Below are 144179 nucleotides of genomic sequence, written 5' to 3'. Positions count from 1 at the left end.
AACAACCATAGCTAAAGATAGAATGAGGAGCAAAAGAAAAGAAAGAAGTCAAAGCTGACATTGACTTGAAGAAAGGATGGTTAGTGGAATTACTGTTGTAGAAGGAAAACTGGGAGAGCACTGAGTCATGGAAGCTAAGAGAGGGGCACATAGAAAAGGATATAGTTGAAGGCAACAGACAGTTTAAGATTGATAAGAACAGATAATTGTCCCTCAGACTGAGGTAGGAGCAGGTCCTCAGTTGACTAGTTAGTTATGTTTCATTGAAATGAAGCTGGGAGAAGTCAGATTGCAGGTGATAAAAGGAGAAAATTGGAGGCCAGAAATCTCAGGCAGGTGACCACTCATTCAGTTTAGGGTCTCTTTCAGTAGCTGCCTAGAATTAGTCATTGCCTCTCTCCTCTGAAAAGGGCTTCTGGTACAAAAGAGGGGCATGTTGGTTTAGTAATATCTAGGGAGATGAGATGGCTGGTAACCTGTACTCTGTTGTGTAGAGAACCTCCCAGTTGGAGAGGACCAACCATTCCATATTCATTAAAGTCCCAGGAATGTAGGGAGAAGACTTGGGTTGGAAACCTGGGTCTACTGAAGTCCATGACAGAAGTCCAGGACTTCAGAGCCAGGATTTCACACTTGGTCTTAAGATAAGGATGGCTGTGGCCAGGCAGGCAAGAGGTTCTCTGTGAACACCTCAAACAATGAAGTTCTCTTCCTGGTGCATCATGGTCACATGCTGTCTGAGGCATGTTGCACATACGCTAAGATGACTCTGGTCCCCTAATGTCATGTAAAAGGCCCAAAGCAACACACAGGAGCCCTGAAAGCCCTGCATCCAGCTGGGGGAGAATTTCCCCAGTGCAGGTGTTATGGACGACAAACTAGAAGGCTGCCTACCGAGGATGCACTCAATAGCCTATAGGTGCGAGGGGCATGCCAAGGCAAGCCTGCAGCATGCAGCACTGTGGGATTGCAGGCACTACTGCTGTCCATAGAGGAGCTTCAGTATATTATAACTTAGGCCTGTAGGGTTTTCTAAGTTACACCAGCAGCCATTCTGCCTATAGAACAATCCAGGATCAAGAGGCTGACTCTCAAAGATGCAGCATAGAATCTCACTCCTGGAGGGAGATTTTCAAAGCCTGAATGAGAGTTCTCTACTCTAATCCAATTGACTTTAAATAGGAGCTGATTGCCTAACTGTTCTTTGTGCCTTTGAAAATGTTCTCAGTAAAGTCTAGAATTTTCACCAGCAAATAATTGTGGTTGCAAAAAGATGCAGTTGCAGGGGGGTTTTATGTTCCCCTCCCAAATTAGATGCAACTGTCCCCCTTGAAATTGCGATCCTGCAGGTCAAATTTAGTCCATCACTGCAATCACACAACTCCCATTGTAATCAATTTGATCTCTTTCTTATAGATAAACTGTTTTTTCCCCCACAACTTGGTCTTGTGTGGCTTCTATGTAAACACTAGTAAAGACTAGATCTGGCTTATTCATTTTTAATTAAAATAATTAATGTGGATTGTACATCAATTCATCTTGAGGTTAATTCCCTTTCATGTAGAAATTAAAAAGATCTGATGACTATATCCCTGTATAATGTATTTTTAAACAAAAGCTAACTGTTATAATGATTGTTTTGTTTCTGATAATTACATGGCAAGGATTTGTAAACTTGTTTAAGCTTCCTAAATAGTTAAAAAAATAATTAAAACTTTTTAAGTTTTCTAAGAAATTTTCTGCACCAAGGATTTAATGCCTCTTTGTTGGGGGCTGGAAGCTAGATATAGCTTTTGTACTTTACACTGGGTTCTGCTTTAACATCTGATTATGTAAAAGCAGAACCTTCTTACTTAAGATATGTGCCCCATGTGTATTCAGTCATATCTGCATATGCTAGGGACTAAACAAAAGCCCAAAGTCCATGAAAAGGCTCCCAGTGACTTCACTGAGCTGTACATCAGGCCTTCAAACACAAAAATCAGTTGTCACAGTTCCAGGGTCAGTTGTCCCCTTTGTGGTCTCTGAGTGCACCCACTCAGGTGTCAGGCCTCACCCCTTTACTTCTCCCAGGGTGGAATTTTGCAATTTTCCCACTCCTAGAGTAGGCCCTGGGCTACAGTACCCTCTTTAGCAACCATGCTTACCCTGTAGGTCTGACTGAGTTCAAGTACCTGCAGGAGTGTGTGGTACATAGTCACTTAAGAAGGCTGTCTGGTCACTATGTGCTAGTCTGCACTACCTCTTAACTCGATGTAACTTACGTCACTGAGGGGTTTGAAAACTACAGCCCCCTAAGTGACGTAAGTTTCATCGACTTAAAGCGGTGACCACACTGCGCTATGTCGGCAGGAGATGCTTTCCCGCTGACATAGCTTCCGCCTCTTGTGCAGGAGGAGTAATTATGCTGACAGGAAAGCACTCTCCCATTGGCACAGCATGTCTTCACCAGACGTGCTACAGTGATGCAGTTGCGTCAGTGCAACTGTGCTGATATAGCACAGTGGTGTAAACTTGCCCAGTGTCTTTTTGTCTAAAGAACATTATCTCACTGTTTCTTTGTACTCCCCTTCTGCTCTGTATCCATCTGTTGTCTCTTGTCTTATGTTTAGATTGTAAGCTTCTTTGGGCAGGGGCCATCTTTTTATTGTGTTTGTACAATGCCTAGCAGGGTTCTGGTCCATGGGCAGGACTCCTTAATGCTATAATACAATTTATTATTGTAACAGTAGGAACAAAGCATTTTGAGAAAAGGGATTTTAAAACAATAAACTGTCTACATGCACAAGTTTAACCCCTAAAGGCTTACCATCCTGCTGGTAACCTAGGCAGGCTTAACTTCTTCAGACATCCAACAGTTGCTGTGGCTCAACCATAGTTCCACCCACCCCCACCCAAGAGTGTTCCTTTTTCAATATGATACTGTTCTTCTGATCTCATGTTTGCATGGTCTTTTCCTGTCCTGGTATCATCTCTTAACAGCCCTCAAGTGTTCACAGAGAAGTGGCTTATCTTGAACCAGACCTTTTCCTTCTGTGTTTTTCCTCATAGTTCCTTCCTGCACTAAACCAATATCTTCATATTGGGGCAAAGTACCTGTCTCTCCCCTCCTAGCTCAGTCCTTCTCAGCCTTGGAGACACAGGCTTGGGCAAAGCAAAAGCCCTTCACAGTAGCGTAGGGTCTCGCTGATCCCTTCTCAGCCAGGCCCTTGTTCTGTTGTCCTCTCCTTCTGGGGAGAGTGCAACCTGCCTTGCAAGAAAAGTTTTAGAGTTCAGCTGCCTCTACTCACTGGCAGCTACTCTACTTCTTTCCTCCCCCCCTACTTCCCTGCCAGGGAGGGTTTAAAAAGGTTTCCAGCCATTGGGGCCAGCTGAAACTAATTACCTCCCTGGTAACCCCTGTTCCAGCTGAACCTTATTCCTCCATGGTTAAGCCTTCTGGGACTAATTAGTACCCCACTCTTGGTAGCTAAGTGTCCTGAGTTTGCCACAGTATCATACAGAAGACATCCCAATAACCAGGTCAAAGCACAGTATTCATAAATTATTACAGAGCAGCTCCAAGTCTATCACATTAAGTTTTTACTGCTTTTATTGTGGTAAGCATAACAAAGGAAAGGGAACTGGATTCTATACCCTATTATGCATACTCAACACAAAGACTTACTACATTCCAAGGATTTGCATCTGTACAAACCCAATTAAAGCAAACAGTTTCCACAAGTGGCACTGAGGTTATAATTTGAAGACAATGGGTTACTCAGATGTCACTGAGGGCATAACTGCCCTGAAGAGCCTTAATTACAGGAAGGAGAAAACGCAGCTTGAATTTCACAGCCCAGATTGAGTGTAACCAGAAAAAGAACATCTCTTTTTACTTACAAACATATATTTATTACAGATCAATCATAGATTCATAGACTATCAGGGCTGGAAGGGACCTCAGGAAGTCATCTAGTCCAACCCCCTGCTCAAAGCAGGATCAATCTAAATCATCCCAGCCAGGGCTTTGTCAAGTCTGACCTTAAAAACCTCTAAGGAAGGAGATTCCACTACCTCCTTAGGTAACCCATTCCAGTGCTTCACCACCATCCTAGTGAAAAAGTTTTTCCTAATAGCCAACTTAAACCTCCCACACGGCAACTTGAGACCATTACTCCTTGTTCTGTCATCTTCTACCACTGAGAACAGTCTAGATCCATCCTCTTTGGAACCCTCTTTCAGGTAGTTGAAAGCAGCTATCAAATCCCCCCTCATTCTTCTCTTTTGCAGACTGAACAACCCCAGTTCCCTCAGCCACCCCTCATAAGTCATGTGCTCCAGTCCCCTAATCATTTTTGTTGCCCTTCACTGGACTCTTGCCAATTTTTCCACATCCTTCTTGTAAAGTGGGGCCCAAAACTGGACACAGTACTCCAGATGAGGCCTCACCAATGCTAAACAGAGGGGAATGATCATGTCCCTCAATCTGCTGGCAATGTTCCTACTTATAGAGCCCAAAATGCTGTTAGCGTTCTTGGCAACAAGGGCACACTGTTGATTCATATCCAGCTTCTTGTCCACTGTAATCCCTAGATCCTTTTCTGCAGAACTGCTGCCTAGCCATTTGGTCCCTAGTCTGTAACAGTGAATGGGATTCTTCCATCTTATGTGCCGGACTCTGCACTTGTTCTTGTTGAACCTCATCAGATAACAGTGAAAGTCAAACAAGGAATCTAACAATCCCATTTTATAGTAACTTCTTAGAGAAGATAAAATTGTGTATGTCTTTTTAGCTGGTGTACATAGCACAGAGTTAATTAATATGAGGTTACAGATAAGGATTTTTAAATACCACTAGCATATAGTAATAAGGAGGTAGGGAATACGAACAAAAGGTTTACTTGGGCCTATCATTTGAAAAGATGTAGAATACAAAACAGGTGTTGGCTGTATGTAAAGTCCCTAATACATTATTCTTAAAAAAAAGAATAAATAGCTTTACCAGATTTTATCACAATTTTTAAAAAATGCTAAATTCGACATTAGCTGTAGAAGACAAAACATTGTCTATTGACTGAATGTGTGTTATGTATTAAAATGCAGACTGAAACTTCATGACAGTATTTCATGATATTTGAAATTTTTAGACAGTTTGTAATTGAAGGTAATCAAAAGTTAATTTTGCCCTTAACTTTATTACTATGTGTGTGAGATTTTTTCCTCTAACATTTGAATACACCACTGAACCACATGTGATGCTTTTCTTTTACTAACATTACAAGTAGAGAGTCAAAAATCCCAAGTGTTTAGAAAATGAAGATCTTTAAGATGAGTTGTGGTGCAAGAGACAATCAATGATCTTTACCTTACAACTATTTATCAACTTATTTATATCAGCTAAAGAAGAACTCATTACTATCTAGTTTCTTCATTGAGGGACTGCCTTTTTTAAACATCTGGAATCTCACAAGCTTCCCTGTATTCTGACTAAAAAAAAATCATAGATCCTAACTCTTTGCACCACAACTAGTAATACAAGACTAGGTTCTAAGAAAGCAACTGGGGTTCAAACGTAACGTGTTACAAACACATCAAACCAATATAGTAAAGAATATGAAGAGAAAAATATTTTCAGTTGCTTCTATATCAATATTAGGAGTCTGAGTAACAAGCAATAGGAATGTGAAATTCTCATTGATCAAAATAAAATTGATATAATTGGTATTACTGAAATCTGGTGGGATGATTTGCATGATTGAAATGTTAAAATCGCTCGTTATAACCTAATGAGGAAGGATAGAGAGGGTAAAAAGGTGGGTGGAGGTGACACTCTACATTAAAGACTCTGGTAGTTGTTTTAGAATTATTGATAATTCACAAGTACCAGATCTTGAATGCATAGGGATCAATATGCTAACTAACAAAGCCAAGATGGGGACTTGAGAACAGGATGACTTACAATTTGTCTTTCCACATATTACAGACAGATGCTAATGGAGTGTTGTTATGTAGGACTTCAATTTAGGAGACATATGGTGAAGGACCTATGCAGTCAGTAGTTTTCTAAAAGATTTTCTAAAAATTATGCATGATAGTTTTCTAACTCAAAAAGTATTGCTCCCAATATGAGGTAACTATTTTGGGCCTTGCTATTTGCATAAAGATGAATTAATCACTGGACTGGAAGAGGGCTGTTGCCTAGGGACCAGTGATCATGACTTGATTACATTCAATATGGGCAAACAGAGGAAAGTTCCAACGAGCCATATGAGAGCTAATTTCCCAAAACTGAGAAAAAATATAAGTGAAATTAACTACGAGGAAAAATTTAGAGAGACAAATGTGAATGAAAATTGGGAGTTCTTTAAAAACAGTTTATTAGGTAGCCAACCTCTGTGGTGAAATGAAGACAGCAATTAGAATATACATATAAAAATGGAAGGTGAAACAAGAACCAATGGCTAGAAGAGAAGCCAGATAAATTCACATTAGAAATAAGGCACACATTTTTAACTGTGAGGGCAATTCACCATCAGAACAAACTACCAAGGGTGGTGGTGACTTTTCCTCTCTTGATGTCTACAAATTAAGACAATGTCTTTCTGGAAGATATGTTTTAGTTAAACATGAGTTATGCTTTAATCAGACCCAAGTTAATAGGCTCAATTTAGGGATAACTGGGTAAAATGTAACGGCCTGTCATATACAGGTCAGACTAAAGGATATAATGGTTCCTTCTGGCCTTAAACCTTATGCATCTATTAATTCCATTTTGAGATGCCCTTTTCCCACTAAGTTTCATTTCCAGGCTCACTTAAGCAATTTTTCAGGACAAAAGTTAGATGCCAAGTTCACACTAACTTAAATCCTATCTAAGATCCAGTCAAGAGTGCAACATTAGGTACTAAGAAGAGCCTCGTTAGTGAGGCTATAGGGTTTTAGCAAATGTAGAATGGTTGGTAAGAGTTCATCATGTTTAAGCTTTTCTAGTTTAGATTGTAAAACCTGATCCAGTAGGGAAGTGTCCATAGCCCAGATTGAGGCATGATTACAAATCTCTAAAAAGGCACTTATGTGATCTTACAAAGAAATAAAATATGTAAGACACTGCAGCCCCAGGAGGTATCATTCAATATATTCCAGCTCTGACTGACTGACTTCAGTCAACAGGTATGTCTCTGACCCCTGAAACAGATATAGAAAAGAAGGCCGGGCAAATATCGACAAGGAGAAGTTCTGTATTGTGTGCAAGGCTGGTATATGTATTGTTCTAAAAAATCCTAGCTGAGTGACAGTACGTTTGTAAAACCTAGATATCACAGGATATAAAGGGCCAAGTCTTTAGCTGGTATAAATCAGCACAACTCCATTAACTACACTGAAGTTACCCCTGTGTGCACCAATTCAAGATCTGGCACTTCGGTAGCTGGCATTCTCAATCATCATATTACTGATGAAATGCAGTGTGTAATTAAAATTTACATGGAAGTGTTTTGTCTTAACCTGCAGACATACTTGATCTGAGATGCTTTTTAGTATAATTGGAGGCATATCACATGAATCATATCCTTTTTCATTTTTGTTTTAACAGATCCTAATCCAGTGATTTTCTGTTGTTCAGTGTTGCATTTTATTTGCTGCTCAATGATCTCCATCTCTTTGTTGAGTTGATGAGATCAAGTTCTTCAAAAAGGACATATGCAGCAAATCTGTGCAGGACATGCAAGATAGATATGTTTTTAAAGAGACAAACTATTTCCAGCAGACAGGTGAAGGAGTGTAATTTAAGGGTACGTAATATGGTGGGTTTGCCTTCTCAGCAGCTTGATTCATAACAATTAGGATGACCAAGGATAAATCTATAAATACAAAAAGAGTGGGGACAAGAACATTGGCTGGAATGGTGACCACTGAGATTTTCAAAAGTCTCTAGGTGGCTACTTCCATGGGAGTTAGGCACCTAGTGAGATTTTCAAATATACCCAGGTACCTATGTGCATCTTTAAAAATGTAGCCCATAATCTTCAAGGAATCATTATTACTATTATTTATTTGCATTCCAGGAGAGCCATCAATGTAGTAGGTGCTGTACAGCAGGCAGAAACATGGTCCTTTTTCTGAATCACTTACATCCCAAGCAAATTTTGCTTACCATATAAACATAAGATTCAATAGGAATCAGACAGAGTTAAACAGAAGGCTATGGCAACTGAAACTTAGTGAAGGCAGCTGCTTTGGAATCTGGTGTGCGTTACTTCCATTTTGTAGGTATTTTTTATGTTTCTGATGCAGTTAGAGAGATGCTGACAGAAGAAATGCCTATGAAAAATATTTACATCCAACTTCTGGCCCCAGAGGATTTTCTGCCTTTTATTACATGATGCTTCAAGAAGGAAGATATAAATGAGGCAGGTTTCAGCTTGTACAGAGCATAAAATCCTAAGAGTTATCACACAGAAATGGGAGGTGTTGACAAGCAATAACTGCACTGATGTCACTAGAAGTAGTAGACCTGCTTGGTTTGAACAGTGGGTGGAACGAATTTCCAAAATTACTAATCAAACTAAATCAGATTATTACTAATGAACAAAAGCAATTGTTGTAATTGTTTGAAATAACAAAGCTGCTGATTATCCAAAAGAAGGGCTGGAGTCTATTATTCTGCGGAGAACAGGTAAATCAATATGTCAGAATATCTCATATGTTGATACACTATCTTTTTATATATATATGTATGTGTATACACATACACACAAACCAGACTGAGAAGGTGTACACAATGAGGAAATGAAATGATGTACACAATTGCAAACACCTAAGTTGCACTCACAATTATCACAATTGCATGTATAAACTGAGTAATGGCACATGAAAACAGATAATTAGATGATTTACATACGCAGCTACAAGTTTACTTTCACAATTGAAGTTCTTAGGGACAGAGGACTAGAACAGACCTCCTGGATAAATGTATCTAAAACACCATATCTACTTCCTTAAGTTTTGGAGTTGTTAATTTAAAAAAAAAAAATACAGTTTGCCCATTAGAATAGAAACAACAAATAAATCACACCCAAAGCTCCAGAAAATTTCTCTTATTTAAAATTATTTAAACTGAATAAATGAAATTAATATTTCTGAAACTATTGTACCTGACAAACCTTGTCAGAATAAGGCAGTAATACAGAGAGAGCTAAAGAAATTCTGTGCAAGCTTGAAAGTTTGCCTCTTTCACCAACAGATGTTGGTCCAATAAAAGCTATTACGTCACCCACCTTGTGCCTCTGAAAACATATAGACAGAAACACAAATTAAGACATATCCTTCCTTTCCCTGAGCAAAAGTCAAGTTTCTATCCATACACTGATTCTTTTATCTCAACATGTGCTTATGAGAAAATGGCAGGGAATCAAATGTATGCTTCAGCTGAGAGCATGCCAGCTAACCAGTGAGTCATGGCGTCTTACCTAAAGCAGGTGTATACCTGATACAAAATAAGAGTTTGCTCCACCCTGCCTGGAAGCAATTCTCCACCCAAGCTAGGAGTTTCTAAGTTAACTTCTAGAGTTAGTACCAAGCCCATTTTTAATTGGCAAGTTAATCGTGTGAAAATGCTGACCGAATGCTATTCATAAGTACTAGCCTTTTAAAGAAGCAGAGTTGTGGGTGTGGCATATATGAACATAAAAAACCCAAATATAATTTTCGTACAGCCTTAGGACTATCTGAAAACTACAGTCTGGAATTCACAGTGTCCTTTAGTTAATGCCCACAGTAGAAGTTCCTGAAAACTAAAGATTCAAGCCCAAACTCTGCTAGTGCAAATGGATAAAATCCCATTCCAGCAGAGAATTTGGCCAGCCAGCCATTTGTATGCATATGCTAAAGCAAAATTTGTCTTTCCCCATCAAAATGTGTACTTTACCAGCTCTCTTCTATTCAAATCTAAATACAGGATACAATTCATGAGCTAAATTCTGAAGTAATTTCCATGTAAAATCTCATTGAAATTAATGGGCTTGATTCTCTCTTTTCTCACATTTATGTAAATAACAGATAATATCATTGAAGTCAGTGGAGTTACACTAGTCTAAAATAGTGTAACTGGCCTAATTCTCATCTAACACGATGAATTTATACTGGTGGCAAACCATTAATTTCAATGGAATCACTGATTTCCACCAGTATAAGTAAGCACATAATCAAACCGAATGGGCATGTTGCTCTAGAAAGGACCGATAAAACTAAAATAGAGTGTTCAGACTTCTGCCCATTGTAATTACTCTGACAAAAATTGATTACTATAGAAGTGAAAGAAGTCGTTATTAAACAAAAATTGCATTGCCTTAAATTGTAAGTATTTGACCTGAGTCTCCTCAGACTTTAAATGATGTAAACTGACTATCCTATGTGTGGTCAGGAAGGAGTTTTCCCCCAGTGGTAGAGAACCTTTATAAGTGAAAGCAAAATTAGGCCCCTTTTTTTTTTTTCTAGAATCAGGCTCAAACCAAAACCTTTTATCTAAAACTCCCCCAAACACTGGGGAACATTTGAATCCTGATCTAAAACGTAGTGGCTTAGTTATATTATAATATTCTCTTATTTTTTTTGCAGGGAGCCATATAATTTGAGGCAGGTAGGTGTTTAAAGGGAATAACAGTGAGTGCTTCTGAAAGATTAACATTCATTAGAGTGAAACCCACTTCCAAGTACTATGGATAAATTAAAATATTGTTTAAATATTCTTTATGTTCAAAATCATTTTCTTCTCAGTAATAACTGCAACCCTCAAAAGGTTTCTTGTTAAATTAATATAATTGTTTTAAGTATCTCATTCTTTTAACAGTTTAATTATTATTTATTATGTGTCCAGTGCCACACAAGTACAAGGTCAAAAAGGTCTCAGCCTTTAGGAATTTCCAGTCTCTCTGGGACTAACAGTTTAAGGGTCAGACATAAGAGTGGGTGCAAAGAGATAGAAGAGGTCAGGGATAAAAGGTTAACTGAAAGAAATGGGATTCAAGGAGAGATTTGAAGGCGAGGAAGGTCATGGGATGCATAAGTGTACAGAAAAAAAAAAGTTGTTACAAGCAGTTTCATTTATAAAATTTCTTCAAACCCTTCCCCAAAATTATTGATCTTGAGCATTTATTTGGAAGGTTTGTAATGATCAGAAAATGACCTTTACAAAAGCAGGAAGAAGGTGGTGGGAGTAGTGGTATGCGCTGGAAGGGTGAAATTTCCATGTAATTATTAATTTCCTATGCTTTATAATGCTTTCTGTTTAGTTTGCAATAATTTTTAGAAAATGAATTCCTGATCCTGCAGCTTTTACTCACAACAGTATGGATGACTAGGGTCTCAATTTGTTCTAATCTAACCATTTGTGTTTCAAACTGTGGTTCAAATTCTGACAAGTGCAGGGAAAGCCCTCTTCTCTCTCCCCTTTCTCCCTAAAATGTACACATCTGTACACAGCAAAAGAGTGGAGGGATATATGAAATAAAATATATAGATTGCTAGAATTTACAACACATGACTGCATTTTTATATCTTGTATCTGGAAGCACATCATATTCATTTAACAGGTGAATCTAATTATCCAACTTTTCCCCAGTTTCTTGAAAGCAGAGGAAGACACAAAAGGAAGGAAAGCTGCAGTTAAGACACACATAGTATGTGTTTCAGTACAAATAAATATGTTATATTCCATCTCCTATAAACCTCCTTGGGTGGGAGCATAACAGAAATGAAGGCATTTAAGAATAGACACAATCTATATTATGCACATATAACTCTCATTAAAGTTAATGGGAGTCACATTTGCACCTTCAATGGGGAGTAGATAGTATGTTATAATACATTGGTTCATAAAGTATACTTGCAAATGTTTCGTTCTGAATTTCAAAGTTTTACTCATCTTCTTAGACTCTGTAAATGAGATAAACTATGAAATAACAAAGGGAAATCATATCTGAACATGATTAATCCATGTGAAGAGCACTGGTGATTAGGTTGTATTCAGTATCTTGAAAGCTCATTGGTATCAGGCAAGTAAAAACGTGTTTCATTACGCATCTTGGCACTGCTATCTCCAAAAGAGCTCACTACCAACAAAGGAATACAAAATGATTTGAAGAGGATGCTTTAAACCTTGTGAGAAATACAAAAGAAACAATAGAAAACTGTAAAAGGAGAATTTATTAGCTATGCTATCTTTTTTGCCATTGGTATCATAGCTGAAAAGCTGCAATAATTAATATGCCATCTAGTAATTAGAGAGGATTATTGTTCTTATGGCTTGGCATTTAGGGGGAAAACTACTTAGAATGACAAACGCTGCATCACACAGTACATATGCTTCATAGAGCATAGAGACATTTATTAATTGTGTTGTGAAGACATTGCACAACGATCAGTGGAAGGAAAAAAATCTAATATGGTAATTTGCTGCATTTCCCACATTTTAGAAAGAAATGTTTGACCAATAGAAGTTGTTGGTATTATTTGCAGAATTTTTTAAGGAACTGTTTTCATATCCTCAAGTGAGATTTAAAAAAAAAAGATAAAAACAAAAAGAAGAAAGGCCAGAAAGATTATGAACCGCTTAATGGAAATGAAGAAGAAAGCAAGTAGTACCCATGCTGCCAAACTACAAGTACAGTCTTCTCCTCCAAGCGCATTGCAGCAAGAATCAGTACAAGTGAAGACAGCAACCAAGCACAATCCTGAAAGCTGTGTACCTGGCAGAGGTGCTGCATCAAACCCAATACTAGGAGGAGCTGGCTCAGCTGCAGCATACGCCCAGTTATGACAAAGCAACTTCAAATATCATTAGTATGTCCTGACCAGGCCTGGGTCTGTCCCTTCGACACCAGAGTAGCTTCCTACAAGTCTGTAATAGAAGGGCAGCAGCTAAAACTAATAAATCACTCTGACATTGACAAAGGAACAGTAAAAGCAGCAGTTCAAGTACCTCCTGTATTTATATCTACCATTTCAGTTGCTCATTTTCCATTAATGAAATTAATAAAAATCAGAGACATCACCAGTGAAGGAAGCGTTAACTTAGACACTAACCTCAGCGTACTTGCCTTTCCCCGCAAACATTATACTGTCTATTCCAGTGCACACATTCAATTCTTCACAATCACACAGTGTGATCTCTAGCCTCAGACTTTCTTATGTACAAATATGTTCTAGAAAAAATATGTAGTGGAGTCTATAATATCTTAATCTTGCTAAGGTTGGAATTAAGGTTGTGGGTTAGAATGGGACTCTGAAGAATTGAGACATCATAAGTCTCCAGAATAGGAGTCCCCTCTAACAGATTTTAGTCAGACTAAGGTGGGTGAAGTAATATCTTTTCTTGGACCAATTTCTGTTGGTGAGCAAAACAAACTTTTGAGCCACTCAGAGCTCTTCTTATGACCTGATTCATTCTTCAGACCTGAAGACGTGTGTGTGGCCTGAAAGCTTATCTCTCTCACCAACAACAGTTGGTCCAAGAAAAGATATTACCTCACACACCTTGTCTTTCTAATATTCTGGGACTGAGATGGCTGCAATTACACTGTTATGATCTTTCAGTCTGGGCTCATCTTCGGAGAAGGTTCACCAGAGTGAGAAACTGCGTCTGTGGTCAAGCTGCTAAATCCACTCTTGGGATACCTTTTGTTACACCTCTACCATTCTCCTTGCTTTTTTCCACCATCTTCTAGCCCTTAAGAACAGAGGCAGAGAGAAAGAAAATTGCTCTAAAAGTGGCCTGAGGAACAGAGCTAGCAGCGCTGTTATGGAAACAGCTTCTCTTTTTGGCAAATCTCCTGTGGCTCACTAGTGAAGCTCCTGATTCCAGTCAAAATGGGAATTCCACTGATGATGTGTAGAACATTTCAGACGAGCTGATGATGTGTAGAACATTTCAGACGAGCTGCTGGGAACAGGACATAGGGATGGGGACACCATGGATGATGGAGCACAGAAGCATCTAGGATGCGAGGTTGACAAGAGCAGTAGCCAGGAACCAGGGAGGGAGTCAGGGCAGAAGGACTGGATGTGTGTGGATATGCCTGTCCTAAAATATCCAAATGTAGTATCAGTTCAATGTTCTTGAGGTTTTCTGGTATAAAACTTCACCCTTTAACAGTTCCCCAACACTCAGGGTGACTGACGGGGCCATTTATCTGTGCCAAAGTTCACCAGCCTCAAAGCCTTATGCTAACTGCTTAAGCCAATGTTTTAGAGGATAAAGACCTGTAATCTCATTGCTTTACTGTTTTAACTTACACCTGTGCCTTACCTAGAAAATACCTATAGGTTACAGTGTACATGAAGTCTGGTATGCTGTGTGACAGGTGCATGAAGCCATGTGATGCAGGAGTCTGAGGTACGCCTTTGCAGAAATTTCTGGATAATAATTCTACTATGGCATGGAACCTCTTATGTGGTAGATAAGCTCTTGCTGATGCTGAATCTAACACAGCTCCAAGGATCAGCCAGTTGTCCAGGTGTGGGTATTCCTGAGTGCCCTGACTTCTTAAGTGAGCTGCAATGACCACTAGGCACTTGCTTAATACTCTCAATGACATGGAAAGACAAAAGGGCAGAATTCTGTGTTGGTAGTGAGTCCTCTCCAATTCTGAATCCGAGCTATTTTCTAGTGTGCGGCACTTATGGACAGACGGAAATAAGGGTCATGGAGCTCAAGAACCATGAACAACCAATCTTAAGGATCTAATGAGGAAATAATTGAGGCCAGGGTTACCACCCTGAACTTGAAACAGATTAATCTGCTGTAATGTCTCAAATCCTTTGGGATTAACAAATAACGGTAGTAGAACTCCTTGCCTTTGAATTCCAGGGGCACCTCTTCCACTGTTCCAAGTTGCAGAAGGTAATCTCTCCAGTTTTAAAAGTATATCAGAAGAAGTGGGACCCCAAAAAAGGATGGGAAATAGGAAGTAAGGCTCTCAAACTGGATAGGACACCTCTTGTTTATAATTTCTAGTACTCACTGATAAGAACTGATTCATGTCCAGGCCTCCTGAAAATTAAAAAGGAGAATGCCACATGGGGACATGATAAAAGGGGTTTAAACCCTGAGATTATTCTTATTAGTCTTGATCATGGTATCAAAACTGCTGCTGTGAGGTAGGTGCAGAGTGTGTTGCAGAGAAAGAAGAAGCAGAGGACCTCCTATGACGGGCTCTCTACTGCTTCCTCAGTGGGTCTCATGTTTTCTTTGGTTATAGCAATAAGAAGTAGAGTGCTTCTGTCTGGTGAAGCTTTGGGAACTGGCCTGCTATCTTCTTGGGGCCCAATGAGCAGAAAGTGACTGTTGAATTTTTTAAAGAATGAAGGGTTTAATTGGTTCATGCACAAAATAGTTCATAATCTTTGAACGGGAGGTCCCTGATGGTCATTTGAACCTCCTTGGGTATTTCAGAAGATTGGAACCATGAAGCCCTGCACATCACAATGCAAGGGACCATTGAACATGCTGCTGTATTAGAGGTGTCTGAAACAGCCAGAAGAGATTACTGCTAATTACTCCTCAGATACAAGGAATTTTAGCTCCTCCCTGTGTTCTTGTGGAGTCTTCTGTATGAATTGTGACACCTTATCTAATTCAAATAGTCATATTTTGACAGACATGCCTTAAAATTAGAAATGCACATCTGAAGACTAGCAGGGGAAGAGGTCTTTCTGAAAAACAAGTCAAGTTTCTTAATGTCCTTCTTCTCCTTTGGTGTCAGCTTTGGAAGCCTTTGCTGTTTTGATGTTTCATGCACTCCAGCCACCACCAGTGAGCCCAGTACTAGATGGGTGTCAAAATACTCAACTCCCTTAGAGGGAACTTGATAAAATCCATTGGCTTTTTTGGACATGGGTGCCTCAAATGGTGAGGTCTGCCACACATCCCTATCTAGTTCCAACAACCCCTTGTTGGAGACACGATGAGCCTACCAGGCATGGAGGAGTGAAGAATATCTAGTAATTTGTGGGATTTTTCTTGCACCACCTCCATCAGAATTTCCAACGTGCCATGTGTTACAAGAAGTCTGGCTACGAGTAGAAGGGATGATTGCCTCATTGGGGCCCTAGAATGATGCTTACTCCTATCCCTTTTGTAGACTAAGTGAAGATTTGACTGCTCTGCTGGGCTTCATAGTCAAGGGGTTTAATGTCTTTGATGAATTACAAGCCCTGGAGCCCAGTGTAGACTTGTGACTCACAGGAACGCTAGCTGATTGTGGCTGTTCTGGCTCAACAGAATCTTTCCCATCAAGCTCTGAAGAGGCCCTCATTGAGAATTCCAGTAGAAAAAGCATGAGGCAGGTCTCCCTTACTTTCTGTGTCCTTTTGGAAGAGCGATAGATAGAGCACTTGTCAGGGGTGTGTCCTTCACTCAGGCAAAAGAGGCACTGAGACTGCCCATCTTTGGGTGGGATAGCAGACTCTCAAGAGGGGCAAGTTTTAAATTCTAGGGATTTTGTTTCAGCAATAGCAGCCACAATCTCTGTACCGGGACCTATAGAGTCCCCTGATCTGTAATAAAATGATTGTTCTGTTTTGTTGCCAATGAGTGTTTTAAAAAAGCTAGTAACTATACTAAGTACACTAACTATTTCTAACTAGTCTAACAAGAGATCACACAGTGAGCAGAGAAGAGACCAGAAACTGGAGGAGTTCTGTCTCATTGCCACAGGCAGGAAGAAGGAAGTGAGGGGTGGTTCAGCTTTATGTCCTCAGGTAAGGGGCAGTGAGGGTATCCAGGGCACAGGCTCAGCCCCAATAGTAATTGCTAACCCAAAAGAATCTGATCTCCTGAGCCTGGGGTACATGCTTTCCAGAAGTGGAATCCCTGTGAACACTTGAAGAACTAGACTTTATTTCCTGGCCCCAGTCATGCGATCTGGGTCAGATGATAAAGGTCAATAGTGGTCACATGTCAAGGGTTGGTATTGTTTGACTCTACTGGTTAGTGTTACCACTGGAAATGTATATCTTAAACTGATGACCAAAAACTGGACCATGTTAACAAGAGAGAAGATGATTTGCAAGGCACTACACAGTATTTTGATTCACTTTTGACCCATATTCTCCTCATTTACAGGAGACTGAATGTTGTGGAACTGGAGACTGAAGTCATGATTAGGACAGTGAAATCATGTGCTGCATAGAACATCAACTGGCTTACCCAGGCTAGAAGGATGGATGTGATTTTTAGAACAAGACAAGGCTTCTGAATCTGAAAATGCTGCACTTCGTAGTATCAGGAAATTATGAAGATCTTGGAGGGGGTGGGGGGGTTGAGGGGAAAAGTATAATCTCATATTTACATATATATTTTTCAGATTTTGATAACGTTATGAATATTTACCTAAACTTACCTTACCCTTCAACCCTTTTGTAGCTTTTTTTTGTCTTTAGTACAGACATGTCTTACAGAATATTCAAAATGATACAGCAATGTTCTGAGCTGCTGGCAAACTGCTTATATTGAAACTTGATAGGGCAAAAATATGTAACTGATGAAATTAATTTAAATAACATAAAATCAAGAGAGAGAGTATTAAAGAGAGAACTTTAAAAACTGAATATCACAAATGAAATTTCCATGTTTTCATCAGCTATTTCTGGCTCATGTTTTTTGCATTCATATATGAATACTACCATTTCAAATTCTGGTCTTGCAGAAGAGAGAAACCATATAAGCTTTTGTAGGGAGACTACCCCCATCATGAATAATTTTCAGTTGCAAGAACACGTGAGTCACATTAGGATTTCGTTTGGATGCATGCTGTCTGGGATATGGGAGGGGACTGTAGGAGATGCACAGTTGCAAAGGAAAGGGAGTGGTTCAGTACCTGTTTATTTTTTGCAAAGTAAAACATTTAATGTGGTTTAATCTAATTAATTAATGAGTGTTATAACTACACCATATGTACGGAACAAGTTTAACTTTCATCTTTGAATCACAATAGCATTAATAACAGCTCACTGGAACTATAATTAATATAGTTAAAACATATTACTCAGGAAGATTATTCTCTCACTCTGCTGGTAGGGGATGGGAGGGCTACAGAGATGGCATTCTTAGTTCCCAGTGAAGGGAGGCATCAAATCTTATGTCACTCAGAAGAAACACCTGGGTCCTGCTCTCATTGAAGAGGATGGCAAAACTCTCATTGACTTCAAAGAGAATACTAATTAACTTCAATGAGAGCAGGACTGGCCCCCTGCCAACCTGTAAGGGTATCTCTGCACTGCAGCTGGGAGTGAGCCTCACAGCCTGAGTAATCAAACACGCACTAGTGGGCTCGAGCTAGCACACTGCAGTGTGGCCATTCCCGCCTGGGCTGCAGCTTGGGCTTTCAAGCCTCAGGGGCCAGGTGGGCTCCAGAGACCAAGCTGCAACACCTACAGTGCTAACTTGAGCCTGCTAACATGAGTCTTACTCCCAGCTGCAGTGCAGAGATACTCCAGGGGAGCATAGTTCAGCACTCCTGGATTAAGAACTCCGGCACATAGATAGGAGGCCTCTACACAGAGGAGGAAGGTTATCCAATGGAGAATTCTTACAGGGATAAACTGTTTGCCAAAATACTTTAACCTTAAAAATCATCTTATTCTTATATCAGCTTCCTATAAATGTCAGCTTTAATTAAAAGAAAATACTGGAAACATTCAGTACCACCCAGGACAGGACCCTTGGGGCTACATCCTACAGGCCAACTGAAAAACTCACACGAGGAAGTATGGGGGCTGTGCCATCTCAGGAGGAGCTCTGGGAAGGATCTGTGTGTTAGAAGGCTAATCCCTGCCCCCCGCCCCCACATTCATAAGCGTTATAGGAAACCCACAAATAGCCATTCTGCACACTGCATTGTCCCTTGATCTTGCTTCCCCTCTGTTTCGCTCTCTCTACTTTGGAGTGACTTGCACCCTGGAAACCTTAGAAAGGAGTATTTCCTGTGCTTCTTGATTTTAGAAATCAAGGGGCCAGGCCCTTGTATGTGGGGTAAGGAGCAGAAGGAGTAAGCTCTTTACACCCTTTCTCTGTGCAAGTGTGGCAGGACCAGACAGAATTTGGCCCTAAGTTAGAAAGAGATCCTTCACAATGTAAATAAGTGAACCGCTATTCCCTAACATAGTCAAAAATTCTCTTCACCTGACCTTAGTACAAAATTCATGATGTCATCCTTCACCTATGCCATTCATCCTAGTGAGGTGTTAACTTCAAAGTCTAACTCCTCTTTCAAAAAAATTCCCACTGTTCCTAACACTGAAGCAAGGTTGGCAACACTCATACATAACCTGCTAGCTGCTGACACCACTGACACAAAGGTATAGGTTTAATTTCAGTTCAGATAGATGAAAATGGTGTCCATAGACATAATCTTGTCAGGACTCCTGATGCTGCTAACATTGGTTTAGATGAACTTATAGCAATTTTGGGAACATTTTCAAAAATTATCCCTGGGCTAGATAAGCCTATTTAGTGTTATTTAAATATTATTAAATGGGAAATGTGAGGAAGATACTTATCTGGCATTGAAGTATGATTTTTTTTAAAGTTATTATTTACCATCACACTTTTTTTTACCCAGAATGGATGGTGGGTCTTTGAGAGAAAAGAGTGGTGGAATTGTAGCATTTCAAACAATAGACTAAATAAGTTATAGGTTTAAAAAAATCTTTCATCCATTTTATTCATTTAACAAACTTTCCATATTTTCAGTTAGAATAAGTGAAAACTGTATAAAAAGTCTGGGGAGCATTTATTCTTATCAATGTTTTATTCTTTTATTATTAAATCTTATAAATGAACTTCAGTTGCAAAACAAAACAAACTTTGATGAAGGCACAGGCAGAGATGGAATGCCTGCTATTCTCTTCCTGAATTTATGACATAATCACATTTACTCCTGGGATGATCCCAGATTCAGAGGGGGGAGTAGAACATAGCCAAATAGCTAACTGTTTAGCACGGGATGGGGGTGGGGTGGGGGAACCTACACATTAAAAAAGCAGCAGCGCAAATAGGGGTCAAACTCTGAAGTTTTAAGTCAGCCCTTATAGGCAAAATATTCATGGGCCCAAAGAACAAGAAAGGGGAAAAAAAAACATTGAGATTCCTTCTGAAACAGTCTGAGGGAATTATCATATAGGCACCACATACAGATATATACAAGTGAGTTGCAGTTTACCTTTATTAGGGTGAAATGTAATGGGGAAGTAGATTTCATTTAGCATCTTGAAAGATCACAGTATGCTTTACAATCATATCCAACTGCTATACAAACTATACACAGAGATGACTTCATCCACCTCTGAAAGGGAGCAATCTATGCAGTGAAATATAGAATTGTTTAACACATTATACTATAGAACAGTTTAGGACAGGAAATGAGGAATACCTGATTCAACATAAAACTGCAGATAGGATGTAATTATCTGCATTGTACTAGTTCTGTATACTGAGAGCAGATCTTCCAGTGTGATCAGAATGCACAGCACTCAAGAAAAGGAAGTGAAAAGCTCTCTTTTATATTCCCTTGATCCTGGTGCTAATCCTATCCATTTCTCACTTAGGTCATGCTGTGATAGTCGTTAAGGGCCAAAAAGGCAGCCCCAGATTTGGGAGTTCTAGGGGCATTGTGACTATACTCTTTTTCTCCTGCCATGCTGTTTTTTCCACTATGTTGAGAATTGGGTACATATGTGACATAAGAGTCCCTGTATTGACTCTGTGCCATTGGAGAATCACCTTTACACTAAGATCATCCTCTTTGGGCCAGTTTGGATGGCTTTATGGGCAAATTATGCTGGTAGTGCAGCCAATGGAAGATCTGGCCGGCAGGGAAGATGGGGTTAACACCCCTAATCCTGTGAAAATTGCCATTAGATCTTTAATCTTAAAATGTGTACCAGCAGCTTTCATCAACATCAAGGGCAGGTACAGGTGCCTGAAGTTAGTTAGGTTTTACAAAAGGGCCACAGTTCATTTTCCATGTAGTAATGAAATAATTGATTAGTGGCTTGCAGCACATGACAGTCATGTAAAGGGAGTCAAGGTGGGTAAGGTGAAATTAGTAAGAAAGAAGCAAAGTAACAAGGTTGCCTTTGATGCTGAATCATCAACACTGTCATCAAGTACAACACCAAGGATTTGGATTATTAATTGTAGAAACAGATTTCTTCCTCCTTTTACTACAAAAAGAAAATAAGAGCACATGTTGCGTGTATAGCTGCCCTACTTCTGTTGGATAAATGTTTCACCATGCTTCATTTATCTGGGCCATATCCACACTGCCTTATTATTCAATAAAGGTTCTATGTATAGCTCTGTATGTGAAACCTCCAAGCATCTGTTCACAGGAACAACATCTGCCTGTTTACAGCACCTCACAGGAGAGGACAGTAAATCAAGGGGACTGTGAGAAAGTTCTTATTTATCCATCAAGAAAGTAGATTATTAATTATGTACCTCTCTTACTGTTATAACACTGCAAGTGTAATCTCTGTCTTCAGTTTTTTAAAATTAAAACTCTGTTAAGGCTAGCCACTTTTTTTCATGTGCCAACTAATTTATAAATGGCTCTAGAAGGAAAAGACCCATAGTCTTCCTCACATACACTCACAGTAGATATCAACCATAATAATAAATAAATCAATCCAAAGAAAGATAGATAGAGCTACAGAACTGGGCTCTAATTTCAATGGTAGTTCTCTTTTTGGGATACTGAAACAGGACTTCAGCATGTGGCCTTTTCCCTCTACTGCATTCCTAGGTCTGTTTCAGTGTCACTGCATTCCAGGACATAGTGCTTGCATTCCAGAACATTCTCAGTTTCTAAATGTATGACCTTGCATTTGGTTATATTAAAACATATGTTGTTCAAGTGAGCTCATCCAGGTCAATCTGTATAGATGACTTGTCTCAATCATTATCTATGACTCCATTAATTTATGTGTTATCTGTAAAGTTTACCAGCAAAGATTTTATATTTTTCATTGATACAAATTCCTGCAGAACCCCAACAGAAACACTTCCACTGGTTGACAGTTCTTGACTTTGAGATCTATCAGTTAACTGGTTTTTGATCCATATAATATGGACATTGATTTTATATAGTGCATTTTTAAAAACCAGAATGTTATACAAGACTAAGTAAAATACGTTATAGAAATCTATTTTATCACAGTTACCTTTATTTACCAAACTTATGATCTCATTTAAAATGATTGTTTGGCATAACCTATTGTCCATAAAAACATTCATTGGCATTCATTTTGCTACTACCCTTTAATTTTTTACTGACTGCCTCCCATATCAGTATTTCTATGATTTTGCCCGGGATCAATGTCAGGCTTACCAGCTCATAGTTACCTGGATCATCCGTTTAAACATTTTTAAATACTGGCATGACATTAGATTTTTTTTCAGTTCGTGAGAACAGTGGTTCTCAAAGCTGGTCCGCCGCTTGTTCAGGGAAAGCTCCTGGTGGGCCAGGCTGGTTTGTTTACCTGCCATGTCCACAGGTTTGGCCAATCATGGCTCCCACTGGCTGCTGTTCACTGCTCCAGGCCAATGGGGACTAAGGGAAGTGCCGCAGGCCGAGGGATGTGCTGACCACCCTTTCCGCAGCCCCCTTTGGCCTGGAGCAGTGAACAGTGGCCAGTGAGATCCGCGATCAGCCAAGCCTGGAGATGCGGTAAACAAACCGGCCCGGCCCTCCAGGGGCTTTCCCTGAACAAGTGGTGGACCGGCTTTGAGAACCACTGCTTTAGGACTTCCCCAGTGTTCTATGTCTTGTTAAAAAAAATCTACATAAATGGTTCAGAGAGCTCCTCACCCAACCCTTTTTAATACTGGGAGCAAGTTATCCAGTTCTGCAGATTTAGAGACATTTAACTGTAATAGTTAATGTACTAAGACAATTTGAAAAATGGGACTTAGATGCTTTGGAAAATTTTAGCCATAGTCAACAGCATGAGCTGTGTCTTGTTATGAGAGTTTTAAATAGATGCCCTCATGCAATGGTTCTCAGCCTGTCGCCCGCTTGTGGCCAATGAGCACTCAGCTGTGGCCCATGTGACATCTTCAGGGCCATACAGGTAGTATATATATTGTGTGGCTGCAGCCCACACAACACACAGAGACCTGCATATGTGGCCTACATTGGCAAATAGGTTGAGAACCACTGCCCTAATGTATAATTGTACAAATTCACCATTTTGTTTTGAAAGAATGTTAGATATAAAGAACTCATATTGTCCATCTGTATGGCCATACTGTTCATCACATTATGCATAGAATGCCTTAACAAGGGGGATCCATAAAGCTACAGCCCTTTACTCCTACAAATTCCCTTCTGGACACAGCTCTGCTATGACATCTACAATCAGTGGAGAGTCTGAGGGGCAACTGTGGCAGGCACATGTGGGGTAATTGGAGAAAGTAAATATTTATTTACATCATTACACATCTATCTGTATTTAAAACATATTTAAAACTATATATTTCCTAATCTTCCTCTCATTCATCTTTCTAATATTGCTCCTCTACTTATATTTTAAGCTCTAGCACAGGGACTTCTGTATTTTGTACAGAATTTAGCACAATGGGATCTATCAAATATTTTATACATTTTATATTCAAACAATAAATGATAATAATTAATAATAATAATAATAGACAGATTCCTCTCCTGCCTTTGTTTTTGAAGTAAAGGTTATGCAGCAATTGCAGTACATTACATACATTCCTGCAAAATGATTTTTTTTGCCATATATACAATATCCATATGATCTTTTAACAGCAAGCTTGTTTAAAATAGTCAGTTTCTTCCTATTTGTATGTGCAGCTGTACTTTTTTTTGAAGATTATGAGGAAGAAGAGTTGAAAAGTTAAGAGGAACGTTAAAAAGTGTTGGAAGGGTAATGGGTGCTAGTGCTATCTGACATCGGTTGTGAACATAAACCAGGGGTAGGCAACCTATGGCACAGGTGCCAAAGGCGGCATGCGAGCTGATTTTCAGTGGCATTCACACTGGTCCTGGCCACCAGTCCGGGGAGCTCTGCATTTTAATTTAATTTTAAATTAAACTTCTTAAACATTTTAAAAGCCTTATTTACTTTACATATAACAATAGTTTATTTATATATTATAGACTTATAGAAACAGGCCTTCTAAAAACGTTGAAACTGGCACGTGAAACCTTAAATTAGAGTGAATAAATGAAGATTCAGCACACCAATTCTGAAAGGTTGCCGATCCCTGACATAAACAAATGGTCTTACTTAAAATCAATGACAATATTGGGAAATAAAGTATTCTTCTTTCTATACTTAACTTTAACTATGGATTGATCTTAAGATCAGTGGAAGAGAAAACTGGATTCCTTTTCAATGGAGTAGATACCATAGTATCTATGGAAAAATAGAGAATCACCCACAGATACAGCATGCCTTAATTTCACACTTATTAGTGTGAAGTGGTATTGCTAACCCCCAGCATTCTAAAATTATGAAATTTTAAATCATTTTTTAAAAATAATAAATGTTAAAGTTTTCTATTTGTCTTCTGGTTTTTGATCTTTAGGGTTCACATTTTCATGCTTTTCTCTGCAGCCATGAGGGATAGGAATGTCTATGTTTTTAAAATGAAAGCTGTGATTCTCACATAATCACTTGACTCCAAGAGTTGGGGCTTTAAGAAAAACACAAAATATCATGAGAATTGTGATATAGTCATTAGAATTGACAACACTAGTGTAGTGCACTGTTCAACAGAATCATATAGCAGCTTTGAAATATAGCTTGAGTGTCTGGCAAATCCATGGAGACACAAGGTGGGTGAGGTTATATTTTTTATTGAACCAACTTCTGTCAGTGACAGGCTTTGTATAAGCTTGAAAGCTTGCCTCTCTCACTAACAGAAGTTGGTCCAATAAAGGGACCAACCTTGTGTCTTTAATATGCTGTGACCAACATGGCTATAATAACACTGCATACAGTAAATACATAGTCTTAGTCAGGCCATTAGAGTTTTGTTGAATATCTCTGATTATTTCTTATCACAGACATGATGAGTTCATTTGTTCTTTTGAAGGGCATTGCTAAAATTTTTAGATAGAAGTGTCAGGATGTACTTGAATCTTGGACTGTTGACATGGGAAAAGGCATGAAGATAAGGGCAGTGGGCCTAATCCAAAACTCATATAAATCAAGAATGCTTTTCATTAAATTATAAGGGCTTTGGATGAAGTCCATTGTGGACATGTTCCAGTTCTTGTCCCCCTTTGAAGTTGAAACCACACTAGTCAAAGTCATAAATGAGTTGCTTTTCATATCTAGACTATGGATTGTTGCTTCAGCAATGAAGAACACATTGCTAGTGTCAGGAACTTCCTACGGGTGATTCAAATTGCAGCTAGGAGATAGGAGTTAATTGATAGTTGTAGGTAATTGTATAATATCACTAAAGGATTTGAAATGTAGCAGCCATCAAATATGTGTTCAAACTATGTTGCTCAGAGTATACATGAAGTCTTTTAGGGAGGTCATTTGTAAGTACTGTGCAGAGTATCATCAATATGCCTATCAGTGGTGCCAAGTCAGATATTTCTTGAGAGTGGCAAATGTTTTAGATCAGAATTTAAATACACAATAAAAACAGGATGGACATGTTTTGATTTATTTCTACACAGTAGTTCAAACTAGCTAGCTTACATACAATAGTTCTATCAAACAAGCCAGCTACAAATGTCACTGAGAACTACATTTCTGTCCTTGGGCAAGCTTACACTTTTCTTTCTTACACTATATTGCATTGAAGAGTGTGAGATATTTTTCAATTGAGATTTCAGTAGTATACATATAGATGGAACACATAAGCATACATAGCGGTGGTTTGAGTACCTATTAACTTTTAAGAATTTTAGAGACAAAAAACATACAAAGTTAGAAATCCAGGGAAGGAGGAGAACCTGCCTTTCCCCTCCATGAGTTCCTATATCCACCCCTCCCCAGGAGTCTCAGCCTTTGAGGGATCCCTGTTACTGTCCCCTCCCAGGAGGCCATGCCTCTCCTCATCCTGCTCTTTACCTCTCTCTTCTAGCTCAAGGCTTCTTTCAGGAAGGGATTTTAGGCCAGCCCTGCTCCCCTCTAACACCCATCCCAGGAAGGACTTGCCATCATAGCCTGGAATGGGCAGGAGCACATAGACTGAGTATCTGTGTCCCAGCAACAGAAGCAGCACAGGTTCCCCGCACTCCAGTCCCCTGAGCCACAGCTCCCTGCCTCCCCCAACCCACTCCTCACTCCTTCTTGCTGGGTCTAGGCTTCCCACAACACCAAGAGTAGCTGTTGTGGGTTCCTGGCAGGAAAGTGGGACCTGCATGCCTGCCACAATCCCTCCCAGGAGCCCCTGCCTCCCCTCATCCTGCTCTTTACCGCTTCTCCTTACTGGCCCACTGGTGGCTTCCAGCCAGTCCCCAGCAGCAACAGGAAATGCCATGGGTTCCTGGCAGGTTGAGGACCCAGGTGCTAGCCATGTTCCCAGCCACTTGAGCTGCATGGTAGGTACCCTGCACAGCCATGCATATGCACAGCTTAGCAAATGCAAAAATCAGGCCCTCCTAATTGGCACTTCTGATGTGGATGATAAGGAGATATACTGTATATTTCTTGCCTGGCCGACCCTGGATGTTTGGTCTTTCTCCTGGAGAAGTGCTTCAATGCCTTACTAGATGACTTAATCAGAACTGCCTTTCTTCAGCCTTCGGAAAACAGAAGTCTTGCTTCTGTGCATAGGCCATTTAAGGGCCTGAGCCAAAGCACATCGAAGGCAATGGAAAGTTACAAAATACTTTGGACTGCAGAGTGCCATTGACTGCAAATTGCTCTGGATCAGCCCACTGATGGAAAGGGCTTGCCTTCCTCTCATTTCCCTACAAGCTGAAGGATTCATTTGTAGGCAGTGAGTCAGTCTGAGAATCCTGTCACCACTTCTGACCATGCCCTACATATGAACAGCCATGTGTTGGACACTATAAAAGTCTGTGCACATTGCACAGCTGGGAAAAACACTATGTCCCTATATATCCTGTAATTACTTCATAGTGGTACCACAAACTCTCATGAACACATGAGGCTGGCTTACTAGCATTCCTTCTTCCTAGGGTTTAGAACAGGCTTTCTTCATTGTTTGCAGCTTATTCTTAATACCACATCCCATTTCCTCACTGATCTGAGCAATCATGAGTTTTACACTGGCTCTATGTTCCTTATGCTGCATACCTAGAAGTGTGGCAGATTCATTTTTAAGTTCTTAATAAATTTTATATTCCAGTGGGATTTCTTTGAAGCAGGAAGTGTAGTTGCTGCACTGCATTTGAGGAGGAGATATAATCTTTGATCAGCTGGATCTCTTTGCCCTTTCTAGAGAGGCTAATGCCAGTTTTTCCATGGTTTTCCCACACTTTCTTAAGAGAGGCCATAGCTAAGCAAGTTATCCTCTGTCTTCTTCCAATGTCTTTGGAACAGGTTCCTTGGCTGGATATATATGACCTCAGATAATTAAATTCATCTACTGCCTCTACAGTGAGCATGGCTGACATAGCCAGGTTCTTCCCATTTGTATGTTCCACTCATGTCTGTTCATTGTGATGTGCACTTGCATCTTCCCTTTGTTCTGCCATAATAGTTCTCATGGGTGAAAGTACAAAGCGTGGTTTCCTGTTGCCTTCCCTCTGGTTTGATGCTGCTGTTGGTTAAGTCATGCTTTAACTCTTCTACCTTTCAAAGGCATTTTCTCCATCAAGGGTCCTATTACCCTCCTCAGGTGCTCATCTATCCAAAAGCAGTGGCACTTTGAGGTTTGCCAATTACAGTAGAACCTTAGAGTTACAAACACCTTGGGAATGGAGGTTCGTAATTCTGAGATGTTTGTAACTCTGAACAAAACATTATGGTTGTTCTTTCAAAAGTATACAACTAAACATTGACTCAATACAGCTTTAAAACCTTACTATGCAGAAGAAAATGCTACTTTTAACCATCTTAATTTAAAAGAAACAAGCACAGAAAGTTTCCTTATCTTGTCAAAAAAATTTTTAAACTTTCCCTTTATATTTGTAGCAGTTTTTATTCAACACAGTACTGTACTGTATTTGCTTTTTTTTGTCTCTGCTTCTGCCTGAATCCATATTTACAGTTCCAAATGAAGTGCGAGGTCAGTTCATAACTCTGATGTTTGTAACTTTGAGTTTCTACTGTACTTAACTACTGCTTCGCATCTGGAGTTGGCCAGGTGCTAAAGTCTATTGCCACTGCGGTAGCAGTTTCTAAACCTGACCTGACTTTCCATGGTGGAAAAACCATGGCTTCTTGAAATGTATTAATGTGCAACTGGTGAAAAGCCTAATTTTTCCTATATGAATTTATGGATGTGACTCACGGGAAATTAATGCCACTGACAAGATGAAAATTGACACTTTTGAAATGTGTTGCTGGTGAAGACTTTTATAGATCTCCTGGATGGAAAAAAAACAAATGCCTATGTTAGAAATATTATTGGAGAGAAGCAGACTCGGATGTTGGAAATCAACAGATGCAAACTTCTGTACTTTGGTCATATTAGGTGTAGAAATAATTTTCAGAAAGTTGTTATGGAAGGAATGGTGAATGGTCATCCTAGTACAGGATGACCAGCAAGGAGATGGATGGATAGAAGGTCAGCTGCAGTGCGCTTCAAGTTAGTGATGGATTGTGAAAGTTTCTGAAAATTTTTCTATGATGTCATCAATGGTCAGATGAATAAATGGATTTACTTACTTACAGAATGCCAGTAGAAATATGAACCCTCAGTGCATGTGCAGCCTTTATCCCCCCATGCACACCCGTTTAGGGACTGGGCACAATGTCCCTATTTAAATAATTAATGTAATAAATCACTCTTTAAAAATAACGTCACTTAGGCTTTTCTTCAGCTAACCCAAATATTTTGCTGTTTTAGCTAAAATTGTTGCTTACGTTCAAACATAATTGTTTTGAATACTTTGAGTTTTCAATGAGAAACCACACCACTTTCTCACCAAAGTGTCATGACCCAGCTTGCTGTGCTGAACTCATCATAAACTGTACACCTGAGTGCAACATTCTTACAGCTGGTGTACTACATCTTTGCACCAGTGGGATATATTTGCATCCAGAATATACAGACGTTTACAAGGTAACATAAGTATATCTAATTTTTTCAAGGCATTAGATTTAAAAAAAGAAACATTTAGTTTTAGCACTTCTAGACTACATCTACATTGGAAGCCACTGTTGGTGGTATGTAGGGTATGTGTAGTGACATGCCACAGTGAAAAGCAGACTGCATTCCCACTGTGGTGTGTAACTATATGGCTCCAGAAGTGAGGAGGCAGTGGGACACTACATTGCTAAAAATAGCAGTGTAGAGAGGGGAGGCACTGCATGGGTGTGTAGAGAGCCATGTAGGGTTCATAACTTAAGGGTTGAGACTTGTCTTTACTCTCCTCACTTAAGCAGTGCCTCACTGTCTACACTGCTATTTATACCTGTGCTGGGGATGTGTGCAGTGTATGTACTCTACATGCCACTGTAAGGTGTGTGCAGTGTAGACATATGTTTAGTTTTAACAACAGTGGGGTTGTGTGACCCACCATTATAGCTTTGCACAATCCATCAGATTCACCAGGATCCATATTCCTTAGGTTCATTGAGGTTTGGGGCTCTCATGCACCTGAAAATCTTTATCTGAACCTCAAGCAAAGGTATCAGAAAATCTTCAGTTTTAAAACATAGTTTGCAAGTTTTGTTTTTCCAGTCTGATTCCAGCAAAAGTTCTGTGCACACCAGATCTAGAGCACTCACACTTTGATTTGTCTTCTGTGGGAAAAGCCAGCAAACCTCCCTGAGAGGCTCCCAGCTCTGCAGCTACTGAGGCCCAATTGAATTAAGAGGGGAACTGCTGAATTTGTCTTATGAGGTTGCTGAATAATGCTTTTGTGGTACTTTAACTCTGCCTACTACCCAAATGTGGAATCCACAGGCCAGATCCTCCTGTCACTTATATTGGTGTAAAACTGGAGCAGCTGCATTGAACTCAATAGATTGGCACTTGTGTAAAACCAGTGTAAGTGAGAAGAGAATCAAGCCCTGTGACTCCATCTGAGGTTTGTTAGGTAGACGCTGAGGAAGATATTATAAGTGTTTTCAGAAAAGTCAGAAATAACTCTGACTTCCTTTTTTTCCTCTTCTATCTGGAATAAGAAAGAAACACCCTCTCCATTCTTACCATAAAGATGCCCTCCTTGTAGCTTTATAAGTACCCACCCACCCTCTATCCTCAAGATGTCATTTTGATGTCAGAGCCCTTCCAAAGAAGATGGACTGGATGGCCTCTCTTTAGTGATTGTTAATACGACTCTTTAACTGGCAGGAGATGTTAGCTATTGGATTAAGTGGGGCACTCCCTTCTCCTCCAGGGCTGAGCACTCAGTCATCCAAACACTCCCAGCTGAGGTAACACCACAACCTGAATAGGCATAGAACAGCACAAACACTGAGCAGGCCCAGCCTGCTCTTCTACTCTTTATTTTACCTTTCATCTTCACTTTAAATCTCTTTTCCAGTTTTCCTATGGGAAATGCTATCCTTGCAAGGCCCACAAGCGTATTTTGACTCACTATGTTCATAGATTCACAGAGTTGAAGGCCAGAAGGGACCAGTATAACCATTTAGTCAAAAAAAAATTCCTAGAGCATTTCTTTTAGGAAAAACATCCAATCTTGATTTTAAAACAATCAGTAATGGAGAATCCACCATGATCCCTGGTAAATTGTTCCAATGGCTAATTACTGTCACTGTTAAAAATGTATGCCTTATTTCCAGTAGGAATTTGTCTAACTTCAGATTCCAGCTATTGGAACGTGTTATAGCTTTGTGTGCTAGAGTGAAGAGCCCATTATTAAATATTTGTTCCCCATGTAGGTATTTATAGATTAATCAAGTCAAATCTTAACCTTCTCTTTGTTAAACTAAATAGATTGAGCTCCAATCTATCACTATAAGGCATATTTTCTAATTCTTGTGGCATTCTCCAAACCCTCAGCAATTTATCAGCATCCTTCTTGAATTGTGGACACTAGAAATGGACACAGCATTCCAGCAGTAATTACACCAGTGCCAAAACCAAAGGTAAAATACCCTCTATACTCCTACTTGAGAGTCTCCTGTTTAAGCATTCCAGGATCTCATTAGCCATTTTGGCCATACTGCTACACTGGCAGGTCATTTTCCACTGATTATGCATGATTATCCCAAAATCTTTTTCAGAGTCACTGCTTTCCAGAACAAAGTTCCCCATTGTGTAAGTATGACCTATATTCTTTGTTCCTAGATGTATATATTTACATTTAGCCCTGTTAAGACAACTTGTTTGCTGTTATGCCCAGTTCACCAAACAATCCAGATTACTCTGTATCAGTGACTTGTCCTCCTAATTAATTAGCACTCCACCAATTCTTGTGTCACCTGCAAACTTTATTATTGATGGCTCGATGTGTACCATCTATCTATATGATGCAAGGCTTGATGGAATGGTGCTTCTCTAAATGCTGTAAACATGGCAGAGGACCTTCCTAAAGCCATTGGATGAAGCACATGGGAGGAGGACAGAAAATGTGAGGAGCATACATGTGAAGATACTGCTAGATATGGGTGAGCAATGTGAGGAGCATGAATTGACATCAACAATCAAATAAAGTTGATAATATTTAAACCTAGACCATCCCTAACTGTTGTTTGTCCAACCTGTTCTTAAAAGCCTCTGATTATGGGAATTCCACATCCTCCTTTGGAAATCTATCCCAGATCTTAACTATCCCAATATTAGTTACAAAATTTTTCCTAATATCTAACCTATATCTCCTTTGCTACACATTAAGCTCATTATTTCAGAGGACATGGAGAACAACTGCTCAGTCTTCTTTTAAAAAGCCCTTAATATATGTGAAAACTGCTATTAGGTCTTCCCTCAATCTTTTTTTCTCAAGACTACACACGGCCATTTTTTTAATCTTTTCCTTATAAATTAGGTTTTTAAACTTGTTATTATTGTTGGTCTCACATGGACTCACTCCAGTTTGTTTACATCTTTCCTAAAGTGTGACATTCAGAATTGGACACAGTACTCCAGATGAGGCCTCACCAGTGCCGAGTAGAGCAGGACAATTACCTCCTGTTACATGACACTCCTGTTAATACACCCCAGAATGATATCACATTGTTGACTCATGGTCAATTTGTGATCCACTATAACCCCCAGATCCTTTTCAGCAGTACTAATACCCAGCAAGTTATCCCCCATTTTGTATTTGGACATTTTATTCTTTTCTCTCGAAGTGTAGTCTCTCATCTTTATTGAATTTAATCTTGTTGATTTTAGACTAGTTCTCCAATCTCTCAAGGTATTTTGATTTCTAATCCTATCCTCCAAAGTACTTGCAATCCCTTCCAGCTTGGAATCATCCACAAATTTTATAAGCATACTCTCAGTCCATTTCCCAAATTATTAATGAAAATACTGAATAGTACCAGATATAGGACTGACCCTGGTGGAAACTAGATACATTCATGGAGGATAGGTCCATCAATGGCTATTAGCCAGAATGGGCAGGGATGGTGTCCTTAGCCTCAATTTGCCAGAAACTGGGAATGAGAGACAGGGAATGGACCACTTGATGATTACCTGTTCTGCTCATTCCCTCTGGGGCACCTGGCAATTGGCCACTGTCAGAAGACAGGATACTGGGCTAGAATGACCTTTGGTCTGACCCAGTATGATCATTCTTATGACCTCACAAGATACATCCTCTCAGTTTGACAGTAAACCATTTGAGTATGGTCTTTCAACCAGTTGCACAACTATCTTATAGTAATTTAATCTAGACCACCGTTCCCTTGTTTGCTTTGAGACTCTTGTGAAACCGTGCTAAAAGTCTTACTAAAATCAATATTAAAGTATTTGGCCAGATCCTCAGCTGGTGTAAATTGGTCTAACTGCATCGTTTCATTTTCATAGCATTTGACTAAATTAACATTACAAACTCTACAAAGAATGCAAGTATAAAAATATCTAATGACATTTTCAAATATTCATGAATTAATTTGACTGAGATGCGAGCAAGAATTACTTCTCCTTTTATGGGTATTAGCAACTATGTTTCAATTTCTATTCTATACATCTGTCTCCATGGATTTTATTGAACCGACTTGAATGCTACATTGAAATAAAAGCTCACATCAATAAAGTATAATAGTCAATTAGGCTACCTACAGTACAATCAATGCCACAGTAATTTTGCCCTCTCAGTTCAAACAAGCTTAATTGAAAGGGAAGATCTTCCATTTAACTGCATAATTTAGAAACTCCCCACTCCAGAGAGTTAAAACACATTGTGGGAGGGAAGGTGATGAAACATACTTGAGCTGTACAATACACTAGTACTAGCCCTGCTGCTACACTTTTGTACTTCAGGAACCTCTAATTACAGACTTGTAAGTCACAAACTGTGCCAATATTGTAAAATGTTTTCCTAATGTGTACTTTAATGTTTCTCTGTGTTTTCCTGTTATGATAAAGAAATGGTTTCAGGTAGCCAACTACTGTCTATTCAATAGATTGGCTATGTAGTCAAAGTTAACTTCTTTGGATTTCTGATTGCCTTGTCATTAGCACATTGTCACAGTGGTCTCGCATGCTCAACTGGAAAGCCAGGATGCCCTCCTCTATGTTCCATTCCTGATGCTGCTTCATTTAGTAATTCACCTGCTGTTGTTTTCAAAGCTGTTTGGTTAGCAACTTCCACCTGATGGGTGGCCAAAAGTACTGACCCTCTGAGGGTATGGCAACACTTGCACTTCAAAGCGCTGCCGCGGCAGCGCTTTGAAGTTTCGAGTGTGGTCGCAGTGCCAGCGCTGGGAGAGAGCTCTCCCAGCACTGCACGTACTCCACATCCTCTATGGATGTAGCTTGCAGCGCTGGGAGCCGCGCTCCCAGCACTGCAGCACTGTTTACACTGAGGCTTTACAGCGCTGTAACTTGCAGCGCTCAGGGGGGTGTTTTTTCACATCCCTGAGCGCGAAAGTTGCAGCGCTGTAAAACGCAAGTGTAGCCATGGCCTGAGACACATATGATAATCTTCAGAAGTTAAAGAGCTGGGTGCACCTGCCGGGGCTCAGGGCTTCAGCCTTGTGGCACAGTGATGGATCTAGGGGCTCCTATCCTGCGGGGAGGGGGTTTTGGGGCTTCAGCTCCATGAAGGGCTTTGGCCCTGAGCCTTGGCAGGTGTGCCCCATGGGGCTGAAGTGCCAAGTCCTGGCACGTGCCTGCTACGGGGCTGAAGGCCCAAGCCTTGGCATGCACCTCCTGTGAGGCTGAAGCAGGGGTACATGCACTCAGGCATCTGAGATGGGAAGGAATCCTAAGAAGGCTCAGTGAATATAATCTGACCACAGACTATGGAGCCCATCTGCATACACAACACCCAATGGCTACCCTCACCGTGCAAGGTGGGTGATTAGTGGGTTTGCTTAGGCCCGTGATGCATCTTACATTACAATCAGAAGGGAATATTCTTATGCTTATGTATTGGGCATTCAATATTATGTAATGGGCATTCAAATGTGTTATATCTGTACATAATTTGCTAAAGTTTAAGCACTATTTTAATAAGGTGGTAATTTCTGGTAACTTTTTTCAACATTGTGCAAGACCATAATCATGTAGAAAGGATAAATTTTTTTTAATATCATCCACTTTAAAACACTACAATAGAGTATGAAATCAACACCGTTTCTTATAATTTAAAAACAACATTAGCCAAAAGAGAGACACGAAGAAGAGCTGTTTATGAAAAAGGGTATAGTTTCACTAGACTAAGAAGTATTTCAGCAATACAAACGTCTTCCATGATAATCTCAGAAAACTACTAAATAATAATCTAAAAGTTAAAGATGTGCCGAAACTAATGTACATGCATAAACATGTCTTTGCTTATGAACAGAATAAACTTAACGAACATGGCAAGGGAGTTAGTTATAAAATGAATACACAACCACACCTATCTCTAAAAGGCATGTAAAGGTAAATGACAAGAAAGAAATTCATTAGACCAGGAAATAGGATATCTATGACTATAAACTATTTGCAATGACATTAATAAAAGGGTGGGTGGGGTGGACCACCTTTTCTTACAAAACTAGAATCTGACCAATGAAGTGATTAAACATACAAATATTTCTTAATTTGTTAATTGCTGTTTGTCACTCATGGCATCTTTAAATTTCTCCTGGCTGTTGCAGATGTCCTGCCTCTGAATAACACCTGTAAATAAAGACTTTTGCAGTCTTGCAGGACCAGTGGAAGTTTGAGAGCCCAAGATTTTATGCTTGTGTGATGGAATGAGCAACACAACCAAGTCTGTATTTCTGTGATAATGACTTGTTTTTTACGAGTCCTTATTCAGACAAATTCTCATGAGCTTCAATGCAAGTTGAAGCTGATGTCCGTAGGAACTGTGGGTCCTTAACTCCTGAGAATAATCAGATCCCTTATGTAAGTGCCTAAATATGGATTTATATTCCCAATTTTAGGCATCTGAGTTTGAATATTTTGCCTTAATGGTCAAACAACTCACAAAAGTCTTAGAATAGTACATCTAAAGTTACCTTTATCAGCCAAACTCATAATCTCAAAGAATTAAATCAGGTTCATTTGACAACATCTATATTCCATAAAACCAAATTGACTAGCATTATCTTCATATTCTTTATCAATTAATTACTGTATCACCTTTTCCACTATTTGTTTGGGATTGATGTCATGCTAACTAGCCTACAGTTATCTTGGTCATGCCACTTGCCCAATTTGAATATTGTTATAACATTAGTACTCTTCCAGTCTTCTGGAATTTAAGACAAGATGCAACATATGAAGAAAAGGAGGAGGGCAGAAAAGGGAAATATTAAGAATATGAATTTTCAGTGGCTAGCTATGTGCACAGCTAGATGGTTCATATACATTTATTTTTCAAAAAAAAATCAGGTATTAGTTAAGAAAAGACAATCAAAAGTCTTTAGTAGGCATCTGCCTAGCTATTAAGGCAGCGGTATGCAATAATTTTCACTGGGGGGAGGGCACGCCACGAATTTTGGTAAGTCGTCACAGGCTGCACTTTTCCACTATATTAATGGAGAGGTGCAGGGTCTGGGAGGGAGTTTGGGTGCAGGAGGGGGTTCTGACCTGGGGCAAGGGGTTAGAGTGTGGGAAGGAGTGCAAGGTGCAGGCTCTGGCTGGGAGGCGCTTACCACAGGCAGCTCCCAGCTGCCGGCACAGCAGGACTCAGGCAGGCTGCCGGCATGCCGTGACCCCACACCACTCCCGGAAGCAGCTGGCTGCTGCTGTTACATCTCTGTGCACCCCTGGGAGGGAAGAAAGCAGCAGTTTTCTGTGCGCTGCCCGTGCCTGCAAGCACTGCCCCCGCAGCTCGCAATGGGCAGTTTCTGGCCAATGGGAGCTGTAAGAACAGTGCTGGGGGTGGGAGCAGCGTGCAGAGCTGCCTCCCCACCCCGCCAGTGACCCACAGAGACATGCCAGCAGCAGCTGTCTGCTTCCGGAAGTGGCATGGGGACATGGCATGCAGGCAGCCTGCTTGAGCACCTTGCTGCACTGCAGGACTTTTAGTGGCCTACAGATCACAAGAGGGCAGCCAAAGAGCCTGGTGGGCCAGACAGAAAAGTTAGATGGGCCGGATCTGGCCTGTGGGCTGTATTTTGCCCATCCCTGTATTAGGGGATTGCAATCTCCCACAGGAATCATAACAGAAACAGCTCATAATCGACATTCTTAACCCTAGAGATGGAACCATTTTTCTTTTTTAAACAATCTGTTGCACTACTAAAGCCAAAATTTCTGTTCCACTATGTAACCAATATGGGTAACAGATAGAGACATCTTACTTAGCAACGAAGGTCAAATTCAGTCCTCAATGACAGCCATTCAATCTTATTGAAAGGATAGGATTGCACAGACGTCAGTGAGGACATACTATGGCCTCAAATGTAAACTGTATGTAAACTTATCTGGTATGATCTAGATCACAGCTGGCCCTGGTGAGTACTGCAGCATGGTTGGACTGGTACTCCAGCTGTTGTATTTGGCATTTGGAGGGGCAAAGGTTTAGATTCACATTCCTATGAGGAATAATCATTGGCCATCAGTGTAAACACAATGCAGCCATTGATGTGTGGGAAGAAAACCCCAGATACTAGTGTTGGGAGCCATGTAAGTAGCTAGATAGATACACACTGAAAGGACCTTAACATTTCATGTTAACTCCTGGCTCTGGAGCTGAGGGGTCATGAGATCTCAATAGTAGAGAGGTACTTTGAGCCAGGGTTAGGTGCTTAAAAGAGGATACATCAACTGAGTGTTTTTCTTAAACCAACCAAGATCAGTTCCTTCTGTTTAAAATGAAACGAGTCCTCTAACATTTTAATCCTTTTTTCTCTTCACTGAAGAGAGTGAATTGAGATGAATCCAAATATAAATATTCTAAAGAGAAGCCTAAAAGGACTTAGTTTGGAACTAGCCTTTGTACATTTCTTTATAGCTACCACGCAGAAAACATTAATTCTCGATAAATCAAAGAGAACCAGATCACTTTCAAAGTATTCCTTTCAGATCAAAACACAGTATTTTGACCAAGACCGCTGCATTTCATCAAATTAAATCTGCTCTAAAATAGAAGATTTAAAAATATAAATCTCTCAACCCTTTCCTCCAAAACTTATTACTTTAGAAAGATGATGTTACTATTTTGGTAGATTGTGGACTCTCCGTTATCTTTCCTCCTTGTGGTTGGGTATGGCATAGCAACTCTTTCCTCTCTAGCATCCCCCAGCCAACGGTTGCTGTAGTGCTTCAGTAATTTGCCTCTTCTTAAGACTCAGCAGTCTGGCCAGGTAATGTTTACTCTCACCCCTTCTGGGGTTACGGGAAGTTACAACAGAAAAAATGCAATAGCCTTATAAAAGGTCTTCAGCCATGACTCTGGTCCCCATGGTCTCCACACTCTTTCTTTATAGTCACCACGCAGCTCCTGCCCCAGCTTGACTTCCTCTGGGCTTCTGCATCAGGTGCAGCCAGTTCAGTTAATTGGCCTCTCGGGCCATATAAGAGTCAGGATGGGGAATAGTCCCCATGCCATGAACTCACTATCAACATATTTTTCAACATGAAATGATCATCACTTTGATCAATTGGTCCATCAGCCCTCACAGAGAGAGGGCACTGATCACAACACATCATTCATGTTGTTCGAGGCACTCCTTCAGCCACCCACTGGTTAGACAGTCAGTGGCACTGGACAGCTGATCGGCATAGCATACTACAGCCCAGAACCCGAGTGATCTGCCAACCTCAGCCTTCCAAATAGCTAGGATTACAGGCACACGATACTGTTCCCACTTCCTGATTTGTTATCCAGATTAATAAAATAACCAATCTGAATTTTAGTGTTTGAAATTAAATCCTCTACTAACTTTACACTTCTACGCCAGCATGTCAATGTTATAATTTCTTCTATCTACCACTCCTTATATTATTGTCCTATGTTAGTTACTATTCTATACTTGGTATAACCAAAGTAAAATCATTCTAACAGAACTTTGCCATGAGATGAATGTTTTCTGCTTGAAAATATATGACCTGACATTTACTATACTTGTATGAATAAGATGGAAATTATCATCCTGGGAAAGTGCCCTGTACTACAAACATTCTCTCTTTATTATATATTCAACTTCCTATTAATTGTTCAAAGTACATATTGCTCCACTTCAATGGGTTTAAAGATATATAGATAGACAGATAGATAGATATAAAGTTTCACCCATAAATGCATTCCCAACTTAATTTTTGCATTACAGAACTCAGAACATAAAAATGCCCTACTGGGTCAGACCAATGGTCCATCTAGCCCAGTATCCTGTCTTCCTTCAGCGGCCAGTGCCAGGTCTGTGTAGACGAGCGGACTCACCCCTGCAGCACCTCCTGCTGGTGTCTTCCAGGAATTAGCTCAATTCAGCTCCGGAGCACCCTCTGCAGACCAGTGATCCACCTGTCCTCTGGTTCCCGTGTCCCTCCCTGGATCTGGTGCCCTTTTACATGGGGTGCTGCCCCCTGGCAGTAACTCCTTTCTCTCAGGGTCTCCCCTCCCTGGGGAATCCCCACCCTCTATCCCACCTTGCCTCAGTATATGGCTACTGCCAGTCATTGTCTAGCCCCACGCCCTGGGGCAAACTGCAGTATCAGCCTACTCATCACTGGCAAGGAGGGTTTGGACCTGCTGCTGCCTTGGCCTATCCCTGGGCTGCCCTCTGCAACCCTCCAGTACTTGTTAGCCCAATGCTAGGCTGCAGCCTGGGGCTTTCCAGGCTCGAGTTCCCCAGCTCCTCTGCCTTTCCCCAGCCCTGCTTTACTCAGGTACCCTATGTCCCGCTCCCTACAGCCAGACCCATCTCCCTCTATAGCTAGAGAGAGGTTCCTGGCTCCCAGCCTCTTTATACAGGCGAGCTGTGGCCTGATTGGGGCATGGCCACAGCTGAGCCTACTTTCCCCAATCAACTCAGGCTTAGTAGCTCTCAGCCATAACCTTCTCCTGGGCTGTTTTAAGTCCTTCAGGGTAGGAGCAGGGGATCACCCTGCTACAGTCCCCCAGAGGGAATGAGCAGAACAGGTAATCCTCAAATGATCCATCCCTTGTTGCTCATTCCCAGCTTCTGGCAAATAGAAGCTAGGGACACCATTCCTGCCCATCATGGCTAATAGCCATAAATGGACCTATCCTCCATGAATTTATCTAGTTTTTTTTCTGAACCCTGTTATGGTCTTGGTCTTCACAATGTCCTCTGGCAAAGAGTTCTACTTGTTTACTGTGCATTGTGTGAAGACATACTTCCTTTTATTTGTTTTAGACCTGCTGCCTATTAATTTCATTTGGTGACTCCTAGTTCTTGTGTTATGAGAAGCAGTAAAGACCACTTCCTTATCTACTTTTTCTACACCAATCATGATTTTATAGACCTCAATCGTATCTCCCCTTAGCCATCTCTTTTCCAAGCTGAAAAGTCCCAGTCTTATTAATATCTCCTCATATGGAAGTCGTTCCATACTCATAATTTTTGTTGCCCTTTTCTGAACCTTTTCCAATTCCAATATATCTTTTTTGAGATTGGACGACCACATCTCAAAGAAAACTCAAGGCCCGATTCTCCTCTTAATTACATAAGTTGTGCACTGGTATAAATTCAGGGGAATAACTCCTGCTTTGGACTCAGTGTTTTGGTCCTCTAATATGTTAAAGATGTAAATGTGGAACAGAACAAAACATGTAGTGGTATAACCACAAGATTCTAAAAAAAAAAAAAATGCTTACAAAAATGTCAACAGTCTAGCTGATTCCAGCTGATGTGTTAATTAGACACACATCATCCATCAGTGAATTGGAGAGAATATGAAAGTAAACATGGAATGGAGGGAAAGAGAAGAAAGGAAAGAACAGAAAGAAGAGTGAGAGTCAGATAACAGGAATTATTTGTTGTCAATGAAATTAACAGATTTACTGCACAAACAGTACAGAAAAATTTGTTATTTGATCACAGTAGTAGCATTGCATTCATGCTACTCAGCACTGACTAACTGTCAGGCCCATTAAGACTACTAACCTGGCTACACAGCCCTTCTTTTCACTTACTCCTGCCTCGGGTTTTAAATCTCCTGATTTCAGGAGCTTAGGAGACCGTCTAGCTCTGTAGTCAGGGCTTCTTAAGGGAGGATACCTATGGTTAGAATTCTGCGATGAAATCTTGGTATTTTGTTATTGACTTCAATGAGGCCATGTTTTTGCACTTGGAGTCATCCAGCATTCTAACCACAGAGCCCCAGGTAACGAGGACTATAACTACAGACTTTCAGTTGACAGCATGATCCTCACCCCACTCCATGTGTGGTCACCAGCTTGGAACTATATCTAAAGCAACACTGGCCAGTGCTCCAGCCATCTCTCTGGCCACATGGGCCTGAATGCATTAACTGGGAAGCAACAAACAGGGCCAGAACATCCCCAGCCAGGGAGCAAGCGACAGGCTAGGCACCCAGATAAGGGGCAGAAGTTCCACCACAAGAGGAAGCAGCCAAATTCTCTTACTAGCCAAGATAAATAGCAGCCAGCACCAAGGACTAGCCACCCAACCACTGCTCTGCACCCAGTCCAGGACAAGAAGCAACTATGGGCAGAGACTCAAGGAGCTGCAAGAGTAACCGGAACACCAACCCAGGGATATATCAGAGCCAACCAGGAATATAGCAATTCCTATGTTTCTAAGTCCTTTTCCACTCTGTAGTCTTGTCAAGCTTAAATTCTGGTGAGCAGAAGATATGCTAACATTTATGAAAATAAATTAATGCATAATAAGCAAATATGCAAACCAGGGCATTAATTCTACTGTGTGACATCTCCAAATCGCTGGAACTGCATCCTTCACTAGTATATATTTTTATCACTTGATCAGGCAGAGAGACCCACAGAGTAAAAGGGGGGAAATATCTATACAACATTTTAAATTAATAAAATATTGCATTCATCAAATGACACACTTAATCACTGTGTTCAAATATTTGTCAAACCAGACAAAACTGTAGTGAAGTATCACTTGAGGGTCAAAAGCAGAGAAGTGTATTGTGTCTCAGACTTACATCTGCTTCTACTTGTATATCCTTTCAAAACATTATTTATCTGTCCAATCATGAGTTAATAAAGAAAGAAACATATACTGGTGAAATCCTTCATCCACAACTGCTGTAGTTAAGGCTGCAAGATGGTTTCCCTTCTGTCCCTTATAATATACTATTTTCACAGTGTTTTCACTGTTTTCATAGTAACTTTTAGAAACATTCCCAAGGAGGCTGACATTTGCTGTTTCTTCTCTGCTCAAAGGTGATGGTTATTTGTTTTAAGTGTTGGAGTAAAATCCTTTCAATCCTTATTCAGTTATTGCAGAGGTGAATTGTAAACAAAATGTAACCACACATTTTTAGACATGGTCACAGCAAAAACGGCTAGACTTTGAAACTTTGCAGATACATAGAGCAAAATCCTACTCCCATTAAAGTCAATGGGAATTAAGATATTGAGTCCTACAGGAGCAGGTTTGAGACCATCGCCCACACCAAGGAATATGCTTTTTTCTTAGATTAAAACATTATTTTGATTTAACAAAGTGAAGAGTATTGGAAAACTGCATACCGAGTATTAGGAATAATATTGGTATGTACTAATATCTAGAGGTGAAAACTTAAAGTGTAGATACAGTTAAACAAGCAAGTCTGCAAAAATATTCCTTATTAAACAACAGATCCACTCCCATGTGTGTTCTGAATCACAGCTGTTTACTTGAGTGATAACAAAAAGGTTTTAGTAATTTTTTCTCCTGTTGGGACTACAAAGCCAATGCAATACAGAGTAGAAACTGACAGCTCTTCACTGCACACTCGCTTGCTGTCAATAGTTCTAGTAACAACATTATTGTCACCTTAAGGACTGTCACCTCCCCACCAATCTCACTAGAAGAAAAATGCTGCATAATTCCGTACAGTAGAAGAAGAATTTTAAAAGGGATAACAGAAAGTGTTTCACTATGAAGGACTATTGGTTCTTTAACGGGGTGCAACAGCTCTCTCCCACACGTACACAAACACCATTTTTAGAAGGATTTGACTAGATCAGAAATATTTAAAATGCAGGAAAACATTTTTGTATGATGTCTTTTTAAAAAGAAATGGGGAAAAAATATTAGACCAAAAGGTTCTAGAAGGCTGAACAGAAACAGTAGCATGGCTTAAAGCGAAGTGCTTATTCTTGAGCCCTATACCTTGGGAGCAGCTAATACAAGGAAAACAGCCCTTTGATATTCTGGGAATAAAAATTTGTGATAGAGCAAGGAGGAGTGATAGCTCAGGAACTGCAAGAGAAACAAGGTCCTGTGAGCAGATGAGAAACTCAGTGCTCATACCTAGAGACGAAATGTCTGATGGGGGAAGCCCTACTCAGTGACTGAAAAAAGGGACACAAAATTAACAAGTCTGGGTCAAATTATAATTATTTTGGTATGATCTTCAGTAAATTGATATGACTATAATGAAAGTCAGTGATGTTCATGGGATTTACAAGACTGTAAATTAGAACATTTGGTAATTTATATTTGAGATAGAATTAGTCTGGGGAATAGTATTTTACTGACATACATATTAAATTGTTATAAGGACTAGAGATAGTTATGTACAGTTAATCTACTGTATTTTAAAATAGGAACTACAATAAAAATACTGGTCCAGCTCACCCTCTACAATGTATACACTACAAGGAAGAAAACTCTGTGAATTTTCTTTTCAAGGTTACGGCCACATTTTCCTGCTAATGGAGTGGAGTTTCCAGCCACACACATATATAGGGCAGAAGCAACTCACAGTTGTGTCACTCATTTCTTTCATGAGTATCAACAGTAAGACTGCCCTTCCTACCCTCTATCTAATCTGACAAAATATTATGTGCAAGAGAAACAAGGTAGAGTTTCAGTGTTGATGTGATGTGAATAAAAAGGAGTCTTAAGAGTAATAAATGCAGCAGATGAAAGAAATGCTTAGTGAATAATTCTGTAACAATTGCCATCATACGAGTCTCTCATGTAATTTTAATATGCATCGTCATTTAAATGCCAAAATGTATGCAAAATAAAAATTCTACCATTATGAAGTCTGTAACAGAGCCTTTTAGATGAAGTTATAATTTAATTCTGCTGTTTTATTCCTTTTTAAAAAATAATTATCTTTTAACAATAATTTTCTCAGAATACATGAGTAAAAAAATACATAAGAAGCATATCACAGCACTAAATCCAGACTCACGTGTACGATTCTTTCAGCACAAAAAAGTTTAACTCTCCAGACTCGTAATACATACAATGCAGTAATAACTGAAGATTTGGTTCTTGTTAATACCATTAATTATCAGAGCCATCTTTTGTCCTTTCCTACCCATGCAGTGGTTCCTCAATTATTCTCCTCTTACATCGTCTCATGGGTGCACAGATGGCATGCAAAAAAATGAAGCATGAGGAGGAGACTAGAACACCAGAGGCAGAAATTGCACAGAGTCTGATATCTTACATCAAGAAGTTATTTTGAAATCTTATACGATAGCTGCAGTGAAAGCAAAGCACGCTTCTTCTCATCCACTAGAATGTCCAGGTAACACTGCTCTACAGCCAAAATGCTTCTGAAATAAATGTAGTCCAACTTTACTAATTCTGGGTCACTGAGAACGAAAATGATGCTTAAAATTGTTGATTGGCTCTAGTTTTCAAGATATGCTATTGGGTCAGTATATACGACCCTTGACTTGGGAATGGCGGAGGATAAGTGAGTTATAAAGGGAAGGGATCTCAATTTAAATCAGAAATGACTAAAATACATCTTTGACTGGATCTATGAATAAATCTATGACTGGCTTTGGACAGTACTTGCTTTTTAGGCAAAACAATGAATGATGCAATCTGAAGCTGGTATTGCGTCATACATGATATGAATTGCATCATGTTATTCCTAGAAGTCATGGATGATGCAATCATAACGAAGCTTACATCACTCTGCTGAACAAATTGCCCTAGATCAGCTCTAGAAATCATACAGTGTCGTGCTCTCTTCTTTGTCAGTGTTTGATTTTGCAAAGGGACACATTTCTGTTTAGCCAAAGTGAGCAGAGATGCCTCGTACTTGTGTGAACAGTGCAGATAACTTCTGCTATGTTTGTGGTGAAGTGACTTTTGCATCACAAAAGCGCAGTATAACCACTATGGTTAAGAAAGCCTATCACCTTTATTTTGGCTGCAAAATTGAAGATCAGGACAAGAGGTGGGCCCCACACATATGCTGCAACACTTGTGCAACAAATCTTCGCCAGTGGTTGAACAGGAAAAGGAAATCTATGCCTTTTGCAGTGCCAATGATTTGGAGAGAGCCAACAAATCATACCAACAATTGTTACTTCTGCATGGTGCCTCCAGTTGGGAAAGATGTGTCAAAGGAGAAAAAGTGGACTGTGCATTATCCAAACATTCCATCAGCTATACGCCCAGTACCCCACGGAGAAGGACTGTCGGCTCCTGATGCACCAGAATCATTCTCACTTGAGTCAGACGAAGAAGAGGAAGAGGATGAAACTTCTGGTCCTGAACCATCAGTGTCACAGGACCCACATTTTCTCCCATCCTCCTCCTCTGAACCACACCTTATAACACAAGGTGAACTGAATGACCTTGTCAGGGATTTGGAACTACCCAAGAGTAAGGCAGAGCTGTTGGGCTCCAGACTACAGCAGTGGAATCTCCTGGCAGGCTATCAGGGCAAATGGAGCCCATCAATGCTTGCAGACTATTGCTGGACAGTGACAAGAGATGCTCCATTTAATGAATACAAGAGACAAGCCAAGAAGCGCCGAGTAGACACTGAATAGGACTAAACTATGTACATAATAGTTTTTTGCCTTTTGTTTCATAATAAATTTTATTTATATAACCCTTTTGCTGATTTTTAAAGTGTTACATAAACAGGACAGGTGAAATATTATCATGTAAAGCAACCATAAACACATGAAAAGACCTAGGTTTACAATTTATGATTAAAACTCTACTATCTACACAATATACATAGACATAAAATGTAAAAACTTAAATATCTTAGAAACAGTAGCCAATCAGTTGTTTTAATTGTCATATTTGAATTCAGCACATCAAAATACATAATAAATATCACATTTTATCTTTGAAGCAGACGACTTCTCAAAAATTGTAGACCAGTGTAATCTTGACCAGAGAACTTGTTCCAAGTGGTAGTGTCAGGGTGACAACTTTTCTGGGATGAGTGTGTTAGGCCCAGGTTCAAAAATACATGTTTTTACAATAAAAGAACAGGAGTACTTGTGGCACCTTAGAGACTAATAAACTGGTTAGTCCCTAAGGTGCCACAAGTACTCCTGTTCTTTTTGTGGATACAGACTAACACTGCTGCTACTCTGAAACATGTTTTTACGATGTTATTTAATCACTTATCACCATGTATTTAATCCTCCTGTTCTTTGAATCAGGTTAGTGACATAATTGTGATGAGGCAGATTTAATATAATTTGAAGTCACAAAAATTCCCTTTCATTCTGGCTTTTGGCCTGAGCATGGCAGAGAGACTCGTCTAGTTTTGTTGGTGATGATTTCCTTCTAAAAATGGACTCATATCTGGAAGAATAAGAAGATACATCTACACACTCAAATGGTGTTATACAATGCTATTGTCTTTCTGACACTAGTGTATGCCTTGGAAATGTGGCTGATGGTGGATGTAATCAACAGGAAATGAAAACATTTCACCAGCTTTATTTAATAAGGATCTTGGGAATCCATTGGGGAGATCATCTAAACAATAAGAAAGTGCTGCATCAATGGGTTAGCAGACAGCAGACTCAATAATTAGATGGTGATGATTATGGTGGTGTGGTCATGTCATCAGGCTACCCTGTGGAAGAAGCACAAGGTATATCTTAGATTAGATTCCCACTGTGAAGAGGGAAAGAGAAGGGACTTATCATAGGATGAACTAAAAGAATATTGCCATCATGGAGATGAGGAAAGGTGGAGTTAGACAGCAATGGAAAAATTGGGTTGCCTCATATGTCACTAGGCACAATGAGATTTTAAATCTAAGTAAGTCATATCCAGTTGCTGATTCTTTTAAATGCACAGCTCAGCTCATATGCTTGCTATAAGATGGAAGTGATGAAAATGGCTAGAGGAAGTATTAAGGAGTTATGGTGGGAATGGAATCTGTTAAGGGGTCCACTCACCCTTTATCCAAAAGACTCATAATTAGGGGTGCTTTCGGACCCCTGATTGTTTGGATTATCAGGTGGCATTAGCAGCCAAAAACAATACCCAGTAAAGCAATTCCAATCATTTATTTCTGACAAAGGCCAATCTGCAGCTACTCATGCCGTTTTAGTCTCCAGATTGGATTATAACAATGTCCTGTACATAGGCTACCTTTGACAACTGCTCAGAGGCTACAGCTAGTACAGAATAAAGTTCTGACCTGTTTGATGAGAGAGCTATAGCAAATTAATTTCTGGATGGAACTGACTTTCTGTTTACTTCCAGGTCACATACATCTGTAAAGCCCTAAATAGTGAGGTGCTGACTACCTGAAGAATTGTGTCTCTACTGTATCTGCCACAAGTCAGCCTGGGAACTTCCGGTTTCTAGAAATGGGGACCTTCACTCTGGTTCTTCACTCTGGTATTCACTTCTCCCACTAGTCTAGTAGATTCCAAGTCAGCTGGCTTTCAAAGCATGGTTTAAAATCCATCCATCTTTTTTCTCAGGTCTTGCCTGAAAGGAGCATTTTTGAAGGTAGTATATTGTACAGTAATGAATAAGGTTCTTCCAGGGTTGAAACTGTTGAACAATTTCCACACTGTATGTTATATTCTTCAAGCAATTCAAATACTGTACAGAATCCAGATTCATGTTATAAAAAATGGTTTTCAGATACTGGAAATAAAATAATTTTGATAATATTCCTTTAAAATACATCTTCTTCAGTTGTTTTAAGTTCAGAAACTATTTTAAATTGTATTGGTAAAAAGACTCATAGACTTTAAGGCCAGAAGGGACAATCATGATAATTTAATCTGACATCTGGCACACTGCAGGTCATAGAATCTCACCCTGTAACAGACCCATAACCTCTGGCTGAGTTACTGAAGTCCTCAAATCATGATTAAAAGACTAAACGTTACAGAGAAGCCATCATTTACACTCATTTAAACCTGCAAGTGACACTATCTATTATTTCAATGACTAGGCACAATGAAGCACATATCTGTAATGATCTCATAATTCAAAGAGGTTTGGGTGAAAATCAGGTTTTGCTGTGACAAAAGGTATATTCATACCTGACATAATACACATTTTATCTTGGCAAATGGTGATTTTCATATGAAAATGTTGAGATAAATCACTAGGTAAAAACAAGAAAAGCTAGTTAAAGTATGCTTGGGTGTATCATTTTATTTAGGGAAAAGACTGATAAAACTTTGAAAAAAATATTAAACAAAAACTTTTTAATGAGAATAATTTTAAAATTAGACATTTTATTTAGACATTCTGGATGCTTTAGGTGGTTTCTTATGATAAAAAGAAAACATGCTGTAAAAGCATGGGCCATATACTGCAGTCTTACTCAGTCCAAATGTCAATTGGAAATGAGTGAAGTCTGAAGGATTTAAACCTTTTTTTAATAATTATTCTCACAATTAAAGCTGCATATCATCCCCTCTGATGGATTAATAAAGGCAGAGTTTGAAGAATTATTAGTTTCTTCAGGCCAGTCTCATTTATTAATTATATATCCTTCATAACTGAGTTCATGATATAAATTAACATTTGCCACATTCGACTCCCTTCAACATACAGAACAGTTCATAGTCTAATGCTTGGCAAAAGTATATCTCGTGACCCATATTTTAAAGTACACTAAATATGGCCTCTGGTGGACCACCAAGGGAGTGAGTTTCAGAGCAAGTAATGCTGCACCGAAAACATTCTGAGCTAGGTTCTCGGCTACTGCAATCAAGGAGCACACAGTGCCACTCAGAAGGGAAGATGCAAAGGTGGTCTCCAGCCCCCCACTCCAATCCTTGGCTTGTGGTATGTTGCTCTGATATTCCTAAATTACTTCAACCAGTCAGAACACTTGGAATTAGATTATATTCCAAGGGGCCCATGGAACAATTAGTAATCAGTGAAGCAAATGCCACATCCCTTTTTCCAAGACCATATGTCTATGCCACCAGGAGGAAGGAGGTGGTATTGGAGGTGCAACACTGGTTTTATACCAGTGGAGGATCCACCTTGGCCTAAAGCAAGGGTCGGCAACCTTTCAAAAGTAGTGTGCTGAGTCTTCATTTATTCACTCTAATTTAAGGTTTCGCGTGCCAGTAATATATTTTAACATTTTTAAAAGGTCTCTTACTAGAAGTCTATAATATATAACTAAACTATTGTTGTATGTAAAGTAAATAAGGTTTTTTAAAATGTTTAAGAAGCTTCTTTTAAAATTAAATAAAAATGCAGAGCCCCCTAGTCCGGTGGCCAGGACCTGGGCAGTGAGAGTGCCTCTGAAAATCAGCTCATGTGCCGCCTTTGCCACACGTGCCATAGGTTGCCTATCTCTGCCCTAAAGTGATCCTCTTGGGGCCATTTGAAGGGGCTCCATGCTCAGAATAGTGTGGTACAAAGTGCCAAACTTTACCCCAAGTTACGGGCCCCTGCCACTAGGCCTCAAAAATATACATCTAGTGACTTTCAACATAAGTGTACCAATTGATTGAAGCCACTGCAATGACACACAGGAAGAGAGACAGTAACTATAGTAGCCAGTTCATAAATTATATAGGGCATTATTGATTAAAAACCAATACCTTGACGTGCACTCAGAAGCTGATGGAAAGCTCATGTAGCGAATGGGACATTTTCAACTAGCTGAGACTTCAGAATGGTCTTCATCAGTAGCCACCTTGTGGTATTTCTTTCTGCAGCTGAAAAAGACATGAATGATTGTAGCAAATCCTGCCGGAACAGAGAAAGGAAGATGTTCCGAATTTTCCAATTGCTCTGCAGTTGGAATTGTCATTGATGGTAATGAAAATTCTGCAGAACCCTACAGTGACTCTAAGTGAACTTTCTATTGCCATAATTTTTAGTAACATGCTTTTGCTTACAGTTTGCAAGACAAGAAATATCTTAAAATGGTATTAAAACTGTAGTTAATGAAATTTTACTCTAAACTATTGCCCAAACTTAGTGTTTTTAGTTTATTTTAATACAAGTGCTATATTTGAATTTTTGTTTTGTTGAGAAAGTAAACACATACCAGAACAATTCCGCTTTTGGACTACTTACTTCAGTGACTAGTAAAGGGCATTTGAGGAAGTTGTTTGTGTTTCTTCTATTTTTCTTTAAGAACATAATGAAAATATACATTAATCCATATATACATTCAAACAAATTCTATAAATCTATTATTGAATCTATACTAAAAGGTACACCTTAAACAACTGTTTTGTTTTCAGGATACTGTTGCTGTAGGGTGCACATGGTATAATATTTTTCTTACTTTCTTTCTATTCAGACATCAACGTTTTCAGTGAAGGGATGAATCAGAACCTTTTTAAAGGTTTTGTAGAAACTGGAATGGTCAGATTTTTGGCGGGGGGGGGAGGAAGAGGAGGAGAAAATGCAATAAAATGTGGTAAGAGAAGCAGACTCCACCTTAGAGGAAAGAAATAGGGGACAGTCTGCAAGCAAAAGTTTAAGATGTGTGAGAAGAACCATGGATGAATTAAAGAGAAGTGAAAGTGAACAGAAGAAATAAAAATAAAAGAAAATAAGAAACCATTAAAGCCAGGAATAAATTGAGAAAAAAAGAAGCTGGCTGATCAAGAAAACAGACTGAAAGATCCATCTGTAGATATAAATGAGCTCCTAGTTACCTCATGTAGTGCTGAGCAGATGAAGGGCATGATTTACCTGTTTGTGAAATATTAAAATACAAACTATTTTTCTCCACCAACCCCAATGGAATTTTCTGTTTAAAATTTTTATCTGAGTCCAGTTGGCAAACAGATTTTGGAAAAATGGAACAGGCCTATTACTTTGCTGGCTCTCAGGGTTACTAGTCTGCCAGGAGAAACCAACCAACAGAAAACAATAATGATCTGTAGAAATGGAGACCAGTAGAAGAATTACAATAAAGTATACTGGGATTTCGATTAAGGGAGTATATTCTTATCTTAAAGACAGTACTTGTTAGCTTTGGTGAAGGGTAAATACATTCAGGATGGAAATATTTATGTAAATGTGATATGAGGGTTCAGGTTTTTAGCCACTCCTTCAGAATAAGGAGTTTGAATCACCCAGCTCTTGTTAACTGCACTGCTATGGATTTCTCCAGGCAAATATGCTGACACATAACTAAGGATTCAAAACTGCAATCCTTACTGTGGAGTATAATGCTTACTAATATGATTCACTTGGAGCATTACATTTGGAAATGTGTCATAATGGGTCCAAACTGTAGCCATATCCTGGCATTTTACCATGTCTGCAATTCTTTTGAAATGAATGAAAGTTGTGTAATTTTGATGGTAGGCTATGACCCATTAATATTCTGAAGGTTAGAATCGTACTGTAACTCATTCTAACATAATTACCATGGGACAATTGTGATTTTTGCCACAAGCCCTATGTATGGGGCAACACACAGCTATGCTGCCCCAGGAGCTGTCACAATCTGTTTCCCTGCTCCAGGGGGAATGTAACATGTGGCAGCCCTATACCTGGTGCTGTACATATTTCCTAGTGCAACTGTGTTGGCTGGTGCAAGGAAATGGAGTATTCCGTTCCTTGACAGCCACTCTCCACCCAAAATAACATATTATAAGGAATTCAGTGGTCCTGATGAAGTTTCATGTCTCTCCATGCTGTCATTCAGTTTGAATAGATGGCACAGAGTAGTAAAAAGAGCTTGATGCCTCCATGGGCATGTAGAATAGGTCATGCTTTGGCCCTATATTTGCCTTAAAGATAGAGGGAACTGACAGGATATGTTTATTGAACAAAAAGGGGGAAAGCTCTCAGTTCCTAAATGTTAGCTCCTGAATTCCAGTTTCCCGGCACACGTATTCGACAGAAAAATGTCATTAGCAATATTATTAAATACAGAAAAATCAGTAATGAAAATGCATGGTATAGATGACATGACCTGTCAGTAGGTCAGTTCTTTTCTGCTTATTTCACTTAGGGGCAGATTCTACAAGGCTGTGCAGAAATCCCATACATCAGACCTATAATAGCAGCAAAGAATCCTGTGGCACCTTATAGACTAACAGACGTTTTGGAGCATGAGCTTTTGTGAGTGAATACCCACTTCGTCAGATGCAGACGAAGTGGGTATTCACCCAGGAAAGCTCATGCTCCAAAACGCCCGTTAGTCTATAAGGTGCCACAGGATTCTTTGCTGCTTTTACAGATCCAGACTAACACGGCTACTCCTCTGATACTAGACCTTTAATGTACAAGGTGAGGGATAATCAGGGCTTTAACTGAAAGGACAAACTGGAAGCAAAGTAGACTGAAAGATGGTTAGGCTTGGTCTACACAAGGCATTTATGTTGACATCACTACACCACTCAGGGTGTGGAAAATCCACACCCTTGAGTGACGTAGTTATAGCAGTCTAACCCCTGGTGTAGACAGTGGTACATCAACAGGAGAAATTCTCCTGTAGGCACAGGCAGCATCTTCACCAAGCACCACAGCAGTGCAGTAAATGTATACAAGCCCCTAGGTTCAACAGGACAATATCATATTAAAAAAGTTTGTGAGCTTCTTTCAATTAACTTATAATACCTCGCAGCTCTTTAGAAGAGAAACTGAATGTATTTAAAAATAATTTACTTTTCACTATTTAAGTAGTTTGTTTACTTTTTGTATCTCGCTCAGTTTGGACAACAAAACACAAAACCCATCTTCTCCTTTGTTTCTGGTCAGTTTCATTTTGTTTAACATTGCAATACTCAGTTGGGGGGGATTTTTTTTTTAAATCACTGTTCATTTGACTATTTAAAACCATCACAGAAATACTCAGCATTGCCAGCTGTTGCTTTTTCTTCACTTCCCAGGCTCTGGAATAATGTAATTAAGTGAGACTCTCAAGTTTTCTCTTAAAGAAAAGAAAGAAATCTAGACAGCTCGGTTGCTTGAAAATGTGAACTCTACATGAAATAAAAATCAGAAACCCAATAAAAAAGAACCATAAACATTTTAAAAAACCTAAACTCCTCATCATTTTAAAGCTCGTTTTGTGACTTGCGAGGCTGCACTAACACGCCCTCCGCTGCGGGAGATTTGGGGCTGAAAACAGCGGCTCGCGCTGAACTATGAACGCTCCCAGGCTTCTGTCAACTTCCCCAAGCTCACCTGCAAAGCCGCCTCCCTCCCCCCCGAAGGCAGCCTGAGCTCCGGGCCCCCGCGTCTCGGCTCCGGCTGCCCACCAGGGCTGCGTCTTTGCCTGCTCCCCCGCGTGCCCGGGGGCGGATTTCACTCGCTCTCTGGGGAAATGAATCCGAGCTCGTAGGGCGGCCCCCTCCCCCCGGGGACAACCAGCCCCCCCCAGCTGGGCGGGGGAAGGGCGCTGCGCCGAGCCCGCCCGCAGCCAGGGTGGGGAAGCCGGTCCAGGCAAGCGGAGCTCAGGTGCGCCTGGCGCCTCCCTCTCCGTGCGCCGCTACGCCCAGCGCTGGGGCCGGGCAGTGGGCGGAGGAGGGGAAGCGGCGCCCGGCCCGACCTGGCCGGCGGAGGAGGGGGCTGGCCGAGAAGGGAGTTGCCTGGCCCAGGCGAGGAGCAGAGCAAACATTTCAAGTCCCTGCGAGGAGCCGCACGGCGCGTCTGCCGCTGCGCCCCGCCCGCCCCAAGAGAAAGAGGGAAAGGAAAGTAGCCACCGCCTCTCGCCGCCGCCTTCCCGCTCGCCACCGCACCGGCGGCAGCAGCAGCCTCGTCCCCTGCTCCTCCGCGGCCGCGCTCAGCCAGCAGCCTCCGCCGCCCCCAGCCGCTCGCCATGGTCCCCGCCGCAACCCGCCACGGGGGCTCGCTCTGCAGAACCGCCTGGCTGCAGCTCCTCTTCGGCCTCGTGGTGAGTGTGGCCGGGCCGAGCAGCGCAGCGCAGCGCAGCGCCTCTTCCCTGCCCGCGGCGCTCTGCGGGCGGCTCCCCGCTGGGAAGAGCTCGGGGCCACCCGCGCAGGGTACGGTCCGCAGTCCTGCCCCGCGCGGTTTGGGAGAGACCGCAAGCAGCGGCGCGGGGAAAGGTGGTGTTCCGCCCCGGGCTCGGGCGGTTGTACTTGTGTGTGTCTGGGGTAGGTTTCCCCCAGAGATGCGGTGATTTGGTTTGTCTGCATCAGTCGGAGCTGCCTCGTTTTTCTCTTTGGAAGAAACCAAAGGTAGTGAGCGGCAGTGAAAGGTTAACCGAGAGTGCGCGCCTGCTGGTTATTGAATAAGTTGCACTAAAAAAAAGTGAAACTTTGCTTTAGATGCAAAGTCTAGATTCAGAAAAAACAACTTCCCCCTCTTAACAACCCCGCCCCTCCCCCTAAAAACACTTTCCTGAATTCATTTAAACCTTTTTGGGTCCTAGTTGTCAGGGAAGGCTTGTTGGAGTTCATTCCTGGCTCTTCTCTCTCTCTCTCTCGCTCTCACTTTTTAAAAACTAGTTATTTATATTTTGGTAGGGCTTAGTAACCTTGGCCCCTTTTACATTAACTGTTACAATAGTGCCTTCGGGCACTTTATTTTATGTCCTGGAAGGAATATCATGTTGTATGGTGAAGAGGATATGTGCTTTTCTGGTAGGAAATCCTTATTTACTTGAACTTCAGAAAAGGAAGACTAGATGAGTCAGAAAAATTAAATTGACTTTGGTGCTTTGTCATCTACATCGATAGATCTGTTTAGCCCAATTGCCCAAAATGGTGCTTGTAGTTTTTTGTTTTGTGTGGTTTTTTTTTGTTGTTAAGTGGTGTTTCTTGATTAGGGGGCTCTCAGACTAGACATACTTTGAGTAGGTGATTGGACTAAATGACCTCCTGAGGTCTCTTCCAACCCTAATATTCTGTTGTTCTACAGGTTATTACAGCAGTAAAGGATTATCGTTAATAAAGATATTTATTATTCATCAATAAATAGGTATGAAAAGGAAAGAGTCTTTGTTATATTTATAAAAGTCAAATTCAGTTATTCATCTGAAGCCAAATCCTGCTCACCGTGCTCACACAAGTACTCTTATTTCCTTCAGCGGGTCCATGCATTGGAGGGTGAACAGCTTTTGGCCCATTTCAATGCAGGGTAACAAATCTATTTTTACCCATATATAATTATCAGCCCTGACCAATTCTATTTGCCTTCAGGAAAACAGCTCTTTTTAATGAGTGAGTAAAGTAACAGCTTGACCACCCCCCCATTATCATAATCAGAGTAAAGAATACGTGAGTGGATTGTCCCTGTGTAAGTAAATTTTCAATACTATTGCCAGGCAAAATTGATTATTTTTATATATAATGAACTCAGTCTTGGAAACGTCTCACAAAAGCTTACCTGCTCAGACACAATCCATTTAGTTACCCTTACTGTAGTTTCGATGAATGGAGTGAGAAAAGCCATGCTAATTGTACTTTACTCACCAATCCAATTAAAGAAAACAAAATTCCCCTGCCTTCTCTTGCACCCCCCAATAAACAAACAAAACTCAACATAACAAATACTCCTTATATAATTCAAGTATAGGCACCTGTGTCATATGTACATTCAGAGCATATTGAACACTTATATTTACCAACAGGTCTATTCTTAGCTTTCTCGTATATAGTACTTCCATAACTCTTCATATTAGCATAAGACTAAACTCATTGATTAATGTTTTGAAATAACATTTCATTGGCCTAGAAAAACTCCTTAACTATGTCTGGTTATATTGTGTGTTATTTTTAATTTAAAAAACAAACAAACAAAGAGTTGCTTCCCCACCCCACCCCCCCCAGGAGAGAGAGGGAAGTTTTGTAAGGATTAATTACTTTTATGAGTAGCCCAAATGTTAGCTGGGAAATGAATAGTGATTTCAGTTACATGGTTGAGATTCATGAAAGGATGTGAACAACAGAAATAATTTAAATAGGAAAAGCAGCTTTTACTGATGCATATACAATATTTTAATTATCTTAAATGCTGTGGTTATCCAGAGTGTTTCAGAATTAATCCGTTTTAAAATCGTGATTGGCTAGAATTTCAAAGACTGCTTGATTTTTAAACTTGGAATAAGGAGCCACTATGCCTCCATTTCATTTTATAAAATGTGGTTATTATTTATCAGCTGCAGTTGGGCATTTTGAAGTTTGAAGCCCCAATTCTGTAATGCAATATATGTAAGTTGACAGACCTCAGCACATATTTGGAGCCTTATTTAAATCAGATGCAACTGAAGGATCTGGGGCTTAAGTAGTTTTAGTAAAGTACTTTTGAAGATTCAAATTGATATGTACATGCCAAGTATTATATGACATTAATAAAATATTTATTCCTTTAAGCATTACAAATCAATGCAACCCTATAGAAATAAACTTCATGACTTGCTGAGTCTTAATTCTTAGTACACTTCATCCATGGAGTCCAAAGTGCTCTTTAAGGGAAGATACATTTTTATTTTCCAACTTCAAAATGTGGTTAAGTGGGAGGCTGAGTGTAATCCTGACTCTGCTGAAGTCAATAGGAGTTCTGCCATTGATGTCAGTGGGACCAGCATTTCAATCACAGGTTAAATGTCTTTGCTGAAGTCACACAAATCATGGTGAGAGTCAAGAACAGACCCTGCATCTTCTGAGTTTTATCCCTATACATTATGCCACAGTGCTTTCCTGTCATTTGTAAATGATACTTTCTAGGTTGTTAAGCTGGACTGTTTAAAAAACAAAACAAAAAACCTCCCTGTATGTCTCAGTAGTACTCCTGTAACTTGAAATCAGTCACCAAAATATGTAATACATGTTTCAACTCTACCTGTTGGTGTTCTTTAACATGACTAAAAATCTAGCTACTGTATACTTTTTATACCATGATTTCAAACAATGTTTAAAAATACTTTCACAACAAGGGTGATTATTCTTTTTTGTTTTCTTTCCTTTTCAGGTATTGAGTTTGTTGTGTGAAGCTTGCAAGAAAGTCACTTTTAATGTTCCTTCTAAATTAGAGGCTGAAACATTAGTTGGCAGAGGTGAGAAGCTTCAAGAGGTCCTTCAAAACTCTACATCATCATTTCAGCATTTCTGTAGCTGCTTTTACAGTGAAGGGGAGATACTGATTTATTTTGTAATACAATTTATTGCAGTTGGGACAACACCCAGTTAGTTAAATTCAACTGCATATTGGATTAGCCTTTTACTGAAGGATTTGCTGTGTTTCGTTATACATTTTAATGTTGCTCACCAGCAGCGTATGCACATTTTATTCTTTTTATAACAAATTACTAGCAGATTTTTTTTTTTTTTTGGATTCAAGGCAGAAGTTTTGCAAACATTTTTCTAACTTGAATGCCTAAAGATATGTATCTTAAAAAAAATCTAAATATGTGGTATAATCCTCGCAAGTGCTAAATGCTCACAGTTACATAGAAGGAATATATTTTCTATAGTTAGGGCCCTACCAAATTTACAGCCATGAAAAACATGTGTCAGACTGTGAAATTTGATCTTTTGTGTGCTTTTACCCTATACTGTACAGATTTCATGGAGGAGACCAGTGTTTCTCAAATTGGGGGTCCTGACCTAAAAGGAAGTTGCAGGGGGATCATAGTATTGCCTCCCTTACTTCTGCGCTGTCCTCAGAGCTGAGCAGCCGGAGAGAGGCGGCTGCTGACCAAGGGCCCAGCTCTGCAGGTCGCAGTGAAGAGGTAAGGGTTACAATACCATACCATACCATGCCATCCTTTCTTCTGCACTCCTACTGGCGGTGGCTCTGCCTTCGGAGCAGGGCTCCTGACCAGCAGCCACCGCTCTCCAGCTGCCCAGCTCTGCAGGCAGCGCTGCCGCCAGCAGCAGTGCAGAAGTAAAAGTAGCAGTACTGCAACCCCCACCCCCTACAATAACCTTGAGCTCCGCTTCCTCCCCCCACACTCCTTTTTGGGTCAGGACCTCTACAATTACAACACCATGAAGTATCAGATTTCAATAGGTGAAATCATGAAAATTTATGATTTTTAAAATCCTGCGACCGTGAAATTGACCAAAATGGACCGTGAATTTGGTAGAGCCCCATAGTATTTAACTTGGATTGTTTTAAAAAAACCACCACCACCAGATTTTCCTGTGTCATTGACGTATGAACACATGAAATCACTTATGGCCAAATCCTCAGCTGTGGTTGTGAAGTATTGAGTGCAATATTCAGGAGAAAAGTTCCTTAATCCTCGGGCTGTTCTGTACTGGGTTGAGAAGCCCAAGTTTAAGCAATTTGACAGGGATTAGGGAAGCCCAGACAACACCCTCTTTTTCCAGATTAGTCTCCTGTGGCAGGCTCTGGGAAGGGTGTGATGTAGGAGTTGCTACAGAGGCTCTGTGCCACCTGAGGATCTTCCTACACAATGGAGATCCTCTGAGAGCTGAATCTGAGGCTGTCTTATACCAGTATTGGCACAGTTTTGGAGTATGATCCAGAGCAGTGACCCTAGTCTCTACTGAATGAACAGTAGATTTTTATCCCATCACAGTCTGTTGAGTGTTCATTAATCAAGACTACCCTTAAAATGAGGGTGAATAAAAAGGACATGCAATGGAGAAGCTAACCTTAATGTCAGTTGTTTATAATGAAAATCTGTGCAACTGATCATTGTGTATTTTGTATGAGGGAGGTGGGTATGTATCTTATTTTAACTTGAACGAATATGAAAGTAATTCATTTAATTTAACTTTATTCAGGAAGAATATATCAAAAAGTTTTAACCATAAAAGACTACTAAACGGAAGAATTTTATACAATGCATCTGTTTGTCTGCAAACATTTATCCATGCCATTGTAGCCTGAATGTTGTTTCTTAACATTTTATTGAGAAAGGGTGCTGTTTTTGTTGTAATACAACTGGTGCCTCATAGCACAATAGTAAAATAAGCAAGGATTTTCCCCCACAATTGCTAAGTTCTGTATGATTTTATTATCCTACAGGATATAACAATACACAGAGCTGTTCAGTACTAGGAATAGCACTGACTTACCTTGTCGCAGAGGCAGAATTCATATTCAAGTGCTCACTTATGGGAAAGCAGTGCCATTAGCAAACGAAGGAAAATTCCATGGTGTCTTGAATGCTGACCAATAAGGGGTATTATTTGCTGAAATGCTCGGTAATAATGTCTGAACATTCAATAGTAAGGCAGGCTGTTTTTAAGAAGAGAAAGGAACACTGTCAAATTATCCCCTCAGTGGTTATACTTAGGAAACACTGAGATGTAATCTGTTTTTATGAATAAGTTTGTCTGCCCATACTGGAAAAAATCCTGATCCCATTGACATGTGTTGGAATCTTGCCAATGTCTTCAATGGAGAAAAGATTTCACCCACCGTCTTGTAGCAGAATTATTTATGTACATGGGTGATGGCACTATTTTAGGAAAGGTAAGCACTTTGCGGGGCAAAAAATACACAAGAAGAATTATATGACTTCGGGAAACATTAGTCACCACAATTAAACCATTCCCCCCGCCCCCCGATAGTGTATTTGTGAAGTACTCACTATGGCCAAATATCCTTTGGCAAATGGCTTAATGTGCTTATAAATATAAATATGTGCTTTATAAATATAAACCAAACTTTAGGCATGTAAGTTTGAAAACATTTGTCTTTTTGTGACTTGAGAGAATCTTTGAAATTTCTTTCTTGCAGTAAATCTGAAAGAGTGCCTTAAGTCCGCAGAACATATCAGTTCAAGTGATCCTGACTTTAGAATTCTAGAAGATGGTTCTGTGTATACAACAAATATCATTTCTTTACCTTCTGAAGAAAAGACTTTTACCATATTACTCAAGGACATTCAAAGACATGAAGAAAAGAAGATACATGTCAATTTGTTAGTTCATCAAAAAAAGGTAGGCTCACAATTGCTTCAGACATTTTAATTTTTAGAAACTGACTTTTTATCACCTGGTTTCTCATTGTGTAAAAGTTGTTTAACTCTTAAAATGATCAGGCATAGCTATTGTATTGTGTACTTTTAATTTAGCAATATCTAATAAGTGCATAGGTTTTAAATTTTCAGGACTCCTTGACATGGCAAAGGCTGGAAATTATGACCTTTTCCAGGGCATTAAGATTTAGAAAAGCAAATTTTAAGCAATTTTAAAACTTCATGAGCACTGTATATTGATAGGAAGTATTAAAATAATGAGTATTGCACAGGGCTAAAGAATTCTCAAGACACTAGGATTAAGTGGAATAGTGAAAAAATGTAAAAGAGCAAAAACTGGTCCTTAAGATTTGGAGGGAGTTCTGAAAAATCTGTGAAGGGGAAAATGAGGGGAAGCAAACAAGAATGTAAACTTTAACAATTTATGGGTGATCTTTATTTAATGATTTCTTTTGGCCTTCTAAATCCAGACACATAAGACAAGACATGCTAGAGATACAGTGCTCCGGCGAACCAAAAGAAGGTGGGCTCCTATCCCATCCTCTATGATGGAGAACTCTCTTGGACCTTTTCCAATGCAAATTCAACAGGTACATTTTATACACCAGCTATTTTTATAATGTGAGTTACTTTCCTATCTGACCAGTACAAAATACTGTAAGCCACTGCCTTTGGATTCAGATGGCAGCTTAGCAAAAAAGTGAAGAAAACCAACTAAATTATTGTTTTAGAAGAGCAGCGGTGAATCGATAGTAACTGCTTTTCAGAACAAATAATATGATCATGTCACTGAAGACTGTAGCATGCATATATATAAAGGGGCCAAATTAAGGATGCACAGGCAGTTACCAGTCTGTAAAGGACCGAGTGCTTCTTGCATGCCTAGTAAAGTAGGAGTGTGAGGTTTCGCTCAGTAATAAAGGCTGTGAACTGTGCAAAGTTATTAACATCGGCCTTGCCCAGCACTTCTTCGCCAAGGCGAAAGAGGAGAGATGCTGCTGCTGTATTTATGTTCTGTCTGGAGCACTAGCGCTCTGCCTACTATGTAGGAGACTGGGTGGGGCCTGGAAACATGTTCGTTGCAGTAGCCATGGAGATCTGTGGGTCTGGAGCACGCTTATTGCACTTCTGGAGTTTTTAGCAGCATTCCTTTTAAAAAGTTCTACTTGTGTATAAATGCTACTATTTAGAGGCTTATAATGGGGTGAAATCTGGGTGGATTTTTGAGGACAAGAAAAAAGGCATCTTACTGACCTCAGTGGTATCCCCTTGCCAACTATCAAGTCCCTGCTCTCAAGAAATCTAGAAGCTTCTTTCTTTGAAGAAACTTTGTAGTAAGAACTAACAGTGGCAAAAAAACCAACAAACCACTTCCAGTCATAAATTGCTGAACCAGTTTTGCCTAAAAAGTCAATCTCAGACATAGAAAATGTTAACCAGAATGGTTAGAGTGATTGAAAATAGGGGTTTCTAATGAAAAGCATTAGGCAACCTTAACTACACCTGGCAGCTCTGTCTATAATGATGCTGAGACTAAATATATTTTACTCACATCTTCCCTTCCCCATGCGGTCTACTCCAAGCAAGATTTTCTTCCAGTGGTATTTGTGAAGGATTAGCAATCTTTCTCACAAGTGCATTTACTATAAGGGTAGTTAAGATTGGCACAGAGCAGACTATTTTCCTGTTCTGTGTAAAAGTTTGAGCTGCTGTAGTACCTGAACCTAAGACTTGGATTTTATACATCCTTTCTGAAGTGTGACTCTGTTTTCTATCCCACACTTACATTAATTCAGAAAACACAGAAATAGAAAGGTGTTTAATGATGATGAATTATTTTGTCTGTGTTTAACAAATTACTCTTTATAGGTCCAGTCTGACACAGCCCAAAACTACACCATTTATTACTCTGCAACTGGTCCTGGAATTGATAGAGATCCAAAGAATTTGTTTTATGTAGAGAGAGAAACTGGGAATGTTTTTGCTACTGGCCCAGTAGACCGTGAACAATATCCAGAATTTAAGGTAAGGGCCTAAATTGTATACGCAATTAAATGTATTAGTACTTTCATTCTGTTGCTGAAGTACTTCACTGGTGTGTTCTAACAGGAATGGGAGGAAAATGCATCTGTGCTCGGGCAGAAATAGGTGGTGGGAGTGAAGGAAGATCTAGTTTTACAAGACTTCTTTTCTGGTGGAAGAATTGGAAAAAATCCACGTAAAGTTAAAATGAGACAAAAAGATAATCAAGATAGCTTTATTAGTTCCTCAGTATTTGCTTGTTCTGTTCAATTTTAATGTTCATTAAATGGGTAAACTGCTCTCTCTGCTGGCTGAGAGGTGTAAGGAGGTGGCAGAAGTGGATAGCTCTGCTTCCAATGGACGTTTGGGAACATTAATATTCCATTGTTTTCCTACACAGTAGGGAAATAGTAAAAATAAGACAGTCTAATAATTCCACTGCACATTAGGTTGGTTTGTTCATTCTGCTTCCCTCTGGCTTATTTCTTGGTGAATATGCTTCCTCCTTTCTCTTAGGCAGTTGGTTAGCCAGGCTTATACCTTAATTGAAAAGAAAGCAAATAAGAAACACAGAGTCAATTATGTCAACTGCTGTTGCTTCTACACTTTCTGCACCTCAAACACACATAATTAGAAGAGTATCAGAGTGTCTTGCTATGTTTGAACACCGTTTGTCTATACAGTACTGCAAACATGTTGTTTTTACTTGCCTGACTGTTGTCTCAGGTAGAAACAAGCAAAACTATACAAAGAGTTGGCTTTGCTGTTTTTGGCAACACTGAAGTGTGGCACACCGCAAGTGTGGCATGCTAACGTCAGCCAGTGTTTCTTTGTAGGCTGAGGAAGGAGGTATGCCAGAAGATAAAGTTATGGAATTAAGAAGTTTAATGTCTCTCTGCCACGGGAATTTGTAGAACTGCCTAGTGCCTCTGACTTGAACAGTGAGGAGGAAAGTGTCAGACAAGGCAGCTTTAGATTGCCCACCAAGGAGAATATAGAAATAACATTAAGTGTGAGAAATCTACAAAAAGTGCTGCCACTACCCCCAAAGGCAGAGGGAATGGACTTTTCAGTTAAACTGAAGCAATCATTCTGTAGCTTGTTGTTTTTGCATCTATATAGTCTGCATAGTCCACCCCACCCCCCACAAAATTGTTGGTATTGCACTGGTTGCTGACTCCTCTGTTTCCACTTTTGCTGAAAGCTGCACTCTGCTTAAGTGAGCACCACTGAGTGTGAGACTTGGATACAAGATGGGTTGGTTAAGGATGGTCTCTTTGTGACTGATAATGGATCAAATGTAAGTTCTTATTCAGTGTATTCAGATCCCAGGATGGAAATCTTTCACATGTAACTGTGGAAAATAATGCAAATAGTTGTCATGGGGGCTGGGAAGCAGTTAAATGCATTACTTCTACCAGCCAGCCTGTAACATCAATCATCTCCTCTTGCATCTGACTGAAGACAAATTTGTTACTGAAATTGGGTCTAGCATGTTATCCTGAAGCAGAAACCGTTAATAACAAAAGGAAAAGAAACCCATGCACCAGTGGCTAGAAAGAGCTCAGTTCTGTCTTCCATGGTCAACAAGGAAAGATTAGTATATGCAAATAGCTGCAAAATATCTATTGACGACATAAGCCATTTACTTCTATTATGTTTTGTCTGCTTATGAAAAGGGTATATTTGACATTGTGCTTAGCAGAAATTATTCTGTAGATCCTGTTATCCACTGGGCTGAAAAGGAATATTTCACCCTGCTGTAGAACAGTAAACAACTAAGGTTTTTTTCTCTTTTATAGATAATTTTCTTTGCAACCACTGCAGATGGATATTCACCAGAGATTCCACTGCCACATACAATCAGAATAGAGGATGATAATGATAACGCCCCAAGCTTTACACAGGACCTTTTTACGTTTGTTGCTCCTGAACATTGCAAACCTGGTAAGCATAATTTTATGATTTTTTTTTAAAAGCACTGTGATTTTTGACCAATAAATATCTGAAATGCTATTAACTTCCAACAATGACATACCACAATGATGAGTGTGTATAATTCTCATATTTGATCAGTTTTTCAGTAGGAATAACTAATCAATATTTTTATATTGAAGGCTACATTTCCAAAGCACTTCCAATTTATTTCAAATTTGCACATGCTTCAATTTGCGTGCAATATCCACACCTGTATATGGCTAACTGTCTGGCATGCATATACACATGGACAAATTACATGCACACTCAGATCAGCTGCCCTTTGGACCTATCTTCCATAAATTTGTCTAATTCTTTTTTTGAACCCAGTTATACTTCTGGCTTTCACAAAATGCCCTGACAACAAGTTCCACAGGTGGACTGTGCATTGTGTGAACAGTCCCAGTCTTCTTCTCATATGGAAGCTGTTCCATGCCCCTAATCCTTTTTGTTGCCGTTCTCTGTATGTTTTCCAATTTTTGTTTGTTTGTTTGTTTTGAGATGGGGCACCAGCACAAAGTATTCAAGTTATGGATGTATCATGGACAATGGCATTATGATATTTTCTGTCTTATGATCAATCCCTTTCCTAATAGCTCTTTTAACGACTGCTGCACATTGAGCAGATGTTTTTAGAGAGCTATCTATGATGACTGCAAGATAACTTTTACCACTCAAGAAAGAGAATTTAGACCCATTGTTTTGTGTGTATTAGGTGGAATGCTTTCCAATGCACATTACTTTGCGCAGTTCAACATAGAATTTTATCTGTCGTTTTGTTGCCCAGGCACCCAGTTTTGTGAGATCCCTTTATAACAATTAAGTCCAAAGCTGACAGCTCTCTTGAATAGTTTTGTATCAGCTGCAAACTTTGCTACCTCGCTGTTTACCCTTTTTTCCCCAGAGAATTATCTATGTTGAACATCACTGGTTCCAGTACAGATCCTTGGGAAAACCAACTGTTTATCTGTCTTCACTCTCAAAACTGGCCATTTATTCCTACCCTTTGTTTCTTGTCTTTAACCAGTTACTGGTCCAGGAGAGGACCTTCCCTCTAATCCCATGACTGCTTAATTTGCTTAAGAGCCTGTGGTGAGGGACTTTGTTAGAGGGTTTCTGAAAGTCCAAGTACGCTATACCCACTGGATCACCCTTGTCCATATTTGTTTGACTCCGCTCAAAGAACTCTAATAGATTGGTGAGGCATGATTTCCCTTTACAAAAGCCTTATTGACTCTTGCCCAGCAAATTGTGTTCATCTGTGTCTAGTAATTGGTTTAAACTATAGCAAAGAGCAATGTGCCTGCTACTGAAGTTAGGCTTATAGGCCTGTAATTGCCAGGATCACCTCTGGAGCTTTTTTAAAATTGGTGTTACATTTAGCTACCTTTCCAGTCATCTAGTATAGAGACTGATTTAAGTGATAAGTTATATATCACAGTTAGTAGTTTTGCAATTTCATATTTGAGTTCCTTCAGAAGTCTTGGGTGAATATCATTTGTCCTGGTGACTTCTTATTATTTAATTAATTTGTTCCAAAATCTTCTCTTTTGACACCTCAATGTGGGACAGCTTCTCATATTTGTTACTTAAAAAGAATAGCTCATCTTTGCAGTGAAGACCAATGGAATGAATTCTCTGCAATGGCCTTGTCTTTCTAGAGTGCATCTTTAGCGCCTCAATCATCTAGTGGCACCATTGATTGGTTGGCAGGCTTCCTGCTTCTGATGTACTTGAATGTTTTTGCTGTTGTTGAAGTGTTTGGGTTTTTGTTTTTTTTTTGTTTTTTTGCATACCTCTTACACTTGACTTGCCAAAGTTTATAGCCTTTTCTATTTTCCTCAGTAGGATTTAACTTCCAATTTTTAAAGGATGTCTTTTTTGTTGTTGTCTGTAACTGCTTCTCTTACTCTGTTTAGCCCTGGTGGCATATTTTTGGTCCTCTTAGAGTTTTGTTCTTTATTTGTAGTACACCTTTAGTTTGAGCCTCTGTTGTGGTGGTTTGAGCCACTCTTGTGATTGTTCCTTTTAATTTCTGCTTAACTAGCTTCCTCATTTTTGTGTAGCTCCACTTTTTGAAGTTGAAAGTTACTGTGGTGGGTTTCTTTGGTATTTTCTGGCCTACGAGGATATTAAATTTAATTATATTATGGTCGCTATTACTTAGCGGTTCAATGATATTCACTTCTTGGACCAGATCCTGTGCACCACTTAGGACTAAATCAAGAGTTGCCTCTCTTCTTGTGGGTCCCAGGGCTAGCTCTTCCAAGAAGCAAAATGGTGTCTAGAAACTTCATCTCTGCATCCTGTCTTGAGGTGGCATGTACTCAGTCAATAATAAGGGTAGTTTAAACCTCCATTATTATTGAAGGTGTTTTTTTCTTAGCCTCTCTAATGTCCCTGAGCACTTCAGTCATTGTCACCATTCTGGTCACATGGGTGGTAGTATAGTCCTACTGCTAGAGTTATCTTATTCAGGCATGGAATTTCTATCCATGGAGATTCTATGGTACATAATTATATCAATATCCTCACTTAATACCAGACACTCAAGTTCACTTATCTTAGTATTTAGACTTCTAGCATTTGTGTACAAGCTCTTATAAAATTTGTCAGTATTCAGTTGTCTGCCTTCATGTGATGTAATTGAATGGGACTTTTTGTTTGTTTGTTTTTCTCTTCTACCTGTATTTTATCAACTTCTGTCCTGCCTTCTTTACCAGGATATAGATCATTCTCTTTAATAAATCCCTCCCCAAGAGACATCTGTCTGAATCATGTGCTCCACTGCACACTCAGCTTTCCCCCAGCCCTTAGCTTAAAAACTCTGCAGGAATTTTATAAAAATGGGGGCAGTTTAGCCATAATGTACAAAGATAATAATTTAAACTCAAATAAAGAATTGTGAAATACCACCTTTGTTCCTATCACAGGGTCAATGTTTGGAATTGACAATGCAGGTTTACTTTGAAAGCTACAAGTGTAAACTTTTGGTCTCTTATTAAAAATTCATTTTGTGATATCTCAAACTCTTATAGAGACCATTCCATTCATTGGAGGGGGTGGGGGGAGGAGGGGAGAATGATCATTTTAAGCAGAAATGCAGAACTGACATCGCTATACTTGATCCACAAATCTGAGTCCTGGATCCTGCAAACACTTAGGAACATGGTTTACTTTAAGCATGGGAATATTCACATTGACTTCACTGTGACTAATGTTTAGCCAACATATAAAGACACAATATTCACATTCTTCACCCACAATTCATTTTGAGCATGCAAAGTAAGAGTTGTAAACTTTATAGCATTTTTTTCCCTTCATATTGCAGCTATGAAAAGAGTGGTCAGTCCAAGTATTATTTGTCCACATTATATATCTGGTTTAGAAGTGGGTTTTAAAGTCACTTCTGGGCTGAATACCTAGAATGAAGTGCAACATATATACCAAAATACTTAAATATAGAATGAATGCACACAGGAGTACAATAGGTATATATTAAATACTGATAGTATTTGCCAGAATAATAGATATAGGGCCCCTTTTTGCCTTGGGCTGTCTTCTATCATCCTGAAAAACAAAGCAAAATACATTCTACATTATGCTGCTCTTATAGCATAAGATCTATTGATATTTCTTACCTGTCCTCCTTTTGAAGGGGCAAAATTTTACCCTTCATTACTGTTAGGTGTGTTCTTTCTTTCAGAAGTAAGATAAAGGCCGTGCATCCGCAAGGCATGTTCCTTCTCCCACCAAAATCCATAGGAACACTTCGGTTGCCTTCAGTGGGAGGAGATTGGAGCCAAAGACAAAGGGCAATATTCACTGTTAGTATAAGTTCAGTGGAAGTTACTCTGGGGGTGAATTTGGCCCAGGCACTAGTGTATAAATTGCTGTTTTCTTGAACAGCAAAATAAGGGTCAGATTCTGCCATCTGTGTTCACAATTTAGTATCTCACTGTGTTAGATTATTTAAGACTAATTGCCTGCTACAGTCGACTTCAAGCAAATGGACAAGGAATGGAAAGAACCCTGGCTCTGCTGCCACCTCTCCTTCTCCTTATTGGCCAGAAGCACAGCGTAGGGGTGTAAATTGCTTCACACAAAAAAGGGGATGAATTAATTTACTCTCTGTCCAGGATAATACTGGAGAAGGGGTGGAGTTGTCACTGAGTCATGTTTTGTTCTCCACTCTGTTTCCGAGGAAGTGCAGCTTCCTCTACTCTTACACCAGGCAGATTATGGGGTTGCAGTCTAGACCTTTGAATATGAGTGGGACTATGTGTGGAGAACAGTGCTACTTATTGTGAGTATCAGAATTTTAATCCTCAGTAAATGGATAAATCAGGTTACTCCATGGAAGAAATAATTTGGATATGTTTAAAGCTTTCCAGGAATGTAGCTATGTTTGGGCTGTTCCTATACAAATCATTCACTGAAATCTGATCTTCTGGTAAAGACCCTATTTACCTATTTTGTGTGTTTTATTAATCTGTCTGATGGCAGCCATAAATGGAGATTTAAAAATAATCAGGCAAATGCTCAGAAATAGAAAATACAAATTTACTAGGTTTTCAATAATATTCTGGTCTTGTTTTTATAGTAAACTTGTCACAGAGCTGGTCAAGCTCCCCCTACTGGATGCTTGCCAGACTGCTGGGAGGGTATCCAAATATTGAATCTCATGTGCCCCTACTGTGCTGGTGCTGGGGAGAGCTTAGGTATCATCCTGGGATTTGAACCACCCTGCATGCACTCCCAGGTATAGACCTTTGTGTCTGATACCTCTCTTGGCAGTGGAGACTTCTCAGTCCAATTGCCTAGGCCTGAAACTAGTGCTGTCTCTTTCAACTGTCACTCAGGCCCGTTTCCCAGAATTCCACCAAAGGTGTGAACCTTCTGGTTTACAGCTTCAGGGGTATATGATAGTCAAAACAGACTGACAGCCTTTGCACAGGTTTCTAAACATTATTAGTCTTTTTATATAGCTTGGGAGATGCACAGATCTAGACAAAATACAGTAGAACTCCATTTAACTGAGCATCCGTTATCTGGTTCTCCTTATTAAACGAGCCACCCAGGGCTGTCATCTGCCCCAAGCAGCTGGGGCTGGTGCTGTTCACCCTAGGATGACAGCAGAAGCCCCAACCATCTGTTCTCCAGTTTATCTGGATTTTTGGTTTTCTGATCTGACCCCAGTCCCAGTTAGATTGGATAATTGGAGTTCCATTGTAAAAAGGAAAAAAAAAACAAAAAAAACCGTTTGTATGCATTTTTCCTTGCGTCAATTTCCTTACCACTCTGGTGAGTGCTTTGGCTTTGGACAGAATATTCTAGGGAATCTAGGATCCTTCCTCTGCCCTCTCCCTCCCCCTCCACTTTCCTGCACATGGCTTCTCATCCAGAGCATTCAGTCTCTGGTCTCTTCTCCTTTGTCCCCCCTCTCCCTTTGATAGGTGACTCCCTGGTCAGCCTCAGATGACCACAGACTTGATTAAAGCAGTTGTCCTGGGTAGGAACTAGCCTATTGTCTAGAGGGCTTCCATTTGATTAGTGGACCATCCAGACTTAATGTCTCTCTATTGTTTTAGTCCATCCCACTACCCCTTTGGAATTCCAGCCCAACATGGAGGTAAAAGTACAAAAGAGAAGGCAAACAAGCAGCACATTCACAGTGAAGTCTGTAGCTGGATAAAGATGCACAGACACGCATGTGCACACGCAATCAGAAGTAGTACACAGATTCCCCCAACTTGTCACGTCGTGTAAAGAAGCAACATTTGTGTGTTTCTATCTTATGTACAAATAAGTACCAAATAATTAGTTTGAAACTGTTACTTGGGGGATTTTGGGAATTTAAAATTGATAATGTTGTGTATATACAGGTACAGTAGTTGGACAAGTCACTGCAGAAGACAGAGATGAACTTTATACTTTGCACACTGCCCTGAGATATCGAATTGTATCAGAAGAACCGCCATTCCCCAAAATGTTTTCTGTTCACCATGAATCAGGTGTAATTACCACACTAACATCACAACTGGATAGAGAGGTAGCTTTTTTATCTACAGCATTATGTTTAGCTTCACTTCACAACTTTGTGTATATCTGCTAATAGAAAAATATGCAAGATTTTAAGTAGATTAGAGAGGCACCATATATGGTTTCAAATTGTCTTTAATGATTTAGAAGCAAGAATCTTCCATAGCTTGGGGAAAACACAGATGAAATGGAGTCTGAACTTTTTTCTGCTGCCCTGACCCAATGTGGGAGTGTCAGTTTTGCTTTGCTGCTACACTCTCTGATGTACCTTGTCAGCATCACTTGACTGTGCCACTTGCAAAGGGAGCTGCGGGTTCCTAGGCAAGCAACAAAGAGTGAAGAAGCAGAGCAGTGGGGCTTAGGAGTGGACTATATTAAAGAAGGCTGCAATGTCCATATAGAGGGATATGTGAAATAGCCATGCTCATCAACTTTCCCTGTGTAGACAAAGCCTTAGAAAAAGAATAATGTTAAGATTGTGGGTATTGTGAATGAGAAATATTGGGGTGATGGCCGTGGAAAGTGAATCTTGAGAGGGAGAGTACCATCACTTATTTCCTACAGATGAATTTGAAGAGTTTATGAAGCAAAATTATCTCCTCTTCCTAACAAACCAAATTTAGCTCAGCAAATCTAGGGAGCCCTAATCTACCAGAGCCACTCTCTCTCAGGTGGTGTTAGGCATCTTACTGCTATGACTCAAATTATTGTCCAGGTAAATGCTTTTTTCCCCTCCCCTCAATGATCTTACCTGGATGTGTTGTCAGACCTTGCTGACAAGCATGCCTTATCATATCAAGACTTATCACAGGAACATTTCCACTCTTTTACTCAAGGTGTAGCATGAGAGAGGTCAGCACAAGATTATGGAACTAAAAGACACTGTTTTGCTCCATCCATGAGTAGTGGGAGAAGACAGTGGAAATCCCCTTCACCAGTAGGGTGAGAGAAAAGAACAGCAACCACTGAGTGAAGCTCTTCAGCATCAGAAGACCCAGGAAGAGACAGCATAGTATATAGGAAACTTCCCCACTGCCACCAGACAATAGTGTATCAGACTAAGTAGAACTCCTTGCTGCTTTTCCCAGCAGACAAGTGTGTGTAAGATGGGGAAGACCTGGCTGCCACGTGTGTGTGTTATAGGGAAGAGGAAACAATTGTGGGTGTAGGACATTTATATAGAGATCCTTCTCTGGTATTCAACATGACTGATAAGTTTCTTGTAAAACTTTCCAAGCTCTGGTATTGCTTAGCCACTGAAAAATATTTTACTTGTGTTTTTTCACTGTTTTTTCTATTCATAAAGCTGGTGGTTTCTTTTATTCTAGAAAATAATTACATGTTTAACACATCTTTAGAAAGAAGGGGAGGGAAGTAAACCATTTAATTCTACAATAAAAGTGACAGACTATTGCATGAATGTAAAAGTTTTTTATCTGTAACCATTTTTTATGTTTGTTTTCAGATAATAGGCAAACACCTGTTGCTAATTGAAGTACGAGATATGGCAGGTCAGCCTTTTGGTTTGTGCAATACGGGAACAGTTGTCATTAACGTTAAAGATGTAAATGACAATGCCCCATATTTTGGCCATTCATCTGTAAGTATGTTTGTTGTTATGCTTCTGTCCCAATTGTTGGGTTAATTGCATCTCTGTCCCTTTCTGGATTCTGAGTACATGCCTTGAGGTGTTAGGCCTCGTGCCCTTACCTGTCTTTGAGTGGAATCTTGCAGTTTTCTCACTCTTGCAGCAGAATCTGGTTCAATACCCTGTCCATGCTAACAGGCCCGATGAGAGTTCAGGCACCAACAGCCTTTTTACAAAAAGTATATTTATTAACAAATAGAACAAAGTATTAGATAAAACCTGTTTCAAAATAATAGATAGTATACATGCATATTTACTCTCCTCTAATCTTATGCTTCATTACAAAATAAATTTGGATGAGTTTTCCTATGGAATTACAGGAAAAGAAGAGACCCCAATATGCATTTTTTTTTTTCAAGGAACTCTTGGGATCCAGCCGGTACCCTGTTTGTTAGTCTCGGAGAAACAGACTCTCCTGGACTGATTATCCCTTTCCCTGTGTCCCTGGTCTCCAAATACCATGTATCAGAGGGGTAGCCATGTTAGTCTGGATCTGTAAAAGCAGCAAAGAATCCTGTGGCACCTTGTCTACTAACAGACGTTTTGGAGCATGAGCTTTCGTGGGTGAATGAATGTATACATGCATCTGACGAAGTGGGTATTCACCCACGAAAGCTCATGCTCCAAAACGTCTGTTAGTCTATAAGGTGCCACAGGATTCTTTGCTGTTTTTCCAAATACCATATTTCTCAACTATCTTTATTACAGGGCCTAGATGGGAAGTCGTGTCTCTTTTGTTATTTTTTTTGTTTGGTTTTTTCGTTTTTTTTTAAATCATCATCTCGACTGGATTCTCCCAGTCATCCAACCAGACCATCTAAGGGGTTGCCTACATAGGAAGTTATACTGGTATAAGGAAAAGAGTGAATTTAAGCCACTACAGTTATACTGGTATAACTCCTCACAAAGAACACTCTTATTCTGGTACAAGATTGCCCATTTCTGGTTTAGCTCATGTCACTTTGTTAGCAGTTTAAACTATAAAGCTGCTGTAGTGAGGTTTTATGTTTTTGTTTGTTCTCTAAGCAATGTATTAAGTATTCCTTTTGGCGAAGGCAAAATTCTCCGGATGAAATCCTGACCCAAGTGAAGTCAATGGAACTAAGATTTCAACCAGTGAATTTTGCCTACAATCACAGAAAGGGATGCTTAACATTTTACGTAGAGACAAAAATAAACAAGCCCAAAAACCAAAACGTCATTACCAAAACTTTACACTGGCCATTGAATTTAAGGCCTTGCATTTAAACGCAATATAACTTTAGTTCCTGAACTAAGTATTTGATACTGTAATTCATATTTATTTAATTTAAACAATAGATAATATTTTTTTCAGTATGACACAAAAGTTCTGGAAAACCGAGTGAATGTGGAAATACTGAGAATTCCTTGTTTGGACAAGGATGAGCCTAACTCACCTGCCTGGAACTGTAGATTCAGCATTGTAAAAGGAAATGATGATAATCATTTTGCTATTACAACAGATGGAAGAACAAATGAAGGAATATTATGCGTTGTTAAGGTAAGCAAAGATGAAAACATCAGCCAAAAGTCTGGTTTTAAAAAAGCAAAACAAAAACCCACATCTAGTTTTCACTTTTTTTTTGTTGTTGTAGCTATAAATTCTGGTTAGTTAATAACATATAATTGGATTTTGGATTTTGTTGTCTGTCAGATTTTGGCTCTTCTTCCTCCCCAAATTGAACAAACAAATTCACCTGATATTTCTCTCAGGGTGGAATTTTTCCGGAAAATGTGTAGCAAATTGGACAACATGTTTAGTAAGATTTGATAAAATGTTTAGATGTGTTTCCCTGTTTTTTGAGTTTTCCTAATGTGTTTTTTGGGGAGCGAGTGGAGAGTAATTCATTTTAATTCTGTAATATCTAGGCCAAAATTCCACATTTGGTTTAATCTGGTTTTGACAAGGAATGATATCTTTCGCTAATTGAAACAGGACTACATCAACATGAACTAGGTACCTTTTTTTTTTAGTTCACACCAGCAGGGTCTACATGCAGTAGTTACAGCACAATGCTTTGGAGTGCCCTGCAATTCACATCCTGCCCCCCACCCTCATAGTCCAGATTGTGATGTGATGTGATGTAGATATGCCTGTAAAGTGTACATTGAGACTAAGTACCTAAAGAATGCATAATACTAATGTATAGGTTTGCAGGTTCACATCCAGTTTTCTTAAGTGCTGATCTTTCTTCCATTTAAGTCAATGCGCTCAGGTTCTTAAGAAGGCTTCCTCTAAAAGATCATATAGTTTAATGGATTAAGTGATGGAAGTCCTGAGTTCTTATGCTATCTCTGCCAATGGCTACCCTTAATAACACTTTGGTCTTATCCAGTATTGTTCTTTACCAAATGTTTCGCTACAGTTCATAAAATTACTGTGAAGGAAGGAAATATTATCCTCCCATATTTTACAAATGGGAAACAGAAACTCACGGTGTTTAAGTAATCCATTCAAAACAGTCACTTAACCTTTGTTTCTTAACTATCTGTGTAATTTGGAGTGTGTAGGTAAATGATTCTTGCCTTTCTGCCTACCTGTGGCAGTATACACCTTAGTTCCTGTATATGCTCAGGTCTGTTAGATTTCTTCTATAGGTATTATTTTGCAGACAGGCAATATGAGACAAAGGGAGGATCACAATTTCTCCCAGGCAACACCCTTAACCTCTCTGTGTCTCCATTTTACTGTCTGCTTTTTTGTTTGTTTAAACAATCATAAGTACCTCCCAAGGTGCACAGAAAGTTAATATGTACTTGGAAAATGTAAATCTCTGTTTATGTGCAGATACGGGTACGGATATGAGTATGGCTTAAAATAAGACTTTTTTTTAAACACAACACTCTGCTATGACCAAAGTGTACCAACTCACTTGAAATTTCTCGTAGTAATAGACTAATAGCATCCACTTGCTGGCCCACACAGGGTAACATTTCTAACAATTCTGATACAGCTAGTTCGGATTCTGTTTTAGCTTAAGAGTTAATACTATGCTTTCCGCATAATGTCCATACTTGCTGTATGGAACATGGCATCATTGTATTTGTCCTGTTAAAGAGAAGAATTTTATATTGGAAAGTGTGAGGTAATTAAAGCATTTCAAGAATGTGTTTTTTTTTTTCTTCAGTGTTTATCAATATTTCTGAATGTGTAAAAGCAACCTGATATCTCTATTAGTGTTTATAAATGGGAGGCTTACAAGGTGAGAAATCTGCCATTAAGGACAGCCTAGATCCCATGTGCTACAAGTTCAGAGGCTCTTACCTTTGTTGAATTCTCACTAAGCACATACATGCTATCCCCCCTCCCTGGGGTGGAGGGAATAGCTCAGTGGTTTGAGCATTGGCCTGCCAAACCCACCATTCTGAGTTCAATCCTTGAGGGAGCCACTTAGAGATCTGGGGCAAAAATCAGTACTTGGTCCTGCTAGTGAAAGCAAGGAGGCTTCTAGGAAATAGGTATGCATTTCTAATAGGAAAGAATTCTCGACTTGTGGCAACAGAAGGAAAGGCAGCATGTATTCTAGGAAGAAAGTCAAGGCATGTCTATGCTTCAGCAGCACAGGTGTGATGTAGCAGCTGTGGCACCATAGCATGGACACTTCATACATCAATGAAAGGAGATTTTCTACCAATATAGGTAATGCACCACTTCAAGAGGCTAGGTCGATGGAAGAATTCCTGGTGGGGTTAGGTCAACCTATACACAGTACTCAGGGTGCAAAATTGTTCACAGCCCTGAATGGTATAGCTAGGGCAATCTACTTAAGTGTAGACCGACCAGGCCTCAATTACAGAAATAAACATACTTAGTTTTTAACATAGCCCTTGGGGTGGAGAGCAGCCCAATAGAGAGTTACAACTATAACCATGTTTTGTGGTGCTTCTTATGCCCTTCTAGGGATGCCTCTTCTTTTTCTTAAATAAGCTGGTACTTAGCACTTCCCGAATATCAGGCCCTTTTAAGGTTTCTTAGGTGGGACACCCAAAATAATTAGTCATTTTCTAAAATCATGGCCATGTTTGACTGTGTCTCTCTTTACTATTAAAAACTGCAATGAGAAAATTTATAGGAGGTTTTGATGAATTTAATAGACCTAAATTTATTTTACAGGGATTGGACTATGAAACCACCAATCTGAGGATACTTGAGATTGCTGCATCTAATGAGATACCTTATGTAGTAGTACCATATTCAAGTGGCCTTGCCCAGAGCACCTGTACTGTTAGAGTTAACATACTAGATGATGATGAGGGACCAGTGTTCAAACCTTGTTTGTTACCTATAACGATTGATGGATGTGCAGCAGTTGGAACAGTGGTTGGCAAATACCTAGCAGAGGATCCAGAAACAGGAAATAGTGAAGGCATACGGTATAAATAATTTTATTATACTGGTTTATTAAATGTACAACATTTGAGGGGACATGGGGAGATAAGCATTATACAATTATTTTTTAAACATTTTTATTTTTACCAGCTATCGGATAGCACCTGGCCAAAGCAACTGGATTGCCATTGATGAAAACTCAGGCGAGCTCAGAATTGCTAAACTTTTTGGCAATGATCTGATAGGCAGGCAGTGCAATATTACAGTCCTTGCAGTAGACCAAAGTGAGTACAAATGTTTGAATATGTATAATCTATTTGGTCTATAAATGAATCACGCATGCTTGTGTGCGCACACAAATATTCATGGAACTTTGTCACATTAAACTGTTTCCCGCTTAACCTGTAGTTGATCGTAATGGAGACAGGCTTTTTACCTTTGCATTTTTTCGGAGCGGTAATTCCCTTCCCCCAATAGGAGGAAAAGAATAACAATCGTTCACAGGGACTGGGAGTAGCTGTTCTGGTTTGAGCAACTGCATACAGCATTCAGGGTCAGATTTTCAAAAGCATTCATCACTCACAATTGGGGCCAGACTTCCACAAGAGTTTAGTTCTCATGTAAAATTCTTCGATATTTATTTTGAAATATATTAAATCTGATACTTTCATTGGTGAACACTTTACTCTTTTCGTTTGTTTCCTTCCCTATTCCCAAATAACCTTCCTCCCCGCCAGTGCCCTTGATGGTACCACAGACAGCCATGAGGTTGGCTGGTGGGAGTGCATGGAATCAGGATGTCATTCTGTAAATACAAAATCCCTGTAAAGCTTATTTTTAATCTTCTGTTTGATCCCCTGCAGTTTAACTGGGAAGCATATAAGTTAAGAGCACTTTTAAGAGTAACTTTGCTTTACTGTTTTTGTGTTTTTTTGTTTTTTTCTGTATTTGTTCTCTCTTCTCCAGTACTCTACATAAAGCTAGATTCTGCAATAAGTTATACTTACTCAGATAAGTAGTCCCTATTTTATCTGGGGTTACTCAGTCAGGTAAGCACTACTCATCATGCTTAAGGGTTGCAGAATCAGGTTCTCACTCTAATGTTAATTTTCAACTCCAAAATCAGTTTTAAATTAAAAGATTACATGTTCTCTATTTTTTATCCTAGGAAAAGACATCATTGAGATACACTAATGAAGTACCCTTTTTGTTTCCCAAATGCTTAGTGTAGCTAATAGATTCTCAAAGTAAATTTAGTGATTGCAGCCCAAAGACTTAAATATTTTGGTGTGACAGTGTGAGTACTATTAGAGGTATTACAAACATGAATTTCATATTGAAAGCAAAAATGCATTGGACCCAGTGGCAGGATCTAGCCCTTATCTGTTTAAAACCTGAATGGGAATAAATTTAAAGTTCTTCAAATTACTTTGTAAGCAGAACCTGTACTTAAAAAGTTTGAATAATTTTTTGTTGTTAATTAGATTACTCAAATTTTACAATTTAAGATGCTAAATGTAAATGCAGCATATAACAGTGAACGGATATATCATTTCTGTAGAAGTTACTAGATAACTTCAGGTGTTGACAGTGGGTCAGTTCAGCTAAGAGGAGGATTTTACTTGCATTGGTGGCTGTTGTCACAGGTCTGTTTATATGGTGATATGGCATTGCTGCATCCCATCACTGCAAGATGATGCAGGGGAAAGAGTAGGGACAATAGAAGAATTGTATGTGAAAGAAATTCACATTCCCAAGCAGGACCATAGCCAGCCAAACAAAGTGTGAGTGTGTCAGCATGTGGAACTGTTGACCCTTGAATTCTGGTGCACCACTCTCCCACTTTCGTAAACACCATCATTTAGGTTTGATTAGGATGGAGAATCTGTAATGATGTAAAAACAGATCATGGAGACAAGGCAGGATTCTTACCTATATGATTTTGAAATACCCTGTGGAATAGTGTCTATTTGTAAAGATCTTATGACCATTTGAGACAGATTTATCATACAATCTATTAAGAATGATTCATAGAATATCAGGGTTGGCAGGGACCTCAGGAGGTCATCTAGTCCAGTCCCCTGCTCAAAGGGGGATCAATCCCCAAACAGATTTTTACCCAATGTCTCTAAATGGCCCCCTCAAGGACTGAACTCACGACCTTGGGTTTAGTAGGCTAATGCTCAAACCACTGATTCATCCCTCCCCCTGATTCATCTTTCTTCCCTAAAGGGGAGATAAAGCTCCCAGTTGCAGGTCTCCCTACTCCTTGCAGCTTTTGTTTTGGAAAGGTTGGAGGTGGGGGCAGCAAGAGGCAGATTTTTTTTTAGAGGTGCTGAGATGAGTAAGAGAATACCAATTGGAACATCTTTTCCGCTCCCATCAAATTTTGCTATACCTGCTCCAAGAAATGCTGGGTTCCCCTTCTCCCACCTCCACAAAAAGGAGGGGGGGGAAAGGCTAATGAGCAAGGCATCCATTCCTGATTTCAATTCACAGTCTTCTGTCTATTGAGCCCTCACATCAGCAGCCAAGGGGAAATCAGTATTCCTATAAGCTAGGGGAAAAGTTGGGAAACTCCCTCTCTGCTTTTACTTTTAAATCCTGGGTTAGCTTGGATTAGATGAAACCACAGAGTTTTAAAACTTGGAGAGCATTAAAAGTTAAACAGCACTGAAATTATTATTTCTGTCTCCTAGGTGGTAAAACAGGTACTGGAACAGTGTTGGCTACTATAGGTGCTTGCGACAGAGATTACCCCGTCGTGACGCCAAGAGAATTTATAATGTGCAGAGACCGAAAACCAGTTTATATTACTGCAGTCACTCCTAATGAGTCTCCCTATTCTGCACCTTTCAGATTTGATATTTCTGACAGGAGTATGGATTCAGGATGGCAAACAATACAACAAGATGGTATGCAATTTGTGCAGTCTTTTTTTAAAAACAAGAATATTAATAGTATTAATTGCCAGATTTATTGTATCTTTTCAGTAAGCAGACTTGTGCCACTTTTTTGTATTTTTGACATACTTACAATAAGTATTTGGAGATGAATCATACCATACCAGAGTCACAGAAAGCATGCAGACACTCAAACAGGAAGTAGCAAAGCAAGATAGAAACCAGCGTGATCAAATAGAGGGAAAGTTTATTTTAACCTAAGATATCCTTCAGAAAACGGAACTCCAAGGAATAAGAAGGAATAATGCAGGCAAAAAGTCTGTAAGTTAGAGGACTAAAACCAATTTTGAAGGGCAAATAGCCAAATATCTGAAAACAAATAGGAAGATTTTTAAATAGAAGCAAGAAAATTGTAAGAGGTGGATCTGTTGAATTACAACGGAGTAAAGAGGACACTTAAGGGAGAATAAGGACATGGCAGAAATACTACGTTTCTTGGCATCACTCTTCACCAAATGAGGAAGTTAGGGAACCACCTACTCCAAACTAGGACCAAATTCAAGTTTCCTTTGTAACCCCCTAAACAGAACTCTTTACAGTCCAGCATTGCCCTTGACCGGCAGCCCAATGCTGTCCTCCTGCAGATCCACCAGCTGTACCTCGAACAGAAAAGAGATGGAGAGGAGCTCCAGAGAGCTCTGTGCTCCAGCTATTCTGGCTTTGGAGTAGCCCTTTTGCAAGAGTGGGGAAACTCCTGTAAGTTACAGCAGATACAGGGGCTGCTCCAACTACTCTGAGAGCCATGCTGGCACCTTGATCAACCCAGAAATAGGAAAGTGCAGAGGTGGATGGTGTCTTCTGAGAGGCACCACACAGAATCTGAATCCCACTCATTTCAGATAAAGATGAGATTAAAGTGTCAAAAGAGGAGGTGATGGAATAAACTGAAAAACGCAATAACAAAAGTCACCAGAAACTGATTGTTTTTAAGAATGACATGGCCAAGCTGCTAACACAAATATATGATATCTCTTAAAAATGAACAATTATGCTGGAGGATTAGAAGATACAACATGTTATACTGGAACTAGTCAAAAACAGATGGAAAAAATGTGTTTTGCCCTGATTATTTCCTGTATCTCAACATCTGTAAGATTCAGCCTTTCCTCTCTCTCTCTCCAGACCTCTCTAATTCCTGTTCAGGCTCTCACCACATTCTTTCTTAACTACTACAACCTCCTCCTCTCTGGCCTTGACAAATGTAACATTGCCCTACTTTATATGCATTCAAAATGCTGTCCCAGTTATCATTTTCCTAGTTTGTCATTTCAACCATTCCTCCTCCTTCCCCTTTTCTCATCTCCCTCCTTCTCCAGTGAGTCAGACACAAAAATTTACTTGTCTTCACCTAAGACTCTTTACTTTAGCCCCTTTCTGGTCTATCTCACCTACCTATAAATCTTCTTCATTTATTGAGATGTCTATTTCTGCCTCCATTCTCCCAATAAGGAAGGGTTGCCCATTTTGTCAGATTGTCCAACAAACACGTTTGTTCTTTCTCTGATATCTGCAAGGAGCTCCCCGTAAACATTCTCAAAGCCATTTCACGCTTCCTCCTTCAAACTCTCCTGTACCATGATAACTACAAAAATTTGACTGTGGTTAGACACTCCTTTTCATGCTGTTCCTAATCATCACATTGTTACCTTGAGGGCATCAAATTTAAAACTAACAACTTTGTATTGTGTATCTATTTCCTTTTAACATGTGAAACTCACTGCCACAAGGTATTAATGAGGCCAAGAGTTTGGAGGGATTAAAAAGTGATTGGATATTTTTAATATAAATTTCTAGAGTTTCATTAGACAAACTGAAATATTTTAGAAGGGATATACATTTTCATGTCTCAAGGTAAAGCCAACCAGTAACTGGTGGGAGTTAGGAAGAAACTTCTCTAGTGGGCATCTTACTCATTGTTATTCAGTATTGGTTTCTTATACCATAGAATATCAGGGTTGGAAGGAACCAGGAGGTCATCTAGTCCAACCCCCTGCTCAAAGCAGGACCAACTCCAACTAAATCATCCCAGCCACGGCTTTTAAGCCTGACCTTAAAAATCTCTAAGGAAGGAGATTTCACCACCTGCCTAGGTAACCCATTCCAGTGCTTCACCACCCTCTTAGTGAGAGAGTTTTTTCCTAATATCCAACCTAAACCTCCCACACTGCAACTTGAGACCATTACTCCTTGTTCTGTCATCTGATACGACTGAGAACAGTCTAGCTCCATCCTCTTTGGAACCTCCTTTCAGGTAGCTGGAAACAGCTATTAAATCCCCCCTCATTCTTCTCTTCTGCAGACTAAATAATCCCAGTTCCCTCAGCCTTTCCTCATAAGTCATGTGCTCCAGCCCCCTATTCAGTTTTGTTGCCCTTCACTGGACTCTTTCCAATTTTTCCACATCCTTCTTGTAGTGTGGGGCCTAAAACTGGACATAGTACTCCAGATGAGGCCTCACCAATGCCATAGAGGGGAATGATCACATCCCTCAATCTGCTGGCAGTGCTCCTAATTATACAGCCCAAAATGGTGTTAACCTTCTTGGCAACAAGGACACACGGTTGACTTATATCCAGCTTTTTGTCCACTGTAACCCCTAGGTCCTTTTCTGCAGAACTGCTACCTAGCCACTTGGTTCCTAGTCCGTAGCAGTGCATAGCATTCTTCCGTCCTGAGTGCAGGACTCTGCACTTATCCTTGTTGAACCTCATCAGATTTCTTTTGGCCCAATCCTCTAATTTGTCTAGGTCCCTCTGTATCCTGTCTCTACCATTCCTCCCAGTTTAGTGTCATCAGCAAACTTGCTGAGGGTGCAGTCCATGCCATCCTCCAGATCGTTAATGAAGATATTGAACAAAACTGGCCCCAGGACTAACTCTTGGGACACTTCACTTGATACTGGCTGCCAACTAGACATGGTGCTATTGATCACTACTCATTGAGCCTGATGATCTAGCAAGCTTTCTATCTACCTTATAATCCATGCATCCAGCTCGTATTTCTTTAACTTGCTGGCAAGAATACTGTGGGACACCGTATCAAAAGCTTTACTGAAGTCAAGGAATAACATGTCCACTGCCTTCTCCTCATCCACAGAGCCAGTTCTCCTCACAGAAGGCAATTAGGTTAGTCACGCATAACTTGCCCTTAGTGAATCCATGCTGACTGTTCCTGATCACTTTTCTCTCCTCTAAGTGCTTCAAAATTGATTCCTTGAGAACCTGCTCCATGATTTTTCCAGGGACTGAGGTGAGGCAGGCTGGCCTGTAGTTCCCCAGATCCTCCTCCTTCCCTTTTTTTAAAGATGGGCAGTACATTAGCCATTTTTTAGTCATCCGGGATCTCACCCGATCGCCATGAGTTTTCAAAGATAATGGCCAATGGCTCTGCAATCACATCTGCCAACTCCTTTAGCACCCTTGGATGCAGTGCATTCGACCCCATCAATTTGTGCTCATCCAGCTTTTCTAAATAGTCTTGAACCACTTCTTTCTGCACAGAGGACTGGTCACCTCCTCCCCATACTGTGCTGCCCAGTGTAGTAGTCTGGAAGCTGACCTTGTTCGTGAAGACAGAGGCAAAAAAAGGATTGAGTAAATTAGCTTTTTCCACATTCTGTCACTAGGTTGCCTCCGTCATTCAATAAGGGGCCCACACTTTCCCTGATCATCTTCTTGTTGCTAATATATCTGTAGAAACCCTTCGTGTTACTCTTAACATCCCTTGCTAGCTGCAGCTCCAATTGTGATTTGGCCTTCCTGATTTCACCCCGCATGCCTGAACAATATCTTTATACCCCTCCCATGTCATTTATCCAAGCTTCCACTTCTTGCAAGCTTCATTTTGTGCTTAAGATCAGCAAGGATTTCACTGGTTTCAGAGTAGCAGCCGTGTTAGTCTGTATCCGCAAAAAGAACTGGAGTACTTGTGGCACCTTAGAGACTAACAAATTTATTTCAGCATAAGCTTTCGTGAGCTACAGCTCACTTCTTCGGATGCATAGAATGGAACACACAGACAGGAGATATTTATACATACAGAGAACATGAAAAGGTGGAAGTATGCATACCAACAGGAAGAGTCTAATCAATTGAGATGAGCCATCATCAGCGGGAGAAAAAGAACTTTTGAAGTGATAATTAAGATGACCCATAGAAGGTGTGAGGAGAACTTAACATAGGGAAATAGATTCAGTTAGTGTAATGACCCAGCCATTCCCAGTCTCTGTTAAGGCCTGTTATGATTCCTGATGTCAGATTTGTGTCCATTTATTCTTTTGCATAGAGACTATCCGGTTTGGCCAGGATTTCACTGTTAAGCCAAGCTGGTTGCCTGCCATATTTACTTTTCTTTCTGCACATCGGGATGGTTTGTTCCTGCAACCTCAATAAGGATTCTTTAAAATACAGCCAGCTCTCCTGGACTCCATCTTCCCCCCCGTCCCCCATGTTATTCTCCAAGGGGATCGTGCCCATCAGGTCCCTGAGGAAGTCAAAGTCTGTTTTTCTGAAGTCCAGGGTCCACATTCTGCTGCTCTCCTTTCTTACTTTTGTCAGGATCCTGAACTTGACCATCTCATGGTCACTGCCTCCCAGGTTCCCATCCACTTTTGCTTCCCCTACTAATTCTTCCATTTGTGAGCAGCAGGTCAAGGAAAGCTCTGCCCGTAGTGGGTTCCTCCAGCACTTGCACCAGAAAATTGTCCCCTACACTTTCCAAAAACTTCCTGGATTGTCTGTGCACCGCTGTATTGCTCTCCCAGCAGATATTGGGGTGATTGAAGTCCCCCCATGAGAACCAGGGTCTGTGATCTAGTAACTTCTGTTAGTTGCCTGAAGAAAGCCTCGTCCACCTCATCTCCCTGGTCTGATGGTCTATAACAGACTCCCGCCATGACATCACCTTTGTTGCTCACACTTCTAAACTTAATCCAGAGATTCTTAGGTATTTCTAAAGTTTCATACTGGAGCTCTGAGCAGTCATACTGCTCTCTTACATACAGTGCAACTCCCCCACCTTTTCTGCCCTTCCTGTCCTTTCCGAACAGTTTATATTCATCCATGACAGTACTCCAGACATGTGAGTTATCCCACCAAGTGTTATTCCAATCATTTAATTCCATGACTGTGGCAGGACTTCCAGTTCTCCCTGCTTGTTCCCAGGCTTCTTGCATTTGTGTATAGGCACTTAAGATACAGGCAAGTCGCATCTTAGGCGCATTTAAGATGCGCGAATTCAGCTTTGTGTGGTCAGCAAAAACGGGGGAAAAAAAGAAAAACAATGATATAAAAACTGCATCTGTAGTGCGGGTGATTCCGCCCACCATTCAACTCAATGCGTGTTTCACTATACGCTATTTTCGCTTTACGCGCTAACTGCAGAACGGAACCCCTGCGTAAGATGAGACTTGCCTGTAACTCGCTGATCATCCTGCTTTCTCAGTATGAGGCAGGAGTCCTCCCCTATTGCGCTTTCCTGCTCATACTTCCTCCTGGTATCTGACTTCCCCACTTACCTCAGGGCTTTGGTTTCCTCCCGACATTTTGCTGTAAGTCATCTGTAAGACATCTTGCTGTAAGGCCACTCACTACCAGAAAAAAGATACTAAACTAGGACTGCTCCTCTGAGTATGGCAGTTCCCATGTTTGGGAATGGAGGAAGATTTAATTAGCTTCTGTTTCTTTAATATAAAAAAAGACGACAACAGAAAGTCCCTTCATCAGGAGCATCGGCTGGCATCTTCACTGTGAAAACAAATATCATTTAAAATCAATAAAACTGAAAACAAACAATAGCAAACCCTACCAAAGTTTCATACTAGTGACCTTCAGAAGAGGACTATGCAGCTCTCACTTTTCATTTCCTGTTCTTAGTCATTAACAAAGTATACTTAGAGAAGAGGTGTAAATCTTAGAAATATTTTTTGTTGTCCATGTCAGTGATAAAACTTAACTGTATGGTACCACACAGAATAACTGCTTTCCTATCCAGTAAATGAAAGTTAGAGAATTAAGCTCCAATCCTGCAAAGAGGTCTCTTACCCCTGTACAGTGTCTCATTGACTTCATTTAATACACCAGTGGCTTCAGTGGGACTTTATGTATTTAATTGATATAGTCCACCCACATGGATTCCTTTGTAGGGCTGGAGCCTTAGAAATTTCCTTTGCATCACGTGCAAAGAAAAGGTAACAATTGTTTAACGTTCAACATTGGATTTGTTTTATCTTTTTTGCAGATAAATCTATATTACTTTCACCAAGGACTGATATTCCATATGGAATATATAAAATTCCTGTCACCGTGAGGGATAATAAAGGAAGACAAGGAACAAGTGTGGTTTCAGTTAACTATTGTGATTGTACTACTCCAAGTGATTGCGGTACGGCCCGACAAGTTTCACCAGCTGTTACTCTTGGTGTATGGGCCATCCTTGCAATGATTCTTGGATCACTATTACTGCTATGTAAGTATGTTGATACTTTTATGTGAAATGCAAATTATTCTCTTTTTAAAATCAGATACTAGATTGTGGTTCAAAATTGACACTGCCTCTTCTATTAAGATTCTTACATAGCCTGCATCACCACAGTATCTGAGCAACTTCTGGAAGTGTGTTAAATGTGATTAATATCTGTCACTTGTGGTTCTTTTCTTCTCTCTTCCTCCCTTGGGGGAGAGTTGATGTCGGGATTTTGTATAGTAATTTTTTAGGGCTGTCAAGCAATTAAAAAAATTAATCGTGATTGATTGTGCTGTTAATAATAGAATACCATTTATTTAAATATTTTTGGATGTTTTTCTACATTTTCAAATATATTGATTTCAATTACAAAACAGGACACAGTGTACAGTGCTCACTTTTGTGTTTTTCAGTACAAATATTTGTAATAAAAATATGAAGAAATAGTATTTTTCAATTCTCTCATTACAAGTACTATAGTGCACTCTTTATCATGAAAGTTAAACTTGTGGGAGATAATGCTGCTTGCTTGTTGTTTACCGTGTCATGTGAAAGTCAAAAAAGGCATTTGCATGGGACAGTTTTAGCCAGCATTGCAAGATATTCATATGTCCCTTCTTGTTTCAACCACCATTGTGAGGACATGCGTCCATGCTGATCACAGGTTCTGCTTGATAACGATCCAAAGCAGTGTGGACCAATGCATGTTTATTTTCATCCTCTGAGTCAGATGCCACCAGATGGTTGATTTTTTTTCTTTTTTAGGTGGTTTGGGTTCTGTAGTTTCCACATCAGAGTGTTGGTCTTTTAAGACTTCTGATACCATGCTCCACACCTTGTCCCTCTCAGATTTTGGAAGGCACTTAAGATTCTTAAACCTTAGGCCGAGTGCTGTATCTATCTTCAGAAATTTCACATTAAAACGAATGTGTGCTGGGTCATCATCCAAGACTGCTATAATATGAAATATATGGCAGCATGTGGGTGAAACAGAGCAGGAGATGTACAATTCTCCCCCCAGGAGTTCAGTCACAAATTTAATTAATGCATTATTTTTTTAACTAGTGTCATCAGGATGGAAGCATGTCCTCTGGAATGGTGGCGGAAGCATGAAGGGGCATGCAAATACCTTGCAGTGCTGGCTACAAAAGTGTCATGCAAACATCTGTTCTCACTTTCAAGTGGCATTGTAAATAAGAAGCTGGCAGCATTATCTCCTATAAATGTAAACAAACTTGTTTGTCTTAGCCATTGGCTGAACAAGAAGTAGGACTGAGTGGACTTGTAGGCGCTAAAATTTTACTTTGTTTTGTTTTTGAGTGCAGTTATGCAGCAAAAAAAATCTACATTTTCATAATAAAGAGAATGCATTACAGGACTTATGAGGTGAACTGAAAAATACTATTTCTTTTAGCATTTTTACAGTTCAAACATTTGTAATAAAAATAATATAAAGTGAGAACTGTACACTCTGTATTCTATGTTGTAATTGAAATCAATATATTTGAAAATGTAGAAAAACATTCACAAATATTTAATAAATTTCAATTGGTATTCTATTTAACAGTGCGATTAAAGCTGCGATTAATCGTGATTAATTTTTTGAGTTAATCGTGTGAATTAACTGTGATTAATTGACAGCTCTAGTTTTTGCACACCAGAGTATTCAGACGCTTCAAATTTGCCAGTCTCTAATCACACTTCATATTTTATCTCCAGACACAAATCCAAGTACTTTATCAGTACTGGACTATGCACATATTCCTCTCAGACACATACAAAAATCCAGTACCTTATACTCAAGATCCTCTTTCATTTTATTTTCCCTTGTGTAGTAATCCTGATTACACTTTGTGGCTGTTATGGCACGGGGGCTGTGAGTAAACATGTGCCTGATGATTTAGCTAATCAGAACTTAATTATATCAAACACAGAAGCACCAGGAGAAGAGGTGATGGTGAGTTGTGTTTTTATTTATTTAACTGTAGGAACATGTAATGAAGGTATTGTAGTTACCACAGTATGACATGGAGACCCTTTGCAAATTTGTGAATCAATGAGTAAGTGAAACATTAAAAAGCTAGGATAATGCATTTGTAAATGTATTGTTCATTTGAAAAGCATGGTTTAATTTTTAAATAGAGGGATGGGTTAAATAGGAAAAGGAGCAGGGGGCTCAAATCTTGAGGTCAGAGTTTAGTAGAAGGAGACCCGGACAGGCTGTGAGGACCTGGACAGAAAAGTCTCATAACTAGGACACACTCTCCTCCATAAACTGGAATTAAATCCAGAAATCCTGAGTCTTTACACATTCCTCTGCTGTAAGCAAGTATATGAGAAAACCACTGGCACATTCTCTTTCTCTCCCACTTCTAGTGGCTGGTCCATACAGGGGATAACAGCATGTAACTGTTATCAGTTACTCTGTTAGCTCCAGTGGTTAAAAGAACATTTGAGGTTGCAAAATCAAGCGCTTAAGTTTGGAAATGACAGAATTGCAAGGAGAACATTCATTCTGCAAAATGGCAAAGTCACTAAACACCTGAAGCTTCTAAGGCTGGACTCATGCTGCTATAGCAGCGCTGCTATCACCATAGGAACACCTAGGAGCTGCCAGAGCAGCTTTACCTTTAGGGTAGGAAAAAGAGCCAGGTCTCATCCCTGATCTGACACAGTTTCAGTAACCTGTGACCCCCCTCTCCGGGCAACATCCCTACCTCCCAGGGTCATGGGGGTGGGATGGGAAGGAAGGAGAAGAAAAACCTGACCAGTCTCCCCTCTTTCCCCTCCAACACCCCCCGCCCCTCCAAACTGCCATGAGCCAACCTAGTTCCCCTTTTTGGGACACTATGCAGGGAGGGAGCTCCCCAAAACTAAGTGTGTGAGTGGAGGGATGAGGTGAAGGGGAGGTGAGAATTGAGCCAGGGCTCTCCACACTCAGCCACCCTCAAGACTCCGTCTATTTCCCCCCTGTGGAATAACAACCTTCTGCTGCTACCTAATGTTGCTCAGATAATATCAGTCCATGCTGCAGCTTCTGGATTCAAATCATAATCATGCATTATTTTGGGGTATAGGGAAGTGTTACAGTTGCACACAGTAGCAGTTTTTTCTTATTAAAAAGTTAATGACATTTAAAATGTTACTTAGGTTTCAAAAAGTTAGGAAATGTCAGATTTATGATGGCCTATTTAAGGTTACACGGGCATCCTTGTGTCTAGGCGTTGTGAAAGTCTTTAATTATGTGATCATATACAATTTTTTTCTACAGGACTCCAGCTTCATTCAGTGCAAAGACTGAAATGCCCAAGGGAACAGAATGAAGGTTGCACAAGCAACTATAAATTTGGCTTTGCAACTTTTTGGTGCTTGACTTTGCAACCTAAATAATGTTGTTTTATTTATATAACTTTATAGAATACTAGCAAATGATCTGTAATATGAAAGTATCTGAGTGCTTTTGCTTCCCAAAATGGTCCTTTGTAGGAGGCTCTCTAAATTATATGCATCTAAAGGCCATCCGCTGCCCATAATTTATGCACAAATGTCTTTAGACATCAGTGAGTGCTCAGTGGTTTCAGTACAATACTGTATGCACACAAAATGAGACATTTCAGTTTAAGCACTGACCATTTCCAAGTCCTGTATCCTTTTGAAGTGATATGTCCAAAACAAAAGGTGATAAAGAAAAGGAAATATTTTTGTTAGAAAAATTTACATCTGAAGTATTTTGGTAAGATTTTTTTCCCCCTCCCCCACTATTATCTTTGTTTTTAGGATCCAAATATAATTCCTCTACAAACTGCAACTGTAAATTCTTGTGATCAAGGGGTTGGCATGGGCACAATAGGACATGAAGTAAAAACTGGGGGACAGAGTTTTGAAATGTCCAAAGGAGGACATCAGACCCTGGAATCAGTCAGGGGATATGGACAGTCCACCATGGAACAAGGCAGATACTCATACTCAGAATGGCAAAATTTCATGCATTCTCGTCTAGGTGAAGTAAGTATTTTGATATTTGTCTCAGGTATCATACTGTTTGAATTTATGACAATTCTCCCCTCCGCCTGCCCCCCCCCCTTGACGATTGTTAGACCACTCTTTGAGCAAAACAAAGACAATCATTTAACTATCTCCAATTACCCCCAAAGAGAAACACACCAAAATAGTTTTTAAGCAGAACTGTTATTTTCCATTTAGAATGTGACTGCTGTGTGTATGTGCATAGATGTACTTGCTTTTGGTCTAACTGTCCTTTGTACTGATTTTTATCTAAATGCTTCCAAGAGATAAAATTTAATGCCTGATGCACATGCTGGATGTGATGCACATATTGCTGTGCAACATTAAAAAATATATATGCACCAAAAAACAAGTTTTATGTAGAGGGCCCTGCCAGTTTCCTGGCTGTGAAAAACATGTCACAGACCGTGAAATAAGCCCTTCCCTGTGAAATCTGATCTTCCCATGCTACTGGGAGCGCTCCAACCTGGGGAGGGACAGGGCTTGTCCATCGCCTGCACGGCTGCTCAGGGAGGGGGAAAATGAGATCAGACTCACCTCCTGAGTACCTTTTGGGTTGGGACCCCCATGATTACACCACCACCATGAAATTTCAGATGTCTGAAAATGTGAAATTGACCAATTTTAAAACTCTCTGTCTGTGAAATTGATCAAAATAGACTGTGAATTTGGTAGGGCTGTATTTGTGTAAATAATGCTTTTAATCTTGTTTTCAAATGGATTTAATTGTTTAACAGGTTAACCCAGTTTCTTCACATTTTATTGTGTGTGATCAGTAGAAAATGATTTTTGTTAAATACTTATTTTATAGTATGAATGATATAGACCAATCATGTGCATTTTTTGTATGTAGGAACCCATTAGAGGACAGACTCTGATTAAAAATTAAACAATGAAAGGTAAATCAAAAATTATTTTTATGCCATACGTTTAGGATAACAGTTAAAGAAAACTAATAGTATGTTTTTCTTTTTATGCAGAAGGTGTATATGTGCAGACAGAATGAAGAAAATAAGCATTCTGAAGATTATGTCCTTCCATATAACTATGAAGGAAGAGGATCATTGGCTGGTTCTGTAGGCTGCTGCAGTGATCATCAAGAAGAGGAGGTGCTTGACTTTTTAGATCAGTTGGAACCCAAGTTTAGGACATTAGCAGAAACATGTGTAAAGAGATAAGAGTACCTATCAGAGTACTGAAATCTGTAAATAAATGGTATTTTCGTGCCTCTCAGAGGATAGATATTTTTAAACTTGAACGTATTCTGTATTTTTTTTCTTATTAAGGGAAGTGGTTTACAAAATATATTTAGAGTTGTTATAAGGATGTAAATCCTACATTAATTCTGCAGTACATAATAATTTTTTCCTGTACTCATTACCTATACTTTAAAGTTTATATCTTAGGTGTTTCTTTTAAAATGATGTGACTGCAATAATGTTGCATTCTACTTAACATTATATTTTCTATTGTGTTTACTTTTAATACAAGACTTAGTGTATTCCTTATTTTAAGTATTCACCTTCAAAGTTTTCTTTTATTTGGCTTGAGAGGTGGAAAGCTCTATTTCATTTTTTTTTCTTCATAGGAAAAAATAGTGTATATCAAAATAACTTGTTTTAATGTCTTACCTGTACAAATTGAGATCCAAGACTTTTTTTTTTAATTTTACAAGTAAAATTTCAGACTAAGATACTAGAGGATTACATTGGAAGAAACTGTTGGATGGAAGACAAAAAGAAAAACAAACTAGTATGTACTGTATATATGTAACAATGTTCAAAAGTATATTTCCTCCTATTGGACTAGTGCCCACCAAACTATCCCAAGGGATGTAGGTAGGTATTGTATGTAAGCACTTTAAGTAATACGCTTGGAGAACATGAGTTCAGGATATAGGGATAACTATTGTAATGCAAGTGCAGTACAAGAGACCCCATATCTTGAACTCGTGACTACCAGAAGTATTACTTACTGTTTTCTAGATAAAATTTGTACCTCAGCTGTTTGTGAGCTTCAGTATAACCACATCAGAGATGGTGAATACTGCCTCAAGTTTTATACAATATAGCTACTCATGCCTACTGTAAAATTCAGGTTAGGTATGTGTCGCTGCAGGGGGAAAAAAGGACCCCAAGGCAAAGGAGGCAGTGACAACTTTATTTATAATCATATTATAGAGTCAGTCATTTCTTTCTGTGAGCAGAAGTGACACAAAAGATAGCATAAAACTGGACACAGACAGCACTGATGAATTTTTTTCAAGAAAAATTTAAGTATGAAGCCTACTGTTATGGACAGTAAATATCCTACTATTTATTAATATGAGGAGTTGTAACTTACTCACAGGTACAAATATAGACAGATCCCTGACGAAAGTTAACAAATGTATTGCCCAAGCATAATTAAAGTTAACCTTTTAAAATACTTTAACACTGTACTGTATATAAGATTGTGACCTCATGATTGTGATAGTAAGATATAAACCACCAATTCCTGAAATCAATAAGTCTTCAGCTGGTTAATATTTGCTATCCGGGGTAAATTATTCATCTTTGCTGTGCTCCCAAGATACTTTTGTGCATTAAATAAATTTCCCTTGTATTATAAAAAAAAAAAAGAGAAACTTAAGTTTCTTTCTTTCTTTTTTTCATTGTTTTTTTTTTCTTTTTTTAAATGCTGCTTTTAGGAGTTGCTCTGTAAACACATGCCTTAGGATGGAAATTGTTTTTAACCTGTATTATATGATTTTTAAGAACAAGTTTTCCATGACAATAAAGGGTCATGTTGCTCTGAGTCTGTATGGAGAACTGCCATTGATGACAATGAGAATTCCACACACGGTTACAAGTCAGAGCAAAACCCTAATTGTCTAAAGAACTGCAAAAGGTAGATACAAAGCTTTACGCTTTAAGTAACATTTTATCTATCAGACTGTAAGTAGACTTCAGAATATTTCTAAGAAAATCTAATTGTGATAAATAGTCTTCACAAGGATGAAAATGTTAATGATATTCTAGATGATCAGTAGTCTGTTTGGCAGTGGAGCTGAATGTCCGCTGCCAACACTAAAGGCAAGACCGTCACTGAGATCAAAGATTTTAATAAGATCCAAGGTATTCTGAACTAGTCTTGTTACAATAAAAGTAAATCCTGATGGCATTGCTACTCACCCACACCAGTGAGTTTCTTTGTATATTAAGGGCCAGGTCCTCAGCCAGTGTAAATTGGCATATCTCCATTGATGCAAATAGAGCTATGCTGTCCTCACACCAACTGAAGAGGAGGCCCTAAGGAAATTATTAGTTTCTCTGTTTTCATATACAGTATCTTCAATGTTAGGTGTAGATATTTTAAGATGACTTGATTTCCTCTTCCCTTTAGAATCTCTCTTTTAGCTGTAAGAAAGACTTTTTGACTCATGAAGGTCCATGGTAAATGTAACCACAAACAAAAATAACACATTAAAAAGTAAAATTCCAGAACTGTTTTCATTATTCAAGAAGACACCAGAGTAGTGGTACTCTGTTTAAAAATTAGAGCCAAAAAAATTCATCCTTGGTGTGACTTAATTGAATGTATTGGAGCGAAAAGCATGTTACCAATCTAATTTACATTCATCATTTATTCTGTTTATTTTGTTCATTTTACTCAGCTTGGACAATTCAATTAAAATGAGTCAGTTTCACTTGTACATTGCTGCATGCATTGCTTGAATAGCAGGTGAATGTTTAAATTCAAATAAACCATTTTCCTTTGACATTACTATTCAGTTTTGTGAAGTATTTTTGTTACTACCAAGCCTAAATGTGGTGCCATACCTACCTGGTAGTGTTCCTGTTAAATTTGGTAACTTTATGCTAAAAAAGGTAATAGCCTACATTAGGAAAATAATTTTAAAATAGATTGTCTAATCTAATTTGAGAATTTGAATAAACCGTAAAATGTATAAATCTTAAAACAAAAACTTAACTATAAAAAAAATGCACTAAGCACACAGTATTTGAAAATGTATACTTCACTGATTGTTACTGTCTTGAATGACTTGTTCTCTCCAACTAGGTAATTTCAAAACCTGTCTAGTTGTGTAAACATTATCTTGTTTAATGTCATCATTTAAAAAAAAATATTTTGTACAACAGTGAGTAATAAAATGGATTTTTGGAAAATAAAAGGACTGCAAAAGTAGTTCATTCCTTGTATGCTAGAAAAAGGATAGCTGTAGACCTGAATCTATGCAATATCAATTAAAATATGTACTGTTACATGTTAGCCATGGGGGTTACCTGATCTAATTAGGGGAACTACTGTAGTTAAATACTTTTCCAATATATAGAACAACTAAATGGAAAACTACTTATCTACCACATCTGGGCCAAACAACCCACTGATTTTTATGCAGAACTCCTCTTTGTAATGGAGAATTCTGGTGCAGGAACAGTGAACCATGGCCACTTGGAGCTGTAGGGGATCATGCCTGCGGACAGCAATGTAAACAAAATGTCTTGTGGCATGCCAGTGGATTACCCCAATGGGCTGCATGCTGAAGGTTGCTGATCCCTCCTCTAGTCAGTAAGGTCCAAACTGATATTCTTGTTTTTAAAAAGACAGTCCTATTCAGATACTGAAATAAGTTTGTCTTCAGCTGATGTGTGGTAGGTTGAACTTTACAACCTCTATGCAGTCAGGCAATTTTCTAATGATTACAAATAAACTAAATTACTTATTCCAGCTATGTACGGCATTACCTTTGTATCGGCAACACTTTACCAAATAGCTGCCCGAGAAGGAAACGAGAAAATGTGAGTAGGGCAAATGGAATGAAATAAGATTCTACAGAGCCTTACACAAGTATGTCGCATTGCAGTCAGATTACTTCCATGCAAAAGACCACTTATGTAAGTTATGGTTTGCCCTCACTTCAAGCTAATTCCTTGTTTCTGCCACAGGCACTTCTAGTAAGTGAAGAGATGATTTTGAGTCAAAAGACTACTTTCCCAGAGGCAGAAATGCAGGTGATTGGGGTAGCTACATTTCCAGTGGAGATGGGTTTCAAAATATCTAATAACACGATAAGTCAAGCTTTGTGTCTTTGCCTTACCCCTTTTTCCAGTTCAGTTCTGCTGACGTGGCATGTTAACAAATATTGCTGCCTCCACCCCAATGTTTGCTCCATATCATCCCTGAAGTATTTAGATTCAACCAGAAAACCTTTGGGAATTTCAGTTGAAACTGTGAATCGGATCCTCACAACATGGGCTCTGGCTCAATAAGTCTTTATGTAACCTCAAGACCTACAAAAATTATTAAAATAATATTAAGGTTACAACTCAAGTACTTAGAAGTTATTAAATGCCAGACTTCAGCTTGTAGTGTCCAACTGCTTCACAAACATATCTTCACAGCACTGAAAGAGGCAGATAATTAGATTGTATTGTAGTAAATATACACAAGGGGTCAAATTGAGGCTGCACAGGCAACCCTTAATTCTAACATTTCATAACTTTTGAGTGTGACTTTGCAACATTAATCTTTTAATACAATGTTTGGATGCTATTTCATAAGCAAACTGAAAAAAGCTATAGCAGCATGTGGAATCACATTGACACCCACCTGGCGTCAGCAGTGTTGGCATCTGTAGACCCACTGCACAGACCCTTGCCTCTTGAACTAATGGAGTAACTGGCAGCAGTAGTAAATTGCAGACCAGTCACTAAAGGGGGACAAGGCCTATACTTTTACAGTGAGTGTCAGAATTGGTTGCTGATAGCAGAGGACTGGTGAAATTTGGGAATCTTTGGGTTCCTTTACAGGTTCTGGATGGCATTTTGCAATACTAGCCAGATGCATTTCCCTCTTCCTCCTACCTCAAGCCTGACTCCTGCTCTGTGTTCCCTTCAAGCTGTCCCTGCACCAGTTCGCTTTTTTGCTCCCCCACCACAGGCTCCGAGTCTCCTCCCTCCCCATCCTACCCAGTCTTCTTCCCAGCCCCAGGACCCAGTCTTCTTACCCAGCAAGTACTAGTCTTGCGTGTGTGCACACACACACACAGGTCCAAGTCTCCATCTTTCCACCGCTCTCCCACACCCAGTCTTGTCCTCTCTACCTTTGTGTCAGGCAGTTCTTCCCTCATGGGAGTCTAGGTTGCCAGCCAAGGGGAGCATTGAGAGCACAGGAGAGAACTCCCTGATCTCAGTGTTGCTGGCCAGTGCTATCTGGGCCAGTAATTTTAGGGAAAGTCCTGCTTAACACTCTGTAGATCTGGGATGGAGCATGTTCAGCATTGCTGGACTCTTCTGGGAATTCAGCTACCAAATTCTAAGACGTCTCTGAGCATATGCAAACAGCAATTTTTCAAAGGCTATCCAATTGGTCAAGTTTTCATGGTTACAGCAGAAAAAAAAAAGGCAGAAATAAAACAAAAAACCAAAACTCTAACACACTCTGATGCCAAGGTTTATCTCCTTCCCCAACAAATTTCAAGCCCATTATCCAAAGCTGTGGAGGTGCTTAAACTTCTCAACAAAACTGGTAAATGCAAGAAATCAACGCCAGTGTTTTTGCCTAATTTGGTTATCTGATGTGGCTGAACTCAAAAAGTCCAGCTTGAGGAAATTTCAGCCTGAAAATTTGACCAAGATGTAAGCAAATGAAAACTGTGTTACAGTGAGGAGACTTGGGCAATCTTAATTATAGGTGAGGCTACCAGCTCCATCTATAATTCTTCTACCCCAAATTATGACATTCAAACTATCACAACCCTATCACATGAATGTCTTAACAGCTGAGCTAGGCCATGGTGCTATTATCATCCCCTCTCTACCCACGTTGAGAATATTAACACCACCAGATCAGACAGTGTGTGTGGACGGGAATTATGGCTAGCTTCTGCACAAAGACATGAGGTGGGAAGTGCTTTGAACCATTTACATGCTACCCCATCAAAATGTCTTTAGATTAGGGGTTCTCAAACTAGGGTTTGGGACCTCTCGGGGTCATGAGGTCATTACATGGGGGGTTGCAAGCTGTCAGCCTCAACCCAAACCCCACTTTGTCTCCAGCATTTATAAGTGTTAAATATATTAAAAAGTGTTTTTAATTCATAAGGGGGTCGCACTCATAGGCTTGCTATGTGAAAGGAGTCACCAGTACAAAAGTTTGAGAATTGCTGCTTTAGATTCAGTCACAATTTGGCCATTAGTCTGTTTTAATTCTAGTCAGCATTATATCACCTGACAAAATTAATACAAAAAGGTTAAAGTTAAGCACACGACAACTAGATGAAGGAGGTGACAGGAAACATTCAGCTAACAATCAAAGGCTACATCCTTCCTTCAATCCATTCATAAGCTCTCTGGTATCCAAAGGAGCTGTGCATATTGAATGAGGGCACAAGAGGCAGGTTTTTAAAACCTTCCACAAAACTTTGAATAGCTAAACTGCCACTAAAGCTTTTTGTTCGAGGGGCAGCAGCACTTCTATTACTTTATAGCATATCCCTTAGTCAACAGCTAGTGATCTCGCTGCACACATTTCTCCAGTAGTTCCTTAACAACTTGCATGAATAAAATTTACTAATGCAATAAAAATAGTGACTTGAGATGAAAACCATCAAAATGAAAGACCACACTACTATATGTGTAGCAATACCCCTTCCTATTTGTTCACAAACATCCATAGGTTTTAGAACGTTATTAGCTTAGTAATATGAACAGGACATTAACGTTATGAGGAAAAGTTGCTATAGATTTTAAGCCTTGTTCACACTCTAAACTAAGGACAGTGTTGCTAGAACCTTTTCTGTAACTACTGTGTCCAAGTGATATTTTTCCTGCTGAGATCTGCGCTAGTCAAACAATGCTATTTACTGCTCCCCAGGATATTCTGTGCTAGATGTTTTTCTTTTTTATAATTGTGACAGATATAAGAAGAAATTGAGATTTATCAATTTAAATTTTCACTGTTGTAGGAAACTATTTAATGACAGTAGATGTTGAGAATCAAAAAGTTAAAGCTTTGTAACTATTCAAACACAAATTGTCAACATCATGTAAACATATACACAGTAAACAGACTTAAAGGTCCCAAGCAACATGTTTCTTAAGTAAGTGAATTTTGATGATTATCGATGGAAATATTTTTTCATCAGTTGGCATATGTATGGGGAAATTGACATTTACTGATAAAAATCTAATCCTTCCAAGCATCTATGGCATAGCTTGCACTAGCCTGTAACATGGTAATGGGGGGTGAGGGGTGGGAAGGAAACTCAGTTCACACTTGTAAGGGAAGTGAAGCTAGCAGCATGCCAACAACAACTGTTTTTAAACATGGTGGTTGTTAGTACTACACTCCAAAGCTGTACACATTTATACAGTAGGTGACTTCATATGTGAACAGGATATTGATTGCTAAAAGTATCAGATGGTAACACCTGATCATCCAGAAGCATTCTCACCAAAATCATTTAATTTCATTTTTCTTCATTTCATTTTTTCCACATATCCTTTGAGAATATCTCTTTGCACTTACCTAGTTTAATTAGAATATGTTTTATAAAACAAAAAATTAAAGGTCACAATATGACTTGGAGCCCCTGGCATGGGAAGAGCACCAACTGCTCTAATGGCAGTGGAAGAATACATTACAGTTATGTCTACATTAGGCATAATGCTCCTAGGGATATTTTTAAGTAAGTGTGGCCTGCCCTACTCCCAGTACTCACCTTCTAGTACTTATCTCTACAGAGGTGGGGAGTGATAAGGTCCTGGCCACACTACCCCGCTACTCATGTATGCCCTCTCTGAAGTGGTGATTACTGCTGGCAGCGCTAGCTGGGCCATTCCAAGCACTCCTGATTGGAGCACACGCATTATGGCACAGATATCGTGGGTGATGGGGACACTCCACATCTTCTCTTGAACCTGCACAAAGCCAGATATAATTTGGCTTTAAATTCACAATTTGGGTCATATGCCATTCATTTGGGGGAACTGAACGGTGGCAACACTACAGCCTGGGCTGGACAGAAAAAACTACACAAAGAGCTTGTAATTCATATTCTAGAATTGTAACATAGCTAGATATTTTGCCTGAAACATAACTCATTTTAAAGGGGGAGGAGGCATATGTGAACAGAGAAAGAACTGATTTGATTTGAACAGGGAATTGCAAGCCATTGACCACAGTCTGATAGTTCAAAGGAAGTTGCTTTTCCTAGAAAAATAAGAGATAATTTAATTTATCAACAAAGCCAGAGTAAGTGTTGTAGTAAAATAAACTACCTTTGGATTACGTATTGCAAAGTTCACTTTGATTTGCTTTCGGAGAGAGATATTTTCAGTCCAATACTTCGTTATAGCTCTACAGTTGCAAACATAGCTGCTGCTACCAGAACCAGACAGTTCAACTCACACACAGGAAGCATTTAAAACATATTTTTATATAAACTATGCAGACAGACTTGGTTGATTTAGAAAATCCATTCAAAAAATGCCTTGAGCACAAACATCCTGTTGCTTTTTCTAGTTTTTTGTTTTTTGGTTTTTTTTAAAGCAGGATCTTACAAATGCATACAGAAGCTAGTTTTCTTACGCTTCATCCACTGTCAGTTCTGGAGCTGAGCTAGAAGTGGTAAACATCAAGTCTGAGCAGGCTGAGAACCTGTGTACTCTTTGCTGACACAGTAGATTTAGAATCTAGGGCAGCTGATAGCATCACTCTGGGAAGAAAGAGTTCCCATTAAGAGTTGTGGGGATGAAGACAGAGTGCTTGTATCAGAACTGGGTGGCCCAAATTTAGATAACACAGTAATGAGCATGGGTTGTTCAAAGCAGTGTGAAGTCAGCTTTAGACAAAACATGTTGTGCACTTCACTAGCTACAGCTCTGAGCTTGAGAGTCTCATAAAAAGTCTTGTAAAATATCCAAATTTATTTTTAAAATGTTTTCAGATTTGATTATCTAAATCAAAAAAGACAATGGCAACTTTGCTGACATCTCTGAAAAGGCATTGGCCATCTCCCAATTAAGTTTTTCTTCTTCCTTTGACTTAAATGGGACTTGGATCAATCCCCTGTGTCAGACAAACAGAAATAGGGTAAAGCTACGAGACCAGAACTAGGACTGAGCAGAGCGTGCCTCTGTCATAATCTTTATGTGCTAATATGTGTGGCGCCAGCCAAAGGGAAAGGAAGCACTCAGAAAGTGTAACCACGAGTGAGGAAGGGGAATCTCATAAGATGGCTTTCTGCCTGTAAGTTCACCAGTGAGTGCACAGAAATCCGGTTTATAACTACTTGTTTCTCAGTCTTCATTTCAGAATCATGCAACCTGTTTCAAAAAGTGATTTGAGATTCCAAGATCAGTACATGATGTTTTCTGCTTCATGAGATTCAACACTTGTCCTGAACATTGTTTTGCTGCTACAGGGCAGCCGCCTCTTGCTGTCCAAACATGTTTTACTAACATGATTTAACTGGCTCGAATCAGAATGATTATACTACTAAAATTTCTAAGGAACAGCGATTGCAACATTTCTTTCAATGTGACTAATCCAGGAACAAGATAGAACATAAATGTAGTAGAACAAACTAGGGATACATTGTGCAACTGACGTTGAGTATTGTCATGTGAGAGATACCTTATAAAGCTAATTTTATTTCCTTGCTGTGAGACACTCTAGCTGTCTTCCTCATGGAAACATAGAAATTGCAATACCGAGTCAGACCACACATCCAGCACAGTGGCCAGAACAACCTAGCTCAAAGGTACAACATAACAACAAAGCTCAAAATACCTCAATGCACCTAGCCAACTGCACAAGGCTGTACATAGTTCTCCTTGAACTATAAATATGAGCAATATATGCCTTGAAAGCCAATGTGCGTGGCCTTATGTTAGCTTGCTTAGCTACGAATGGTATCATAAACTCCTTCTCTTGCTTCCAAAGCCTTTTCACTTTGCTGCTGCCTCTTTTTTCACTCTCCAGATTGTGGCACATGCATAAGCATCCCCTGCACTAAATTGGAGTGATCATGAGATTTCCTGCTTGTGCATTAAATCTGGCCTTTATGCTACATTTCCGGTTTGATCATTGGACATACAAGCAGAAATCTACTCTGTATCCAAGGGCTGATTGTGTCTTTGTAGCCATAATCTGGTCTATAATGGACATGCCAATATACTACAGTTAAAGCCAAATCGTGAAAGCCATCCCTGACACAGATTAATATAATCCATTATGTGATGTCACAATCTAGCCCTGATTTTGTATACTGCATTTCATACAAACTGGATCCCCAAAAGCTTTAAAGGTTTAATTAATTTAAAGTAATTACAACGGTGGTTAGCCAAGACAGAGAAAAATAAAGAGGGAGTGATGAGATAGTTTGAGATGAAACATGACAATCAAGAAATACCCAGGAAAGCTGAACTAGCCTGAACATACCATGGTGAAGGCTTCCTTACATAAGCACTGAGTAAGAGGCAAATTGTCAGTGTTTCCTGTGTTGAGATGATAGGAGGGACTGAATTATTCAGTGCCACTCTCTCCGTCAATTCACTTAAAAGCTCTCTCTCTCTTTGGTTAAATAAACTTGTTTTATCTTTTATTCTAAATCAATCTACTACTGTGTTCGACTTGAAGTGACTATTAATGCCAGTTAAAGCAAGAAGTTGTTGTGCTTTTGTCTCTTTACAGGAGCAGTGGACCTTAATACTCCTCCAAATGTTCAAGGAGAGGGTTGGGCATTTCAAGAAAGATGGTTTGAGGGAAATTCAGGACTAAGGGTGCATTGGGGTCACTTGGCTAGTAGTAACCAAGCCTGGTGGAGATGAGAGTGTTACTATGGCTTCTGGTATCAGAGTTGCTGCACCATGGCTGCTCAACACACAGGCATTGAGTGCATGCTTGTATGCTGCTGGGAGTGTCCAGACAGGGAGCTACAGCAGCAGAGCAGCATAAGGCACTCAAAGTTATAGGACAAGTAGTGACACAACCTCTCAATTGCACCCTGGCATGTAACCGTATCAGTCCACTTCCTAAAAGAAAATAGCCACACAATAAACCTCCACTGCAGGAAGCTTTGTTGACAGGTCCAGCCCAGAACCCAAGCACTGAAGGTACACAGAGACTGAATTACCTTCACACCCTTCCAGATTGGGGCTGAACCACATTTGTGGGACAAGATAGCATGACTTATCTTGCCCTGACACTGCCTAAGCTGGACCTGTTCTGTGGAGAAATACTAGATTCATTTCATCTTCAGGGCTGTCAATCAACACCTTTACATAAGCCCATACAAATATAAAAGAATGAAAACATGGAGCAATAGAGTGTCAGTATATAGTTGCCTTTTACATTGTTCCTGATTTGTTATCTATTCATTCACTTTAAGTAAGAATAAACCTCTAGCTCATGGTTGATACAATTCCCATATTCAAAACAAGAGATATTTTTACATTACTGTTTTAGTATAAGAACATAAGAATGGCCATACTGGGTCAAACCAATGGTCAATCTAGCCTAGTATCCTCTCGTCCGAAAGTGGCCAGTGCCAGGTGCTTCAGAGGGAATCATCAAGTGATCAATCCCCTGTCACCCATTCCCAGCTTCTGGCAAACAGAGGTTAGGGACACCATCCCTGCCCAATCTGACTAATAGCCATTGATAGACCTATCCTCCATGTACTTATCTAGTTTGTTTTTGTAACCCTGTTATAGTCTTGGCCTTCACAACATCCTTTGGCAAAGAGTTGCACAGGTTGACTGTTTGTTATGGGAAGGAATACTTCCTTTTGTTTGCTTTTAATGCTTAAACCAAGGCTTGATTATATACAGACATATGGCTATGCAATTATTTTTTTATTATTTCCCTCAAGGAAAGACCTAACATTTCTTGTAGGGTTTTAAAAAAAGGAAGACAGAAAAGATTAAAAGAGAAAAGGGGGAAAAAAGAGAGAAAGAAAAGGAGCAAAGAGAAAAGGAAAGAAAAAGAGAAGCAAGAAAAGAGAGATGAAATGTGTAGTTTAAAACTCTTCTTTGAGAGCTTGTTTCCTACTTTGAAAACTTGTTGCCTACTTTGAAATTGTTTCAAGTAGTTCAAGACAGATTTATATTAAAGACAATCAAAACTGGGATTTCTTAAAATCTTTTAAAAATATTACCATAGATCAAAACTCACTCCATATACTTTTACCGGCAATTTTCCTGAAAACAGATTGTCCTGTTTCAGGCACTTTGAAAGTGAGCATTGCAGAAAAGTAATACACGTATATGCATACAGAAGTCAACCTCCACCCCCCCCAAGAGTTATTTCCCATTTAAAAAAACAAAAAACACTACTAAAGCTGAGGAGTTCAGCAAAGCTATTGTTTGTTCTACAATTTGGGCAAGATTGAGACCTTGAACTTGTCCACAAGGAGACTCTGTGTGCAGCATGCCAGGGTGTGAATGTACAGCACACTAACCTGCTGCACACAGTTGTCATGCAGATTCTGCTTCTGCACACTAAAAGCTCAGTAGTGCACTTTGATATACTCTCGTTTCAAAGAGCAGTAGGTCAAAGTGCACTGCAGAACTTTTAGTGCACAGTAGCATAGCAGGATCCAGTTAGAATGGAACAAGCTGGTGTGTGGCAGATTTACACCTCGGCTTTCCATGCACTAACTGACCCTATAGACACGCCCATTATGTCTCACCCTGCATAAGGGTCACTCAGCTATGCTTGGCCACACATGCAGCCCAGAAGAGGAACTGTGTGTTGTGGGGTGAGGTGGGATCATCTATTGGCCCACAACATCAGTGGATGACTTTCTCCTCTTAGCCAGTGCATCACATGCTCTTCCTTCCTCCCCTTCTCCAGGCACAGACTGGCAATGTGGAGAGGTAACACAGGGAAAGCCTTATTTCCCTTTTCTCTCCTGCATGGCAGCACAGAAAAAGTCATAATCCTGCCTATGGCCTCTCCCCCCATGTAGGGTAACATATTCTTGAACCAGCCAAAATAATAAAATATAGGCAGTGCGGCTAACTCTGGTGATGTTTCATGTTTTTCTTAAAGCTCAAGCTTCCGGAGTCATGTGATATTAGCTCTCATTTAATAAAAATTAGTGCGTGAACCCTAAAGCCTCAAACCAGAAGGTAAATCAAAATTAGTTTTAAAAATCTCAATTTTGGGGGGCTGGGGAGGTTTGACTCCTGACTTTTGAACACTTAGAGTATGGCAATATGGCATATGGTTTGAAAACTGGCAAAAGGATTGTGACTACAGTGCCATATATGTTCCTATTGATGGGGTAGATTGTTTAGTAGTATACACCAATATTGTGTTAGGGCCCATCTCATTTAATAATGTAGTCTGATCAATTATTGCAAGTGTGTGTAATAGAGTTATAATTATTTTAAACACAGCCCCTTTCCCCTGAGGTGGCTACTTAGAATTCTTGATTGGGACGGATTGATTGACTGATTGGGGTTGATGAGACCGATGACAGAAATAAGTACAAGCTTTACTTAACATTCAAATAAGCCCACTCATGAATATAACTAAACAAATTAAAGCTACAAATAGAGAGAGAGAGTTCTTAGGATTATAGGCATACTTACATACTCCTAAGGCTTATGGAAAACAAAGATAGAAGCATGCGGTCAGTGGATTGCATCGGAGAGCAGGTCCCAAACTAGTTAATATCATTTCAGGACCCCTACAATCCCAAATTTAGGGACCTGGTTTAGAACTTTTATACTCTTTGTTTATGTAGCTACTTGGACACCTAACTATATTTGCCCATGTTTTGTGACCATAATAAGGCTCATATCTGCCCATTTTCCATATGTGTCCATCATTTTACTTCTGATCACTAACCATTTGCATCAATCAGTTTTTTAATAAATCATATACGTAGATGTGGTGTAACTGCCTAATTACTATATTGCACAAGCCGCCAGATTTTGCCCCTATTTCAAGATAACTTTTGCAAGCTTGTCTTGTACCTGCCCTTCTGGTCACTTGTTTGCTTCACAGAATGAGAAGGCATAATTCAAAGCGAGGGTTATGTCCTTGGGTCTTGTTTGGTTCACTTAAAATAAATTCTTAACATGAATTTATCACACTAGGCCTCACACTAGTAAAACATGCCTTTATATCATAACAAAGCCTAACAACCCAATTATTTGTCATCCTACTTGCCCCTGGCATGTTTCAGGCTAATAGACATTCAAATCTATCAGTATTATACCCCACAGGTTTTTTTACAAAGGTATCACAGAGACTTAGGTCAACAATAACTCCCCTAAGGATCTGAACGAGGAGGTCAATGAAACCTACAGCTTACGGACCAGATCTAAGTCCCACTGAAGACAAACAGGTGTTTCAGGAGTTGCTTTTAAAAGAGTGTGAGTAGTTTAAAGTTTTATGGAACAGGGAGGAAGACTCACAGAGGCCCAAATCCACAAAGATATTTCACTGGAAGTTAGGGGCCTAAATATCTTTGTGGCTCCACACTTCAATATCTTGTACAGTGCTGTGCTGTGAGAGGGAAGTGAGATTTGCACTATGTCCAAAGACAGGTATTATGCATTTTAAATGGTCTAATCTACATTGATCAGATCCTCAGCTGCTATAAATCAACACAGCCCCAATTATTTCAATGGCGCTATCCCCGTTTATACCAGCTGAGGTCTAACTCTCATTTATGTACATTTTAGGCCACTGCTAAATGGGTGGGCTGGGTGGGAATGAGGGTACTTATCTTGATGAATTGAAGAGTTCTCTTTGAGGAAATAGTTACAATAAGACTATGAAATGTAATTTTTCAGAGAGAAATTAACCAGCAAAAAAGGAATTAATTGCTGAATCACTGTTATAACAGAAAGGGGACAACTCTGTAGGTGCCTAAATTCACTCACTTGGGACCTACATTTTTCAGAGTAAAAGTTCCCTAGGCACCTATTTTCCTGCCGCTGAGCATGTTCACTGCTGTCTACCAGCCACCTAAACCCCAGAATGATTTGGGGATAGGGATAGGGATAGCTCAGTGGTTTGAGCATTGGCCTACTAAACCCAGGCATTCTGAGCTCAATCCTTGAGGGGGGGAATTAAGGGCAAAAATCTGTCTGGAGATTGGTCTCCCTTTGAGCAGGGGGTTGGGCTAGATGATCTCCTGAGATCCCTTCTAACCCTGATATTCTATGATACAAACTGGGGGAAGACTGGTATTCAGCTTCCTAAGTCATGTATGGGGCCCTCATGGGCTGCAGGGCTAAAAGTAGCAGTGCTGACAATTGGACTAGGGCTAGACCCACCAAAGGAAGGGGCAGGTCTTGGAGCCTGGGCTCCAGCCTGAGCCTGAACATCCATGCTGCTACTTTTAGCCCTGCAATTTAAGCCTCACAAACCAAAGTAAATTGACCTGGGCTCTGAGACTCAGTGCCATAAGTTTTCTTTGCAGTATAGACATTCCCTTAGGAACCTTATTCAGTATAGACATTCCCTTAGGAACCTTATATATATACATACACACATACACACACACACCCTACTCATTATGAGCAACATATCAGTGTCCTTTTGCTGCGTTGCTCCTAAGAGCTGCTGCTGTTACAGGGAGTGTTGTCTGATCAAAGGTATATGAAGCATTTAAGGGCATTTCAGAAGGGGTGGGTCAGGGGAGTTGGAGGGAACCCAAGCTTGAGAGGAATGGAGAACCCTGAGTTTGGCAGGGGAGCCCCCAGTCTGCAAAATGCCTGAGCAAGCCCAGCTGCCAGGGACAGGCTGAGGATGCTCCTGCTGGCAGCTTCATGCTCCACTCTGACAATGGATGAATGGCTGGGGAGGGCACCATGCACAGCCTGCAATGGAGGGTGCAGGGGCGGCTCCAGGCCCCAGCAAACCAGGCACGTGCTTGGGGCGGCAAGCCACAGGGGGTACTCTGCTGGCACCTGGAGGGCGGCAAGCAGGCTGCCTTCCGCGGCTTGCCTGCAGAGGGTTTGCTGGTCCCGTGGTTTGGTGGATCTCCCGCAGGCGGACCTGCGGAGGGTCTGCTGGTCCCACGGCTTCGGAAGACCTCCTGCAGGCATGCAATCCCTAGATTGCCCCTGGGAGGCAAAATCCCTAGAGTCGCCCCTGGGAGGGGGACGGTGGCTCCTAGCCCACAGACAGTGGAGACAGGAATGAGGAAGGGGACAAGTCAGTGCCCTGAGGAGGGGAGTCCCCCGACCTCACCCCCTCAGTGAAAAACAGCTCATCCACACTCCACCGCTGGCAACCAAGCAGGAGGGGACAGCTCAGTGCATGGGGGGAGTGCCTGATACTCCCCACTGCAAAATAGCAACCCCCCCACCCCCACTGCCTGCAAGTCAGATGCTGACGAAGGGAGGAGGAAACCTTCCAGCTGCATCTCTGCTGATCCTCCTACACCAGATTTCCCTCCCCAGAAAAATCTTTCTCTTCCAGACCCTCCCCCTAAAACTCTCCCTACACATGGTCTCCACATAGGTTCTGTCAGACAGGGCAAGTGGATGGGGCTGTGTGCCCTGGAGCTGTACTGGAGGGCCAGGGTCAGGAAGGGAGTGGAAAGATGCCTTTGCGGAGGGCAACACCCCTCCATGCCCCACTCCAATATCCACCTCTGACTGTGACGTCACAACGTCACAAATGTTGCTCATATGTGGCAGCTATGAGTGGACAATTCATGCTAGGGAAAGTGTTCCCAGAGGAAATGTTGCTTTTAAGCAGTGGTTGCTCTTATGAGGTGTTGCTGTAAACAAGCAAACAAGTATTTACTGTGTTTAAGAGTATCATTATGTATAAATGATCTGGAAAAAGGGAGTAAACAGTGAGGTGGCAAAATTTGAAGACAATACAAAATTGCTCAAGCTAGTTAAGTCCAAAGCTGACAGCAAAGAGTTACAAAGGGACCTCATAAGACTGGGTGACTGGGCAACAATATGGTGACAATAAGGCAGATGAAATTCAGTGTTGATTAATGCAAAGTCATGCATATTGGAAAACGCAATCCCAACTCCACATACAGAATGATGGGATCTAAATTAGCTGTTGCCACTCAGGAAAGAGATCTTGGAGTCATTGTGGATAGTTCTCTGAAAACATCTACTCAATGTGCAACAGCAGCAGCAGCCAAAAAAGCTAACAATGTGAGGAACCATTAGGAAAGGGATAGATAATAAGACAGAAAATATCACAATGCCACTGTACAAATCTATGGTACGCCAACAACTTGAATACTGGATGCAGTTCTGGTCACCCCATCTCAAAAAAGGTATATAAGAAATGGAAAAGGTTCAGAAAAGTTCAACAAAAATTATTAAGGGAGTGGAACAGCTTCCCTATAAGGAGAGATTAAAAAGACTAGGACTTTCAGCTTGGAAAAGAGATGACTAAGAGAGGATATGATAAAGGTAAAGAAAATTGTGACCGATGTGGAGAAAGTGAATCAGAAGTTTTATTTAGACATTCCCATTGTGATGTTATTGACATGAACTGTGACCGTATAGATCATTGTTGTAACCAGGGTCCTATGGTTGCACCAGGTCTTGTACAGAGGAGGTAAAGTGGGGTATTATGGAAAGGTTGTAGTTTGCTGGTTACAATTATGCTGTCGGTATGTATGTATCATTTTTGTATTTGAAGTTATGAATATTGGCTATGTACTTGTATCTCAATGTGTTTGATTCTCAGGGAAGCATTTGTTCAGCTTCTTGAGAAAGGACTATTCTCAGTAAGTGCCCGCTCAAGGAACACTTAACTGACAATGGACTTTGGGAGATTCCCATCCACATCTGAGCTTTCCTGGGAATGTTCAAACTAACATGAAAAACAATGGCGTTGGTCTGCAAAAAGCTGAACATGGACATGTGACTTGCCCAGCTGGCTACAATCTCCATCTTACTGCTGTGGTTTTGCACAGAAGAATGAAGGGGTTTCTGCCCACAAGAGAGAATATAAAGGCCTTGGAAACCTTTCCAATTTGTCTTCAGCTGGCTCAAGAGATGGCCTCTCCACCCTCAAGAGATGCCTGAAATAAAATGGAACAAAGGACAGTAACTATGAGGGTGTGAGTGATTGCTGGACCCAGATTAGGAAGGAGTCCAGTCTTTGAAAGAAGCTTATTGGAACATTTCTGTAATCAGTTTCTTATTGTATTAGGCTTAGACTTGTGTATTTTGTTTTATTTTGCTTGGTAACTTATTTTGTTCTGTCTGTTATTACTTGCACCACTTAAATCTTACGTTTATATTTAATAAAATCACGTTTGCTTATTAATTAATCCAGAGTAAGTATTTAATACCTGGGGGAGCAAACAGCTGCGCATATCTCTCTGTCAGTGTTACAGAGGGTGGACAATTGATGAGTTTACCCTGTATAAGCTTTATATAGAGTAAAATGGATTTATTTGGGGTTTGGATCCCATTGGGAAGTAGGAGTCTGGGTGCTGGAGACAGGAGCACTTCTTAAGCTGTTTTCAGTTAAGTCTGCAGCTTTGGGGCATGTGGTTCAGACCCTGGGTCTGTGCTGGAGCAGATTGGTGTGTCTGGCTCAACAAGGCAGGATTCTGGAGGCCCAAACTGGCAGAGAAAATGGGCTCAGAGGTAGTCTCAGCACATCAGGTGACAGTCCCAAGGGCATCTCTGTGACTGAACCCATCACACCCATAACACAAGAAACAGGGATCACCCAATTATTGTAATAGGTATCAGGTTTAAAACAAACAAGGAAGTACATCTTCACACAGTGCACAGTTAGTCAACCTGTAGAACTCGTTGGCAGTGGATGTTGTGAAGGCCAAAACTATAATGGGGTTCAAAAAAGAACTTGGCTACTAGCCAAGATTGACAGGGATGCAACCCCATACTCTGACTGTCCTCAGCTTCTGATTTCCAGAAACTGGGAATGAGCAACAGGGGATGGATGATAATCATCTGTTCTGTTCATTCCTTCTGGGGCACCTGGCATTGGCCACTGTCGGAAGGCAGGATAGTGGGCTAAATGGAGCATTGGTCTGACCCAGTATAGGCGTTCTTACTTATGTTCTTACTCATCTGTCCCCTACACTGTACAGGGAGCCTAGGCACCTAGCTCAGCTTTGTGGATCACAGTGTTGTTCCTTTGATTTTCTATGTACCTCAAAGTTAGGTGCTATGATGCTCAGTATTGCAATGCCTAAGTACCTTCATGGATCCCCCCTTTCTGCCTTTACTTTGTATACTCATGGAGGGACAATCTTATCCTTAATTTGTATTCAACTTACAAGGCAAACACACATGCTGGGTTTTCATAAATGATAATTACATACATATCCAGTTATTGCAAAAAGGCTTAAACCAATATTGACAAACTGCATGGTTCTTATTTTCTTTTATGTTATTTTTTCCCAAAGGCAAGGATTTTCCTCTCCTCCGCATCAGCTGGATTCATTTATACTTTTTTCCTTTTCTAATATTTATATATGATAACTCTGAGACTTCATGGTATTAATTTTCATAATTATGTGGCTTTCAAACAACTCAATTAATGTTTTAATTATTAAATGTTCTCACAAGTCAATTGCAAAGTTGATTTTTCCCCCAAATTCACTTCTCAATTAATTAAGTGAAAAATATTTTATGTGCAGCAACTGAACCAACTCAATTTGTTTTAAAGAAGAAAAACATCCATTATTAAGAATAAAAAAAATGCTACTACCATAGAGACAACATAGTGATCATAATACATTACCAGGGGAACATCAAGGGCTCATATCAATTTATGCTTGAGAAGGAGCTAGTATCTCCAGAAGCAACATCCCTTGGACCTACATGAGAAACTCCTGTCAAAGACTAGACAAATTCCACATGCAGAGAGCTTAAAAGATCATAACCACTTCCTTTATTTATATTTATGCAAATGCTAAACCTGGTGTCTGTCTATATGCTCTAGGCATCCTTGATGTAGTTTAAAATATATCACAAACTCTGAGTGCAGCAGTACACCACTAATAAGTCACACAATCAAGGACCTCAAATCCCCTTCCCTTCAACAATTCCCCACTCACACTATTCTCACCACTCTATCCTAAATTTTCAAATTTTGGGGGAAGAAGTATGATTATCTTAATATGCCTTGAAGATCCACAGATTCAGGCAATTTCAGACCAGTGGGGAAGAAGGTATTCTAACCCTAAAGAGTCCCTCATAGAGAATCCACAAATAGCAAATGCTAGCATAGTTGTTCTGTGTCCTCCATCTTTCACAATCTCCACGATATTGGGGTGGATATTGCTAGATCAGTGGTTTTCAACTCTTTTTTCATTTCAGGACCTCTAAAAATTTCAAATGGAGGTGTGGTCCCCTTTAGAAATCTTAGATATAGTCTGTGGATGCCCAGGGATCCACAGACCACAGGTTGAAAACCACTGTTCTATGGTAACAACAACCTTTCGTGAACCACTTTAAACATAGTTTGAGGACCCCCAAGGGTCCACGGACCACAGGTTGAAAAACACTGTGCTAGAACATCTTTACTATGGATCTCTCTAGTAGCAGCGGAGGGAAAATTAGCACAACCACTTGCCCGGGGATTATAGCTAGTCAATGCAGTTTGCTTTTCAAATCTCAAATCAACTCATACCCCTCTTCCAATTCCTAAAATTCATTTTTCATTTGAAATGCAAGTTTCTTTTCAAAGAGCAGCTTCAGGTCACTTATTATAAGGGCTGCAACTTGAGTTGAAGCTCGGGACTCCTGGTTGTCACCTTAAAATTAAAAAAAGACTGGCTGTTGAAATGGGTAGCTAGGTAGGTTTCCATGAAGAAGAAATGCCATACAGATGGTGTTGCCTGATCTTTTGATTGTGTATAAATTATATTAATTACTTAAGAATTCCTAGTTAATACTCTAAAGTTTGACAGGTTCCTGTTTCACGATTAGGCCCATTATTATTAGAATTGCTGTTCAACTGGGAACCCCAATGTGCATGGGTTGCAACACTCACACTTAGGACAAACCTTCTGTATTTGTAATAGTTTTACGACTATAGTTAGCAAAGTGACAAACACTCCAACCCAGCAAGGTAGATAGAGAACGTGCATCTGGATATCCGTGTACTTACACAATCCCTTGCAAACAACCTGAAGTGTTAGCCATTACTATAGTTATCATCCTCATCTCCATAACCTTGGCTTTTCCCCAAAACTACATCTCCCAAGGCACACATGCTAGGATACAACTTTTATAATGGGTTATGTCCATGCCATTATGCCTAATGCATGTTCAGTAGGGAGTTTCATCCCCTTTTCCTTATTTGTAGTTCCTCATCCTGTTAATGTTGGTATGCCCTTCTCCTACAGGTTACTAGTCCTTTTAGCTCAAGTTCATTAGCACATGTGTCTATTAGCTACCATAGTATCCTTGCAGATGGACATCTGCAGATGTTCCTAACTTTAAAATATCTCAAGCTGGTATAAACTGGTATCTTGTGATTATAGGTCAGCAGTTTAGTCATTACAGCATTTTATGATATCTTATGATCTAGGGTTACTCCTGGTACACTGCTTATGCTAAGGCTTTTTGGGACTTACACCTCAGTTAGCTAAGGCTTGTAGGCTCATTGCATTACTTCATATGACTTACCTATAAGCTGAAAAGGGAGTAGGCTGTAGCTGAAACTCATGGAGGGGAGGTGGGAGAAGATGAGAATTATGTGCAGCCTAGTGGGGGACAGTATCTGCAAAAGATTCATATAATTTGATTTCATATCTAAGCTTTTGAATGTTTATCTATGTTAAAATTAAGCAGACCCTTTCTAATTTGCTCTGCCTCTGTCTCCTTATTGTACTACTATGTTTTGAATGTTCTCCTTTATCATATGGCGTGATGCATTGCTAAATTTAATTACAGCCAGTCATTTGCAGATTCAAAACAGCTGACCAGAAGATGGAGGGATATTATGCCATTCTGGAGATAACTAGACAATATTTGGTAATTGTGGTTTGTATTATACTATCACCACTTACAGGCAATCTAAAATTCATAAACTTGGTATTCAAGGAAAAGACAGTGTTTAATGGTATCTTAGAGAGTCAGGTACTTGTAGAAAATGAGCAGGTAATGTAGACTAAACTTCAACCATAAAAATAGCAATTAGCATCTTTTCAAAACTAAAATACAATAGACATTTGAGAGCTCACTAAAAATGACAGTTGATTTACCTGCTACCAACCAATTAGCTTGATCCCATGCCGAAATTGTAGTATTTTAACAGGAGTGAGTGATGATCTATTTCACAATGCAATTACAATATGACATATTCATTCAGCAAAGGCAGTACAACACAGCTTGCCATCAACCTGTATTATCACAATGTACGCAGCATGGATTGGCCACAGGATGGCAGTACACAACTTAAAACTGAAAGTTTCCAATTTCTTGCCCAAATTAAATTAAACTCAGATCCTAGAGTGCAGCCTCAAACCTTGCAGAAAGATGGAACCTATATGAAGCAATGTGATGATCTGTGAATTGCAAGTCTGAAATTCTTGTACAAATAGCTGATGGGCTGAGTAAAACTGAAAAAAGGCATGTAAAATATATAGACAGGCTGACTGGTCACTGCCTATTTAAACTGTAACTTCAGATTTACAATGGTATGGTTTTAGTAGACCTGCTGCCTAATATATACGCCTGCTGCTCACTCAGCCACAGACTGGAGGAAAGGAAGATGAGCAGTGGGCTGGAAGAGATACCAAGGCAGAGAGCTAGAAAAGATGCAGGGATTAAAAATCGGGGCACAGAGAAAGATAGGCAAAGAGCTAGGGATGCGAAGGGACAAGGATGAAGACTAGGGCAGAGACAAAGGCACATGGGTTTCTCTGGTCAAGCTTTCATCACCACCTCTTTCTTCATGTGATTCTCCATGCCTATCCCCGCTTTCCAGGGCAGCTGCTCTTCCAGCTGGGCTGGATGTGTCCTGACCATTTCCCCCCTATGCCTACAGTGACTGTTCCTTCTGCTGGTATTTCTTAAGATGCTCCCCCACTCTCTGCAGCTGTGTCTGTCACATCACGATCTGTGATCAGGGTCCCCACTTCCTTTTCAACACATTCCCTGCTTCATTGACCTGACTTCCTCCAGACCCCAGTGAGTGGCATTCCCTCTTCTGCCACTTTCAGAGATAGCAGGCCCATGAAGAGAAAGATCTGACTTGAGAAGGAGAATAGGTGTGACTTGTGCTGAGGAACCTCATGCTGCCTATTGCAAAGAAAGTCTGCCAAAGGGAGCCTAGCAGCAGAGAGCAGGAAGCAGGCAACCAGAGAAGACTACCCCTGGTCAGAGTGAGAGTTGGGAATGAATGGTGCTGCTATGAAAATAGTCCCATGACTTGGAGGTGGGGAATCTCTCTGGGAAAGGGGCTTCCCTTCTCCCCATTATTGTGTTTTGGGGGAAGTTTCTCTCTGCACTTAGCAGAAGAGGAGGAGGAACTGTGATGCCCTGCACTCCCTTCTGCTTTAACCCCTGGTCAGATATGTGATCAAACCATTCGACCCCCCAGATTTGTCTGCCAGGCAGAAAGTTTGAAATCAATTTGTCTTGTTTACAAAGTTTGTCCATATGGCCTGATTAATAGGAGCAGCTCTTTTTCATTTCATAGCTTATGGTGCCACCATGTGGTCATTTCATGAGCTCACTCATTTTGAGCCATAGAAAGTTTTTCAGAGATTTTGCAGGGTACATCTTCACTACCAGCCGTATAGGCGGGTAGCAATTGATTTCTCGGGGATCGATATATCGCGTCTCATCTAGACGCGATATATCAATCCCAAAATGAGCTCCTGTTGACTCCGGAACTCCACCAATGCGAACGGCGGTAGCAGAGTCGACAGGGGGAGCCGCGGACATCGATCCTGCACCGTGAAGATGGTAGGTAACTCTATCTAAGATACTTCGACTTCAGCTATGCTATTCACGTAGCTGAAGTTGCGTATCTTAGATCGATTCCCCCCCTAGTGTAGATCAGCCCCCCGTTTCCCCCTCTTTCTATTTACTGTGGGCCAGATAGAGCCTGCCCCTGAGAAGATGTTCCAGTCATTTGACTTGTCTACATGGCACGTTACTCTGCACCAGCTGAGGTTTATATTTTAGTGCACACAAGTGTGTCGTGCACTAACTGGCCCATACAGACCCTGTTGGAACACACTAAAAATTTCCTAGTGCATATTGACATTGTACTGGTTCAAACAATGTTCACTAGGGAACTTTTAGTGCACACCTCAGGAGTCCGCACAGACCAATTAGTTCAGGACACATTCATGCACACTAGAATTTACACCCCTCTGGAGCAAACTAACACATAGTGTAGACAAGCCCACTGAGTTTCCTTCAAATTCTTTATTGGGTGGGAAGACAGAACTTGCACATTTTCTGCAGAAGCAGCAGACAATACAGCCCCCAAGCCTTGTAAATCCCTAGGATCCTTGTAGGCCTCTGGGAGTCACTGAAGGCACAGAGCCATTTGTGACAGGCAGTAGAGGCATATGCCTCCATAGCAGTTCTGGAACCACTTGCAGCCCTCTGACACTCCCAGCTTCATTAAAAGGGGGGCTTCTTACTCTGGTTACTAGAAGTGAAAGCAATTAGGAGTGCAGGAAAGAGCAAAACTCTCTCCCCCTGGCCCCCAACCAGAGGGAGAGTTTTCCTTTATCTCCCTGGCTTCAGTAAACACACCTCCTCTTCCTCAGTTGATACCACAAGAGCTTCCATTTCTGTTTCAATTTTTAACCACTGCTGCTCCATGCCACCAGGATTCAGATCTGAAGATTTCCACTGTGGAGAGGAGAGCCATGGAAAAAGTAACCTAGTTTTGTATTACCTTTTTAGCTGAGTTGTCACTGGGGATTTATGCCCAAATGCAGAGCCATGGAATCAGAGAGCATACACACCTATAGCTCTGAAGCAGGGATGGATAGTGCCCCAGAGGCAGCTGACCCACACCTCCAATCATGTACAGTGTTTCATGTACCACATGCTGGGTTAACATGAGAGGACTGTCCTGTAAATCTAAACTAGCTCTTTATTATTAGAACTATTTACAGCGATACTCTAACTCCAACTAGCATTCTTCCATTCTGCAACTCCTGCTCCTCCTTTCAAGCTCCACACAGATTGCTACATACATACAGGGTCTGAGCAAACCATACTGAAAATAATGGAAAGACTCCCATTAACTTAGAAGGCTCTTAGATAATGTCCACAACGGTCTTTCTCTGCACACAAATATAAGAAATGTATTCCCTCTTTGACAGTCAGATAACAGTAATTGCTGTAATTATTTTCTTAAGCAGAAAATACCAATGGTGATGTAAAGTTTACTGAGTAATCTGTCAACAAATGCCTTGATTGTCCCAAAAGCTTTAAGTGTTCACGATTATTAACGTGCTGAGAAATCAGCAAGAAAAACCTGTCAAAAATGCAAAACAAACAGCAGCCACATGGCAGTGAAAGGTTAAAACACCTGGCAGAAAATTTCATGCATGATTTATTTAGTACAGCTGGGATCGACAGAGGTACTTAGGCCCCTAAGTTGCATTTTTAGGCACCACTGCAATCCACAAAACTCTCACTCAGCAGCTGCATAAACCTATAGGCTTAAACTAATGAAGCACCTAAGTCTTACAGTAGAAGTTCCTTATGTACCTTGTTTCTGTCTCTTAGCATGCACATTGCAGCCTCCCTGTAGGCACCTACTGTGCCCCAGAGCAATTCATAAACTGAGGGAGAGAGAGAGATGTTGCACGTGAGACACGATCTGCCAGGCATGCTCAGAGGTAACCTAACTCCACAAAAACATCCAGGAAGGTATAAAGGTTTCCCTTATAACCTTTAGCCTAGTGGTTGGGGTATTCAGCCAGGATGAGGGACATCCTCGGTGCAAGTCCCAACTCTTACTCATAAGGAGAAGGGATTTGAGCAGGAATCTACCTCTGCTCATATGAGTGCCCTTATTAGTGGGCTACAGAGTCGTTCTCCAATGAAGTGGGCTGTAGCCCACGAAAGCTTATGCTCAAATAAATTTGTTAGTCTCCAAGGTGCCACAAGTACTCCTATTCTCTTCCTCTAGTCCTATTACTATCTAATTATTGAATTAAAGTAGTACAGCTTCAACAGGAGAGAGTGAGGAAGAATAATCCATAGCCTATTGACTAGGGCACACTTGAGAGGTGAATTCTGTTCAAATCCCTTCTCTCCCTCTGGAGGACGGGGGACTTGAATCAGGGGCCTTACAGGTGACTATCCTAACCCATTAGGTTCAAAGTTTTAAAGGGGTTTGTCCTACTCCCTCGCCCCTGTTGTTTTGTGCTGAGTCAGGTGTCTTCTAAGCAGGCCCTGCACATGACTTAGGCAGCTGAATGTCTATCTTCCCCTGGTTTGTGAATCACATGCAGCTATAGCCACCTCCTTGAAGCCTGGCCCTCCGCACCAAACACAGAGAGGGAAGGGGCTTAGAACACAGTCCCTCTCATTGACACCCCCCATTTGGCTAGCTTAGGTGGCTCCCTGCCTACCATGTTGGCACTGTTGATTGCATTCTACAGAACCTCTCTCTCCCCATGCATTGTATAGGGGGCCTAGGTGCCTACCTCAGCTTTGTGGAACATACTGTTGTTCCTGTGATTTCCTAAGTGACTAAAAGTTAGGCATTGTGATACTCAGAGTGGTATCATGTTGATAATCTCTTTTCCACTAAGGATACACACACACACACATACAGAATAGCTTGTTTCATACGTACACTTAGAAGAGGGATAATTAAAAGGGAAGTGCTTTTGAGGAATTCTCTATTTGCTCATCATTAGTAGGTAAAGGTATTGTACCCTAAACACCACTTAACCACTTGGTTAAATGTATACCTATAAGTAGAAATTATGTTTATACAGCAGTTATCATAATTCACTATAAGGTTATAATCACTTCCCTATCAGTTATTCCACTGAAGTGAATATTCCCAGTTAAGTGGAGAAGGTGCAACTTAGTTGAGATAATTGATATCCCATTTCTGCCAGTGGTGAAATTTGTCAGTGAACTTTCACCACGTTCTTTCCAGCTTTAACAGCATTTAGAGACTAAGGGTTTGTCTTCATTATGGGGGTAAGTTGACCTAAGTTACACTACTCCTGCGACCTTGCTTAGGTCAACTTTCCCTGGTGTCCTCACTGTGCTGTGTCAATGGGGGACCCTCTCCAGTTGACTTCCCTTATTTTTCTTGGAGAGCTGGAGTACTGGGGTTGACTGGACAGTGCTCTCGATCCCTACTGCATTGACTGCAGCAGTGTCAATCTCCCCATAGTGAAGACCAGCCTTAGACTACGCTTCTTATCTTTGCAGTAGATGCTGAATTTAGTAAATATCGTGTTAACAGCCTATGTATAAAAATTCAGTCACTCTATCCACTGTAATATGTAGTCACAATCATTTCAAAGTGTTCTTAATTTCCTTCTGCAAGAGAAATAAGACTATCTGCGTAACCAGATCAATGTGAAATGAAAAAGATAAACAACAGCTTGCAAAATAAACATCATGAAGCAATTCCACAGCAAAGCTTCAGTAACTTCTACATGGAGTGGGCTGCCCTTAATACAACAATTAATTAATTTTTCCAAATGAATTATGCAAGCCAATATTTTTTCTTCATTAATGTTTTGTTGGAGTCATTAAGTTTCATTAATGAATTACAAAGAAGCAATTGGAATTTTATTCTAGCTGATATATGTTAATATACTTAACTTGAACTAAATGTGTTTCCAGAATGTAATCAAATTTGAATTGATCAAATCAATTTTCCACTCAATGTCCTTTTGGAGTTGCAGCTGTTTTAAATGAATGTCTCTTCTTGGAGAAAATTCAGAGAAAACCCAGAAGACTACATGGCTCTGGAACATACCATTGTAATTAGGAACCAATCTATCTGATTTTTATTAGGAGAGCATCCCACTTCTAGCTACATTGAAAGTAGAACTAGTTAAAGTATTCCCTGTGAATAAGTTAGCTGGTGAATTAAGCCCTTGATTCTGTTTCTGCAAGGTTCATGATCTGTAGCTGAATTTCTTTGAATGTATTTATTATTCACACATATATGTCAGATAATTTAAGTGAACAAATTGTAATTTATGGGATATTCATGACCTATTCACTATGACCCAGATCCACAAGAGGACCTGGGTGTTATGACATTCACAGTGCCTAGAAAAATCACTAGCATCCGCCAGGCCTGGCTCCCTATACGACTGAGGAGAGAGAGGTGTCCGAATAGTGCGGTCTACAAAAGCCATCACACAAGACAATTGCCTCAGATAGCCAATGGGAGTTACTGACAAAAAGGGTGTATCCTAAGTCCCAGCCCTCTCTGAGACTTAGGCACATCCCTCTGCTTGGGACTAACAGCCATGAACCCTCTCCTACAGTTAGGCATGTAAGTCATTTCTTGCAAGAAATGTTAGAGGAGGAAGAGTTGCCTCCCTTGCAACTTTTAGCCCAGAAGTTCAAGCATTTGTCCAACTTTTGGAAGACCCAGTCCAGTTTACCCCTCTGCCTGGTGGAAAGAAATGATTTCAATATTTCTCTTACCACTGGGCTATGGGACATTTTTATAGGAGTCTCAGTCTTTCCTGTTGAAGCTGTTCCACTTTAGATAACTACTTAAATAGTCACTGGGACAAAGAGAGAGAGCGAGAATGACTCAAGCCTGTTGGTGAGGGCACTCACATGGGAGGACCAGTCTCACTGTTCTAATAGCTATTTATCCAAAGCGTAACAGCTTCAGAGGAAGAGATGGAGAGAGACTCCTAACAGAATTTCCAATGACCCAAAAGTCAGTAAACATATCCCAAGCAGTAGAAGACTCCATGTCAAATCCTTTCTCCCTATTAGGAAGACAAAAGAATTGAACCTGGGTCACCCATATCCTGGGTGAGTGATCTAGCCAGTGGGCTAAAAATCAGAAGGGAACTAATGGCACCGCCTTCTCTAGCTGAATTGTGAATGGGTCCTGATCTACTAGGTATGCTCTGAGGACACCTACTGGATCAAGCCCCACAGGTGAAGGGGTGTCAATCTGCACCTGGTTTGAGAATTGTGTTGGCGCTTAGAGTGAGCCATTGTGTGCATGCCAAGAGGCAGACTTGGGTGCCTAGGGAAAGTTTAGGTGTCAAGAGAGTTTAGGCAGCAGCTGAGCCAGGGTTTTGTGGCTTGCAGTGGCACCTAAATCTGAGATTTAATTACCAAAGTCTCTTTCTGGATCAGGGCCTATGACTATCCACTGTTTTTGTCATGGCTTTTCTCATTCATCTTAGTCACATAGGTTTGTGCACATGAAAACAAACACTTTAATACAAACAAAGTCAAATTGAATAGTCATTCTGAATCCAAACATTAACACTGTTTTTGCAGAATTTGGCCTTCTCTTGTTATAGCATCATATTAAGATGTCTGTGAACAAAAGGTGAAAATTGCCCCAATGTTAAGCACTTTCTGTAGAGTGGCAGTATTTCTTCATAGACTGAACATTGACCTCACAACCAGAAACCCCTGAATTCCAATGCCAGCTCTTCTACCGAAAAGAAAACTACAGTATATTGCACCATGCTCTTGATTATATGGCTAGCATGGGGGGCATAGATTTTATCTGGGTAATTGTGAGTTGATAATCAAGAGGGCAGGGACCATTCAGCAGCAGGATGGCTTGCTCCCATTGCCAGGAACTTAGATTCCTCCTGCTCGTAGTCATGGCCAGAGGTCTCTGCTTGGCCCTGCTCACTCACTCCTGTGACAGCATAGCTGCAGAGTGCTCCTGTGCTGCCACAGGGCTGATGACATCCTATCCCTGCAGGCGCAAAGTGGGAAACCCAGGGCCCCGCAAGAGGCAGCAGTAGCAAACACTTCAGAGCTGCCTACCACTTACTTTCCCTGGCCAGGGCATGGTCAAAAGATATCCACCAGAAGTTAGAATGAAGGGTTCCTCAGTCCTAGGGAAAGGTTAATACCTTCTCTAGGGTCTGAGGTAGCTGCCACTTGCAGACCTTTCCCCTGCAGCCAGGACTGTTGCTGCACCCTCATTCAGGGGGTCTCTCAAGATAGGTCTTTCCTCCACTCGTGTTTGCCCCCTTTCTGAGCTGTCTGGCTCTTTTAAGCTCCTTCTTCAGCTGCAGGAGGCTCTGCAAGTGCAGCAGGGCCCAGAACTACTCCTTATCCCTTTCTAGCCCTGCATGGGGTATATACTCCGCATAAAAGGGTTATTATGTTGGAGACTTGAATATTGTGTAAATGGTTTTACTTACAGAACTGCAAGATTTTCATTTTGGACAGTGTGTGCCTTTTTATGTTAAGGAATAGATTCACAGATTCCAAAGCCAGCAAGAATCATTGTGATAATCTAGTCTTAATCCCCTATAACACAGGCCTTAGAATTTCCCCAAAACTTCCAGTCTTGAATTAAAAACTGTCAGTGATGGAGAATGGTATGATGAAACTGGCTGCCTACCATGTCGTGAAGCGACCTGTGATTGCTAGTAGCAAATATCTCCAAAGGGCTGGTAATGGGACAGTAGATGGGGAGGGCTCTGAGTTATTACAGAGAATTCTTTCCCAAGTGTTAGACTCTGAGCATGTGGATAAGACCCAGCAGCCAAACTGGTCACCATATTTGGGATCAGGAAGGAATTTTCCCCAGGGTCAAAACAGCAGAGACCTTCAGAGTTTTTTGCCTTCCTCTACAGAATGGGGCACAGATCACTTAAGGATTTAAACTTGTGTATATGGTGGATTATCTGTAACTTGCAGTCTTTAAATCATGATTTGAGGACTTCAGTAACTCAGCCAGAGGTTAGAGGTCTATTTCAGGAATGGATGGGTGGCCTGCAACATTCAAGTTCAACTAGATGATCATGATGGTCTCTTTGGGCCTTGAAGTCTCTGATCTTTCTAATTTTTTCCAGTAGTTAATATTCCTCATTGTTAAAAATTCATGCCTTATTTCCAATCTGTATGTGTCTAGCTTCAGCTTCTAGACATTGGATCATGTTAGAACTTTCCCTGCTAGACTGAAGAGCCCATTATCAAACGTTTATTCTCCTTGTAGGTACTTACAGAGTATGATGAAATTATCCCTTAACATTCTGTTAGTTAAGTTAAATAGATTGAGCTCCTTGGGTTTATCACTATAATGTGTTTTCAAATAGGTTAATCATTCACAGAGCTCTTCTCAGAACCCTCTGCAATTATTCAATATCCTTCTTGAACTGTGAACACCAGAACTGGACACAGTATTCCAGTGGAGGTTGCACCCGTGCCAGATACAGAAGTAAAATAACCAATTAGAATAACCTTGATATTCCTCTGTTTATGCATCCAAAGTTTGTGTTAGCCCTTTTGGCCACAGCATTGTAGTGGGTGCTCATGTTCAGCTGATTATCCACCATGACATGCATATCTTTTAAATCAATGCTTCCCAGGATAGAGTCCTCCATTCTGTAAGTATGGACGACAATTATTGTTCCTATATTATTTATACATTTAGCTCTATTAACATGTTGTTTGCTTGTTCCCAGATTACCGAGTGATCCAGATTGTTCTGTAGCAGTGACCTGTCCTCATCATTATTTATCATTCCCCAATTTTTATGTCAACTGCAAACTTTGACATTGATGATTTTATGTTTTCTTTCAGGTCATTAATCAAAATGTTAAATAGTGCAGGGCCAAGGACCAAGCCCTGTGGGACCCCTCTAGAAACACACCTGTTTAATGATCATTCCCCATTTCTGATTACATTTTAAGACCTACCAGTCAGCCATCTTTAACCCATTTATTGTGTGCCATGTTAATTTTATATTTTTCTAGTTTTTTAAATCAAAATGTCACATGACACTAAATCAAATGCCTTACAGAAACCTAAGTAAAGTACATGAACAGTATTATCTTTACCAACAAACTTGTTATTTCATCAAAAAAGATATCAAGTTAGTTGGTCACGATCTGTTTTCTATAAACCCATGTTGATTGGCATTAATTATATTACCTTCCTTTAATACTTTATTAATTGAATCTCCTATGAGCTGCTCCATTATCTTGCCTAGGATTGATGTCAGACTGACAGACCTATAATTACCTGGAACATTCTATTTACCCCTTTAAATATTGACACGATATTAGCTTTCTTCCAGTCTTCCAGAACTTTCCCACTGTTCCAGACTTATTGAAAATCAACATTAATGGTGCAGAGAGCTCTGGGGTGCTACTGAGGCTCACATGGTATAATTCGATTAAGAAGAGTAATTAGTGAGCAAAGAAAGGCAAAATAATAATGGGTTAAACACCCATTAAATTTGCTTCTTAAATTCCTTACTATTCCAAATTGATTGGTGTTCTGTATTTTTTTAAACACAAACTAGCAGTATTTATTTTTAATTAGTGCAAAATTGTACATGTGAATCTAAAATTATTCTTACTTAAATTAGGGAGATGAAGAACATAGTTCAAGATACTTTGTAGATTGGCATGTCTGGAAAAATGGAAAAATCCAATCTTGAGAGAGAAATGTTTTCTGAGGCCACACAGTACTAAACTAAAACCAACATTATTCGTGTCTACGGTTACCTAAAGTAATGAAACTATGTTTTAGCAATGTACAGTCTTTTTTTTTTTTAAAAAACACAACAATGTAAAGATCGAGAAAATGTTTCAATCCACTTTAAGATCCACTAAGAACCATTTTAAAGTATATTAAGGATGTACACTCTTAGCTTTAACAATTAGTTTGCATTAATCCAAATAATTATACAGTCACTCCTGTATTGTGTTTACTGTTGTATTAATTTGATTATAAATGCTAGACACTATTGTAATAAAATATTTATTTGTTGATAATGGCACATTTAGTACAAAGTAATTAAACCAGAACTTCATAATTTGTTATGATGCTAACAATCATTGCAAAGGAAAACTTGGCATTATAGAAAACATCCTTTGGCATAGAATTGTTAGTGGCTAGGAAAAACTGATTGTAATATCTTGCATCATCATCCAAGAATTAAGATGTGAAATTGACACTGTCTTGTTGAAAAAGTGACATATAAGGGGCATTGATTCGAGGCTAGAGTGCCCATTTCTGAAGTTTGGCAGATCAACAATCAGTGCAAGACTTGAGGAGAAACACTTCCCTGATGTCATCTGAATCCTGGAGGTGGCTGTGGGTTGGGAGAGGTTAGAACACTGGTTTTGAGACCCCTGAATGGAAGATGATGCACTGTTGCCATGCAGTGAATAACACATCTCTGGCTTGACATGCCAGCCATTCTCATCCCCAGCCCCCTCCACACAAATAATTTTTTTGCCAAATTCAAAGGAAAAAAAGACCCCAAAATCTATGTTGTCCCTGGCTCAGTCACTACCCGATTAACCCATTTTCCCTCCTCAATTAAAACAGGTCACTTTGTCTGCTATCGGGTGGATAGCACCTCTTTGGGAGATGGTCAACCTGTCTACATTCCCAGAACGAGTAGAAGGAACCCTCTGCATACAACCAGACGACTTGCAACTCATTCCTTTTGCTAAAATGTCATCTCAGGCAGCCATTGAACTGCTCACTTCCCACACCCAGTCTTAGATATCTTTTGTGGAAAGGTCTGCTCTTTCACTCATCCCAACCTGATGAGGTGTCAGTGAGTCAAATGCCTGTTCTGCTAAGTTGCACTGCTGTAGTTTTGCAATGTTAGGCCATGGCTACACTGGCGCTTTACAGCTCTGCAACTTTTGCACTAAGGGGTGTGAAAAAACACCCCCCTGAGTCCTGCAAGATACAGTGCTGTAAAGCCTCAGTGTAAACAGTGCCGCAGCGCTGGGAGCGTGGCTCCTAGCACTGCAAGCTACACCCGTAGAGGATGTGGAGTATGTGCAGCGCTGGGAGAGAGCTCTCCCAGCGCTGGCGCTGCAACCACACTTGAAACTTCAAAGCGCTGCCACGGCAGCCCTTTGAAGTGCAACTGTAGCCATACCCTTAGTGTCAGAGTGCTCAGGATTTCTTAAGTGCAAGTGCTTTCTCTGGCTCAGAGTGAATGACTTTCAAAATCCCATTACATTAAAATAGAACTGCATCGGTGACTCACAATGCTCCACCATTCTGTTGTTGCTACCAGAGGGAGAGGAGTATTACTTAGAGCCTGGGTAATATGTAAGCTGTGTAACTCCCCCCAAAGTTTCTCTATCAGAGGCAAGTGTGGGTGGTAGCACTCTGCAGCTGCTCTTATAACCCCCTTTTAAAGGAGTTCTCAAACATGGAGAAACCCCACAAGAAAGTTAAGACAGATCCTGGCTGTATTAACTTTGCTGAATAGTAGCTGGTTTGTCATGTATCTCTTCTCAAGTCACTGTGGGCCTGCAGATGTGAAAAAAAGCATAGAATCAAAAGAAGTAACCAAACTGTACCATAGAATCTCAATGGATAGCAAATCCATGCTCAGATAAAAAGAATATAGCAGTAAGGATATACTACCAACTCCCTGACCAGGATGGTGATAGTGGCTGTAAACTGCTCAGGGAAATTAGAGAAGCTATATAAATAAAAAAAAACTCAATAATAATAATAATAATGGGAGATTTCAACTATCCCCATATTAACTGCGTACACATCACCTGAGGACAGGATGCAGAGATAAACTTTCTTGATACCTTAAATGACTACTTCTTGGAGCAGCTAATCTTAGAACCCAGAAGAGAAAAGGCAATTCTTGATTTAGTCCTAAGTGAAATACAGGCTCTGGTCCAAGAGGTGAATATAGCTAAACGCTTGGTAATAGTGACCATAATGTAATTAAATTTACATTGGTGGGGAAAACACTACAGCAGTCCAACATGGTAGTATTTAATTTAAAAAAATTAATACACAAAAGAGGAAGTTAGTTAAACAGAAATTAAAAGGTATAGTTCCAAAAGTGAAATTCCTGCAAGCTGCATGGAAACTTTTTAAAGATACCATAATAGAAGCTCAACTTAAATGTATACCTCAAATTGAAAAACATAGTAAGAGAACCAAAAAAGTGCCACCGTGGCTAACTGACAAAGTAAAAGAAGCAGTGAGAGGCAAAAAGGTATCTTTTAAAAAGTAGAAGTTAAATCCTAGTGAGGAAAATAGAAAGGAGCATAAACTCTGGCAAGTGAAGTGAAAAAATATAATTAGGAAGGCCAAAAAAGAATTTGAAGAACAGCTAGCTAAAGACTCAAAAAGTAATAGCAAATATTTTTTAAGTAAATTAAAAATAGGAAGCCTGCTAAACAATCAGTGTGGCCACTGGACGATTGAGATGCTAAAAGAGCACTCAAGGACAATAAAGCCATTGCAGAGAAATTAAATAAATTCTTTGCATTGGTTTTCACGGCTGAGGATGTGAGAGAGATTCCCAAACCTTAGCCATTCTTTTTAGGTGACAAATCTGACGAACTGTCCCAGACTGAGGTGTCATTAGAGGAGGTTTTGGAACAAATTGATAAACTAAACAGTAATAAGTTACCAGGACCAGATGGTATTCACCCAAGAGTTCTGAAGGAACTCAAATGTGAAATTGCAGAACTACTAACTGTGATTTGTAAACTATCATTTAAAATCAGCTTCTGTACCAAATGACTGGAGGATAGCTAACGTGACACCAATTTTTAAAAAGGCTCCAGGGGAGATTCTGGCAATTATAGGCCAGTAAGCCAGACTTCAGTATGGGGCAAACTGGTTGAAAATAGTAAAGGACAAAATTGTCAGACACAAAGATGAACATAATTTGTTGGGGGAGAGTCAACATAGTTTTAGTAAAGGGAAAACATGCCTCACTAATCTATTAGAATTCTTTGAGGGGGTCAACAAGCACGTGGACAAGGGGGGTCCAGTGGATATAGTGTACATGTGAGTCTCATCTTATGTGGGGGTTCCGTTCCTCAGTTAGTGCGTAAAGCGAAAACCGCATATAGTCAAAATTACATTGAGTTGAATGGCGGGCGGAATCACCCTCACTACAAAAACAATATTTAAATTGTCATTTTTCTCTTTTTTTTTGTTTTTGCTGAGCACGTAAAGCTGAAATTGCGCAGGTTTGATGCGCATAAGATGCGACAGACCAGTACTGAGCTTTTCAGAAAGCCTTTGACAAGGTCCCTCACCAAAGGCTCTTAAGCAAAGTGAGCTGTCATAGGATAAGAGGGAAGGTCCTATCATGGATCAGTAACTGATTAAAAGATAGGAAACAAAGAGTAGGAATAAATTATCAGTTTTCAGAATGAAGAGAGGTAAATAGTAGTGTCCCCCAGGGGCCTGTACTGGGTGGGACCAGTACTATTCAACATATTCATAAATTATCTGGAAAAAGGGGTAAATAGTGAGGTGGCAAAATTTGCAGATGGTACAAAACTACTGATACAAACAAGATAGTTAAGTCAAAGCAGACTGCGAAGAGCAAAAAAGGGATCTCTCAACACTGGGTGACTGGGTAACAAAAGGATAGATGAAACTCAATGTTGATAAATCCAAAGTATTGCACATTGGAAAACATAATCCCAACTATACATATAAAATGATGGGTCTAAATTAGCTGTTACCATTCGAGAGAGATCTTTGAGTCATTGTGGATAGTTCTCTGAAACCATTCACTCAATGTGCAGCAGCAGTCAAAAAAGCAAACAGAATGCCGGGAATCATTAAGAAAGGGATAGATAATAAGACAGAAAATATCATATTGCCTCTCTATATATCCATGGTACACCCACATCTTGAATACTGTGTGCAAATATGGTCACCACATCTCAAAAAAGATATATTAGAATTGAAAAAGGTTCAGAAAAGGTGACAAAAATGATTAGGGTTATGGAACAGCTTCCATATGAGGAGATATTAAAAAGACTTGGACTTTTCAGTTTGGAAAAGAGACGACTAAGAGGGGATATGATAGAGGTCTACAAAATCATGATGAGTGTGGAGAAAGGAAGTGTTATTTACTCCTTCTCATAACACAGGTACTAGGAGTCACCAAATGCAATTAATAAGCAGCAGGTTTAAAACCAACAAAAGGAAGCATTTCTTCACACAATACATAGTCAAACCATGGAACTCTTCACCAGAGGATGTTGTGAAGGCCAAGACTATAACAGGGTTCAAAAAAGAACTAGATAAATTCATGGAGGATAGGTCCGTCAATGGCTATTAACCCAGCATGGGCAGGGATGGAGTCCCTCGCATCCATTTTCCAGAAGCTGAGAATGGGCGACAGAGGATGGATCACTTGATGATTACCTGTTCTGTTCATTCCCTCTGGGGCAGTTGGCATTGGCCACTGTCAGAAGACAAGATACTGGGCTAGATGGACCTTTGGTCTGACCCAGTATGGCCATTCTTATGCTCTTAGAGAGACTTTTGCCTTGGAAATGAAGTAATATCCAACACACTAACCTTTCCTGGGTGTACTTTCAGTGTCTAAATGCTAGCTGGAAAGTGACTGAAATAGTGAAATGAGTTATAAAGGCTGAATCTGTTTTTGACTGGAAGGCAGGACATTAAAACATCATAAAACAGCCTAAAACACCCCGATGATTTCTATGAAAAATCATTTCCTTCTGCAACATGCAAGTCAACATCTCAGTCATGTCTGAAGGCATTATATTAGCTTCATAACATAGTGGCCCAGATCCCCTAGAAATACAGATTCTAGGCCTTTTGTGCCATGTGTTGACACAAAGATGGAAAAAACTAGAGACAACTGGCCAACAGAGAATTGCTCTCGGGGTAGGAGACTCTGCTGGTGTAGATGTTGGATCCTGATTTGGACTCTGCTACTGCACACAAGTGTGTAGGGGTAGAGGCAGGTGTACTGGAGTTCTGCTATGCTAATCCTCCATTTTTGTATTTTAAAGTAGCCCAGCATCTTCAGGTCAGGGGCCGTGTTAGGATACAGATATTCAGGCCTGTCTGCAAAGGCCTATACTTTAAGAATGTATGTATATTATTATCACTTAGCTAGTTATACAGACAGTTAAAGCTAGTTATAGAGACTATAGAGATAGTTAAACACAGAATGAAAATCACTGTCTCTGTATGGTCACATCCTCACATTCCAAACTAGTCACATTGAAATAAGGTGCTATTGGGCTATTAGGAATACAATCCTGTCCTTATATTCCTATCACCTCCAGAGAAAGAGAAGAGCCTAGAAGATGTAAAAGAAAACTCCTGTCTGGCAAGAACTCACTTATCAACAGACACAGCTGAAAAACCCTTATGTCTGTATAGATGTAGTTGTGAAATCCTCACTTCTGTATTGTTTTGTATGTTTATTTGCATGGTCTCTGTCTGGTTCTGTGATTTTTCTGTCTGCCGTACAATTAATTTTGTTGGGTGTAAAACAATGAAGGTGGTAGAATATAATTGGTTAAATAACCATGTTACAGTATGTTAGGGTTGGTTAGTTAAATTTCAGTAAAATAATTGGTTAAGGTATAGCTAAGCAAAATTCAGATTTTACTATATAGTCTGCAGTCAATCAGGAAGTGTGTGGGGGGAATGGGAACAGGGACTGGGGATGGGGGATTTGGGATCATGTTTTCCTAAAGGGGGAAATGGGAACAGAAACAGGGACACAGACAAGGCTCTGTGGTGTCAGAGCTGGGAAGGGCGATACTAAGGAAGGAAACTGGAATCATGCTTGCTGAAAGTTCACCCCAATAAACATCAAATTGTTTGCGCCTTTGGACTTCAGGTATTGTTTCTCTCTGTTCATGCGAGAAGGACCAGGGAAGTAAGAGGGTGAAGGAATAAGCCCCCTAACAGGCCGATGTAGACTGGCCCTCAGGCTCACGGAGCTGTAAAGGAATGCAGAACTCAAGGCTATACACAACTACTAAAAATCTCAAGTCTGAAGAGTGCCCCAGAGCTCAAGTCTAGTGTATTGCAACGCAGTGTGAATGGTGTAACACATGGTGTACGTACAACATAATAAATGTGTGGTCAATCATATCAATTTAGTATTTCACAATGGTTCTCTTTTTGGTGGGCATGACTATTAACTTTAGATCCTGATTCCCAGCATGTGCTCACTTACCTTTTACAGTTTCCTTGTCTAAAATCCATTAAACAAACAAGTGACCTCTTGCACTCTTCTGCATCATTTCCAGTCTCAGATCAGGACACTTTTCCTCTAACATTACAGATAATGTCTCAATTTAGTTTAAACCAATCTCCATTAAGAATTGCACTTTTTCTTTTAGTTTTATGTTAAAGTTTTCCTATCATACCTTATCTAGATTGGAGCTGTGCATTAGTTGATATAAAATCTCCTGGAAAAGTAGATTCCTCCAAGGATTCTCTTTGAACATTCTTGTTTAAAGATGCCCACTGGGAGACAGGCTAGAAACTTTCTCACAGAACCACTCATGATACCAACTGCCTCTGGGAATCTCCCCTGGTCTATATGTAGCCTCATGGTGTGAACAATCATTTAATCTTGCCTCCCAGAACCCTCAGGGTTGCAAACTGTTTCAACAAATTCAACTGGCACAGCAGACTAATTTATGGAGTTCCTGAGGACTGGGAAATACATTTTCATGTTTCCTAGTGATTAGAGATTTTTCACTGAGGCCTGCCTGAAGCTACCCACAACTACTAAAAATCTCCTTAAGTCTGAAGATTGCCTTGGAGGAGGGAGCTGCTGGAATGGAAAAAGTGCCTTAGAGAAGATCACTTCTTTTTGAGCTTGGAAACTACATCACAAAAGGGGACTCAAATAACTCTTTGCACTCTCTCTTGTCATCCAAATGAGATAGAATGCCTTATGGGGCCCACTTAAAAACATTCCTTCATGGAGAAAACTTGTCTGCATCCTGTAGGCTGCTTAGTGTTCGGTCAAGAAACATACATATTGCTTCATATTATTTTGTACTACAGTCATTCATGGGATTCATCCGAGACTCTGGATATGTCCAGGGATAAAGGAGGATTGAAGGGGAGGGGATGAAAAATAGGGAGCCATATACTTAGTTATGGATGAGGTGCACACACAAGTCCCCCTAGCTCACCTTTGCATTCGCTCAACCCTGGGTTCACTGTGCCCCAGGCTAAAGCTCTGAAATGGTAGTTGCAGATGTTATAGCATCAGGTGCTCCTGCTACAACCCTGGAGTTGCAGCCTCACTCCTGCCTGTAGGGTAAGAACCTCCACTCTGACTCTATACCAGAAGGTTTTCCCCTGGCACTGGGGTTATCGTCCTGAGGCCGATATGGCAGCTTTATGGGTAGAATCTACCAGAGGATCTGGCTCAGAGGCGTCTCTTCAGGTTTTGCCATTTGCTAAGGTTCAAAGAATTCTAGGGGAAAGCTCATCAAGCAACCTGTGATTTAGATTCATATCGCTCCTGGTGAGGGAGAAGCAGAAGGGAGGGTGTGGGACCATTGTTGAAGCTCATGGTTAGCACATCCCTTAAGGATGGAAAAATGAGACCATTACTAGATCTTTGCTCCAAAAGCCACACATTTCTTGCACTAACCAACCCAGGAGCTATTGCCATGCTTTGAGTCTTCTATTTTTAGTGAAGATTGTTTAAAAGAGAAGGCAGCTTCACCAATACCTGGATGCCTTCAGACTCATTAATAGCAGTGAATTTGGGTTTAAGCTTGAGTGTATTCGAGACTAAGCTGATTGAACAGATTGATGACTATAATCCAAGGTCAAGTGCCCATGCTGATCCTTTTAGATCTGTCAATTGATGTCAGTACTGCCATCCGTGACATACTAATGATGTGCCTGCAGACTCTTCCGTTGTAGATGGAACTGATGTTAGGGGGAGTCTGCTATCTTCTTTGAGAGATTCCATAAGGTGTTATTGGGAAATTGTTCATTGGCCAAAGAGCTCTTTCACAAAGGGTTCCACATGATTCTGGTTCCATCACTCTTTTTATTTCACAAATAAGCGGGGGCACTAAGGAAAGTCAGTAAATAAACATGAGCTTTGGTATGCCCACTATATGAGTGACACCTGTATCTGAATTTCCATCTCATCCATGGTCCACTTGGTGCAATTGAGCGCCTTATAGAGTTAAGTAAAGATGAGGGCAAATGGGCTGATACTCAATCTAGATAAAACAAAGGATATACTTGTACAGAGTTGCAGTGGGAAGAACTGGCAAAGGTTATTCCAGCTACCTTCACTGGGGGAGCTTGCCTCATTCTGGTCACATACATAGCAACAGTACTCAAGAGCACGGTTTTCCCCATCTACACATGGTTAGAATGTTGCAACCTTCTTCTTAGGTGTAGTCCATTCTACAGTTATCCATACCTTTTCATCTTGACATTGAATTACTGTAATATGTTCCATCTGGCACTGTATCCATAACCCATTCGGATACCAACTAGTGCAGAATGAGGCTCCACCGTTGCTTAGAAGAATTTTCCCTATGCTGTAATCTGCACTGGCTGCCACCTTATTTCTACAGGCAATTTATGATATTGGTTTAAGTTTGTAAAGTGCTGAAGAATCTATGCCCTGCCTCACCTCTCTTCATAAAATACCATGAATCACAGAAGCATAGAATATTAGGATTGGAGGAGAACTCAGGAGGTCATCTAGTCCAACCCCCTGCTCAAAGCAGAACCAACACCAACTAAATCATCCCAGCTAGGGCTTTGTCAAGCTGAGCCTTAAAAACCTCTAAGGATGGAGATTCCACCACCTCCCCAGGTAACCCATTCTAGTGCTTCACCACCCTTCTAGTGAAATAGTGTTTCCTAATATCTAACCTAGACGTCTCCCACTGTAACTTGAGACCATTGCTTCTTCTTCTGCCATCTGCCACCACTGTGAACAACCTAGCTCCATCCTCTTTGGAAACCCCCTTCAGGTAGTTGAAGGCTGCTATCAAATCCCCCCTCACTCTTCTCTTCTGCAGACTAAATAACCTGAGTTCCCTCAGCCGCTCCTCATAAGTCATGTGACCCAGCCTGCTAATCATTTTAATTGCCCTCTGCTGGACTCTCCAATTTGTTCACATCCCTTTTGTAGTGAGGAGACCAAAACTGGATGCAATACTCCAGATGTGGCCTCACTAGTGCCGAATAGAGGGGAATAATCACTTTCCTCGATCTGCTGGCAATGCTCCTACTAACACAGCCCAATATGCCATTGGCCTTCTTGGCAACAAGGGCACACTGCTGACTCATATCCAGCTTCTTGTCTGCTGTAATCCTCAGCTACTTTTCTGCAGAAATGCTACTTAGACAGTCAGTCCCCAGCCTGTAGCAGTGCATGGGATTTTTCCTTCATAAGTGCAGGACTCTGTACTTGTCTTTGTTGAACCTCATCAGATTTCTTTTGGCCCAATCCTCCAATTTGTCTGGGTCACTCTGGACCCTATCCCTACTCTATAGCGTATCTACCTCTCCCCCCCACATCTTAGTGTCATCTGCAAATTTGCTGAGGGTGCAATTCATCCCATCATCCAGATCATTGATAAAGATATTGAACAAAACCAGTCCCAGGATTGGCCCCATGACAGCTGAGGTGCTCAAGCTGACAAACCTCTAATTTTATCATAACATTTTTAGTGGTGGATTCTTGATTTTGGAACTCACTTTTCCCCTTGTTAGAACCCAAGATCTAGATCCCCAAAGATATTTAGGCACCTAACTACCACTGAAATCAATGGCAATTAGGTGCCTAAATACCTTTAGGGTTCTTTATCCACCATGTCTTGAACTGTGCATGTTGCAAGGCTGGTGGAGCATTTTTGAGAAAGGAGTAGGTTAGAGGCTGTGAGGTGAATTGCATTTATTACTGTGAAAAGGTTGAAGAGAGTTCAGTGATGTTAATGATTTGTTTGTAAGATTTATTATTTTTAATGTATATAATCAAGTTTTTGAATGGCTGCATTTTTTCCACTAGCATTCAGAGATGAAGTGGGACATGTGTTACAGTACAGGACTGAAAGTTTTGCTTAATCTGATTGTTTAGTGATGCACAAGGACTGCTTACTGTACTTTTGTTTATATATAATTTTAAGAGTGCCCAGAATGGATTGGGCATATTATGAATTAGAACAGATAAAACAGTTTTTAAATACTGATCCAGTGTCTGCTGAGAATTGTAAACCTTTCTGAGAAAAGCACATGAGCCTAAGTCTGATCTCAATACTAATTTGTCTCCACTGACTTCATAGAGATATTCCCAATTTACCTTAGTATGACCAAGAGCAGCATCAGGGCCCAAGGATCTGTTTGTACAGTGCTCCAGAGTGGCATGAAGCCTTTCAGTCTAGTTTACAGAATCATCCTGAAGTTTAACAGTATGTGGCTAGTTTTGTATCAGGATGAACACTAATAAAGGAACTTGTTCCAACTAGTTACCAGTTCATGAACTTCATAAAAGACTGCTAACTTTAGTCTAGAAGGGCTATGGCTTGCCACTTGGAATGCTTCAAGGTGTATGTGACACTAGCCTGAATTTCAGGACAATAACGGCCTTGTTTATGATCTTTTAAAGTAAATTCTGAGAAATGTGTATGTAATTCTCTCTGAAGTTTACCATGTTCCTCCCCATGGTTAGCCCACAGTTAGAAACAGCAGTATCTAGATTTATTCCTGGTATAAATCTGACTTCCGTAGAGTTTGTCAGGGATGGAGATGGTCCATTAACCCCATGTTCTGAGGCTTAGATCAGTTCCTGTGATTATTATTGTGCATTATCTTCAAGACAGATTTTTACAACATGAACATAATGCAGTAATGTTAATTGGCAAATTAATAGCAAGTTCTAGTATTCACACCCCCATATAAGCTTCTGGTAAATTATCAGTTACATTATTGTAAATGTCTGGTAGGCTCATGGAATAACAATTGCATGATAAAAGCATATGCAATGTGTCATTTTTAATTCATTCACCGCTGTTATTTCTGCATATATTCTTTTCCCCATCTTTTACTGTAGAATCTACTATATACTTTTTGAAAACAAGTCCCACCTCTTTGTATCTGTGTCCAATCACCTCTGAAGAAGTCCTTCCCTCTTAATTTAAATGGATAAGTCCCTCAGACACATATAATTTCATGCACAGTGGCATATCAATTTTATATAATTTAGCAGAATGCCAGTTAAAATGAATGGAAGTTGGAGATATGTGATGTAAACGAGAAGCAAATATTCACCTGAAAAAAAGAACAATGCTTTGGGTCTTGTTTGATAAGAGCTCGGACCTATCCATAATATGGCCCTAAAGGAGAAGGATTAAAGTCCTACAGGGAATGGATTTGATGATCCCTGCTTTGGTACAAGCAGCAGCAGCACCACCACACATCACAAAAGCACTGCATGCTATGCAATTTAGCAAGACTGAAGTCTTTGTTCAGGAAAGGCACAGACTTCATATTGTTTCTGGAGGGAATGAGAGTATTGGTGGAAATGAAAAAATTTCACAGGAAAAATGAATGCATGATATCTAGTCTGCTATTAGACAGAACGCTGCAGCTTGCAGGAGTAAAGGTGATTCAGAGTCCTACATCATTAATCTTTATGAGCACAATGATTTCAAAAATTCTACAAGGGAGAAAATGTAATTATTTAAATATATGGGGAAAACCCATTCCCTTAGTTTTACATTTCCAAAGGCACCTCATATGTGTCCAAGGTTTTTGAATAGAGACAATAGCCTAACCAGTATTGCACTTTAAAAAAAAATAAAATAAATGCATTTTTACTTGGTACCTCAGTCACTGTTTAACATTCCCTCTTCATGTACTGTCTACTTTGTTAAATTGCCTGCAATTGCAAAGCAGTCAGGCAGTACACAAATTAAGTCACAAAGTAATCGGATTTCAATCACTGAATATTCACAGCTCAATTAAGTTATTTACTGAGATGTTTGTCTTAGCTGTTGAATTCTTTGCATTTTATTGCCACTCCTCACAAACCTTTTAAAAATATCCTGATGTGAAAATAAAAAGCAGCATTTGTTTTATAATGCAGGTTAAATTACTCCTCCAGGTATTTAAAAAGGGAACAAAAAGTCATTACCTTCAAGTTTGCCTAGGGTGTGATTAAAGACATACAATATAAATAAATTAACAAACTGCACTATTTTTCTTGGGGAAGCAATATTAAAAAAATATTTTGGACAATCATCCACTTAATGACTTCTTTTCACTAAAATAAAAAAGCTCCCCTATGTGTATAATAAAAAGTATTGACCAATGTCTGTCTAATTCAACATACAAAAGAATCAGAAAATACAGCATTATTGCTCTACTGGCCAGGTAACTTATTACTAGATTATATTGCCCAAACTCCAGAGAAAATACACAGAGATTACTTTTGGCAAGGTTATGATACAGAGTTCAATCCATGCATGTTGTTTCCTACTTTTCTGTGGGTGCTGGAGGCTATAAACAGAATGATAAATGAGGTGGTATGAACTAGTGGTATTTAAAATGCTACTGAATTGAGAATGTTACCTGAAATCTTGTTAAATCTACTATGCAGCACAATAGTAAAAGGTGATGAATATTTAAAATAAATGGGCCTGATTGTCCCCTCACTTACTGGTTTTAGCCCAATTCAACTCCACTGAAGTCAGTGGAGTTAGTCTTGATTTACACAAGTGTGAAATCTATATATAGTATATCTATGGTATTTATTTGGCTCCCATTACCATAGCATCCATGTATCACTGTCTTTAAAGTACTTATCCACACACCATCCCTATAGGATAGAAGTTACTATTATTCCAGTTTTACAGGTGGGAAACTGAAGCACAGAGAAACTATTGGTGGGATTCACAAAAGTATTTAAGCAGTTACACCTCAAGCATGGGTGTCTAAGATCTGGGTTTAGTCACCTAAGTCCCAAATTTAGGCTCCATTGGGATTCACAGAACTCCCACTGAAGCCTATAGTTGCCTAAACTTTTTACACCCCAGGACAATCTAGTCTTTATTGAGTGTATCAGAGGGGTAGTCATGTTAGTCTGGATCTGTAAAAAGTGACAAAGAGTCCGGTGGCACATTATAGACTAGCTCCAATACTTCTGTTAGTCTATAAGGTGTCATGGGACTCTTTGTTGCTCTTTATTGAGAGTGGCTTTAAATATTCCAGTTTTAAGACTACGACAAACTTCTCTATTGTTTCTCCTTCATTCTGTGTTCTCACCCTGAGCATGCATCTAAATCTAATCCTCTCACTCAAGTATATATATATTATATATAAAATAAAGTAACTTTTTCTCTTAGGGACACTATGCGCCTCAAACGTTTTCATTATTTCTGAAAACTCTTTTCCCCCCACATCTGTATAGAATGTATTGTCCACATCTACAACTTCTGTGCCTGCCTCTGTTAAGAACACAGCAAAACTGCTCATCCTTCAGTTTATTTGCCCCTGTGGCTTTCATATATAGTTCAAATTGCTCTTTGAACTTTACTGAGCTCATTCAGTGCTTCCCCTGATTCTCAGGGCTGGCAGGGGCATTGCTATAGAGCCTGTGCAACAGCAAGTAATCGGTATAACGTTCTCTCTCTCACTGGGTCTTCCAGCACTGCAGGCCTTCCACTTCTGGTACCACAGTATATTAAGATAAACCCTCTATTAGGAAAGAAGCTATGTACAGAAATAAAAGAACAAAATGTCCTACTATTATCTATGTGAAGCATGTGACTAAGCCTGTTCATGCTACTTTGTTGTTTCTATTACTCAGCAAGCAATGCCTCACAGGGAAACCCTCCCCAACAACTGTATAAATAGTATACAGGTAATATGGCATCTCTACACTTCCTGGAGGACTTACTCTATAGCACACTAACCACTGGACCATTCTTCTTCTCCAGGAAAGGAAAAATCAGGTCCAATACCTCGTTTAAGGTCTAAAAAAAAATGCACAAAAATCACTGATATCAAACTTTCTACCAAATCCAGTATTTCAGTGTTCAATTGCATGAATAGCTGTTTTGAAATCAACATTCTCCTCGCATTTCCGCAGAATATTTTTTCAGTGTCAGTGTTATGCTCTTTATGATGAATTTAATGACAGATTATCCTGAAAATGGGGTTTTTAATGTATAGCCATCTTCTTATATAGCAAAATACAATTCTCTTTCCAGGTGTAGGATTTTTCTCCTCAACTACGTGGTTAAATCAGTTCACCTGAACTTTAATCAGATTAAATCTAGAATAATTTTAAAAAATAGATTTATAGTAGAATCAGACATCATTTTGAGCAGCTCTGAAAACCCATAGTGTTGCAGGCACTTAATGTTTAATTAAACAGGCAAGACCCATGAGCTTTTGTGCCATAGCAAGCCTTGGAATCTGGAAAAGGTTAGAATACAAAATCATAGTTTATTTCACAATGTTGACAATGCAGTATTCAGAGGATTCTCTACTGTTAGGAGCAACATCCTTCAGCTGTGACATTCAGGTTTGGTCTATACTTAAAAGTGAGGCTGACATAGGGACACTGTTCAGGGTGTGAAAAACCCACACCCTTGACCAACAGAGCTATGATGATCTCTCCTCAACATTGACATAGCTACGTTGACAGAAGAGAGTGTTTCAGTTGATATCGCTACTGTTGTTCAGGGAGGTGGTGATCCTACGCTGATGGAAAAAACCCCTTCCCATTGGCAGAAACTGTGTCTACACTACAGGGTTATGCCAGCAGAGCTACACTGCAAGAGCTATGCTAATATATTCTCCATACTGTAGATTTACCCTCAGATATCTTAACCACCCACATGGGGAGGTAGAAGGGGTTAAATCATGTACAAATTAAAGGTCCACTGGTCTTATCATAAGTCCTGATCTGTTGGCCAAAATTATTCTGTAAAATAGATTCTAATGTCCAGCAGAACCTAATGTGAGTTATGGGTTGAAAATAAGACAGTTACTGTGTTTATACACATACTTTACCAGCATAGTGAGATATTTGCAGTACTAGGATATCTTTACTTACCACTTTGAATATCTAGACAAATTTACTCTGCAGCAACTTTAGCCCTAGGTGAAAACAAGTTACTCAGGGACAGAGATGGGCTTGAGCCAAAATACTGAGACTGATTCTTTTTTTCCTCCTACCTGCTACTCTGGTGGCATGAAGGGACTATGCAGTGGGCACAACTGACCTGAGGGCAATGTGCACAAGTGGGCTATCCATTTGGTCAAAAATAGTGGAACAATTCTAATACTTCTCCCACACACCCCTTTTGCAGCCAGCAGCACTAGAAATGAGCAAGGAAAAAGGGACATACTTGGGAGGGAAGGGGCATGGCTGGAAAACACAGCAATCCAGCTATCCCCTCTGCATAGGATGGCCAGTAGTGGGTTAGCAGCAGTAAGGTGTTAGAGCAGTCTCCACAGATTCTATTAATACTTGTGATTGCAGGAAAGGAGTCATTGGTTTTTTCCATGGGTAGAGGGCAAACTAGGTCTGTTCCTACTGTCATGGTGCCTCAGTGGGTCATAGCTGAGAATATCAGATTCAGGACAAACTGTTGAGAAATAGAGCAGACTCACCACAAACTGGTGGTTAGTCCATTATTAGATATACTAAGCCAAAAACAAAAGAAAACGTCTGTCTCACCACAGTGGTTAATAAAAACTCACAACTGCTGTCTCCTTAGGCATCCCAGCCCTTGTTTCACTACCCATACACTAGACTTTATGATGAGTGGTTACTGAAACCTATTTAATCAAACAAAGAATTCTTCTGATCTCAAAAGATTAGCCACAAACCAAGGTCAATATATAACTCAGATCTTACCCAATAATCACACTGTTGCCAATCTTTCAGTAACTAATAACTAAAAGGTTTATTTATAAGAGAAAAGAGGAGAGAGTTTAAATGGCCAAAGAAATCATATACATACAATCATTGCAAAGTTCTTGGATCAGGTTTGTAGCAGTGATGTTACAGACTGTGGGCTTGTAAAGTCTCTGGTAACTTCCAAAAGATTGGAAGGGCCTCAGTCCATTGATTAGATCACCCCTTTCAGCGTAAATCCAGAGATCAGAGCAGGAGAGGCCAAAATAGAGATGCTTCCAGGGTCCTTTCTACCTTCTTCCATGTGGGAAATTACAGGCACAAGATGGAGTCTATGGTCACATGAGCAAGTCACATGCCCTTATCTGGCTTGATGACTCATAGGAGCAGCCAATATTCATATACTGGCTAAAGCGTCCACAGGTCGGGGACAAGCTTCTTCTATGACACATTATGAGAGCTAAGTGTTCTTTAACTTCATTAACTTGAATAGCTCATTCACAACCAATGTGCTGGCCAGACTGGATGTAAATTACCTGGTGGTGTTACCCCATGACATACACATTTGAAGCACTGGGTGCATAGTTAATATTCATAACTTTAGATACAAAGAAGATCTGTGGATATAAACAGGGTAATCATACTCAGAAAATCATAGCTTTTCCATTGATACCTTACATGACATACTTTGTACAAGATTTGTTGCAATAATCCAACTGGCAATATTAGTGATAGAAATGGTCATGTTCCAATCATACAGCATCACACCTGCCAACAGAGAATTTAACTCAGTGAGTTGGATTATTCCATCGTAAGGGAGAATGGGGCCCTAAGACTTCAGGTAACAACATAATGAATGCCTCTTTCAGTCTGCCTACTGGGGACCTACTTGCTTGGCCTGGAAATGTAAATAAAAGAAACATTTTATTATTTCAAGTCCCATGCCAACATTTTCCCTAGTCATTTCAGACAAGAACTGATTTAGTCCAACATTAATCTAATCTGATAATTAGAAGAAAACAGATACATGTTCAAATCATCAACTTTGCTATTTATTCTGCTTAAATAACTGTAAAAATTATGTATATCATGGAAATTACACAATATAGCCTATCAAAAGGCTACATCTGAAAGACAAGAGAGACAAGGATATTAAAGGCCATATTTGCTTTATGAGTACTGCAGTAATGGTTTTTGAACTAGTAAGTGAATGGTTCTTTTTCTTAGATTATATTACTAATTCACAATTAACTGTGACAAGAAATTATTACTCTGTATATTCAGTATGAGTTTAATCCTTCTATTTTCCCCCCATAGTTTCACCTATACATCAGTTAATTTCAGATTAAAAAAATTAATGGCATGCAACAAGGAACTGGTTTTACTTTGCTACTGTAATAGTATGTCTGCCTGGGTAGTCTGTATAGTGAAGTGCATTTAAGACCAGATCCTTGGTCCCAACAAAACACCTTTGGTCTATAAGCTGGTTTTTCAGGCCCACTAAGGATTCTCCTAGCATGGAGAACTCCACAGGTGGCATACATCTGGCATAGTCCACTCCACCTAATCTGCCCGCTCCTCCACCAGTCACAGCCATTGGGATAGAAAGTGCATATAGAGCTGGGGCTGGAGCACCACTTCACTCTGTCAACCTCCAGCTGCTATAAGATCCTGGCATATAAAATGCATAGCTGGCTTTAGAACCTTGCTATACCTTAATACACACAGATTCAAAAGGCTGATTATTCAAAATTGTTGCTGATGGGAAGACAATCTTTCAGAAAGCTAGAAATAAAACAAGGGCTTCCTGTGGTAGGCAGGGGGGATGTCAGAGCATTTTTATGAGATGCCGTTTTTCCCCCAAAAGCCTACTTTTTCTGAACTTCAGACAATCTCCAGCTTAGATTGAAATTTTAGTTTTCCTACAGGCTGCGACAGACTTTATGGCATAAACCCATAAAGAGTATATACTCAGTACAAATAAAATGAATGTCAATTAAATGGCAAGATACAACATTTTTTTTTAATGAATGGACTGAAAAAAATGATAGCAAAGAATATATGAAAATACAACACATGGACAGTATCAAGAGATGTTGGGCCAAAAATTAGACCCACAGCCTTGAAGTTTCTTATATGCCTAAAGTCTGTATAATTTATTATTTTTCCCTTTCTCCCCTCTACAAAGATGCCAACAAGCAGCTCAGCAAATTAGCAACCCAACAGCACATGCAATACCTGTGTTTATGTCTGCACATGTGTGATAAAGGGAAAGAAAATTAGCAAAGAAATTTATTTCAGTTTCCATTTTCCAAGGGGTTATATATTTTAGTTCACTATAATGTCTTTCATACTTTATGAATCTGAAAGTATTTCACAGAGTAAATTATTGACATGCTAGCAAGTAATTGTGTGGACAAACGTGGCCGTCATTTTGTGCTCAACAATAGCTCAAACATAATCCTGGAAATCAGAGTCTATTGTATTGAGAGTGTCAATGTTTATCATGGCAAGTAAGAGTAATAAAGTTAGGATGAGAGTAGAAAGTTAGAGTAAAAAAGAAAGGATTCTCTGCAGCTTGAGGTCTTCAAATCACAATTTGAGGACTTCAATAACTCAGACATAGACTGGGGTTTGTTACTGAAGTGGATGGGTGAGATTCTGTGGCCTGCATTGTGCAGGAGGTCAGACTAGATGATCATAATGGTCCCTTCTGACCTTAAAGTCTATGAGTCTATGAGACAGGGAGAAGGAATTTCAGCTAACACCACCTCCAAAGGGTAACTCTAATTGTGCTGCACCTCCTTTTACTACTTTTAATAGTGTAATGTATTGGGTATGAGCCTAAATCTTAGTCTGGGACTTGAGTCCATGATCTTTCAGTTTAAATGTATGTTATCTACACAAAAAAACTTAAATTATATTGCACTATAGCAGGGCCAGCACATCTGTCAGCCAGCTCCGCTTCCCGGAGCCCCCAGTCACCTGGAACAGTGAACCGCAGCCAGTGGGAGCTGTGATCGGCTGGACCAGTGGCCACGGCAGGTAAACAAACTGGCCCAGCCCACCAGGGGGCTTACCCTGACAGTCCACGTGCCAAAGATTGCTGATCCCTGCACTATATTATCATTCAGTCCAGTGGATGGAAAAAATAAATAGCTTCAGAGATTAACTGGCAGCATGTTCAAGTGGAACAGCATATTCAGGGGAAAAAAAGTGTAAGAGGGACCCCCCCCTCCAAAAATGTGAATTAGAGCAAGTAGATGGAGACTGCAAATATAAAGAAAGTAGTAAAAGAATAAGACAAAGGCCAGATTCTGATAGCCTTAGTCATGCTAACTGGTACCTTCCCTCACAAGTAGTCCCGATGAAGCCATTGAAAGCACCAGCAGCAGCCAGTCTGTACAAGTGTTACCTCTGTTACTATTACCAGGGGGGAAACACCCTGGGGGAAACAATGGTAAGTTTAAGGAAATAAAATTTAAAACAATGTCTAGAGTGGAACAGGCCCCAAAGATTTTGTTTAAAACAAATTAAAGTGCAAAAATGAGCACAAGCAGTTCTGCACAACAGTGTTTACAGGGTATGATCCTACAGATACCTGTATTCACACCCTACACCAGTGGGGGTCGTGAGGTTATTACATGGGAGGTCATGAGCTATCAGCCTCCCCTCCAACTCCCTGCTCTGACTCCAGCATTTATAATGGTGTTAAATATAGAAAAAAGTGTTTTTAATTTACAAAGGGAGGGGGTCGCACTCAGAGCCTTGCAATGTGAAAGGGGTCACCAGTACAAAAGTTTGAGAACCACTGCCCTACACGTTACTGCAATGATATTTTTACAATATATGTTTTGTGAGGTGGTATATGAAAGCTAATAACATTCTGGTCATTGTACAATGCATATGTTAACTTTATATGTGAATTCCCTGTGTATGATGTGACTAACCTGGCATAGGTAAAGATGATAAATAGGTCTCTCCTAGACAAAGAAATGTGGATGTCCCTTAATTTTACATATTAGCATTAAACAAAGCTATCTAGCTATACCAGCAGGGCTTATCCTGTTTTTGAGAGTGAATTAACATGGTTCCTGCACCCCAGAGAGACACAGGAGACTGAACGCCAGGAGACCTTCCTGACTTGTAAGACAAAGACATCCCTTTGAGAGGCACAAGCAGAGACAGAAAGCCGGCCATTTTGCCATCTTTCACCTAGTTAGACAGGGGAACTAGCACCTTGTACTTCTGTGGAAGGTCCTGACAGAAAGAGTCCGTCATTGCTGGAAAAGAGAAAGATTGGTAAGAAATCAACCTTGAACAAAGGCTGTAAGGCTGTTAAGTTGGGTCTCAGCCATTAGAAAAGTGTATTTTTATTTTTATTTGCTTGTTACCATTTGGCTTTATGCCTTGTACTTGAACTCATTTAAAATCTCTGTCTTTGACTGAATAAACTTGTTTTACTTTTACCCTGAACCAACCCAGTGCTGTATTTGAACTGAAGTGATTGTTAACTCCATTTAAAGTAATCAGCAGTACTTTTGTTTCTTTAAAGGAGCTATGAAACATAATTACTTCTGAGAGTTCCGGACACGTCAGGGCAGATGGTTTTGGGGAAAATTCAGGGCTGGGGTGTGTTGGGTTGACCCTGCAAGTAGTAACCAAGGCTGGTGGAGTTCAGAGTGGGGCTATTGTGTTGTAGACAGGCTGCTGGGGTCAGAGTGCTGAACCAGAGCTTCACAGGCACTCAGGGAACTGCATGCTTGTCTGCTGTCCGTTGTTGTCTGAGCTGTGAGCCTCAACAGCAGAGCATTTAAGGCACTCAGGATTTGCAGGGCAGGTGTTGACACAACCCCTCTTAGTGCTGGGTGTTGAACCCCAAAACGTTACACAGGGTGAAAAAAACCATACAGCAAGGAG

General features: G+C 40.0%; 1 protein-coding gene across 2 annotated transcripts; it reads left to right on the top strand.

Annotated features, from left to right (window-relative positions):
* The first annotated feature begins 53792 nt into the window (after positions 1-53792).
* Positions 53793-93612, top strand: LOC127045648 (desmocollin-2-like). 2 transcript variants are annotated; one of them, XM_050941949.1, is made up of 17 exons: positions 53793-53938; positions 56977-57061; positions 59722-59924; positions 60433-60552; positions 61832-61987; positions 63787-63931; positions 69847-70013; positions 71469-71603; positions 72988-73173; positions 75787-76046; positions 76153-76286; positions 78702-78917; positions 85203-85430; positions 87263-87384; positions 89205-89432; positions 90307-90352; positions 90434-90524. In XM_050941949.1, exons 1-16 carry the CDS (start codon positions 53864-53866, stop codon positions 90340-90342), a joined length of 2496 nt encoding a protein of 831 aa, XP_050797906.1. In that variant the 5' UTR covers positions 53793-53863; the 3' UTR covers positions 90343-90352; positions 90434-90524. The 2 variants fall into 2 exon arrangements, with proteins under 2 accessions (XP_050797906.1, XP_050797905.1); XM_050941948.1 differs by lacking the exon at positions 90307-90352 and having other exon boundaries at positions 90434-93612.
* Positions 93613-144179: the final 50567 nt, after the last annotated feature.

The sequence above is a fragment of the Gopherus flavomarginatus genome, chromosome 2, assembly GCF_025201925.1.
Source record: "Gopherus flavomarginatus isolate rGopFla2 chromosome 2, rGopFla2.mat.asm, whole genome shotgun sequence".
Lineage (NCBI taxonomy): Eukaryota > Metazoa > Chordata > Testudines > Testudinidae > Gopherus > Gopherus flavomarginatus.
The sequence above is the reverse complement of the archived record's forward strand: the minus strand, read 5'-3'. Positions and strand labels throughout refer to the sequence as shown.

Bases quoted from the DNA above. Each gene is read 5' to 3' on its own strand.
- LOC127045648 (XM_050941948.1), top strand. From the start codon at position 53,864: ATGGTCCCCGCCGCAACCCGCCACGGGGGCTCGCTCTGCAGAACCGCC. The intron at 53,939-56,976 runs GTGAGTGTGGCC...TTTCCTTTTCAG, and splicing joins AGCTCCTCTTCGGCCTCGTG to GTATTGAGTTTGTTGTGTGA. The intron at 87,385-89,204 runs GTGAGTTGTGTT...CTTTGTTTTTAG, and splicing joins CACCAGGAGAAGAGGTGATG to GATCCAAATATAATTCCTCT.